Raw genomic sequence first — 106968 nt, 5'->3', positions numbered from 1 at the left:
ATTAGTTTTGCGCAGGTCCAGAGACAAAGGCCTGAACCCCGAATGACATCAGGAAATTCCTTTTTATAGTCCTTAGCTTTTAGCTAAGCCACCTGCTAGATTTTGGATTCACCCCCAAGATGCGCCCTTGAATTACAGTAAAATTATGTCTACAGGAAGTAATAATACATAGTCAGCTAACAGCCAACATAGCATACATTTGAGGAAGTAAATTGTGTCCTTCAGACAGTTTTTACAGTCAAGCCAGCAGATATATTAAAATAGAGACTTTTGCTACAGCAGCTTTTATGTGCAGACTTCCTAAAAGCAAACATTTGCAATTTCTATATATGAACAGCTAAAGCTTAATATCATGAGACCCTAGTTTGGTTCAGGCTTGAGGCCTACTCTGGTTCAGCCTGCTCTCTCAATTTGAAAAATTATTATGTCTATTTGTTATAAAGCATCAAAATCAGAAATGTTGCTATAATAAACCTATGGAATGTGACAGTTATTAAAATATAACATATACAGTATTACTTTTATTGTGAACAAAACTGAAAAAAGATTGAGAGTATGATGGCAAAACTGACTAAAGTTGAGAGTAGCTGTGATAATTTATACTGCAAAAGTATATTGTAGGGTGCAATGGCAAAATTCTTAAAGATAGACATTTAAGTCAATAGTAGGTACTGAATATCTTCATCTGATCATTTTAGTAAGAATACAGTGAAGGAAGGAAGAGCACATCTAAATAATTTATATTCATGATTATTTTTCTACTACTACAAATCCCACTTTAACTGTGTATTACATTCCCTTTAATCCACCATTATATCTCAGAGGTTTCTTTAAGAAGAACAGAACAATATACATCCAAAAGATTTTGTACTTTGCACTCAATATTGTGCTTATCTGTTTTGTGTTCAATATTCTGTACTTCCACCATTATCTAATAATATATGATTATAGACTGTATGTGGATTATTAAAGACTTGCAAGCAACCCTCCGAGTCCTTCCAAATCTGATGGAACTCTAGCTCTGAATAAGATAGAAATTATTGAACACACGGAGTCTGTTATTAATTCATTATTTAATTATTATCTGATCTTGTCCATTTTTAAACTGTGGTTTGCCACTATATCTGTCAAAAAAAAATCAAAGCACAGTTCTTGCCTCCCCACCCTGAAATGTTTGTACTCCACTGAAATAAGGGAAGAAATGTGTAAAGGAAGGAAAGAAAAAATAGAATCATCCTGTGCGATTGTAATTTTATTGAAAATAAATCATTTTGTACTGAAACGAAAAATTTGGACTTTTCATAAGTCATTTCATGCTGCTGAAAAGGCATATCGAATCAGCATTCAGAAAGCCATCTTGTGTGGCTCAAATGTGAAAAGTAGAGCTGAGACAGGATAATGAGCCAGTCTTTTACCTTTTAAAAATCATAATCTTCAATTTATGCTTGGAAATGTATTTTGCCAAATAAGTATCCAATACAGCATCAGACTTGATTATAGTTTGCATAGTATAACAATAAGTGTCTCACCATTATGGCATACATATCACAGAGGTGGGTGATGTACTGTAGCTCCTTCAGAACTCCAAGTAAAAACTGAGCCACTTTCTCTTATGTTAGCAGAGAGAGAAACTATTATGTGCCATCCAATCACAGTCATAAGTAGGTAAGACTTTATTAGCTGAAGAAATCCTGCTTTCTGATTTCCTGTTGTACAAACTACTTTAACATTTATTCATACAATAGAAAACAGTAGATATGATTCTCAGCACTTTTAGTATATTATCCTACCTAACTGCTTCCATAAGTATTTGATTATAATCCAATGATCAATTTATAAGGAATGAGAAATGAGGATGGAAAGAAAACTTCTTATAAGTTCTAGATAGCTGAAGAAAAAAAATCTTCTTTGAGGTATGGTAGAGTATTCATTATACTATTATATTTATATATATATTATATTCTGTAGAATGTCTTTGCCATTTCAGCACATTTCTTGATCCCTCCAATTTGATTCTGGGTGCAATTCAAGGTGCTAATTATTACTTTCTTGAACTTGAATGATGTCTTTTCTCCAGGACTGTCCATTCTGTTATATCATCTCAAGTTCATTTTTTGATTTATACTATTTAGATGATTTATCAGTCAGTTCCAAACTTCTGTGTGGTTTATGTGGTTGAAATCCCATAAGAGAAGAGGCTGAGTTCAACAGTCATCTATGCCTGCAACTGTTATTTCTTTTTAACTTTTTAGCTGTTTTATCTTTCACTTGCCAATAACCATTATGTTTAACAGCAAACATCTCTAGAATACCAAATTAAAAATCGGACTGCTCATAGTGCTTTTAAGAAGAGTATCTTTTCCTTCATGATTTCCATCTTTAGTTCTGGGTGGGTTGCACTACTCAAGAACCAGTATCTACTCTAGATGACCTCCTGAAATCATAGCTCCCATTCAAAGAGCCAATGGGAGATGTGACCAAGAGGGCTTTGTATACCTTTATATTGCACATCAATTTTGTCCTTTCTTGGATCAGAAAATGTTGTGCAGTGTCACTCATGCTTCGGTCACCTGGTAGATGTATTATGCAATGTGCTGTACATGGGCTTCCCAAAGAATATCTAAATGTCTCAATTGCTCCTAAGTGTGGCAACACAGCCATTGTGAGTATGGCTCATTAAGGCCATGTTACACTTTTATTCCATGAACTGCCTTGCTCTCAATCTGATGCAGTTCAGGGTGCTGATTATAAAATTCCACATAGCATGGAGAATATCTGAAAGATTGCATTACACCCAATGTTTTCACCTTCTCATTAAGCCAGGCAGTACAATCCTGCTGATTATATGGTCAGGGATGACCAGGAAGCATGCCTGTTCTGTAGTTACATCTGCCCTCAGGAAAATCCGATCTCCTGAACTTAGTTTGGCTCCAGCTCTGCTCACCTTTTAAAAAGCCTTAAAAGCAGACCTGGCTGCTTTTGTGGAATGGGGTTCAGGACAATAATTCAGGCCATATTGTTAGTGTATCTTTGATAGCCACTTTGTAATTTAGTTAATCACATGTTTATGTTTTTCAATTATGTATGATTTTGATGTGTAATATAATCAGTGTGGGAGAGGTCATACTTTTCCCTTGCCATTTTTTTCCTCGTGAATCAAGCCTAATTATTTCCTATCCTCCAAAGTCAGACATACACAAAAAGCTTAAATATTGAGCAGATAATTTATGCTAAAATGTTAATTTCATCTATGAAATAATATTTTCAATTTGTCTTTCCTCCTGTTATAACTGCATCATAAATTAGATTGAACCAAAATAACTTTAATGGAACACTGGAATTTATAATATTAAATATTTATATTAAAATCAATGAGGAGAAAAGTTAATGAGAAATAAGGGTTATCCTATTGTACATATCCAATAGTTCTAGCTGAATAACTGTTTATTGCTGTATAACCAGGTTTCAGTTAGCACAATTGGCTACAATCAATGTAAAAAGTGTTATTTGACCATACCATAATATTATAAAATTGTTCAAAATTAATTTTGTTTCTTTGTTAGATGCAATACTATTCCCATTTATACAAGGCTTTCCTATCTTGTGGTTCCTCTGAGTGGTTGGCTTGGAATACTTCTAGCTATAATTGCAGTACACCTGAAGGAACACCTAAAAGAATTAGTTTTCCTTAATTACTTATTTCAATTAAGATCTTTATTATATTTTAATAGGTAATATTTACAGGGTTTTGGTTGGGGTGTTTAAGGTTCCACTAGAATATTTATGGATTCTTTTGATGTGGCAAACTAACGTGGTTACCTTTATCACAATTACTGGTTTCTCTCTGTTCTGCTTGATTGGAAAGAAGGAAAAAAGGAAAGTTTTTGAAAGTCTCAAGCTCAACTGTGTGTATTCATTTTGCATCATAGTGCTGTCTATTGCTATACCCACATCCAACACTTAGCAAAGCCTTAAGACACCAGAAGTTCCCTATACTTAAAAACAATACTGTAGATATAATTATTGCTTTTAAATCTTCATATTTTGCATTAAAACTATAAGAAACATTATTTTAAAAAATGGAGTGCAAAAGGCAACCTAGCAACACAAAAAATTGCTGAAGTTCTGAAAAAGGATATATTTTGAAGGAGGAAGAAGGAAAGATGATGAAAGAAAAGCAATTTCTTAGCCAATAATTTTAGGGAGAATAAGGAAATGAAAGCTCACCTAAAACTTTAGATATTGTATATAAAAGAGAAAAGAAGTTGTACACTTGCTGAATGTTAACAGGTAATAAAGAAAAAATAAGCTTTTTCTAACAAAGAAGGTATCACCAGGCAATTCTGAGGGAGAGAACGAAGAGACAAAGATTTTTAGAGGAATATTCGTTTGGAATACATATAATTCTTCACTCTCACCCTTAGGTACTTGCAGAAAATCTGGTGAATTTGAATATCCATCAGAAATTCTGAGGAAATATATACCAGATATAGACTAAAGAAGGGCAAATGTTCTTTGGGGGGGGAGAGGGTCCAAAGATCTTGAGATCAGTAAGCCTGAAATCAACACCTGAGAAGATTCTAGAACAGATCATGGTTTCTAAGCACTGTGAAAATAAAGTATTTATTAACATGTCATGGATTTATCAAGAAGAAGACTTGCAAAACTATCCTGATCATATTTCCTTGATTTGGAAACTTCTTTAATAAAGTATAGCAATTATGTGGGTATCATTCAACAAAGTATGACAAAATATTCCATGATTTGCAAACCAGTTAACCATTAACAGGATGTATGACAGTGGTGGGTTTCAAAATTTTTTGGAACCTACTCTGTGGGTGTGGCCTCCTTTGTGGGAGTGGCTTGCCGGCCATGTGTTTTCTTTCTTTCTCTCACTCTCTCTCTCTTTCCTTCCTTTTGTCTCTCTGTCCCTTTTTTCTTTCTTTCATCTCTCTCTCTCACTTTTTTCTTTTTTCTTTTTTTCTTTCTTTCTTTCTTTCTTTTTCTTCCTTCCTTCCTTCCTTCCTTTCTCTTTCGCTCTCTGTGTGAGTCTGTCTGTCTGTCTGTCTGTCTGTGTCTGGCTCTTTGCCTGTCCCTCCCTCCCTCCCTGTGTGTCTCTATGTGATTCTCTCTCTGTGTGTATCTCTCTCCTCCCTCCTTCTGTGTCTGTGTCTCATTCCCTCTATCTCTCTGTGCCTCTGTCTGTCTGTCTGTCTCTATCACACACACACACAAACACAGAATCAGACAAACACACACATACTGTGGTCACCTTGTTGAGTGTTCCAATCACATTTGAAACACTCAACAACTGGCCTGTATTCATGGTTTTTTGCAGCATTCTGCAGACATGGGAGCAAAACATATGGTTAAAAGTACCTGGCAGCGGCATTCCTCCCTGGGGGGCTCCGCAGAACATCCCAAGACCAATGCCACCACATCTGTCCTCTTTGGGGACAAGTCCTCTTCAAAAGGACGAGGCCCCGCTGGTCCACCTCACGTTCCTCGGGTTCTAGCCATGGCCCCACGCCATGGAGCAACTCCAGAGCCCATCCGTGAAAACATATGCACGCACACACAGCCTGCACAATTACAGGCCCGGAGAGTGAAGCCTCTACCCAAGCCCGGGCGAATGAGAACAAGTTCTGAATGCTCTGGGATAAGGGACGGAATCTTCGCCGTGGGCCAGTAAAGCTTCGTCCACCAGAGGCAGCAGGACCAAAGCCCCTCTCCCAACTGGCCCTTCCTCTCTCTGAGGGTGAGGGACCCGGCTGCCCCGCTGCCTCTGGCTTCCTTCCGAGAGTTTCCACTCTCCCAGGCTGTAACTGTGCAGGCTGTGCGTGCGCACTTATGTTTTCCATGGGGGTGACGGATGGGCTCCGGAATCGCTCCATGCCTTGGAAAACATAGGTGCGTGCGGGCAGTGGGGCAGGGAGAAGGGAGTGCAACCCACGCGGATTGTTCAAACAGCAAAAGAAGGGACAGGAGAGGAGTTCGGCTGTTTGAAAAGCCCCGCTTGGAACTCCTCTCCTGTTCCTTCTTTTGCTGTCTGTACATGCAGTGCAGGTCGCACTCCCTTGTCTTTCATAGCCACCTCATTTCCAATTGGGAAGGAGATCCATGGAGAGGGACGGAAAAAATCAATTTCTTCCCCCCTCCCCCAATTGCAAACGAGCTGGCTATGAAAGAAAAGGGAGCGCAACCCGCACAGCTTGTTCAAACAGCAAAAGAAAGGGACAGGAGAGGAGTTCGGCTGTTTGAAAAGCCCCACTTGGAACTCCTCTCCTGTTCCTTCTTTTGCTGTTTCTACATGCCGAGCGGGTCGCGCTGCCTTGTCTTTCATAGCCACCTCATTTCCAATTGGGAAGGAGATCCATGGAAAGGGACAAAAAAAGATCAACCCCCCCCCCTATTGGAAATGGGGCAGCTTGAAAGACAAGGGAGCACAACCCAGCTATGAAAGACAAGGCAGCGCCACCAAAGGACCTTCCCGGAGTTGCTTTTCTGAGCCAGGTATACAGGGCCGGGGGCGGGCCAGGCGTTCCGGAACTTACTTCCGGGTCCGTTGACCAACCAGTTTGCGAGGACTGGCAGCAACCCACCTCTGATGTACGATCAATAAATGCATGGCTGACTTCAGAATCATGCACAAGAATTGGCAGCAGAGGTGGGTTCCTACCTATTTGGTCTGGTTCGGCCGAATAGGTAGTAAAAATCTGGTGTACCTTTCCAAACGGGTAGTAATGGCAGCCTGGCTACGCCCCCAAACCGGTCCCTCAGTAGCCGCTTGCTTGCCTCGTCCTGCCCAGTCTCTGCTCTGCGGCTTGCCTGCCTGAAGCGCTATGTCCCTGATGTCTGCCAGGTAAGCCTGAGAGTTGTGTCTCATCATTCCCCTTTTCCTCTCAGTCCTGCAAAACCAGAAATCTCCCCCCCAAGCAGCAACTGAGACTGTGCAGGTGGTCAGGTGCTGCTGCTGCTGGAGCTGCGTTGCCCTGCTGAGTGCAGGGACTTCTGCCCCTGCCCCTCTCTGCAGCTGGCGGAGCCCCACATGCACCTCTTCGAGCTGCTGGGCTTTTTGAAGCAGTACACCATCCATACCCTCCGCCACCCGCTCTGCATGGAGTCAATGCAGAGATTGTGGGAAGGGGGACCAGGTAGTAACCTTGTTCTCTGCTTGTGGGCCAGAAAGAGAAGCTGCCTGTGAGGAAGCCCATGGAACAAAATAGAGGTGCTCTGGGGATCCCCCCCAAAAGACAGCGAAGAGTCCCAGCCTGGTGTGTGTCCCCCCTCAAAACTTTTTGCCACCACTTTGGTGGGCATGGGTTGGTGGGGGGAAGTCATGTGACTGTGCACGAGTGATGTCAAGTTGGCCATGCCCACTCAGTCACATGCCCATCTAGCCACACCCACCAAACCGGTAGTAAACATTTTTTGAAACCCACCCATTGGCAGTGACTCAAATTACTCCCTGGAGTGGTATCTTTCCCTTTCCTGGGTGGGTTGTAGGTGAGACTAGGCAGCCATCTTTTCCAAGACAGCTTAATTTTGATTCCTGTACTCAAGAGTGAGTTGACTGGAGAACTTAAATAGGGCATTACAACTATATGATTCTAACCAAATATCTATATTAAAGAGAATAAGTAGAAATATGCTTCTTAAAATAGCATCTTTGCTTGAGAACTTGACTTAAATCAACAATGTACCCAAAACTATAACACTTTATTTCTAATACCTGCCATAATGGAAATATTTAAACATACTTTTTTTTCTCAAACACTTTCCTACCTTTTAATGGGAGAAAACAGCCAATTACTCACTTGCCTGTATCTGACATCAAACAAGGAAAATTGGTTAAGAATGCTTTGAAATTAATGTGAAAAAATGGCTCCTGTTCATTTTTATATGAGGAATTATCTCAGAACGAGGTGATAAGTAGGCTTGAACAGAATACATACTTTCAACCTCTGGATTTATAACTGGGATGCCAAAGAAGGAAATAGCTGTCGGAGAAAAAGCCACGAAATCACTACCATGCTACTGCCACCTGGGCCACTGCCAGACCAGGAGGGGCGGAACGGGGAGAAAGCGAATCCTGCTGCAATAGTAGAGAATACAACAAAAAGCGCCTAAATAGCTCCTTATCACGTGTCAGCCCCCCAACGAAGGCGAGGCCGTGCTTTTCTAACAACTCCCCCCAAGCGAGAGTGGCAGCTGGCATTCCCAACCACTGTCCACCAAGAGAAGCGAAAGGCAGAGCCTCGCGAAAAGGAGACGTGGGATTCAGGAGGTGTGCGTGATTGACAAGGGCGCAGCTCAATAGGCGTGCGGCAGTCCCCCTCAGCTCTTCCACCCCTCTCCAACCATGGGCGGGGGTGGAACAATGGGAGGAAAAGGAGATGGAAGCAGGAAAATGGCAGCGGCGTTGGCAGCGGCGGCTTTAGCGGCATCTCCGGGCAGCGGCGTCTCGCGGCAGGGCTCGCCGTCCCCAGCCTGCTTCCCCGCGCTGCTCCTGCTTGCGGCTCTTTCGTCCCTGCGTGAGTCCGAGGCTTGTCGTATTGGGCGCTGTGCAGCTGGGGGGGAAACGGAGGTGGGGGGGAGCGCAGGAGGAAGGAGAGGCTACTTCCTCTTCGGGAGACCCGCCGCCCTCTTAGCCAGACCTGGCGTGGGCCGGAGGTGGAGGAGGAAGACCAGCTCTCCGCCGGCGCTAGTTTGCGCCTGGGGTGCATGGGGAGGAAAAGAAGAGAGCCAGGCTGACCGCTGGGCAAAAGGCGAAGGAGCGGAGGGCAATGCTGCTTTTGTGGGATGGACGTGAGGGCTGGATAGGAGCTGTAAGAAACCCAACCGCTCCAGTAATATATTGACAGGGTGCCTCGTTTGCTTCTTTGTACATTGTCTATGGGGGGAGAGAGAGAGGTAAATGTACGTGTCAGAAAGGATGATAGTGCCTGGACATTTTAATCGCTTTGCAAAACAATCTAGAACTGACCCTACTACAGAGGCGCAGGTGTTCGTTCTGTCTGTCTGTCTGTCTGTCTGTCTCTCTCTCTCTCTCACACACACACAGAGAGAGAGAGAGAGAGAGAGAGAGAGAGAGAGAGAGAGAGAGAGAGAGAGAGAGAGAAAGAGAAAGAAAGAAAGAGAAAGAGAGAGAAAGAGAAACACACAGACACACACAGTTGCCCCGTTTGGAATGCCCTGCCTACACTCTATTCTTGTTGTGATCGTGTCAATTGTACAAATAACGGGGATGTTCTGATTGAGGAAAGAATCAGAATCACTCAGCTCATATACATTATGTTAGACCTGAACATCAGTTTTAGGAATTGGTTCCTATAACATTTGCAGCTGTTTTTCCGCTGAAAGCAAACATGATTCATATGTTACCAGAAAGAGGATGTTGCTTAGCTGAAAATAGGTTTATCCAAATGATATGATCTCCTTGAAGCCACTAGTATGCTAATCTGTGCTCAGGCAACAGTGTAATTGGAAATATTCTATCTTGATGCTCCCATTTCTCTCTCATAATCAATATAGGTAATATATGCAAAACTCATAACATGCAAAAGAACAACTAACAACATTAAAACGATTTTATAAATCCAACCTATCCCTTAATTGTGGCAAAGTGATATATTTCTAGAAATTAATTTATATATTACCTCTTCCTTTCCCAGTCTGGTGCCAAGATCGACAATATTTCTGTAGCCTGAAGCAATATTAGCAGTATGAAGGTGGCATTATTCCCTACTTCTGAGTTTTATTACCATGAAATTTTTACATGAAATCAGCATTTCATATTTGATGTATTCTATATGTTACACAGCAAATAGAACAGTAGTAAAATTGTGTAGCATTTATCATTCAATATGAGTGCTAGTTATTTTTCATGTGTAATGTGGATATAAGTCAAGCTAATACTAAGATTCAATCAGTGTGGTATTTAATATTGTGTTCGTTTGAAACTTATTAATATTTTATTCTGATGATACCATACTTACATTTTAAAAAAGTAATTGGAAAGATTATATCAGTTGAAAATATTGTTTCATTTTCAAGTTCCATACTTTATATTACAGTAGTTACAAAAGGTGTTGTAAGACTTATAAATTTGTGCTATATATTTATCAGAAGTGAGATTTTCCCACAATTAGATCATCAAAGAAAGAGAAAAAACTAATGGCAATTCTAATGAGATTAGCAGTAGTTAAAACAAATGCAAGTTTTGTTATGGTTTATTGCAACCTTGTGTCCCAGAGGGAAATGTGAAGAGGAATGAATTCCCCTCCTCCTTTTTTTTGTATATGGCAAGTTTTATGCCCAAGTAGACTTGTGTCTCTCAGAGAGTTTAGATTTAGAACAGTGGTCCCCAATCTTTTGGGCATCAGAGATTGGTTTGGTGGATAGAAGTTTTTCCACGGACTGGAGGAAGCATGGTTTAGTGTGCTGCCTGCATCCTGCAGATGGTACTTCGCTTGTTTGCATGGGCCGTTTTGGGCATGCCATGCCAGGAGTCCTGGGGTTGGGGACCCTTGTTTTAGAATATGAAGTACTATATTTATTTTCTTCTTCCCCTTTCTGCTTAGCATTTTGTTTATATATTTGTCTATTTCTTTTTTACTGGCACAGCAAATCCAGAGTATTTTAAAACTGAATTCATTATTTAAAACCTGAGTTGAATGTTGAACTGATGGGCTTAGAACTCGATTCAAAAATCTACTTAGAGACCTTATTCCTTAAATAGAAACTGACTTAGGTCTGGTTCCATTGTAACCCTAAGCTAAAATGTGCCTTTTTAATTTTTGTTTAGCACAGTTATCCAAAACTGTGATATATAGTTGGAACCATCTATACATCAGAGTAAGCCAAAGGGAAACAATATTTCACTTTAGCATTGGAGGTTATGCTTTGGATACAACTTTTCCAAAATGGAAAGGTTTTTTTCCCCTTTATTTCTGAATTTCATCAAAATATTTCTTCTCATATTGCACTTATTGAATAAACATCAATTTATTTTCTTCCATGAAACCAATATTTTTAAAAGATAACTGAAAATAAAAGCATTAGTTAGTAGTCAAATTTGTGCATCCACAAAGCATTCTTTTAAAAACTTCAATGTAATGGGGGAAAGACCTTAGGATTATTGTTTACACACAGTTCTGGAGGAATAAGAAATTGGCTGCATTTTAAAATTGGCTGCATTTTTAAATTTAGACTTGCTTTTTGTCTTACATTAAACTGGTTAGATAATAGCGATTTCTCAAAAATATAAACCTAGCTGTTGCTGTTACACATGTTGAGACAAGAAAAAATTATCCATGAAGCAACAATTAAGTGTGTTCATGTTTGTTCTGTCTACGTCTTCTATTAGAAGTAGGATAATTTGACTAGAACCAAAAATCAGTTCTGCAAGTTGAACTGGGCAGATATTAATAGGAAAATGAAATAATGCTCCAGATGGTTGCCTACAAGGCAACCTATTATCTTTCAAGTATTCAGATATAAACCACTGTCATTTTGGCCAGCAAGGAAGAACTAGAAGTTATTATCCATACCATTTGGAGAATCCCATAGTAGCAACTTATGACAGAGTTATTAATCCAAGTAGTGTCTGGCTAAATTGGTAGCATTACATTACAAAGTCAACAAATTCTACTCAAGTTTTTGAGTTGGTGAGGTACTGGATGCTTACAGAACTGATGCTTACTTCTGATTAAAATAGGACAGATGAAAGCAATTGTTGAATGAATAGAGAGATAATCACACTGATAAAACACAGTGTTAGTTATCCTTTACCCAGATAAGTGAGATATTCCACTATTTTTTTGGGGGGGGGGGCTGTTCTTGCTCACACTTAATATGCGCTATCTTTGGTGACTCTTTGTTTATACCCATACAGATCAAAAATATATTGTGCAAGTTATATGGCTATCTGCTTATGCCAAACTGTTTAAAATTATTATCTGACTTTAACAATGTTATCATTTTCAATGTTCAATTAGGCTGTTTTAAACTCTAAGCATACGTTACAGTTTTTCAATAGTAGATCAAAGGCGTATGGAGTATTCTTTAACAAACAAAATATAATAAGTTAACATATTTTCAATTTCTTTCAATTCTCATTGTAGTGTCAAGTAGCATGTGACCATCTAGATGCTTTGAACTCAAATTTAGATTAACCCTTGCAAGCCTGTCAATACCAATTATTATGCTGTTGGGTTCCTTCTTACTAGAAGCAAATGCAGAAAAGAAACACCCTTTATTGAAACTAGAAACTAAGCAACTTAATGCATCTTAAAGATGGCTAATGGCAAGGAAGTTTTAGTTCAAACTATTTATTTGGCTTGAGTCACGCTAGTATTAATCTCTGTATTAATTCAATATAGTATGATAATCAAAATAGATTGCCTCTAATATTTACTCTTTTGTTGACTAAACTCCAACGCTGAAGTAACAGAATTGTTGAATAATTATTGTCAAAACCCTGTTTTACAAAATCTTGGTATATAATTTAGAAAAAACTTTCATTATTCCAATTTGATTAGTGTGGTATGCACTTTGTGTATTTTATGCTGTGACTCTTTCAAAAGGCTTTGGCAATGTGAAATCCCAAAAATGATGAGATCAAGTGGTGCTCTTTACTATGTTCTGGCATTATTTAAATTGGTAAATATTGTCAGGTGGCCTAGAATAATCGGTGGTGATTCTGTGTACCAACCTCTTATAAGCAGATTTTGATGATTACTTTCATCAGGAATATTATTTTAAGTTGATTTGCCTGCATGTTTGATCAAAATCTGAAACAGCCTTGAATTAAAGCACAATGCTGTAATATCTATTAGCTGTGAACATTATGAATTATTCTATGAAAGTCAGGAAACATCAACAGTGTTAAAAGAGGGATATTCATGGTACTGCTTCAGAGTAATCATAAGCTATGATTTCATGATCTGAAAAGAATAATATCAGCCAGCTTTCCCAGTTTGGTGCTCAGTGGTGTTGTGCTGTAATTTTCTTATCTATTCTGGCCAACCGAGTTGTTCCAACTCATCCTGAATATAGTAGTTTTAAGAAGATGTTTCAAGCTAACGTTTTCTGGGAATTTAAACTTCAAATTCTTAAAAATCGGCACACAAATGTCAACATATAGAGATGTTCACACAAAGTTTAAAGCCTAATTTGTGTACTAATCTGCAATGTTAGCATGTTGTTTGTTTTGGTTTAATCATTGGTGTTCCCTGGTTAGGAAAATTTAATGACATTTTTTTGAAACTAAAATGCTCTCTGAGAACATGTGTAAATAAAGCACACGTTTTAGGATATCGAGATCCTGTAATTATGATTCTGAAATTCTTGTTTTCTTAAGCTTCGCAGTGCCTGGGTGGAGTTTTTCAGAGTAAACACTGGTATTGTTTCCCCCCCCTCTAATTTCAGAAACCTTAATGTTGCATTGAAACATTTTGTTACATTGTTTTTCAGAGGAAGTTGACTGGATACTGAAACAATTGCTTTCTCTAGTTGTCTTTGTGGTGTTTTGATTCTATAGAATTATCATTAGAAAACATTGTTGGATGTTGCAACATGTTTCTGGAGAAGGATTAACAGTTTCTAACTTTGTTGCTAGACTTTCTTCAATATTTTAGAAACAGTATTTCATGGAATACTGTTGTTTGTAAAACAGCAACAAACACCAAAGCATTTTAGGTGGCTCCTTATCAAAATCCAAATCTAAAATTTGAAACTATATTCAGGTCTTTTTTTTTAGAAAGTGTAAGCCTTTGATTCATATAGTCTCCTGGTTTGACAAAATGTGAGGATTCTTCCCAAAGAACGCCAGATGTCTAATTGAAATGTCCATATATATATTTTCCCTGTTTGATTTTTTAGTCTGGTATGCATTCATTGAATGGTTCCCCCCCCCCACCTTTATCTCCAAGTATGTCACTAGATGGCTATAGTTTTTGAAAGAAAAATAGCATTGTATTTGTTTCAGATTGCTGATTTAAAGAACGCCAGCATTCAATATTAATATTTCCATTCTGACAATATTTAAAGATTTAATATTGAGATTTAAACCTAGCTCTTAGTATATAGTGATGTAGGTCTCCAATGTTTTTTAAACAGTTTTTAACTGATGAAGAAGTGACATATTTGTTTTTTTCAGAGGTACCAAAAAACCCAAGATTCTTTGGATTATAGAAAGAAAACTGTAATATGATCAGGTCTATTTGAATCATAATTGACTAGAACCACACATCATGCTAATTATAATTCATTTTTACATGGCAAATTTTGGAAATTGCCATTGTATAATGGCATTAGACATGTTCAACACTTTCTACCAGCCAGCTGTGAAAGCAAATTAAAAAAAAAGGATGAAACTGTGTTTGATAGAAGGGTAGTCAAAAAATAGAATATATGTAGCTCAGGGCTTAACTGTGGAGTCCTTGGTGTTCTCTGAGCTTGATTGTTTGCATGAGACATTCTATTACTTGACTAGGTAATATCATCAGTGCTGCAAACCAAGCACTCTCTAGTGACAAGGCATCCAATTTGAATACCTAGAGCAGCAATGGCGAACCTTTTTTGGCTTGTGTGCCATAAATGGGGGGAGTGCAGGGGGGTCGTGTGCAGACGTGCTGCACCCATAATGCAATGTGTGAACCCCCCAGTGCACATGCATGCACTACAGCGCTCCCCCAATTTTTTGCATGCTTTTTTCGCCCTCCCCAGGCTTCAGGGGCTTTATAGGAGACTTGGGAGGGCGAAAACAGCCTCCCTCGCCCCCGGAAGTCCTCCGGAGGCTTCAGGGACCTCCAGGAGGCTTCCCTGAAGCCTCCGGAGCAGTCAAAATGACCCTCCGAGCAAACCAGAGGTCCGTTCCCAAACTTCCAGTTTGCCTGTAGGGCCATTTTGTTGCGCTCCGGAGGCTTCAGAGAAGCTCATGAAGCCTCCGGAGGGCCTCCGGGGGGTGGGGAGAGGCTCTTTTCGCCCTCCCCAGGCTCCTATAAAATCTCTGGAGCATGGGGAGGGCGAAAATGGCTTTAAAAAAGGGTGAACTCAGCTGGCTGGCGCGGACATGCATGCTGGCCAGCTGACAAGGCAGTGCCTCGTGTGCCCTGACAAATGGCCCATAGGTTCGCCATCACTGACCTAGAGATTTTGGAAAAAACTTGGTGGTGGTAACCTATTCTGAAAGACAGTTGATGGGTCAGCTAATTGGACAAGAACAAATGTTCCACTTATATTTAAAAAGTGCAAATTTGTTTTTGTAGATTTTGGAATGTTGTTCCAGATTTAATCAAAGCATAATACTCAAAGGGTTTTAGTATTATGTATCTAGGTAACTTTGTGCATCACAAGCTGAACTTGAGCTACCAGAGTGATGCATCTGCTGTGTATGCCTAGCATCTCATAGCAAATGTAGTCTTAGAAATAATAAAAATAAAGTAGCCAAGAGCAAGATAAATCATTCTTTTCTTTCTGTTCTGCATTGATCAAATTGAACATAGAACATTGTGTCCAATAATAGGCTCCAGGTTTTAGAAACGACATCAACAACATAGAGTTTGGCCAGAAGAAAGCAATTAACATGATAAGAGGTCTGGAAGGATCCGCTATAAGGAATGGGTAGAGGGTATTAGCTATGATTAGCTTACAGAAGTCTATGTGTGGCATGATGCCTGTCCTCAGATATCTGTCAAGCTGTCTGGAAGAAGACCGGAAGAGAAATAGTGGGGTTAAATAACAAGGAAATATGTTTTGGTTGAATATATAAAAAAATCCTAGCCATAATGGTTCTTCAGCAATGATATGGAATTACTTGGGACTAGGGAGATAGTGGCGGCTTTTCTGCTGCAGGTGTTTAAACAGAAGCTGGATGGCCATCTGTTGAGGATGGAATAATAATGGATAAACAGGTGGCTGGGCCAAATTACATTTTAAGTTTTTTTCCAGTACTTGTTATTATTTACAGGTAATTCTTGCTTAACAATGATAATTGAGATTGGCATTTTTGTTGCTAAGTGATATAGTCATAAATGCAATTCTGGCAGTCCCTTTCATTAAGCAGGGATGCTGCTATAGCCAGAACTTTGAGGCCTGGGGTTAAGTAACATTTGTTCAGCATCATTGCATCTTCAAACAATCATTGGACAAGTAGTTAAGGACTACCTGTAACTGAATATCCCATGATATTTGAATTATTACGCCAATTCTAGATTGAAAGACATGTTTACAGTTCATGCAAAAGATTAAGTGCCACCAGTCAAATTATATAAATCAACAGAACCAAAGTTAAATACAGCATCCTTTTCTGTCTTTGAGTGTATTTTTCTAATTATGTACAGTTGTTTACACTTTTAAAATTAACAACAGTGAAAAGTGGTAAAAAATGATACAAGTTCAATGTTTTAACAGCCAGATAAAAACCAGTTGTTAACTTATTACACAGTAAGAAAATAAACCACCAATATCTGTAAGCCCTTTATTAATTCTAAATTAAGAAGTAGGCAGGGAATAGAATAATGCACCTATATAGCATAGTACATTAACTTATTTAAATGCTTGCACACTTATGTAGAGAACACTTAGCTTTATAATATTAAGTAGAGAGAAAAACATTTTGTCATTCTGCCCTTTAGAATCGGAAGTGGTTGTTCTTATATCAAATGGGGAGCAGAAGAGGGGAGTAATATTGTCTTCTGTCTTTAAATTAGGCTTGCTGGGAAATGAAATTAGGTGTCCGCATAATAAAGATGAAAAATTCTGAAATAATGTATTGTATTGAATTTCTCTCCTGAGAGTCCACAGAAAGTCTGGTGTGCATATGACAGCAAATTGTAATATTGCAGCCATACTTTATACAAAATAAAAAACCAACCGACCACATGATGGCTTAATGAGATAAGTGAAACTGATTTTTTACTCAATCTCTTTGATTTAATAGATTCTTGAATCTTCTTTTGGAGAGTGTTAATATTTATGAAGGATCTGGTATTCCAATTCTTGTAATGTTGTTCTTGATAGTCCAGGTTTCAGCTGTGGAGGTATACACGCCAACAGACTTTCCTGTGGAGAATGGGACTGAGGCAAAGCTTCCATGCACTTTTACTTCCACAGAAGTGATCAGCAGTTCAGCTTCTGTCACCTGGAGTTTCCAAGGCGAGGGATCAACATCTCCTGTCTCGGTAAGATATTGTTTGCAAAAGAAAATCATAAGAAGTAAAAAGTCCTGCCTAATCTTGCATTGCTCTCTGTACTACTGAAAGCCAGATTGTTTTCCGGTAGACTTGAGGGCGGAGCGACTACTGGGATTTCTCACTGCCTGATTGGTCCAAAAGACTGAGGGAAATCTTTTTAACCTCCTCCTTTCCCTGTGGCTCCCAGTTCCTCTCAGTCTTTTGGTCCAAGCACTGTCTTTGTGGTTCCAGAGAGAGTGAGTAAATTTTAGTATTTGTTTGGATTTGATCTATTAGCTACTTTAAATTCTAAATTTCTGAGTTACTATCTTGCAGGAACAGGGTCCTCCATCCCGCAGCAAGCCGAGGGAGGGCTAATTGGATTCTTGCCTTCTTCTCGTGAATTTCTGGAGCTCTGTCTGCTCCCTGGAACTGCGGAGGTGTCAGGCTCTGTTTCTGCAGCTCCGCGGGAAGGGCTGCCAGATAGAAGTGCCGATCAGGCTGCGGATGGCTTAATTTAACACTGGGAAGCCGCGCGTGGGCAAAACAAGCCACGGCAAGCTTTTCAAGCCACGGCGGAAGAAAAAAAGGACGATTTGAAGTGCGTGGAAACCTCCGGTGGCCATTTCAGAAGCACGCATGCGGAGGTGGCCATTTCAGAAGCACGCACGTGGAGGCAGCGATTTTCTGGCCCGGAATCGTTGGCTTGCATTGCGGTCGAGTCGGGCCGGAAAGCTTCAGCCTCAACAGCCCACTAATTGTTCCCGCAAGGCCCTTGCACCAGCTGATGGCTCTAGGCGAGACATTGGCGGACACATGAGTGGCACCAATGGCGGAGAGCAGGCAGTCCACTTCCCGGCCCCCAGGGAGTGCCCTAATTGGAGCCGAGGAGGAAGCCATGGTTGGGCCGAGGACAAGGGCAGCTGCAGCCAAGCCTTCAGCAGCCCAACGACCTTCCAGAGCCAGCCAGAGGGATGAAAACCGGTGACAGAAGGCCCTGGAGAAGAGGATTGCTAGGGCAGAACAACAGGCCCAGGCCAACAAGCCTTCTTCTCCGGACAGATCCAGATCTCCTCTGAGGCCTGAATCTCACCAATCGGCCTGCCCCTCAGGAGGTTTAGCCCTTCTTCTCTCTCTACCATCCCCTCTGGGGCACGCAGGCAATCTGGGTTGGAAATTTCCCCATCCCCTCCTGCCTCTTCTCAAAGGCCCAGGGTGGAGGTCAGGGATCCATTGGAAGGTTCATCCCGGGATTTCCTCTCCCCTTACACCCTGGCTCCACAGTGTCTTGCCCCACGACACTCGGAGGATGAATTTGAGGATCTGGAGTTGCTCCCTGAGAGCATCAAGAGACTTATTTCCTTAGCCATTTCCAGGGGAATTGTTTCTGCAGTTTCCTTAAGGGAAAGTCATTCTTCTAGGGAGCCTAGGTGCCAGGTTTCTCATCAGACTAGGAGCTCCTCAGACTTTAGATATCAGACGTCTAGGCCTCCTTCACCATCAGTAGTCAGTGAAGGCTCAGTGTTAGGGGATGACACCCATCAGGACATGGGATTTTCAGAGGATGAAGAGATTGTCCTCCTGGATTCCCGGCCTTCCCAAATCTCTTTACTCATCCAATGTTTAAAACCTTGTTAAACAAAGCTAGGAAGACCATTAAGGTCGGTACAGGTGACCCTGCAATTCCTCCACCCAGAGACCCTAATTTGGTCATGTTCTCCAATACAGTGACCATCAAGGAGGAGGTCCCTGCTCCTCCCCTTTTTCTGGAGGTGGAAAAGAATCAGTGGACTCGCCCTTCCATCTTTCCGAACCCAGGGAGCAACGACCGCTGCTTCAACAACATGGAGCAGGCCTTCTCCCAGGCGCTTCAGTTGCCTAATGTAGACACCCCAGTAGCCACCCTAGCCAACGCCTCATCCAAAGTGTCAGGGGATGTGGCTGATAAATTGAAGCCAGAGGACAAGCAGGCGGAGCTTACATTATGTAAGAATTTCAATGCCTCGGCATGGGCCATAAAGTCCACTACAGCTACCTCTTATTTCAACCCGATCAGCAGCCATGTGGCTCTGCCAGTTGCAAGACCGCATTTCTGTTCAGGATGAGCGACTTCACCAGGATATCACAAAGATAATTGCTGTCACGCAGTTTTCGGTGGCTGCCACCCTTGATGCTGTGAAGTACTCGTCCTGAGGTCTAGCTACCTCGGTGACTTCCAGGCAGTTGTTATGGTTACATAATTGGCAAATAGATAACAAGTCCAAGTGGAGCCTGCCAGCTGCCCCTTACACTGGGACTAATCTCTTTGGCAACTGTCCATCCTCATTTTGTAGACAGTAATTCAGGGCCCCTGAACAAGAGTATCAGCACCAGAGATACGTCCCTCATAGATCCAATAGGCAGTTCCAGAGGCCCTGCTACCAGGACAGGGGTAGGTACCGGGGTCAGTCCAGGAGGCCCTTTCGTGGAGGGAGCGGCCCTTTCGTGGAGGGAGCGGCCGCCCCTTCTGCAAAGGGAAATGACTCCAATGTGGGGTTTCGCGGATCAGTGGGACCGAGTGACATCAGACGCCTGGGTAAAGACCATGGTCAGGAACGGCCTCAATCTAGAATTCCTCTCCATGACCCTGACCTTCTTCAGAACCTTTCCACCATCCTGGGACCCAGAACGCTGTCATCTGATGTCCCTAGCCATACAACATCTGTGGACATCCAGGCGGTAGAGCCGGTTCCGTGGATGGAATGAGGGTTGGATCACTACTCCAACCTATTTGTCTTTCCAAAGAGCTCGGGGGAGGGGGCTGGAGGGCGATACTGGACCTCAAGCACCTCAGCCATTATCTGGTATACAGGCACTTCAAAATGTCATCCCTCAGGTCCATTCTTCAGGGCATCAGTCAGGGGGATTACCTAATATTAGTGGACTTGACAGAAGCCTACCTCCACACCCCATCTTCCCTGCCCATCGCAGGTTCCTGCATTTTCCCCCAAACCGGCTCCATTTCCAATACAAGGCCCTCCCCTTCAGGTTAGCTTCAGCCCCACGCACATTCACGAAGGTCCTAGTGGCATTGGTGGCTTATCTCCGCTTTGTCCCGGTGAGACTACAATGCTATCTTGACGACGTGCTCGTGCAAGCCCACTCTCAGGCCTGGGCTGTCCACGACCTCAAACTCACCATTCGGACTGTATAGGCCCTGGGGTTTTCTGTCAACTTCCCAAAAGTCATCTCTCACCCTCTACGAAGATCTTATACCTGGGGCTGGGGGTGGTGATAGACTCCATGGAGGGCACGGTTTGACTATCTTCAGAGTGGCTCATCAGTCTTCAGGCCTTGGCAAGGCAGGTGTGCACAAAGCGGTCAGTTTCCATCCTGACCTTGGCCCGCCTATTGGGCAAGATGGTGTCATGCATAGGGATTGTCCCCTGGGCATGGCTTCATTCCCGGACCCTGCAGTGGGCCTTCATCCTGTTCCAGCGGAAACATATGAGCAACTGTCCACGACTCATCTATCTACCAGCAGATGTGTGCCTATCCCTGCGTTGGTGGCTGTCCCCAGCTCTTCAATGCGGATTGGAGTTCGGGGAGCTGGATCGAGTGACCATCACTACAGACACGAGCCTGTTTGGTTGGAGGGCCCTCATGGACTCCAAGATGGCGCAGGGCTGTTGGATCTGGTCGGACCTTCATCACAATATAAACTGGCTAGAATTGAAGGCTGCGCGGCTGGCCCTCCAACTGCTCAAGAGTTTGATAGAGGGCCACCATGTCCTTCTGTTGACAGACAATGTGGCCACAAAGGCCCACATAAACTGTCAAGGGGGGACTCATTCCAGAGCCCTTTGGCTGGAGGCATTGAAACTCGGCTCCTGGGGAGAGAGACATCTTGCGTCAGTGGTGGTGGAGCACATCTCGGGCACGGCCAACCACCAGGCTGATTGGTTGAGCTGCGTGACTGTGGACCACGGGGAGTTGCAGATTTTATCCAAACTCTTCCAGAAGTTTTGCCAGAGGTTCGGCAACCTGTTGGTGGACTTGTTTGTGACTCCAACAAATGCCCAGCTCCCAAGATTCTTCTCTCGATTCCTGACCCTGGCCGCAGAAGGAACAAACGCTCTCTGGAGCAGATGGCCTCCGGACCTATTGTATGCATTTTCCCCGCTCCCTCTGATACCGGGGACACTGAGGAAGATAGTGGTAGAGAGGGCGGACATCATTCTGATAGCACCTTATTGGCCCAGACGGCCTTGGTTTGTGGACCTCGTCCAGCTCTCCGTCTCTCCCCCATGGAGGATTCCTTGGGAGGAGCTCTCCCTGCGCCAGGGGGTCTTGATTCACCCGGCGCCCCAGTGACTCCACCTAACCGCCTGGTGCTTGAGCGGAACCTCCTGAGAAGTGCCAACTGGTGCTCCCACGTTATAGTGACCATTGAGGTGTCTAGACACCCCTCCACCACACGGATATATAATTCCACATGGGCGGCACTTGTTAAGTGGTACAGCCCACTCAGGATTTGTCCAACTGAGGCTTGGGTCGCTCAAATTCTGTACTTCCTCCAAAAAGCTCTGGATGGGGGTCTCTCACAACACTTTGTGGCATCCTGCCCTCAGTTCTGCCAGGGGACGATCATTCGTCTCTAGCCCACCATTCCCTGGTCAAGAGATTTCTGAGGAAAGCCACTAATTTATGTCCCCCTCCTGTCCATAGGTTCCCAACTTGGGATTTACCCCTTGTTCTTAGGGCCTTGATGAGGACTCCCTTTGAGCCCTTGTGCACTGTCCACCTTAGATTCCTATCCCTCAAGGTGGCATTCCTTGTAGCCATGACTTCTGCCAGGCGCCTTTCCGAGTTGGGGGTTTTGTCATCTAAGGATGACTTCTGTCAATTTCACTAGGATAGAGTGGTCCTACGATTGGACCCTACCTTTCTCCCTAAGGTCAATTTGCCCTTCTACCAGGCGCAAGAGTTCATCCTTCCCAATTTCTGTCCGGCTCCCTCCCATGAGAAGGAGCACCTTTGGCACCGGCTGGACATTCGTCGTGATTTGCGCATTTATCTCCGACGCACGTCTTCCTTCCGTAGGCCTGAGGCCCTCTTTATTTCATTTCAGCCTGGTTTCCTCTGCCACCATTTGCAAGTGGTTATGACAGGCCATCTCTATGGCCTGCGAGTCCTCAGGCCGTCCCCCCTTCGGGGATCATGGTCCACTCCACACAGAGTGCTGCTTCTACAGCAGCGTGGGCCACAAGGAGTCCTTTCGAAGACATTTGTCGGGTGGCTACTTGGTCGTCCCCGACTCTGCCACTACTGGCTGGGATGCCTTTGCATCGGCCGAGGCGTCCTTTGGGCGTAGGATACTACAACAGGTAGCAACCGCCCCTCCCCCAAATCTTAGTTTCCCCTTCAGGGACTGAGCTTGGGTATGTCCCAGAAGTTGCCCCTCCCTTGAATCTACTGGAAAAAGAACGTTGGTCCTTATCTGAACGTTTCTTGTCGGTAGATGAGATGGAGGGGTGACATCCCCCCTAGGTAGACGTAGGTGATAGTCGAGGTGAGGGGCAGGGGGGTGGTATTCTCTTGCTGTTGTCTGTTTTCTTGGTAGTTTGCTCTGGTCATGCGACTTCAAGGAACTGGGAGTCACAGGGAAAGAAGGAGGTTAAAAAGATTTCCCTCAGCCTTTTGGACCAATCAGACTGTGAGAATATCCCAGGAGTTTCCCCTCCCTCTACCAAAAAGAAACATTCAGGTAAGGACCAACGTTCTTTCCCTTGAAATGCTGGAGAAGATATTAATTGTATTTTGCACCAAAATTGGTTGTCACCAGAACCTTGCTTAGATGAGGAAATGTTTTAACCCACTTCACATGCTTGGTTGGATATCTTTTTATCTTGACATGATTGGAAAAATAATAAACTGACACCAGAATGAAATCATGTAATAGTAATAGTATTAATAATATTATCAGTACATTATTTTGAGAAAAGAAAAACAGAATTGAGGAAAGTCGGGTAGAGCAATATACCTGAGCTCCTGAAATTAGTTTAAAACTTTAAAAACTCTTGTGATATTATATGTTAAATGTTTCTCTTCAACTTGTTTTAAAACCAGCTTTACAGGCTCTCAAGTAGAATATTATCTTTGTCACACTTGCACTGGTTTGAAATTTATGTATTGTATTGGTTGTTAAGATTTGTTAAGACAATAGTTGGAAAACAAGTTTTTAATACAGCATAATGTTTGTATTTTTGATTATAGTTCTTCTATTATTCCAATGGACAAGCATATCCTGGAAAGAGTACACAATTTGATGACAGAAGCAACTGGGCTGGAGACCTTAACAAGAAAGATGCATCAATCACTATTGCAAACATGCAATTTCAAGACAATGGAACCTATATCTGTGATGTTAAAAACCCTCCAGATATAGTTGTTACACCAGGAAAAATCAAAGTCAGGGTTATGGAGAAAGGTATAGTAATAATTGGATGGAATGAAAAATTAATTAATGAGTGATGGAGAAGTTCTGCATAAATTGCATTCTTTCCATTAAATTGCTTTATGTAACAATGCGCTGAAGCAAGTACTTGTTTGCCTATTCTGGATTTTATTCCATTATTTTATTCTGAACAGTGGAGAAAAAATTTCGCCAGCATTTTATTGTATTAAAGGTCATGGAATAACTTAAAATGAGTTAATGGCAAAAGCCAAAATTCTGTATTCATCTGTGATTTTTGGAATAAATTACAAAAACTTTCAGCTCCCAACATAGCTTAATAATTTAAATTTTAAAAAGTACAAAATGGTCTTTTCAAAAGTTAGATTAAATTTGTTGCCAGCAAAGATTCAATTTCTCAAAGATTTTGTCCTGTAATAGTATTGTGATATTTGAAGAGTTTTTTTTTTCAGAATATTTATCTGGTGCATTTTAAAAAGTGCGTCTGAACATGTTAAAATTTCATCTAGAAAATCCTAAGATTAGAGTAGCAACAGCTAAGTTTTTAACCTTGTCTAACTGAAGACAAGGTCTTTAGTAACATATCAATAAGATTGAATTTATTTGATGTAATACTTATAAATCATTTTATTTGTTAAATTGTTTTATTTAATGCTAAATTTTAGATTATGTTTGTACTTTGCTATTTGGCTCTTTTGGGCATAAATAAAGCTATATATAACTTTACCAAGAAAAATCAACAAACTTCAGAGGTTCTAATCAGTGCTTCCCAAATCTAGGTAAATTATCCAAAATCGCTAAAAAAAATTCTTTGAGTAATGGCATATAAACCTATTGCCCAACACATTTACATTGAGTTAAATATTGCCTAAAATATGAATTTCCCTAAAGTATTCCTATTAAGACAATCAATGAAATTACCAATGGTACCGTATTTTTTGGAATATAAGACACACTTTCCCCCCTTCTAAAAGAGGGTGAAAATTTGGGTGCGTCTTATATATAGAATGTAGTCTAACCCTTCGGCCTCTGCGCATCCTCTCAAACCGAACTTCTGGAGGCTGCAAACTGAGCCTCTCAAACGGAGCTTTGGGAGGGTGAAAAAGCAAGTCGCAGAAGCCAAAATAGCAACCCGGAACAGCTACTGCTTTGTCGGATCGGTTCCATGCTTTTCCTATTGTACTGCAATGTACCCTGCAATGATCAGCTGCATTTTTGAAGCTATGTATCTGCCGCAACGAGGCTCGTGCGAACGTAGTGAGTGCTTACATGCACATGCTCACAATCAGCAAATTTACTAAAGTTCACCTCTGGGAACAACTGATTGGGAGTATTCTGGGAGGCCAATCCACCCGCCAATTAGCTGCTTGTCCTGAATCAGGCTAATGTTCTGATGCTGACCAGGCTGTTTGCTAAGGACGCTAGCCTGATAATATGGATGGATGCTGGTAGGCAGAGGCAGAATTTTTTTTCTTATTTTCCTCCCCAAAAACTGAGGTGCATCTTATACTCCAGAGCATCTTATACTCCGAAAAATACAGGTAATTTGTTAAAATGATGTAAATATCATTAAGTGATACTGTTTTCATAATATAAGTAGTCCCCGAGTTGTGAGTATTCATTCAGTGACCACTGATTGCAGGGATTTATGTTCAGTCCTCGAAGTGTGATAAGACTTTGTGATAAGCAGTTTGTGTAATGAAGGAAAAGCCATGGGAAGCACGGATCTAAATATTGCTTTATCTAAAAGAAGAGTCACTGGGTGGAGTGAGAGATTCTTTACGTGGAGAATCCTAAAGTATAGTTAATCTTATATAGCAAAAAACATATTCATAGAAAAGATTTACATTTTCAACTCTGAGGTTCTTATTGCTTCATGTTGTTCTCTGGTATACCTAAAATTGTTTCCTGGTATATCTAACTATCTGCCAAACTCAGGTTAGCTAGCAAGGGGCAAATTGTCACTTTGAAATTTTCATTCCTAAGGAGTAAGTCTAAACATTCTATTACATGAACTAATTGTTTTCCTGCAAACGTGAGACACTTATATTGTCCATTTAAAGAGCTAGTAAATAACAAAATATAAAATATACCATTTTCTGATAAAAGTCCACTAAGCCCTCCCTTCAAAAGTTATGCTTCCAGTCTTCCATTTAAATTGGGTTGCCGTTTCCACCATCAGCCAAGATTGTAAGCACTTTTGAAAAAAGAATTCCATTATGGAGCAATATTAAAATACATTTCTGTGTAAATAAGTTTCAGAAACAAAAAGTAACATGGCATTTTTAGCAGTTTTAAAAGACAACAATGTGATGCTGTGGTAGCATTTACATTTATTTCAGACAGTGAAAGAAGGCAAAAAAGGATCAGGCATCCTTAACATGATATAAATTGATAAGTAAGACACATGGTAATGCAATGATGAGCCTATTCAATATATCTTGGACTTTTAAAAGTGAATTTTAATAAACTCAGAAAATGAAAAAAGATAGGATTGAGCTTATGAATGATAAGAAATCTCTATAACTTCCCAAGATCAGATGAATTGCACTTGGAGTATTGAAGGAATATCTTCTGATGGCCAAACCTTATAAGTATTCTTCAGAAATTCTGGATAATGGGCAAGGTGCTAGCTGCTGGAAAAATAAAGTACCTTAAAATGGGAATTGGGGAAAGAAATAATCTAGAGAACATAGAAAAGTCATTCTGACATTTTAAAAATAGGAAAAGTCTAGAGCAGGTTCCTAATGTGCTGTCCTGCTCACATACTGTAACCCGACAAATGCACGCCTGACAATAGCGCAGCGTCAAAACCGCGGCGATAAAACCGTGACATTAACAGCGCGCCCACAAAGGAGCACTGACAAAAGAGCGCCGACAGAAGCGTGATTAGGGTTAAGGTAAGGGTTAGGGTGAGGGTGAGGGTAAGGTTTAGGGTTAGGGTTAGAGTTAGGTTTAGAGTGCGCTTCTGTCGGAGCGCTGTTGTCGGCGCGCTTCTGCGCTCATTCGTCGGCTCCATTTCGAACTCGCGGTTTTATTGCCGCGGTTTCATTGGCGCGCTTTTGTTTGCCGTGCATTTGTCGGTGAACCCTCACATACACATACACACCTCACAGTGTTAAGAGTCTTTATAAAGGTTTCCATGCCTGTATTAGTATTCCCCAGCAATTCTGGGTTCCAGCATCAGCTCACTCCCAATGAGTTCAGCAGACTGCTAAAAAAAAAGCCAGCACTAGTCCACTAGGCGAAGGCAAGTCCCCAAGGCAAAGTCAAGTACACAGGGCAAGGGAAGTCCAGAAGGCAAAGGCAAGTACACACAAGGCAAAGGTAAGTCCATATGGCAAAGGCAAGGCCACAAGGCAAAGGCAATTCCATAGTTGAAGAGGCACGATCCAAAGTTCAAGGCAATAACACACAACAAGGAAATGAACACATTCCCAGCATAGTTTCACTCCCCTTGCTGAACTAAACTGTTTCCTGGTGCAGCCCATAACGAGGGACGAGGCTGCCTCCTCACAAGTAGCCTGGCTGGTCTTCTTTGTGCCTACCTCCTCTCAGCCCTACATGGTCTCGGATCTAGAGGAGAAAGCAGGTCATCTTCACCTCCACCGACCAGCTGCAGCTGTGTGTCCTCTCCACTCAAAGCTTCTGGACTTCCCAGCTGCAGTTGTGCCACTCTTGCCTGCCTCTAGCTAAGCCAGCTGCTTGTCTGGTTCCTCCCCTGTGCTCGGCCCCTCCACTGCTGGCTTGCAGTCCTCGTCTTCCACCCCTCCTGACATGCCCGGGACGGGCTCATCCTCCTCTGAATTAGCATCCAAAGGGGTATCTGGGGAAGCATCTGGGGGAGCCATCACACCTAAAGAGATTGTTTTCTAGGTGATATAAGATTGGTCTGAAGGCCACATGAATGGTAACATGAATTTGTTAAGAAAGTTTACTAAATTGATCTTATTCTAGATTAAGGAATAATTAATCTGAAATAAGATTTGTCGGATTCATAACCTTTTCAGTAAATTACAAAAATGCTACAATAAAACACAATTTTATTTTAGTAAAACCTTTTACAAAGTACTTTATGGCATTCTGATGAGCAAGTTAGTGTACGGATGTCATTACAGTTAAGCATATATGTAGTTGAAAATCATACTTGGAGAACACTATCAATGGTTCTTCCTCACAGTGGAATTAATACCAGTTGGAGTAAATTACTACATAGTCTTGGACCCTGTACAATTCAAGCTTTTTATTTATGGCTTGGAGGAAGAGATGGAGAGAATGCTTATTAAATTTCAGGTAATAGAAAATAAAGTAGGATATTTTAAAATAATCCAAAAATAAAATTCAACATTACCACAATGTGTGAGATAAATATGCTAAGAGAATTAAATATTAAAAGAGACAAATATAAAGTTCTTTTTTAAAAAAAATCAAATGCGCAGTAATACAGTTAGGGACATATGGTAATAATGCTTGTGAAAAGTATTAGTTGATTACAAACTGAATCTGAGTTGGTTGTTAGTTGTGGGTTTTTTTTTAAACATAAAGGTAGGAGGCATCCTGTATAACATATCAATGGTTTTCACTTCATGTTTAATAAGTAAAAAGTATTTTAAAAAGCATACTGATAATATAGATGTATCCACAATTCAATTAAAAATTTGAATGGAATAATGTGTGATCAGTTTTAACAAGATATAATAATAACTGAAATGAAAGTATTTTTTTCTCTCCTCAGGTAACTTGTATGTATTTCCTCTTACCCTTGTGTTAGGGGCAACCGGTGTTGGCATTCTAGTTTTAGTTTTCGTCATCATACTTATTGTGTGTGTTATGATCAGAAAGAAGAATTCCAAAAAGCATTATTCTGGGTAAGGTACTATACTTGTTTCTTTAGATATGCAAGGGTGGAGGGGATGGAATATGAACAGTTTGAAACATGAATTTGTGCATTTATATTTTGGATTAAATTACTGGGACAGCTAGAAACCACATCCTTCTGGGCTCATAAATTATCAACTTCATGGTATACATATATTTGTATGTTGCTCCTCTTTGTGAGCATAGGTCCATTAAGTTTAGTATCCTTGGAAAGTAGCCTAAAACTGCCCCCCTTGCAACTGTCAGAATAAAGGAGGTTGTGTCACTAGCAGGTTACATTCTGGATGGCACAACTTTTTTCTCTTAAGATTGGGGGTATGGCTGCCAATTCCTTTTACAACAGTCCGCTTTCCATAGCTTTCCAATCTTGGCTTTGGGAAAACTGCCCTTTTCTTATTTTCACTGGCTTTACCATATGCATGACTTCTTTTTGTTCCTGTTGCACTCATGATGCCTCCTGTAATTTGGCTTTAAGGAACTTCTATTAGACAATATCTTCAATGTGGATTATTTGCCATGAACAATTGGTTGATGGGCTCCTTTGAACTGGTGGTGACATTTACTTTGCTTTATCACTTAATTCCAACAGAAATGCAGCCCCGGTGCACAAAATATTGCACATAACAATTCTTTCAGGATCAATCATTTCATGGCCTGACTTCTTGCTTTTGTAGATCCAGTAAATATTATTCATGCAGTGCTGAAAAATCAATTTGTACTGGGTGTACGTAATTGGCATCTTTTTTGTAACCTTCTTTTCAGCTGCAGAATTTAGAAAGTGCTGCAGTAGATGTCAGTGGTAAGGTTGAATGAGTGCAGTGAATTGGCTGTATAAGCTCTGGCTCAGTGTGGAAAGCTTAATTTCCCTTGTGCATGTACTGTTTGTGTAACACTTGAATACTGATCTGCAGCCAGGATGCCATATCTTAATATGAATAATAATTTTTCATCAAGTGTATTATTTCTGAAGGTTTGGGACTATCTTTGTATAAAATTATTGCTCTTTTGTGGTTGCCTCCATGCAACAAACATTAACATTGATTTCATTGACTATACTGTATTTCTGATGGTTACTAAGTGGTGGGATGTCTATTCTAGTAATGACAAATAAGAATTTATGTGCGTGCGCACATACACACATATAATATGATATTTAATTTCTAAATAAACTAACACTAGAGCTGTAACTGATTGAGACAGGTGGTAATTTCTTGCATGGCAGTATCACAATGTCTATTTTTCTTTGATCCCCCCCACCCTATTACTGCTTTGGTATGCTGGGATTGGATCCTGCTTTTTATCTTCCTTTCCTTACAGAGATCCTGATATAGATGCAAGACTGGGAATGTAACAGGGCTGGGTCATCTCTTCCAGTCCCACTATATATCATGGTAACTAATCATGCCAGTAGTTCTTTGGTACTTCATGTCCATATGTGTATACATTTCTGCCTCCCTTGCTTACTATCCTGCTAACATACTTCCAACACTTATGCTGAATTTCTGTTTTGTGGACTGTTGGTGAAGGGGCAGCATATCTCATCTGTTGTTTGCATTTTGTTGTCTCATTTCTTCAGTTTTGGCAACAAGGCTATGTACCTTCAGAAGCAGCTAATTCAGAGCATGCATGAATTGAATATTTGGACTACACTATGAGAAAAAAAAATAAGACTGCTGTCAGTAAAAAAAAATATGCACCTGAAAATATTTTATGCACAAACTGTGAATTCAGTATTATTAACTGGTTCAGTGCAGAGTTGCACATTTTCTTAGAATAGATTCAAGATGCTTATTTGTCCTTTGACTGTTATGTGCTGGGGTTGAGTCTCAATATGAATGTCCATTGGCTAGCTCTTACGTATGTTTTCTCAGTAATGTGTTTCTTATATTGCTTTATATCTCATATCTGCCTTTTGAATGTTCAGTATTTATGTTCGATAACAAAATTGATTAGTGGAGGGCTGCTTTCTGCTTAATAATAGCATTGTCATCTTTTCATTGTCACACTTGCATATGCTTTTAAGTGATGCTTAAAATTTTTGAATCTTTTAAAATTATCAATATTTGGTCTCAATATGACCTAAAACATGATTTTGTTTTCCACACGTCCTAAAACTAAATAAAGAGAACTCAATTAAACAAATGAGTCAAAAACATATTGGTTCATTTATTCATTGAGGAAAATGACTCAAAGCTTCATATTTATGTGTGGCAAAAGTTGCTGAATTTCTAGGATGTTCATTTGAAGGGAAAATTAGATATTTCAATAAATGGGATGATAATCAGATGTACATGTGTAGGGGCCTGTCCTTATTTAAAGAATAGAATTCTGGATAATCACAATCAAAATCTAAGCTTCCCAACACAGGCATGTAGAAGTGTCCCTTTGCTTGAACAAGGAGGTTTCTGTGGACCTCCAACAAAACAGTTGCTGATGCTCACCAAAGTGGAAAAGGTTACAAATCTGTTTTCAAAGAGCTTTGATTCCATCAGTTTACTGTCGGGTAGATTGTATGCAAACGGAAACAATTGAACACCATTGTTACCCTCCCTAGGAATAGTCAACAAATCAAGATTACACCAAGAACAAGGTGTGTTATGCTCTGAGGGGGCTCAAAGGAGTCCAGGGTAATATATAAGGAATGTAAGGCTTTCTTAAATTAGCAAATGTCAGTGTTTGTGAGACCACTATCAGCAGATTATTGAACAATGGCAAGATTGCAAGAAGAAATAAAGAGCCATGGATACAAGATGGGTGGTAAATAAAATGTAAATAGATAGATAGATAGATAGATAGATAGATAGATAGATAGATAGATAGATAGATAGATAAATAATAAGAAAGTCAGTACTTCCCCAAAAGAACATTGCTGCTCATGTACAGTTTGCAAAAGACCACATGAATAAGGTGGGCAGCTACTGCAAGAATATAGTGTGGATGGATGAGGATAGATTACCCCATCTAGGAAACATGGTAGCAGCAGTATCATGGTTTGAGCTTGTTTTGCTGCCTCTAAACTAGGACAGCTTGCCATCATTGATGGAACTATGAATTTTGAATTGTACCAGCAAATTCCCTAGGAAAAGGTCAGGGTATCTGTGAACTGTAGTTCCAGAGAAAGTGGATCACGCAGCAAGACAATAACCCAAATGCAAAGTGATACCACCAAAGAATGTTTAAACAGGACAAAGTTAATGTTTAGAATGACCAGGTCAAAGTTTTGACCTTAATTTTATAGAAATGCTGAGGAAGAACCTAAAGTGGGCAGCTGATGCAAGGAATGAGAAGTTACATAATTGGAAATGAAACAGTGGAAAAGTTGCTTATGTACGAATTTCTATATATGGAGGAATGGACTAAAATTCCTCCAAGCTGATGTGCAAGACTGCTTAAAAGTTTCAAGAAACTTTTAGTTGCAATTATTGCCTTCCAAGGGAGATACACTGGTTACTGAAAGATTCCTATACCTTTTCCATAAAATAAGTAGCTTGAAATTATTTTCCTCAATGAAAAAAGAAAAAATAAGACATTTTTATCTATTTGCTTAATTGGGTTCTCTTTAACTAGTTTTAGGATATGTGTGGAGAAAATAATGTTTTAGATCATATTGATGCAGAAATATTGAAAATTCAAAAGGGTTCACAATTTTTTAAGCATCACTATGTTTGTTATTTAGGAAAAAAACAATCTAGATTAGATTTCCGCAATATGATAACTATAGATACTTTGAGTATACTTCCCATCAGCAGCTATTGACCAAAACATTTGTAGATCTTATGCTGATATTTTGGAAAAGAGTTAATGGAATTTATATTGATATTTTTAGAGCCAAGCTAGGTATTTCCCAGCAGCAAATTTTATACAGAAAAGTCACTTCCAGATAATGTACTACTGTTAACCCTATGTTATCTGGTAGAGTTGGCAGGTCTAGATTCCATTTTTTAAGCTTGGTCAATTCAGGAGATGCTGGAAATTGTCTATCTTTGGGTAGCATCTTTTCTCCAGAGATGAAATCCTTTCTTTCCCTACCCTGATATTATTTAGATGAGCTCTTACAATCTAACTCTTTTCCCAAGGCCAGGGCTAGAGTGAGCGGTAGGACCCTTGTTAGTTGTTTTAATTTGTGAAAGGATGGTGGTTTTCTCCAGTAGGTCCCTTTGTATTTTTAATTGTGTGGATTGTTTAGTTTAAATGTGATATATTTTATACCACACAGAGTCATAATGGAGTTGAGTGGCTTTTAAATTTAATAAACTCTAAATTAAATCACATTACATGAAGATGGGGGGTGGGGAGTTAATTCTTTATGTGGTTATGAGTTTCTTTACCTAACCTGGAATGGAAGGACTTTCTTCTTTGTATGTGAAGGGAGAAAATGTAGTCATGACTGATCTGAGCAAGTATAAAGCAAGGATGTATGTGTTGTCTGTCATTCACTGAGGTCACTCTATTTGGCCTATTGCCACCTCATCTTGCCATCACTTGCTTTTGTTTTGTTTTGTTTTGGCTTTGCTTCTTGAATGTTATTCTGCAAAATCTGCTTGCCACCTCATCAGCTGCAGTACCTCTGAGAGCTTGATGTCTCCAGTTAAGCAGGCTCCACGGAAGTCCCCCTCCGACACAGAGGTTTTGGTAAACAGCGGGCCCATCCGATCTCATCAGGTAAATGGTATCATACTCTGACTCGGAGATTACCTAGTGACTGGAAAGGCGGTGTTTTTGTTAAGGGGAGGAAGGGATAATTCATCACTGAAACACATACATGGAAAATATGTGGAAAAATTCCTGCTGTAATGGAATCTACGGTGAGAAATGTAGCTATCTTTTAGCTATTATTTTTATTGGTTTAGTTTACTTTAGATTATTGTCATTGTACCTCGTTCAACTAAATTAAATGCCATCTTCAGTGTACATTATAACTATAAAAAATAAAACAAAAAGACATCCTTCACATTCTACACAATGGAACTTAAAACCTGATATTGCATTAATATTGCACTATACAGTAGAATTCGGTATAGTTACTACCCTAGGATAGAAGCTGTTTTCCAGCCTATTTATCCTTGTTTTTATTATCCTGTACCATCTGCCAGATGGTAATAATTAAAAAAAAATGGTGCCCAGGATGAGATGGATTTTTAAGAATGTTTTGAAATTTCTTAAGGCAGCAGGAGCTATAAAGCTCTTCCAAAGAGGGGAGAGAACAACCAATGATCCTCTGGGCAATGACCTTAACCCTCTGGAGTGCTGTCCTATCTGCCACTGTGCAATTGGCAAACCATACACAGGTGCAGTAAGTTAAAATATTCTCTATGGTGCAGCAACAGTTTTTCATTCAGTTCTTGTGATATACTTGCTGTCTTTGGCAATGCTAAACTACTGCAGGACTATTAATCTTATTAAATGATGAGTTTCTGTAATTACTAAATATAGTCTACCTTCATGGCCTAGAGATTTGATTTATAAAATCTAGAGGATTGTGTAAATAGCTGTTCCATAGTAGTGTCTTAATTTCTTTCAGCTGTGATTATATGCCTTTGAGAATATTAAGTATTTAATTTTTTTAGACATATAGTATTGTAGGCATTATTATTCTTAATCTTCGCCATTAGTGTTGGGTCAACACTACTGTTTAAGAGTGTAACTTGGAAAGAGATCTAGGGACTTTGGAATCAGGTATAGAGCAGAAGGTAGTAAGATTGACTTGAAGTGGGGAAATAAATAATCTCTTTTTTTCTACAGTGAATCATTTTTGTTGGATGGAAAGACATAATAGAAATTGTATTGATCAGAAACAGTTTACTTTTTCAAATCTGTTCAAAGTTACCTATCTTAGTAGAAAGTCATAGACTTTGTGATATTATTTGAGATCCTTAAGTAAGGAATAAAATCTCATCAAACATTTATGAAGTTTTTTGGAAAAATGAGAAATTTATATACATGGAGTTATTACTTATTGATAGTTTGATATTGTAATGTAAATTTATGTTCTAACTAACTTACACAGTTCCACATGATATTTTCAGTGGTTGCAGATTACTATTAGTAGTCTTGACTGTAAATCCAGAAATTAGCTGACAAGATTTTGTTTATTAATTGCTAGAATATAGTAGGGGAAGGAAACAAATGGTAGTATTTGTATGATGAGTTCCAAAGAAATAGTGTCAACCATTTACCAACGTGGAATTTCTTGTCAGTTATGAATACCAGATGAGTCAGTACTTAAATATAGACCTGGATTATGAGCTCCTTAAAAGGAATAATGGTATTGATGACATGTTGGTTTGTTTTGCTGCCTGGCAATATTAATGGATGAAGTTGACTTGGTTTTGGAGGCTATTCATCTTAATTTTATAATTTAGTTGTAATAGTAAAGGAGGCACAGTGGCCTAGCAGTTAAGACACTGGGCTTGTCTACCAGAAGATTGGCAGTTTGAAACCCAAGCACTCTGTGACAAGATGAACTCCCCTTATTTGCCCCAGCTTCTGTCAACTTAGCAGTTTGAAAGCACAGGCACCACTTCGGTGGGAAGGTAACAGCATTCTGTATGTCTTTGGCATATACTCATGCTGGCCACATGACCATGGAAATATCTTTGGACAATGCTGACTCTCAGCTAAGAAAAGAGATGACACCACCCCCTTGAGCAGTGGTTCTCAACCTGTGGGTCGCGACCCCTTTGGGGGATTGAACGATCCTTTCACAGGGGTCACCTAAGACCATCGGAAAATTTTCGATGGTCTTAGGAACCGAGACACCGTTCCTCTATAGTTGGGAATCACCACAACATGAAGAACTGTATTAAAGAGTCGTGGCATTGGAAAGGTTGAAAACCACTGCCCTAGAGTCAGACACAACTGGGTAAGGCAAAACCTACAGTGCCACAGTAGTGAATTGGTAGAAGTAAAGGTAGGTTGTATTTATGTAGTAGTGTACCACTATTACACTAAATAAGTAATTAGTAGTTATACCACTACTACAATGTACTCTATTGTACATATGTCAATTTAGAGAAAGATTATGATAAAGTGCTTACATTTGTGCTATGGAATTTAATTAAAAATACAGAGGTTTGACCTCTATTAGATATTGTTGAAACATACCTCACATAGTTCATAGTTCAAACTGTGTGTTGCTTTGTGTCTATTTCCCAGTTGTGGCTTGCATTTGAACACATCTCATGTCTGAGAACATTGTATGAATACAAAAATACATTCAGCCAGGCATCTTACAATAGAGTTGTCATATCTACTCAGACAGACTGTATGGCAACCTACAATTAATGATTTATTAAATTGTTGCCAACTTGATATTCACTGGATTTTTGCAGCCCATATGGAATCCCTATTCTACAGACTATTTTTATGTTCCTTTAATAGAGACATCAAATAAGCTGTAATGAATTAAATCAAAAGAAATAGAAATAATATTTTTTCTTAATATCAGCACAGACTCGAGTGCCCGGGATCAGGGCACCATTGATTTGTTTTGGAAATTTAGAATCAGAAGTGCTTTCTTTTGGAACCCTTAGAAGTATATTTGAATATGTAGCATTTATCCCTTGATTTCTATCTGTTTTTCTATACTTAAAATGCTACCAGAAGTTCTGGCAATGAATTAAAACACATCAAATTTAGAATGGAATACAGTTATTTTATAATACTTTATTTTCAGGCAGTCATCTTTGTGGGCACCAGAATGTAACTTTCTATAGGAACTTGTATGGCTGTTGTTAGAATAAGGAGGGGTTTAAAATAAATATTCAGTATATATACTGAAGAAGACGGGGGGAAACTTCACCAGCTTAATACTGGACCTTCAAAGTAACAGCTTGTGCATTACTTATCCACAGTCTCCTGGTATCCTATTTACTTCCTAAATATTTAGTCTTAAAGTTGATTAACATTGCTTGTTCTGAAAGCAGAAACTTGTTGCCCAGGTTTGATTTCAGACAGCATGTCTGAAAACAGCCTTCATTAGATTCATTCCATCTTCAGCTAGATTCATCAGGTTTGCCCTTTTGTCCTTATCAATAAAGTTGTCTGAACCATAATTTCTCACAATTGTGCATGTTCAACTGGTATATAGTACTCATTTTCCTTTTCCTTTGTTCATCTGTAGAATGCTTGATCATTTTAAATGTGATAACCATGTTCTCTGCTTTCTAGGTCTAATACTGATCTGGTTGGTTATCTGGGTTCCTAAATGTGAAATGGATAAATTAGAAGACAATATCTCAGTTATATAGCACTTTCCAGATAGTGCTTCTATATGCTAAAATATTTCCCCCATAATTTCTGTAGAGAAGCAAATATATCTGACCAGTATAGCTTTCTACTTGAAACTTTTTAGGCGACATGTATATGTTTCCTTTTTTTCCTGAAATGCAATTATCCTGGCATACTTCTCCATGTGTATGCTTTTCTCCTGAGATTTATCTTGCAATATTTATTAGTTATCTAGCCTAAGATATATGAGTATTTTAAAGTGATTGAAATGTGATTGTCCTTTCCAAGGATTGACATAAATTCAAATAGTTTATTCAAATGAAATTCAAATAATTGACATAAAATGATTGCAGATTACTACTTTTTGCAGCAAATTACTATTTATATAGCTGATTACAGTTGGAAATTTCTGCAGGAGACTATTTAGTTCCCCTGATCAACTCTCCTTGCTAGAAAATAGTTACATGAATCCCCTACAGTATTTGTAGTACCTAGAAAAAACATGTTAAATAATAAAACTTGCACATAAAAGAAACAACTTCTTTTTAAAATGACAGTTACATTATGGGGAAAATAAAATCTTCTTCTTTCCCCCACACTTCTTTGCAGTTAACATATACCATATTCATTCTTCCCAATTTTTCTTCTTCTTATAAAATGCTTCCTTATCTGCACTGTCAATCCATTAAACAAAACTCTTTGATTTGTATCCTAAAGAACTGGAATTGTTAAGTCCTATTCAATAACGCTAATACTTGTAATTAAGCTATCACTTAAAGGTTGAGGAGACTTATTCTGAAAGTTATTGTAATGAATATAATTTTGTACTCCGAATATTGTCAAGAAAGATTCACAGAGTTGTAAAATGTAAATGCCTAGGAATTATTTTTTAGCAACTTGCTCCTTTCTTGTTGGTTTTCCATATACTTCCTTTTCTTGAATTATAAATGCCACCTATAAAAATACATGTAATCTGTGATGGTAAGTGTGTTGAAAAGTGGAATCTTGTGAATAAGCTGATTTAGCAGGGCTGTGATTATTTGATATACTTTTGAAGAAATGATCATTCTCTGCACTGTGTTTGACTATGTTGCCACATAAACTACAAAAGATCTTATCTCCCCAAAGCATGAAAGACAGAGAACAATAAGCCATTTGCTGTGAATTTTATATTCGTTTATGCCAACAGATCAATGGTTACAGGAATAATCTACATAATTAGTATGATTTCTAAGACTGGATTTCAAAAAGAGGAAATAAAATTCCTTGTTTTCATCTGCATGTGAGCTTGAGTTTTCACTAGCCACTGATAGAATAATTAAACGTTTATACCATGTTTATTTTTTCTGATTTCAGGGACCAGTAATTTATGCACAATTAGATCACTCTGGAGGGCGTTACAGTGATAGAATCAACAAATCAGAATCTGTGGTCTATGCTGATATTCGGAAGAATTGAGGAAATTACAATCTATCCAAAGCTTAACAGAATTTCAAACTGGAATCACTTGAAGAAAATTGACCCAGAAAACTCATATGTGGCCTTTGATGCCTAGGCTAAGACCAATGCATGTGCATACAGAGAGAAAGAGATTATATATGAACTGTGTGTAAATAGTCTATTTAATCATACAGAAATGAGAACAATGTTGCATGTTAAAATATGATGATAATTCTGCTTATAAATGGCCAATAGTTCATTATATATTTAGGAAAAGAGGAAAAAACAAACATTCATGTTACACCTTTAGGCAGCTTGTCAATGTCATATGGGAAAACTGGAAATACTTGGATATTCTAACGGAGTTGGTACTTTTTATGTTACTTTTGAAATGGATACAAGAACTATTCTGCATGATTTCTCTTAGTTAATATTTTTGCATTTTTAACAGATCTAAGTTTTCATACAACTTATGTCTTCTTCCACTCTAATGTCCTCCTTTTCCAGGAGAAGTAATATTTACCTGCTTTAGTTTCAATCTAATGGAAGGCAAAATTTTGTCTTCGAGGAATTTACAGGCAGTCTCTCATAAACAAACTTTGAGACATATAAAAGTTTTAATCAAGTAATTTTTATAGTGCAACATTAACAAATATCTTGAGATGATTTCATGGCTCTTTTCTGGTTTCAGCAACAAAGATGAAACTCAGTTACCTCTTTGAGCAAAATAGGGTGCTAATTTTGATGTGCCTTTCTATAATCTATAAATCTCTTTACAATAGTCTACTTCTAAAAGTTACAAAAGGCTGGTCGGTGTTGCAGTTGCAAAAACAAATGGCTACAATTTAATCTTTTATGGCATTTCATGAAAGGTACCCATATGTTGGGACAGTTTTACTGCCATTAGTTCTTAAATCTCGTTCAAATTTACTTTGAAACTTAAATAGCTATGCTCCTCTACTGTGGAAGAAGTCTGTTCCGCTGCCTTTCATCTTTATGATGTAATTCCTATCATCTCTGAATCTGCTCGCCCTCCCTCCCTCCCTCCCTCCACCTCAGTGTTTCAGGTACACTGGTGCTATTATTGATTTCTTCTGAAGTACTTTACATGTCTACAATATCTGCTCATATGGTTGTTCAGCTTTCTACATGAAAAATAAGTTTAAGTGTTCTTTTAAAAAATGCAGCATTGAAACAAGAGCTGGCAAATATTAAATTGCTAGTCTGTGCAGCACACAAGAAGTGTTTTCTGTTACATATGTGTGAGTGTGAGGGAAAGACGCAGGAGCCATGGAATCAGAGAGTAAGATGTTTATTTGAAGATGACAAGCGATTCAAAACGTCCCTGCAACAGTCAGGGTATTTATACTCGAGCCCAAAGCAACTGTCAAATGACCAGCCAATCAGAGAGCTGGTAACAGGGAACATTTGCATATATAACACTCCTTCCCCCCAGTTATTTGCATACTCAACACTCCTCTAACATTTGCATATATAACACTCCTTCCCCCCCAGTTATTTGCTTTGTGTGCAAAGAAAGTCCAAGCCTGTCGGTAACTTTGGTTTTTGGAGGCAGGTTGGTGTCCTCGTGCTTCAGCTTCCCGTCCAGCGCCAGGCCTCGCTTCTCCCGGTTGTTGGTCAGCAGTGGAGTCAGCGTGTAAACCTTGCAGAAGGTGGAGCTGGGAGGCAGGCAGCTTTGTAAGGCAGGTGGCCTTGGGAGGTAGGCAGCTTTGTAATGCAGGTGGAGCAGCGGAGGCTCCAGGCAGCAGCAGCTGCAGACAGTTTGTATTATGCAGATAGAAAGCCGTGAGGAGACGGATGGCAGCAGCGGCTGCAGACAGGCAGGCAGTTCCAGCCGAGGTTGGCCTTTGCGGTCTTTGGCTCGTCCTTGGAGTTGGCGTGGCTCATCCTTCAAGTTGGCGTAGATGGAAGGCTTCACGGTGGCTACTGCTGCTGCTGAGTGCATACTGGCCATTAGTTCTCCGTTGTGACTTATGTGTCTGATTTTCGCGTTGTTTTCCAGGCTCTGCAGAATCGCGATCCCATCCTCGTCGCCAGTTTTAAATATGTTGTGAGGGAAAGAAGCAGGAGCCATGGAATCAGAGAGTAAGATGTTTATTGCGAGATGACAGCGATTCAAAACGTCCCTGCAACTGTCAGGGTATTTATACTCGAGCCAAAGCAACTGTCAAATGACCAGCCAATCAGAGAGCTGGTAACAGGGAACATTTGCATATATAACATTTTCTATCTACTAGCTAGTGCAATTAGCTCTCCATATTTGTGGAGGTTATGTGTGAACATTTCATGCAAAACTTTAAATTCTCTGAAAATGTGTACTCTTGTCCAAATATCTCTAGATTTAAACACTTGAGCAGCTATTTAGAATTAACCAAAAGATATTTAAATCTGTTTTAAATGTCTTAAGTGTGATTTAGAATAATGAGTAACATTTTGAGCCATATTTATAAAAACACTGTATCAAAATGATATTACATACTTTAATTAAGAACAAGGCATGCATCAGGGTATTCACCACGGAATTCATTATTCCTCAGTAATGGAGCCTCAATGAGTGGACAAGAAATGGTTGGCTGATGCTGAGATTTCTGTTTTATAGGGTTGGGGGGGAATAAGGAGGTTTAATGTAGAAGTTGTCTTTTCAGGAACATTGTAATGGGAAGCTTTGCTTCTTTTGTTTAAACTCATTGAACTTTGCTGTGAATGGTGTTAGAAAATTCCTTGATCTCAAGAACCGAGGTGGTGCAGGGGTTAGAGTGAAGTTAGATTGAAGTTAGAGTGAAGTACTGCAGGCTACTTCTGCTTATCACCAGCTGCCAACAGTTTGACAGTTTGAATCTTACCAGGCTCAAGGTTTACTCAGTCTTCCATCCTTCTGTGGTTGGTAAAATGAGGACCCAGATTGTTGGGGGCAATATGCTAACTCTGTAAACCACTTAGAGAGGGCTGTAAAGAACTGTGAAGTGGTATATAAGTCTAAGTGCTATTGCTATTACATAAACCATGTTATCATATTTTTAAGAAGTCCAAAGACATTTGGTGTCAGTGATTGTGCTAGGTTTTCAAGTTGAGCTTCTTCTTCTTTAACATAATTCTTTGTCAACTTTATCTTCATACTTGGAACAATGCAGCACCTCTGATTTATCATGATACTGTTATTCCTTGACTGTCAGTTAAATTTCTATGTTCATATCCCCTACAAAAATATTACATTTGAAGATGAAGTCTAATTTTTGAACAAAAAGTTGAATCACATACAATACTTCAGGTGAACAAATTGAATAATTAAATTCTAATTTATTCAGTAAAAATTATAAAAGGTAAAAGCAATTAACATAAAATTCAATGGCATCTTTGCTTCTGCCTTTCATTCATGCTTTTGTCAAAAAAATTATCTTTTTTATGGGTCTGCGATCTGCAGGTGTGCCTATGGATTCAAGCAATTCATAGATTTTTTTTTCTTGTTTGACAAAGAATTGAATTTAGATTCACACAGGTATATTGTTGCAAATGTGATGACATGGAGTGCTTTTCCACCAAGACTTGGGAACTTATCCAGCATTGCACATAAAAATTCTTCCAAAGTCTTGCTTTCAAATTACATTCCACAAGCTTGATTTGTCCACAAATCAATATGATTTTACTTCAGCTCTTCGTCATCTGACATTTTCTCCAAATTGTAGGACTGTGGATTCTTAATCCATTCTTCTGAAATCTTCAGATCTCCAGTAGTAAAATACCTATCAAATAATTCTGACAATATTTCTAAATGAGCCACAATCACATCACACACAGTAGGAATTATGAATCCAGCCTCATCAACCATCTTGTCAAGAGAAGGAAAATTTGAGAGATTGTCTCCTTCGATCCTTGAAATATATAACTTTTCTTTGGAGGCATTCAATTTTTCCCAAGCCTTCAACATCTTTATCCTTTTTCTTTGAAGAGAAACACTCAGATCATTCATACAAGTGAAAATGTCAGTTAAGCAAATCAATGTTTGGGAAAATCCCTTTAATTCTAATGCCCCAACAGATCAGTGATGCGACACAACTTATTAGGCAAGTTGTGATACTCATGAGATGAACTCCTACTGCACATATATCAATGTGTGATAGACGTGATACATCAAGTCAACCTATATCACAACAATATTAATAATTATTACTTACACAAGTGGGCTTGTGTAAATGTGCTGCTTGAGTGATGAAATTCATAAACCCTCACAGTGCACTCAACCAATGCCACAATTTATATATGAGTAACTTCTGGAAGTGAATGAGACTGTATAGTTGGTCTATTTCACTACCAATAAACGTACACCTCATTAGTATGAGTGAATGAAGAGATTGGGCTACCAGAATATGGTGAAATGAACACACACAAAAGAGTTACATCTCTTGATTCAGGCGAGAGAGAGACTGGAATGTGCTTTAGATAAAAGTTACCTCCTGTCTTTTCTTCAATCCTTCGGTCCTCAGTTCCTTCAATTATATATTGGGGGGGGGGGAGTCTGGCTTCTAGGGAGGCATTTGATTGGCTGGATAAAGCAGGGCTAAGCATGGGATTGGCCAAGTGAATTTAAGAGAGGTGTGACAGATGATGGGCAAGCTGAGAGGGCCCAACAGGTGAAATACATAAGGAAGTCATGAATTCATTAATTTATGAGGGAAATAATATACGATTATGTGCATTATGATTTTAAAAGCAGTACTCTGGAAATCAGATACGCATATGCCATTGATTAAATAAGACGACTACCTACGCAACACTGACCTATCATTGCTGGTGGCTGGCTGAGTGATGACTTGTGGGGCTTTTGGCTGCATTCCCTGAAATTCCATTTTGCACCTCCCAGGGGTGTGGCCAAGAAGTCCAGGTTGGAAATTTATATTATAAAACATGTACCACTCTTCTAGCCAACTCCTTTATTTCTTTAATGGTTTCTTGTTTTGATTGCCAGGAATGGTTCCTGATTTGTCTGGATTATGTAATGTAAATTTTGGGCCAAAGTTTCTTTTATCAGGCGTTTAGATTTGTCCTGGTGTTCTTTTTTTGTTGTTGTTAGTTGCGAAATCATGTCTGACCCATCGCGACCCCATGAACAACATTCCTCCAGGACATGCCTTTTGGTACTGTCCATGGAGTTTTCATGGCAAAGATACTGGAGTGGGTTGCCATTTCCTTCTCCAGTGAATCATGTTTTGTCAATGCGCTCTGCTATGACCTGTCCGTCTTGGGTGGCCATACATGGCATAGTTCATAGCTTCATTGAGCTACGCAAGTCCCTTTGCCACAACAAGGCAGTAATCCATGAAGGGGCTAGTTCTTCTCTAGTGCATTATTTTTTGAAGTAATTATGATCTGTCTTGTAACTAGCTCAATTTACACTATAGTTTTTTTCCCTTTTTCTTAGTATGTTTTGGTAGAAGCAGAAGTAATTCAGTCATCAACATATGAGCCTAAAGCCCAAGTCTTAATAGATTACAAAATCATGTAACTGTCAGAAACACTTCATAATTGTTTCTATTTGTGAATGCTGTGAGTTGCACTTTTCATGTATTGAATTCAGATTCCAAACTAAGGTAAAACAATCTTTCAACTTGTATATGAGCAGTGTTTTTGTGGTGCTGTACTTTTCTATAAAAGACAAATGATTTCTAGTTGTGAAAGTTAACTTCCCAAACCTTAGATGTTCTAAGATTTCCTGTCACTAGGTAAATCCATGCCATGCAACACTGAGCCCTTTTTTACCTTATTTCTGCACTTTTAAAAAAACTGGAATTTTTTATTGTACAAATCGTCTTTCTTCTCCATATTCTCATAAGCAGCTTTACATTGTACTCTTGTGAATATTTTAATAAACTTTTTTCATTAGTGGTCTGTTGTATGTCTCAATTTTTCAATCTATGATAGACAATGGAATAATTTTGTATAATTATAAAATTATATTATATATAAATGGAATTCAAGTGGCTGGATTCGTATCATATAAAGCCAGACTATGTTTTATTATATTTGTTTTGGTTTAATTCAGTGCATTTACATAACATATAGCACTGAGCAAACTGGAGCAACACAAGTAGTGCACCCAAATGGAATGTAGAGTGGGGAGGTAGAAATGAGTATCCTCCAACTATTTTCATGTTTTCCCAGAAGAGAAAAGCATGTTGTAGATACTGTTACAACATACATTCCCTATAAGAAACATATTTTATTTTTTTAAGGATAATTTTTAAAACAAGGCATTGCTCAGTTTGCATAAGTTGTCAAAAAAGCAGTTTGGAAAAAAAATGTATTTTATATGTAGCTTGTAGTTTTCCAAATTTTGCCATGTAAAATAACCACAGCCAGCATATTTAATACTGAATGGTACTGTGAATTATAGATCTACAACATCTAAAGAGGCATAATTCCTTTCGTTACACTGTCGAACTCATACTGCTGGGCTCTAGTATTATTAATTTCCTCCTTGAATAAAAGGGAACTCAGATAACCCATTCTTAAAAAATGGGAAAGCAGCAACTTATTTATAGAAACCTCCCTGTATCTATGAAGTCTCTAGAACATTAAATACCCATACATCCATACAATCAGGCAAGAGTAGTAGTGTTATTATATACAATTGCTTTATTTTGAAGTGCTGCTGTCTATCCAAGGAAGGGGAGGAAAAGGAAAAAACACTCCACTAATATCAGGTAAGCTTGGAAATCATAATGAGTTATCCCAGAAATAAATGTTTAACCATGATGAGAACCAGCAGCAAGACGACTGGAACAAAGATATGCAATTTTACAAACAGAAAGGAATAGCACAGGCCTAGAATGAGCAAAAACATGGGCTAGGGAGTTAATGGGCAAAAAAAGTAAGAAAAGAAATGTAAGTGAAGATGGAGGGTCCTGAGAGAGGACCGTGGGCTAATGATGTGGAGTGAGATCTTGGGGTCTCAGATCTCATATTTTTTATTTAAAGAAGTTAATTGGCTGCCTATCTTGCATAGTAATCCTATGCGGCTGATAGCAAAACCAATAAAAATAAAATCCCATCAAGGCACTATAGTAACCCATGCTACTAATCCTGTGACATTACTCCCTCCTACCATAATTCTTAAGGGAAGAATCAGGAGTTCAAGGCCTACAGAATGGTTAAAATGATACACTCCATCATCTCAGGTGAGAGATTCAAAGGGCAGGGGCAGCTACGTGGAAAGCATGCTCCCAGGTCCTGACTAAGTGGCAATATTTGAGGGAAGGCACCTAAAGTGCCCCCCACCCTATCTCACCTAATGGGATGTACCGATATTCTAAGGGAGAGGTAGTTGGGCACACCATCTGGCCGTGTGCCATGTGGGGCTTTGAAAGTGATAACTAATACCTTCAATTGTACTTGGAAAACAATTGGAAATCAATGCAGCTCATGCAACAGTAACAGAACACAAGCACACATGTGGGACACTCAGAAATGCATCATCACATTTTAGCTCTGTTGTAACTTCTGGATGGTCTTCAAGGACAGACTAATGTAGGGTACATTTGCAGTAATTGAATATATGCCTTGCATATATGTATAAAGGTAAGCCACTTAAAAATAACTCAGCAAATATGAAATGCTTCATTTTCTGTACATATTCACATAGCTGTTGTGTCTACCAATATTATTTCCTAATCTGTCTTTGGGTCTATGAAGTTTAGGAGCATGCTGAAAAAGTAACATTTCTCTAGCTATGTAAAAACAAAATATAATTTAAATCCCAATAGGCATTTTGCACATATATCCCCTAAAAATATTTTTTTACATGATCCTATGATTCTAACAAATTTTCATATTTTGAAAAAGTGAGATTTCTAAAATATAGCAAAATACATGAACTTGTTCCTACCCTTTGCCCAGATTTACAGTAGTTTGTGCTGTTCGGGCCATTAGATCTATAGCTATTAAGACTGTAGCAATGTTGCTTTGAAGAAGAATAAATATTTGGCATCTATGCATCTCCTGAAACCTAATATGTCCTTTTCTGATTGTGAAGTGGCAGTTCCTTGAGCCTGGAAAAGATTACATTTAAGTTGCTGGTGAAAAATATGGTGTGAGAGCCCAAGTCCCCTAAATTATCTTTTCCCCTTCAAATTCAGGTTTCTGAGCAGTTGGAAAAGTCATCTTGCTTCTGTTCTTAAAAATACTTGCACCAGTTGTATTTGGCCTTAAGAAGAGACCAGGAGCTTATTAAAGAGTTTATTTAAATGCAAAGAGGCTGCTTTCTAATTTTATATAAAAACATGCTCTACCACTTTTAGTAAAAATTCACACTGGGCAACTGAACCGGATTAGAACTATTGTAGGTCCCTTAAGAAGTAGTTTACACAGAGATTAGAAGAAATTAACTAAATTTCTACTGTTGCTTTTCCAGTTCCTTGGCTTTTAACTCTTGGTTATACCTGTCAGAAAAAGAGAATACAAATTATTCACTATTGCCAATATATTTTGAAGAAGAAAAAACATTGCATTACATTATAAATTATATTTTTATTTGCTATATTGTTTTTCCTGTCAGTTCTTTAAAAACATGTTTGATATACAATAAGAGGTATAACTAAACTGCATTGATTTTAATTTGCTTGCAATTTAATTCAAAAGACGGGTTCTATTATATATGCTGTTTAACGAAGGCTATCAAATATGAACTGCAAAAATCTGGACAACCATAAGATGGCAGGAAAACATTTGTATCTTTGCTGAATCTGGGTTTTGCAGCTCAGATCTGGTAGATCGACCCTATTTTAAATCAAAGTAGCTGGCAATGTTTATTTGTGCACATATATGTTTCTTTCTAGTAGCATGACTTGTTAGAAAAGTTCTGCTTCATGTTATACCAATTATAACAAAATCTAAAATTATATCACTTAAGCTTGCTATTAATATGTATTTTCAATCTGTAGAAACTGATTTACAATAGTGCAGCACTTTTAGCAAGATGAAACCTCAAAATGAGTGATTTTCCATTTTTCACTTCGTTCTACTGAGATATATATTTTGACATCCCAATATCATCTATAGCCTTGGAATCTCCTGGTAGTTACTTATCCAGATTTAAAAAAAGGTTTGGTCCTATTTAGCTTTTTCAAGATCTGTCAAAATTTCCTAGCTGTTGCCACCTGCTCTGATAATACTGTTATTAAACATAAGATGTATAACACATACTGTATGGATTGCATAAAAAGAGAGTAACTAGTAGAAGAACCAGAATAACATTTCCCCAAGAACTTTTATGTTTAAGATAGGCAATGTTCAAAGCGAAGATGAGCAAGATAGCTGCTACCAGGTCATCAATTTGCATTATACAAGAAAACAATGAGTTTGAATAAATCTAGATAACTAAAATATTATCTAATGGCAGCCTAAGAAAAATTGCTTCTATTAAATGAAAACTGTTATAGCAGGCTTTCAAAGACTGGCCTGCTAAAAAACCAACTAATCCTATCCTATAGATATAACTTCTACTGTAGGGAACACAACAGAACAGATGAACTGAACTAAGGAGAACCAAAGACTACACTATCAGCTAATAAGGCATCTAATGTTTCTGTCTTACATTGGACAATTTTTGTTTTTAAAAAAACCAGGAATTATTTTTACATATTTATAATACTGACCAACTCCAATTCCCTATAACAATAGTTGGAAATATGATCAGACACCAACATGAGAAAAAATGGGTGGGAGGGCTACTATTTGTTTTTTCTTTTCTGGTCCTATCATAGCGTATTCCTTTTAAATACGTTGGAAGTACAACTTTCAGAATTCAACAATAGAATGCAACACTGGCAAACAGTCTTCCTAATTACTTACCTCCATATGCGGTACAGCTGAGAGCCACCAGCACCGCCAACAAAGAAATTAACAGTAAACAGACCCCAGTTTTTAGGAATAATTACTAGAGAATATCTTGACCAGATAAGGCCTGTTGAATTAGAAAACAAAATACAGATCTATTACCAATTTAAAATAATGATTGCATTCTCAAAATTTATCAAAATCTATTAGGGAAACCTTATAGCTTCTTCCTTTCAGTCTACTCTCTCACCAAGTTTATTTAGTAATTATAGGATTGCTATTATTTCCCTTACAGCTGAATGAAAGCGTACAGCATCTAGAATAGGGATGTCAAACTCACAGCCCCCAAGCTAGATGCATCACGCGCTGGCCATGCCCAAAAAGTGAAGGGGGGGAAAAGTTGTGATACATCATGTGACGACGACGTGATGCTGTAAGTTTGAGACCTGTGATCTAAAACTACCATATTAATCTAAAATCCAGAAGATCTGTAGATTTGCAAGTCTAGTACAAGAAAAGTATATGCTTGAATGGCAGATTAAAAATGTTATTGAAAAGTTCTGTTATCCAGCAATGAACTTGCAATAAAGTACTGCATACAGTTTTGGCTCACGTTTTTACTATCATGAAATGAAATGGGAACTAATGTTTAAAACTTGCAATCTGTAACACTTATTTGACAAAATAACTCTGTTCTTTGAGGAAGATAATCTGAAACTTTAAAACTAAGCAAAAGATGAAAAATCATGTATGTAAACCAATAAGATATACTTTTACAGCAATGTAGAGACTGCAGTCAGTTTAATTTTCAGAATGAATTTAGCACTATTTCTTACATCTCTGCTGAAAGTCAATAATTTATATATAGGTAAGATCTCATTTACAGACTGTTCAAAATTACAAGGGTCATAAAAAATATTTTTGGGACCAAAGTGCGCATTTACGACCTTTAGTTTTTTCCTCAGTCATGTGATTACCATTAAAGCTAGTATCTGTTGTCTTGTGCCTGACCCGTTTCCCCATTTCCCTCATAGGGCAGAAAAATTGGAAAAGATTAAAAGAAATAAGACACACACATACACACACACAAGTGGCTGTTTGCCAGGCACACTCATAGCTTCCAGGTTTGAGTGTGCTCAGAGGTGCAGGCACTAGGGCATTCTTTTCAATGTGTATTCCCCATGTGTGGTGGTTTATTTTCTTTTATGCATTCCTTCCCAAAGAATATAAATATAAACATTAGTTCCCTTCTTGCTAATTATTCTAGCACTGGGTAAGCATTCCAAATGGCAGGGTAGTTGGGAAAAAGGAAAGATAAAATAAAATCATAGGCACAGTTGCCATTATGTGATTTCTTCCTTAAGGGCTTCATCATATTAACAACCAAGTTGCCAGCCCCAATTGTGGTTGCTAAGCAAGGACTATGTATATAACCTAAACAAAATTTCTAGATTAATGTGCTTTTGATTCAAATATACCAGTTTTTTAGGTGTTCCGGTTAGACAGTCAGGCAAAGTCAATAATTGTATAAACATTTCTAGAATTTTATATCTATATTTCAAGTATATGGCTTGAAAACCTTTCACAAAATAAAATGTTCAGTTTTGTCTTGCTATTAAACTGATGATTTAACACCCCCCCCTCTAGACAAGATAATTAAAAGAGAATACATAATACCTGTAGCCATTAGGACGGCAGACTGTGAAGTGCTGAGTTTTTCAGCAGGCCTAGTCATATCAGCCATTCCAGCACATACCAAACCCTGTAATAAGAAAGCAATGGCTTAATTTAATGTGTCAGTAAAAGTACTTTCATTTTTTTATTAATAGCAAAGTGCAACAGTCTATTCCAGCAGTTCTCAAAGTATGATCAAGTGACCCTTTTCTTTGTCCTTGAAGTAAAATAAATATTTTTAAATTTCCCAGTTTTAATTTCTAATACAATAATTATTGATAGATATAACTCACATAAACCAAAGCTCTTTGAGTGTCTTCTATCATTTTTAAGAATGTAAAGGGGTCCTGAGACCAAAGTGTTTGAGAACTACTGGTCTATAACATTTAGTTTGAAATCATATATTTCATGCATGCCATTTAGATAGCTGGAGTTAATGTTCCAGTCCATTTTGAGTTTTAAATTATATCAAGAAAATTAGGATTTGAATGGTACATGATTCCATATCAATCCAATGGATTGGCATTAACATGCTTGTATCAAATAAAACCAGATTGATTTGGAACTCAATTTAATCTATATCCCGACATATATCAGTCGTACAAACCAGAGATGCTCTGTCACTTTTGTCATTTCACTTTTCAGCCTACTTCCATGGTCTCATGGGGCGGGGGGGGGGAGAAGAGAAGGGGCATGAAAAATGGACAAACCTGACTATTGATGATATATCTTTCCCAAACTGTCCATGATGATGCTGACCACAATCATGACATAGTAGATTTTCTCATTCCAATGAGACAGAAACTAGGAAGGGAAGTGACAACTTCCCAACCTCCTTTACAATGGCCAAGAAAACTATAAACAACCAGCCCAGATATTTGAGATTGTTTTCAGCTGGCACATGAAGATTTTATTTACTTATTTATTTATTATGAAATGTATATGCTACACATATACATGGGTATCTACCCAAGAGGCGACTCTAGGCAGCTTACAAGTTGAGGAAATTGTATACAAGATGAGATCACTGAGCCAGCCATAGATCGGTAAAATGAGGACCCAGATTGTTGGGGGCAATATGCTGACTCTGTAAACTGCTTAGAGACGGGCTGTAAATCACTGTGAAACAGTATATAAGTCTAAGTGCTATTCTATTATGTTAGAATCTAACTGATCTATAATGCATTCCTTGTTTAAGTCTGACAACACAACTAAAAATATTTTTAATATAGACTTTTGAGAAATTACATTGCATCTAACGTCTGATAGAGATATTCTTTTTCCCATCAGGTTCTCAGATGACATTTCACACAATAATTTTTTCTCAAAGATTTGATTATGCAAAAGAAAGGGCTCGTCTACCAGGAGGTTCTCCAGGTTTTTTTAAAAAAACTATAGTTAAAATATATAACTGGCCTTTAACACAGGAAATACTAGAATTATGTTATGTTTTGTATGAATAATCAAATCAACTTACCCATTTCATAACAGGTGCCCAAAAAAACACTGTTTTAGGACCTGCAAGAGAAGACCTTACTTAGTCTCAAAAAACTATTAAATTTGTTTCAATAAAACATTTTTTGATCTGCAAACCAAGAAAGAAACAAGCTATGATTAAATTTCTATGAGTAAAACCTATGTGGTAGTTTATCATGTTTTTAAATTCGTGAAGTATCTCCACATTGTAGAAAAAAGAAATTGTGATGACAAAAATACATTTTTCCAAAATGAATGAAGAGAATGCAGCTTTTCCTCATTTGTAGAAATATTTCATGTTTATTTATTTGCAAAATTTATATTGCCGCCTACTCACTCATGGCAATCCAAGACAGCTCATAGGAAACAAAAACACAATATAAAAGTAATAAAAATAATAAAATAATAATGCAACCCCCTACCCTCCAGTGACAACACACACTCATACTAGCCATTTAATGTGCTCCATCCTGCTCTGGGTTCCCCAGGCCTGTTGGTAGAATCACGTCTTCAGGGCCTTCTGAAAGTGTGTCAGTGTGGGGGTCAGTCTAATTTTCGCAGTGATGACGTTCCAGAGGGTGGGAGCAACCACGAAGGCCTTTCTTCTGGGTCCACCAGATGTATCTTCTTAAGGGATGGGACCCGCAATATTCTTTGCCTGTCTGATCTAATGGGTTGGGTGGATGTGACTGGCAAGAGATGGTCTCTCAGATAATCTGGTCCCAAGCCATGAAGGGCTTTAAAGGTAACAACCAGCACTTTGAATTACACGCAGAAGCAAACTGGTAACCAATGCAGCTTCCACCGGACTGGTAACACGAATTCACATGTCTGCACAAAACCACGTGGGCCACTGCATTTTGTTCCAACTGGAAATTCCGGATGCTTTTCAAGGATAGCTCCATATAGAGCACATTGGAATAGAAAAGATGGGAGGTGACTAGGCATGAGTTACCGTGCATAGGTATTGTTGGTCCAGGAAAGGGCATAACTGGTACACAATCTGTAGTACTGGTTCACAATCTCCAGGCCACAACTGCCATCTGCTCTTCAAGTAGGAATCACAAGTCCAGGACAACCCCCAGACAATGCATTAGGTCTGTTTGAGGCAGTGCCACTCCATCCAAGACTAAAGGTGGCAATTCTCCGTGGACCAAAGAACACAAACCCACAGCTACTCGGGTCCTGCCAGGATTGTTTCAACCCATTGCTCTCCATCCAGCCTGTAATAGCCTCCAGGAATTGCGAGAGGGAGATCATGACAATGCTTAATTCACCAGGGGCTGAGATATACAGCTGAGTATCATCAGCATTGATGGTGATGGATAATCTCACTCAACAGCTTCAGGCAGATGTTGAATAGGCACAGAGGGAGTATTGAACCCTACAAGATGCTGCAAAGCAATGGGCCAGGCCTGGATCTCTCGCTTATTAAAACCGACTGAGAACACCCACAGAGAAAGGAAGTGAACCAGGTTAGCACAAAGTCTCCTACCACTAACTCCTGAAGTCACCCCAGAAGGATACCAGGGTTGAAGGTATTGATGTAAGCATGGGACAAAACTATAAAAAGTGTTTTGAGTCATCATAATAACTGGGACAGAAATAAACAGTAAAAATAAAAAATTATATAAGTAAACTTCAGAGAGTTTAGCAGTTAAAGCATCAGGCTAGAAAATAGGAAACCATGATTTCTAGCAATTCTCTCAGATTTGGGGATGGAAGAGTAGACCTACTTATACAATGGAAATTTCCCTTATTTTCCTAACCTTTGCCCAAATGCTATTGGATTCACTGAAATACTGCAACCTCCCAATATTTGATACAATAAAATATTTAAAATGGATTCATAAAGCTGCTTTTTCCCTAGGTCATAGAACTTTATACAGTATTTTATTCTGTGTTCTAACAATTAACCTCGTCAAGCTACTCTTACATTTTCATTTTTTATTGTTATCCCACAGAGATTGTAACTGTAAAATCACTCAGGTTAGGGATCATATAAGTTTATAATATACTTCAAGAGATATAAATTGCTCTTTGTGAAGTGAAATATTCCACAGTATAATATTGCTCACTAGAAATAATTTCTCTGAAAACTATCTAAGAACTTTCTAAAATGAATTCAAGGGATGGATGAAATTTTTGTAATAATTGGGTTCCTTTTTTTAAATGTCAGGTAGGACATTGCATGCAAAGCCTCAGAAGAAAAAGCACATATTATCAATAAGTAAATAATTATGGATGTATAAAATGTATTGGACCATTATAGAAAACTATTCTACAGTATTCCCTTTGGATCCTACTGGCAGAAGGTTCAGCATTTTACAGAAGTAATCCCTCCAAAGCAGAAGCAGGTCATGATATTCCAGATGCAAGCATTCTGCATGAAACATTAGACTCATTAGAATACTTTATTTGGCCAAGTGTGATTAGACACAAGGAATTTTCCAATGCAGAAGCTCTGAGTGTCTATGCAAAGCAACAGAGTAATAATCATAATTATAGTACCAAAAAGTACTATTATAGTACCAAGTAAAGACTGTAAGACAGATAACAATAATGCTACAGCCATACAACATGGGGAAATGTACATAGACATTAAATAGTATGGTAAGGATTAGGTGTTCAGCAGAGTGATGGCACAAGGAAAGAAAGTGTCCCCAGGTCTAGTTGTTTTGCATGCAATGCCTTATAACAGTGTCCTCAGGGGAAGAGAACAGATCTATTTCAGGAGTGGCTCACACTAAGAATAACTCAAAATCATTCCCAGTTTGGAAGATGTAGTTCCAGGCACAAAAACAAAGCTTTATCTCTGTTTTAGCTAGATAAATGCAGTTAATCACACTTCTGGTGAGCCCTAATGACAAACCAACATTTCTCTAAAAGAGAGAAACCCATTGTGATTGAAATGGCAATTGATTGAGAACTGGGCAGCTGAAATCGCTCTGAAATTAAAGATATTATTAGATTATCCACATAGCTGTTATTTCACAAGTAATTTTGTGACCAGAAAAAATGTTAAGTCCAACTCCTATTTAGAAATAAGTTTTACATAGGTTTTTGGAAATGGTGTTGGTAAATGTCCAAGGACCAAAGGACAATATGAGCAAAACCTCCTGCTTTAGAGTAAGGGTGTCAAACTCGATTTGAGGGCCACATCAGGGTTGTGTTTGACCTCGGGGGCCAGAGTGGGCATGGCTAGCTCAACATCATTCATGTCAGGGGCGCCTGTGGCGACCCAAGTGCTCTGCCAGCAAAAATGGGCTCCCAAACTCCATTTTCAGCTGCGACGGCCTCCTGCAACCCTCTGCCACCGAAAATGGAGCTCATGAGGGTCTCACGTGACACTCACAAGCTCCGTTTTCACTGGGAGAGGCACCGCAGGCTAGTCCTTTCCTGTTTCCAGGGCCAGCCCCATGGGTCAGATCTAAACACACACACCGCTGGGCCGGGTCTGGCTCCCAGGCCTTGAGTTTGACACTCCTGCTTTAGACTTTAATCTTTTACGTACTCCCTGGGGTTGATGAACACTGAAATCCAAACTACCTAGCAGGCATCAGCTGGCCTATCTTTTGATATGGGTAAATTTTTATATCCTGGTATTTAAATTATAGCATTTCAACTCAGCATGGTCAATAGCTATGCTACACCAGGATTTCTGGAGCTTGTTACTCAATTTATTTGGAAAGCACTAAGTTCAGTAATGTTGTAGGGTATGCATTGCATCTCTAAGTAGTGCATTTTTTTAAAAAACCCTCTACTTTTCTGTTATTTTAAAGATGTTCTAGACATGTAAAATTTCACACCATTCTAGGGAAGTATTTGATAACTACCTTACAAATTAAAGTTAATACTTTGAGGTACTCAGTCCTAATTAAATCTTTCAGAAAACTATTGAAATCTGGTAGTATGTATGTATGTATCTTTTATATTAACTAGTAGGTACAGAGACAAAGAGGATAATGAAACTCTATTTAATTCAAGAAATATTTTTAATGAACAACTCATGACAAACTTAGATATGCCTTGCATAAAAAATAATGTTGTAATTATAGACTCTTAAATGATATGAGATATAAAGGTTGTGACAATTATTGTAGAATGAAATTAAAAAGTTTTAAATGTTTCCCCTATCCAATCAAGGAGAGGTGCTCATATCTGATTTCCAGCCAAGGCCTGTGTTGTCTGAGTGATAATTCGATCATCGTGGCCATCGTTTTATCGTTTCACAACATGAAAATACAAAACACAGTAATGTTCCTGCCAAAGTGGTACTTATTTATCTACTTGCATTTGCATACTTTCAAGCAGCAAGGTTGGCAGAACGGAAGCTCATTCCATCACATGGCACTTGGGTTTCAAACCTGAGCTATTGGCTATTCAGCTGACAAGCCCAGCATCTTAAATGCCGAGCCATCATGCTGCCCCTAGAATGAAGTTATTTAGGCTAAATACATATTGTTGGATCAGGCAGTTGCATACATCAAGACTTGATCAGATTTTAAACTTGACTTTTCACTAAAATGCTAAGCAACTAATAAGATGAGAAGAAAATGTAAAATAATGGTTTAGTCAGGTGAATAGGGAACAAGGAGAAATGTATCTCTGAGTACATGTCCAGCATAGGAATTAGTTTTGAGTACAAATTGCTTTTCACAACTTCTGTTACTCGGTGCTCTTATTTTTTTCATCATTTAATTTCAGGTTTTGCTTTGGTAAATCTTTCATTTACTTAAGTTTAGTTCAGAATATCTTGGTATATCTATACCTATCTTATGCCAGTCCTGTTCCAGGTGTTTATGAATGCTACTTTGAACTGTAACTAGCAGTTGTTTTATAAGATTTCTTCTTTATAAATACTAAATTTTTACAAGCCACAAATTATTTCCCAGCAGGGTTAGTTATTTTTGCTGCCTTAGAGATTTTCTAAAGTTTTCTATTAATAGAAGTATTACAATGAATAAAAAACATCAGCTAATTTCTTTTACTGCCAACACTTCACTTTTCACTGCATGATAACTAGCCATCTTAAATAATAGGATTGTCTGTAGAGTGCAAGGAATTACTAGAATAAGAAATGAAAGTGTTAACTGCAAATAATATTTCACAAGCCAGAAATAAAAATATTTCTCTCCAATACTGCAGGCTATGTCCCAATCTAGGGCAAATGTCATAGTATATCAAATCAGGCCATCAAACTCTTCCAGGTTCACATGGCATGGACTTTGAAAATATGTTAAAATTGAACAGAAACTGACACTAAAGCTAAGAAGACAATGCCTAAACACTATCCTGATGTTGTAGCTCAGCAAAAACAATGATTCATTGTGTAACTGTTGAGAAAAGCAATAATTAAATACAACAATCAGTAATATACTAATTTATATAAATGTATAGTGCAACTAACTACAGTTGGAACATTGAATATATCTGTGTTCATCACAAGTCAAATACAGTAGGATAGAGAACAGCTACTTAGGGAACAACCAATGTAATAGGTTGGAGAAGAAAAGCTACGAAGTTTGGAAATAAGGTAAATTTGTTTTTTATTCAGTATGTTATTTACCACCACAACCACTGGCATCAGCTTCCCTTTCAAAATCTGTTGCTCAAGAAGAAAAACAGTAAGGTGTTGGTGTCTTCTTGTTCTTTCTGTGAGTTTTCCATAGATACTGGTTGAGCCACTATAGGACAGATTGCTAGATTAAATAAGCAGATCTCTCCTTATATTCAAATACAATTTACACTCAAGTGATTGGGAAATAATTTTGTTAATAATTTTTCTCTTCTTACACAGCCCAGCTATTGCTAACCTGGATAAGTATACCAAAGAGATACTGAAGCTAATTTCTTATAAAAGAAATAACAGTTTGTTGTTCAAATAATTGTTACATATACCACATTTCCTTTCTTCCACTGAATAAATCCAAAGGGGTACAAATACAGTTTAATATATCAACGAGATGAGGAATTTGTGCTTTGTAGTTTATAGTATGCCAATGCAATGCAATAAAATGTCTACAGTCTAACTACAGACATAAAAAATAACTAATCCCTAACTACATATAAAGCAATCAGTAACTGATGGCATCAACTCATGTCCAAAAGCTTTGAAAAAACTATTTGTTGCAATTTACTGAAAATCAATACTATAAGGTCTGACTGAATTTCTGAAGGAAATAGTTCCAAAGGGCAGATAAATATACACACAAATACACACACACCCAATCACTACCTGCAGACCACCATTCTTACCTCATGGAATTGGGGAACCACAAACAGGTTCCTCCAGGACATGCAAGTTGGGTTGGATAAAACTGGTTGCAAAAGGCAGTCCTACAAGTACCCAAGCCATATAGCTTTAGTTTGACTTGCTCTCAGAAGCCAATAGGAAGCCAGCACAAGGCCAGAGCACAGGTGTTTGTAGTACTAGCATGTACCTGTTAACACCATGCAATTGCATTTGAGATCAATTGAAATTTCTTGATGCGTAATCTTCAAAGACAGCCTCATCTAAAGACAGCCTCAAATAAAACAACTTGAAATGAAACAAATAAATGGTGATGGGGCATGAATAACTGTTACAAGGTCCTCATAGTCCAGATACCACCACAACTCATACAAACAAAATGGGGATAAGACATTTTTTAAAATTAAAAACACTTTTGCTCTAGTTAGTGCAGTATGACAGGATTTTAGAACCCCAAGAAAGAAAAGTTCTAAGTGTGTCTGCAGCAAGCTGTAATATAACAATAGCTGAACAATAGATGTACTTAGTTGCTAATTTAAATATAGGCTTCAAGATATTTTTCCCATTGCAACTTTTATTTGAAAATATTAGGGAGCAGCAGCCATTGTCAATTTTTCTTAACAAGGATTTGACACAAGCCATTGGGCAAGCACACCAGTCTGCACTTCTGGGCAGGCAAGAACTCGGCAATGATCTTTTCCAGACTAGCAAGTTTCTGTTGCAACTTAACCAATAGCACTCCTTCCCTAGAAACTATCTATTTTGAAATAGGTACTAACAGTTACACATTTATTTGTTATTAATTAAATCTGTTTCCCTTCCATCTCACGATGAGGCAACTCTGCAGGTTAATCTTAGAACCTTAATTTTAAGCTGAGTGTCAGCAATTAAAGTCACTATCTATTTTGTAGTGCTGCAGCTTATCAATTGTATTTTTCCTGTATGACAGTTTGACTTTCCATTTAGTTGCCTTAATTCAGTCTTTCACTCTTTATTGCTAGCAATAAAGATAATAGATCCTATTTCTGAAACTTCTGTGTCAAGGAGAGCAAACAGATGTTACATTTTTTGTAAGCTTTGTAATTCCTTGATGATTATATTAGTCTAAAACCGAAGGAGAAGTAGTAGGTGGCAAACTTTAAATTATACATGATACTATAAGATTTAAAATGTATTGGAACTTCAACATCTTTTTGGCTAAGGGGGGAGGGCTTCATAAAGGATGGGGAAGGAGGTTATAGGATATTCCCATCTGACACTGTGAAATATCCTATTGGATTGTTACCTTCATTCAGTCCAGATATTTTATAGTTTTCTCCAACCTAGCGCCTAGCAAATGAATTTGAAGTACAACTCCTAAGGGTGTTTTTTCCAAAAGGCAACTGGACTTTCTTGGTTTTTTCTTGAAAACATTTTGCTTCTCATACATTGTAACACTGGAAAAAGCACCTTTGGGACAACTATGACCTGGATGACTGAAAATCTCTATATAGTTACAACTACTAGAACTTATTTATTCAGTTTATAGGATGGTTGCTCACATAGCTAGGATGTTCAATGATTTATGGAATTCTAATTCTAAAACATTCAAAGGACAAAAACTTGGGAAGGCCAGTCTAGCTATTTGTAAACTCTGTCCTCCAGAGAAGAGAGATGAATACTTTGCAGAATTTCTTGGGGAAAAAATTGTAATGCCACATCCCTTTAACCATTGGCCATGCACTAGGTCTTCTTTATATTCTGCCTTTCATTTGGGAGTTCAAGAAAGCATTAAAATAAAGTTAAAGCACAGTACCTGGTCCAAGGTCACTTAATGAACTTCACGGTAAATTGGGTTTCAACTTCAATTCCTCAGAAACTAGCCAGATATTTGACATGCTAACATATCACATGTGGTCACTTTATGATAAATACTGCAATTGGAGGGGGCAAAACATACCAAATATAACGGAAATATTGGTTTCTCACAACTACGATGCCATGACATGTAAAACTGCATTTCCTGGAAAACTCTTTCTAGACGGCTGTTTAAAAGACAGGCCTTCTTCAAGTGGACGTCTGCAGGTCCATTAACTTTTTCTTTTCACATTCACCTTCTCACACTCTTACACCTCCAGCGACTCAGTTGCCGGTCTTTTCCCCTTTCTCTCCCCTCCCTCTTTTCTTCCCATACCTGCAGGGTGGTTATACAAAGGGCGCAGCCGGGCCGGCAACATAAGCTCGATCTTGTCTAAGAAACGGTGGTAAGAAGCACGAAACCCAGCCACGGCAGCCGCCATCGTGTGTGCGCGGTGATAGCGGGAGCCCCGAATTCAGTGACGGCGCCGCTCGACCTGCCGTCCTTCCCTTCCTCCTCCTCCTCCTCCTCCTCACACGGCCTGAGTAGAAGCAAAACCCGCCCCACGGACATAAGCCGGTGGTAGGACGAGCCCCGTTTGTTTCGTTCTGATTTGCTGCTGGAAGGGGAAAGGGGCGTGGCTTAAGCAGCTGTCCTTCGTGCTATTGGCCAGCCAGGCCTATTGCCACCACCGGCTTTCTCTCTGGTGCCGATGACAGGAGATGTCAATTCTTGTCTGCTTTTTATGACGCTAGTAAAGCGAGCGCGAAGCAGTGACGAGTGAAGCAACTATTATTTTCTGTTATGGAACATAGGCTCGGAAATCATGTTCCAACGATGAGCTTGTTTACACACGGTAGCCAGGGCCGAACCTGCCTTTGCCACCGCCCTCTAACTCGTCCTGATTTGTTTACCCCTTTGAGCGTTCAGTTGTCGACGACGTGAGGGAAGGAGGAGACCTTTAAAGCGGCTTGCGGGTGGCTTGGTCTCCGTCCAGAAACACAACACGCAGGGCACGACACCTGCGAATAGTTATTCCTCTACCGCTTTAACTCTCGCGATGTTTCCAGTGAGCCGTTCCCTGTCTGTGGGCGGGGGGGGGGAGGAGCTACTGTTGCTGTGGCAGCTCTCCGAAGAGGCGATGGTGGGGAGGGAGGGAGGTGAATGGCAGCGGTGGTGGCAGTGGTTACGCGCGCGCCAGGCGCGCGCACGGTCTCCATGGTGAAGCGGGGGAGGGGTGGCCCTCAGTAAGTGGCAGCGACTGATGTCGCTGGCGCCCGCGGTGGCAGCTCCGATCCGCCTGGCCGAGCACGCGGGGCCATGTCCCGGGGGTGCTGCACCCACCTCCTGTGGGATGTGAAGAAGCGGACTTTGGGCCTTGAGGAGCCGGGCCTGCTGCGGAGACGGTATCTAGGTGAGGGAAGAGCGGGGGCAGGAGGGCGGGGTCGGGGTCGGGGGCGCCGGGACGCGGCGGCCCTGTGTCGATTCCCCCGCGCGCCGAAGCTCGGGGTTCGAGCCTTTTGACGGCCAGCCGTCGGGACCGCTGTTTTGGAGCGCCTTTTCTGACCGTCAGCCCTTCTTCTTTAAAGCGGCACCGTGTAGGCTTGAATGTCGAAACGGGGAACTGGCGGTCGGACGCCCAGGGTGGTCGGGAAAAACGGCTAGAAAACCTCGACCGATGTAGCTCTCCCGCGCCCTCCGTGCCCCTTTGCCCTTTTAGCCAGTTTCCTCGGCGAGTCTTGGGAAAGAAAACCCCCTCTTCCCAACACGAAACGTCGAACTTGCGGTTTTTCTTTGGTTGCCTTTTAATATCCCATTCTTCGGCACATGTTGCACTTGGCCATGGAGCAAGTCTCAATTAATTGAGCGGAGTTCAGTTTCATCAAGTAGCAACTGGACTGTGGGGTCTGCTCTTATTCCCCGTCCGCTGCCCTAGTCGGTCTGTTCAAAGATATACTGTGGCACCGAAGAAATCAGGACGGGGCTTAGTGTCCTTTGCTGCCTTCCATTAGCATGAGCTAAACAAGCACATATAAGCCTTCGAAACATTTAAATCAAACGTGAGGAGGCTTTCATGGACTTTGGGATTCCCCCCCCCCCAAGATGTAGTACGAATCGTTCCAGAATAATCAGTCATAAAATATGACAGCAACCTCATTTCTGTGCAGAATGGATAGTTTTTTTTTTTAATTTTAAATTTTTACCAAAATTCAGCTAATCTACAGTGGGCCTTAAATGTGTTGGGCAGTGAAATGAAATCAAATTGTTATCTTTTAGTGTTTATTAATACAGAAAAATAATGTAGCACTAAATTTTCACTGTGTTCTATGTATGGTTATGGACTTTCTAAAACTTTGTAAGAAAAACATTACTTTTAATCAATAGCTGGATGGTAGCCATAGTATTTTTTTTCAATTTTTTAATAACTTTGTTTTTAAAACTGCCCAATTACATGATTCCTGTGTGGTTTTGCTGTGGATATATTAAAGTCTAGTACTTTAGATATTAGAATATAATTTATTAAAAGGCTGATATTTGGTAGAAAAAATGTGATAGCAGAGTTGCACCTGTGATTTGCGTGTTTACATCCAGTATACATTTGCTTGCTCCCAAATTTGTTTTTAGTATATACTACTCTAATAAAAATGAATATCCTCTTTCAAAAACCAAGGGTGTGGGGGTAATTGTTCTGAGTACTACATTTTATTAAAAGGTAAAAGTTTTAAGAGCTGCAGAAAAGATGCTGCCAAACTTATTTTAATTACCATAGGCTATTCTCCCAATACTCTCTTCCAAAAGTATTATCTGTTAAACTTGGTCTAGAAATCTGCTACACCAAATTGTGGCTTTTTCTCCTGGAAGCTGATTTTAAAAAATTAACCAGATAAGTGATTGCTTCTCTTCCATGTAAATTAGATCACTTAATATTATGCAGAATTACAAGTTCATTGTCATCAGTACATGGCTAAATAGGTGAACATTTATGTATATAATAGGGTTTAATTATTATGGCACTTTAATATCAATATAAAGGCAGTTTGATAAGTTTCCTCAAGTTCATTTCAACAGTAGTCTTCCAATTGCATCCCAATTGCAGGGAGATTAAGGTGATATTTTGGAGGATCATGGTATGCTTATTGTTTAAATATTTTATCTGAATTTGGTTAAGATTAAGATGGGAATAATTATACATTTAGACATGTTGGGCATAGAATCCCCATTTAACTATAGCCATCTATTTTCTCTTTTTTATTGCTTATCTTTGCTTAGTATAGCTTGCTATTTCTTACCCCTTTACTCCACTTTGTAAAATGGTGCTTAACTTGAAAGAAATTGAGTAATTTGTATGCATATAATTTAATAAAGTACTAGGCCACTGACTGCCCCTCATTCATTTCTGTTTAGTCCAGATGAATATTTCAGTCAATGCAGTATCTAAGACTTGGCAATGGTTTTTCAACTCTTGGAATTCTCCCTCATTGTTATGAAGAGATGAACTAAAACATGTCAGGTTGACTTGTTTACATTCAGAATGAATTGGCTTTTCTCCTAAAGACCTTTAAATTCTAGAGATACCGATACACTGCTAGTTTCAAGATCAGTTCTAGTTGTTGCTTTCAGTTAAAATACTGAGACCCTATAACCACTCAGAGTTGTTCAGAACCATTCAGCTAGCATATAAATGTTAATAATAATACTAAAGGAATATGATTGGAACAGGTTGTTGCTATTAGTTGCTGCTTAACATTTTAGCTGTTTTACATTTGTTTTTTCTGTTGTATCAGTGATCCTGATAATATTTCTATGAACTTCTGACATAACAGTAAGTGGATAAAAGGTGTTTAGTAAACAGGTATGACCAAAGGTAGATTGAAAAGGTATCAAGAAAACAAATTCTAAACATGCTAACAACATAAGGACTATACTTACTTTTGTTAGGACTGCTGCATCCATTCAAACAAAACATTTTTGATTTGAGTTATTATTTTGATTTATATGCCACATTTGTGCCACATAAAACCACTTGAAGTTGTTCATAGTAAGAACAACATTCACGGATGCAAACAATATGAGGTAAAATATATACAGTAAAATATAAAAAGTGGCATTTTCTTCCTACTGCCACATGAAACACCTGTTCAGCGTCTAAAGCATGCAACATTTGTACATGCTTTCAAACATCACATTAAAAAACTAATCTTAGAATACACACTCATAGGAAAGCAAATAATGTTTTCTTTGTATTGCATTAATTTTTGATAAGCAGTTAAACATTTTAGTTTATAACAGATGAAGATGCATCACGTTTCTTGAGATTAAACAGGATATAAATAGCAGGGTACTTTTACAGTATTGTTTATTGTGTTGCTAAAAAATGCAAGTTTTAAACTGACTTAAAGCTGAAAAGTTTGAGGCATAAATTTTTGAAATTTTGAACAGAAGTAAAGTATTAAATATAATCAATGTTTCTCTTAAAATGTAAACTCTTACAGTTCAGTAGTGGTATATAAACAGTTAAAAAGAAGCAGATATCAAAGCAGATTAAAAATTGAATATAATATTGGGAATAATAAATTATTCCAGTTAATATATATCTTCATCTTTGTTGAACAAAATAGGTACTAACTACTTCAAAGGTTATACTATCCCTCCCTCCCAACTATCGTCTGTCCATCCATCCATCCATCCATCCATCTATCCATCCATCCATCCATCCATCCATCTATCTAGACTGATTATATGTAGCACATTTTAATGTACTTGAGTGACCAGATACAATAGGTTACATGAAACCATCTATATACTATGCAAGTCGAAGTTTGATGTAGACAGTATTTTTTTAAAATTCAGTCAGTGATTCTGGATCACCATGAATGAACTAACTAAAGAGAATATGTAAATATGTTGTTGCTGGGAAGTGATTTTATAAAAAACATAAGGAACTATTTAAAATACATTTTAAAAATAACCAAAGCCTACCAGCCATTATAGTCAGAATATTAATTTCATGGCAGTATTTCAGTTTTTGATACAGATTTATAGTCACAGAATTCCTTTATAATGTTACAGCATTAGTATGAAAGTAGCTCTCCAATGCAGCTTGAAAAAGTTTATAGGTCTTCTGAGAAGTCTTTGCTGAACATTGCATTTCTTACTGGATGACACAACTATTTGTTCAGCACACTTGGGATTTGACTAGATTCTAATATAGTTTTGCTTTCTCACATCTGCAAGCACTTCATATGCAGTTAATAGACAACAAAATATATCAGAATATTATTTAGGGTTTCAGTAATTGTTTTTCTTTAATACAATTGACTAAATTATTTATCATTCAGTATAAGTCTCTGGCACCGATATATAAAAACTTCATCCAGTAATAGTCATCTGAAGGTAATATCATGCCAAATTCTTCAGATTCTTTTAAATCTTTTTTCTCTGTTGCAGACTGTGGAAAACAGAGAACAGGCAGGGAATGCCATGAGCCAGTATACTCCTTTATCTGCCTAAGAGGAGAGAGTTCAAAACATAATTCAACAACAGCTTTACAATTTGTAGCTATTTAGGGCCTTGTGAAAGAAGTGGGGAAACACATCTTTTTACATGTTTTCTTGGCAAAAGATCCCTGGGAAGATATAACAGATTGGATAGAGTTTGCTTATTGGTATAGCTTTTAGTTATAACCTCTAAGATCAGTTATCCATCGACTGACTGAGCTTTAAATGCCAACACAAATTTTATGAGCAGAAATAAAATATATTTAAAGTACTTATGCCTTTCTGTAGAAGTACAGGATACACTTTGCCTCTGTTTTTCTGCACATTGGGGCAGTTGCAAGGATCTGAAGAAAGTCAAAAAAACCCAGTTCCATTTTAAAGTATCCAACACAGATTGCATTTTTTCAGGTTATGTACAGAGCAATCAAAACTTTGAGCTGTTACTTTGAAGATGGACTCCACAAAACAGAATTGATTTTGGAATGGTGCAAAGGCTGTGTATTAAATCGCTTTGAGTTTGTGAGCGATAGTCATTGAATGGATGTCTAATTTTAACTGTATATAATCAGGAACAATTTGAAAAGGGTAGAAAGGTGAAATAAAGTTCTATTTGAGAAAGATAATCTGGTTGATGACTGTGCATGTCAAGAAAATTATTCAGGCTGTTTCTCATTCTTAGTAAATCCCTGAATGGCTGTACCACTATTGGGTCCTATAACTGAATGCTAGTGAAAATAAACATATACAAATCCTCTTCCCACTTACAAAAAAACCTTTATATTTGATTGTAATTGTCTAAATAGAAGGAGATCCACCACCCCCACCCCCCACCCCCACACAGAGAAATTCAACCAAGTGAGTGTTGTATGTCAGACTCACTCTTGGGCCTGTAATTTGCTTCCTATAAAAATAATCTCTTGAGTTTATGCAGTTGTTTTGTAAATAATATGAAACATGGGAAATAAGTATATTTAAAAAAAATTAAGTTATGCAAGCATGCTGCATTATTGTTATAGTGGAAATAACATTATTTACTTACAAGTTAACATTTTAAATCTAGTCTGTTGCTCTAACACTGTTTACTTCAGTTGAACATTCAAGTATGTGTAACATTATCATTGACTAAGCAGGAAGGGTTATATTTAGCTATGTACTCATTTGACTGTGTCGTATGTTTAAAAGTCTAATAAAGATCACAATATTACTATAGACAAATTGCTTTTCTTTGCATAATAATGTAATCACATGACAGCAAAATTCATTTCAACAATTAAAATTAAAATAGATTGTAAGAATTACTTTAAAATTGATTAATTATATTAAGCTTTTAAAAATAGTGATATAATAGTTGAATAGTTGAAGTTGAATAATTTTGTCAATCAAGGGAACAAGGTCAGAATTGTCAGTTACCAATATAGCTTACTCTTAAAATATGAATTTTCTGTAGAGTATTTTTGTTGAACACAGATGCGTTTTAATGACAAAAACAATATATAATGATTCCTTATATTGAAGAAATTAAGAAATACAGCAACTGGAATCACATTATTTTGTAGGATAAAGTGAAGTTACAAATGCCCACAAATTGTGATGTACTTTGATTTGAAACTTCTTGCTTTAGCTCCATAATTATTCTTCAATAAAACAAAATGAATTATGGAATTAATTGCAGAAGGCAAATATGTTATTTGATTACAACTGTAGAAGAAAAATACACATAGTTTAAATTAATTGGAGAGCTACTTTCATACTAATGCTGTAAAATCACATTTTCTTCTTCATCATCATCATAATTATTATTATTCTGTTTTTTAAAAAATTCCACACTAGGTATTTGGTTATCATTGCAATTGATGTTACCCTTAAAATAAAAGCAATTCATTTTCCCAGAAGTGTTCATTTTTGCCCTCACAGATGAAACAAAAGAAGAGAATAGGGATGTATTTACTCCTCAAGGAAAAGTCATCATAGTAAACTTTCATATGCTGAGGGCAAGTGGGAAAATTTACTCAAATTTGGGGGAAGTTGAGTTTTGCCTTGGACATATTGAATGTGTAATGGTATATATTTCTGATTAAATGCTTGTTGAATAATTCTTTGGCTGCTTGGCTGATTGGGCTGAACAAATGCTTATCTATTGTCCAGGAAATCAAATTCCCAGTCTCTAAATATTGTTTAATAATTTTGGCTCTACATACAATGCAATACCTGCCACAGAAAACTGAGAGCCATGGAGTTTTTCATTTGTTTTTTTGTAAATATTAAGATATGTCAGTTAAATCTTCTGGTATGTTTTTTTTTCCCAGGAAGAAGAGAATTTATCCAAAGATTAAAACTTGAAGCAACATTGAATGTGCATGATGGCTGTGTAAGTGATTTCTTGTTTCTTTAAAAATTGTAAACACTTTTAAAATTCTCATTTAAAATTGGAAATGATTATATGCTTGCAAACTTCCCTCCAGATAAAAATATGAGGGGCAGATTTGCAGAGTAGGCAAGGATCTCCAGAGTAAAGAGTACTCTTTTATTTCAAAGTGTCTATTGCATAAATGGACAAGCACAGTAGCATGCAACCTTGGTTAATTTAATAAGATAGTTGCAAACAATTTCATATAGTGAAAGAAAGCCCTTGTTTGGAAACGAACATTGTATTTTCTTTCCCATTTCTGCCCTTTTGGCCTCCTGGCACTATATTGCTTCTGCTCCCCTTATCACCACCCTGCACTTTGCTCATCCTGCTGGCCCTATCTGCCTTTTGGCCTGCTGCCTTGCACTTGTTGCCCTGCTGCTTTGTGTTCATTGACTCTTCTACCCTGGACTCTGTTTGCCCTGCTGGCCTGCCATCTTTGCCACCTGCAGCCCACTCATCATGTTGGCCTTGATGTTCTGTGACCACTAGCCCTGCTGTTCTTCATTACAAGATTGGCACATGCTATTTGGAGAACATGCAAGCGGGTTTGGAAAGAAGACCTAGTGCAGCCAACTGTTACCTCACACATGGCCAGGCCAGGCATGTCTTGCCAGCAGTGGGAAAGTTGGCTGGGCATGGCAGGGTCTGTGAAGTAAAGGCTGGCAGAGATGGCTGCGGCTTTGCACTTCATGCTGGGGTGGCTAGCTGCAGTGCAAGGCTTGAGACAACATCCTACAGTGATGGCAGCATTAGCACTAGGCCTAAGTAGAGACTTGGGACAATGATGGCTGGTTGAGGCTGCTGAAGGCTCTGGACCGCTACTTCAGCCCCTGCTGAGAAGTGGCACTGGGGAGGGCAGCCACAAGGGCACAAATGGTCAGTGAGATAAGTGAGTGTGAGCAGTTGAAGTACCCCACATGCATAGGTGATCTGTAAGAAATGAATAGTTGTTTATACTGACTTAAACAATATTGCTTATTTTACATATTAAGATTTTAAGTCAATACAGCTAGTCCTTGACATTCATTTAGCAATTGTTTGAAGTTACAACTGCACTGATCAAAATTCAGGTTCTTGGCAATTTCCCTGCATCTGCAGCATTTGCAGTGTCCTAGGATCATGTGGTCACAATTTGCAAAGTTCCCAAACTTCTAACAAAATCAATGGGGAAAACTGGATTTGCTTAATGGCTGCAGTGACCTGACAACCATGGCAAAAAAGTTGTAAAATCAAGCACGACTTAACAATCACCTTGCTTAGAAGCAGAAATTCTAGTACCAGTTGTGGTCATAAGTCAAGAACTACCTGTATTGACTTAAACAATATAGACCAGGTCCCAAAAGTGCTTTTTCAAAGTTGAAGAAGTTTCTTGAATGAGAAGCTAAATGTCTTCAAAGAAAAACCAGAAATTCCAGTTGCCTCTTGAAAAACCACCTTTCATGAGCTGGATGTCTGAGAATCTCCATAAATCCACGATGGCGAACCTATGGCATGCGTGCCAGAAGTGGCACACGGAGCCTACTCTGCTGGCATGCACACCATAACCCCAGGTCAGATCTCTGTGGTGTTTCTTTTGTGAGTTTCTGTTTTCCTGCAAACAATGAAACAAAAGCTCACAAAAGAAAAAGATCTTACCTCTTGCCGTGCTGCTGGTGTTGGGATGCCTCGCCTCCTACCAGCCAGTTGGTCTTCGGATCTCTGCTGCGCATGTCCATTCATGCGCATGTGTATGCGTATGTTTGCATTTTTCCATTTGGGCATGCATGCGCAGTTTGGGCACTCAGTGTCTAAAAGGTTCGCCATCACTGCCATAGACAGTATAGACCAGGTTAAATCAGGACATGCAGGACATTAGGGAGTTCCTGAAAACTTTGCATTCAGACAAATCAGCCATCAGCAGACACCTGGAGATAAACCACATTTATATACCATCCAAAAGAGACATGAAAAAGCTAAGAAGAAAAGAAAAAGATTAGAACACATTCTCTTTAGTAATCAACCCCCAGAAAAGTATAGATTAATATAAGTCAATGAAGCAAAAAAAATATCTTATTCAAAGAGAAAACTACACTTAATGTTGAGTTGATTCATCTTTGAAGGGGTGGCTTATATTTTGGTGGCTTTGATTTTCAGAAAAATAGGCATGTTAATAATGTGAGGCCAAATCCCTCCTCTTAAAGCCCCCCCCTTCCCACCACTTTTTAGATTAGAAAGGAAAGAGTGGCCAGCAGCCTCTCTCAAAACGAGAAAAAACAGCCTTTGCGATTTCCGAATAATTCTGCTGTTTTGGCGATGCGTCGGACGCAGAATAATCTTGCACGAAAAGTATGGCAAGACATTCGTGTGCAGAGATGTTCCTTTCGGGGGTCACCCAAGAACAGTTTTGCACAGGTGAAAATTTAGTTGATTCTGTGGCCGCTACCCCCTGATACTTTGCAATTTCACAAAGTAAATGCCCTCCGGGCGGGGGTGGGGGAACCTGCAAGAATGGTTTTTGAGGGTGGCAGCTGCTTAAGAAAACAAAAGATGTGTTATTAAAAATGGATCACACTGAGAAAAAAATAATAATGTGAGGCCAAATGAAGGATCTTGCAATACTTTATTTATTAATCATTAATATTTTGCTGTGGCCAAATTAAATACAGTACTTTTAATATTTTTATATGTAATTTTTAAAACTCTTCAAAATTAATGTAGCTAGTAAATATTTATTCACAGGTGAATACAATATGCTGGAATGATACAGGAGAATATATTCTATCTGGATCTGATGATACTAATCTTGTAATTACTAATCCGTATAGTAGAAAGGTAAGGTAGCCAATTGTTTTTCTTCATTCGTTCAAATGCTATTATAAATACATGTTTTTGAGAATATGTGTATCAAGTATCCTATATACTTTCAAAATATTTTATCTGTCCTCAATAAAATGATTGATGCAAAACCCATTGTCCACCAATTTCACAAAAACATAGGCAAGATCCTATGAATTTCTCCTATTTCCTTTTCTACTACTCCCTGTCATGCTATCGTGTAAATATTGTATTAATGCAATGGTCAGATTCTTAATTGGCTGGTTTGGAGACTCTCAACATGTCAGAAAGAATCAATTATAAATATAAAGTGGAATTAAGTGATTTTGGTGGATAGATGGTGTGATAAAAGAATTATCATCCTTTATTAGTAGCCTAATAAAAATGTTAATCTTGTTTCCTAGGTATTAACAACCATTCGCTCAGGACACAGGGCAAATATTTTTAGCGCAAAATTTTTACCATGCACCAATGATAAGCAAATAATATCCTGTTCTGGAGATGGTGTCATTTTTTATACTAATGTTGAACAAGATGCTGAAACCAACAGACAGTGCCAATTTACTTGCCACTATGGAACTACATATGAGGTACTACAATATAATACCTTGTTACTATATTGACATGAGCATTAATTATGCAAATTGTGATCATAAGTGGAACTTCAGTGACTTGCAAATAGAACAGACCAATGTATATAAATACTTGGAACTCTATTTTCAATCCACTATTGAATGGATATATCAAATTCAGTCTCTGCCAAAAAGACTTCAAATGCTATTCAATATTTTCCTTCTAATTGTATTCGGATTATATAATTCAAGACCAAATTTAGTTTCTTATGTTAACTATTATATACATATTACTTAATTTTCATTGTATAAGAAGATTATATAGGTACAGTTTATGCAATTTTTGGATCTTAACCTTAGTTTTTTAAGGCAACTATTCCTGTCATTTTTAATTTTACTTATGTTTACTTTGTAGATCATGACCGTCCCAAATGACCCCTACACATTTTTGTCTTGTGGAGAAGATGGTACTGTAAGATGGTTTGATACAAGAATCAGGACAAGTTGTACAAAAGAAGACTGTAAAGATGTAAGAGAAATTTGTTAAATACATGAAGTATCACATTAGGTTCAGAACTTGATTTACTTGGTGCTGGCAGTAGAAATTCTGGAAAGGAATCCAAGATACATAACAAGTTATATAAATGTAAATGATAATTTGGTATTTATGGCTGATCTAACAGCACTCTTATTGAATAAGGAAAAACTGTTATTGGTGAAACAAATATTTGGATTTAGTCTCACATTTAATAAATTATTTGATTTTGCAATTTTTCCAGGAATGCCCTTTACTAATATAAACAGAACATAAAATTTACCTAGAATGGAAATAGATAACTAACACTTAGTTTGATGGAGTATATAATACTTATTTTTAAAATAAATATGCTGATCAAAGGAGTCAGGTATGATTTCAGTTTTCTTTACTTCTGCACATTATTATCAGTTTTTCACCTTTAAATTTAGCTATTTATTCACTTGTACCCTAATTGTCTTCATATTTACATCCAATTATTGCTATGTAAAACCAATCTATCCAGTTTTTCTAAACTAAGTTATGCAATACCTGCCTACTTTCATATATTTTCTGGTCTTTTTCTTTCAAGAAAATTTAAACGTAGAAAGATAATGATGATTGGAAATTGCTATATTTTGATATTTTGAAAGACTCTCAAAAAGCCTAGGAAATGGAAACTTTCTTAGATATCTCGATTGTTGAGGTGGACATTTTTATTGTCCCTTAGCCAATGGTTTGAATAATTTTTAATTATATTTATTAATATGAATTTTTATATTTTATAACTGTTGTTTTAACATGTCTTGTTTTATCTGGTTTTTTTTTCCTGCCACCCAAAATCATTTGTGGTGAGATGAGTGGCTGTATAAATTTGTTTAATAAATTACACGCACCGCACGAACAGACAATGTTTTTGTGGTCTGGTGTCGGTCTGGGAACTCTGTTCTTGTCTGCTTTTCGATGATTAAAATCTATTTTATTGAGAGGCAGACTTAGCTTCTCTTAAATTAGTCATCCCATGTTAATTTTATATTGTAGCCATAGATCAGATGATACAATATTTATATATGAGCTTTTCACATAAATGAAGTATTTCCTCTTTTTTCCCTAGGATATTTTGATCAATTGTAGGAGAGCTGCCACATCTGTAGCCATCTGCCCACCAATACCATATTACCTTGCAGTTGGCTGTTCTGATAGTTCAGTAAGAATATATGATCGACGCATGCTTGGCACAAGAGCAACAGGTATGATGATGCAAGCATGACATGATGTTTCTATATTAATTTTGAATATATGACTGAGGTATATTAGATGTGAATTTCCAATGAATTTATGTAATACAAAATATTTTGTCTACAGTGTTTGTTTATATTCATAACAGCTCATAATATTCAGAATGCTACTCTTTTAAAAGACTCCCAAAGTCTGTTAAAGGTGTTCTCAGTATTTTCTTGCAATTTGTACTGAAATGTATTGGCATTCTGACTGTTTAAATAGTATTTGTGCACCCTATCTAACAAAATAAAATTGAATAGTGAAGAAAGTAAGGTTCTACATTTAGGCAAGAAAACCCAAAGGCATAAGTATAGTATAGGTGGTACCTGGCTCAATAGGAGTAACTATGAGAGATCTTGCAGTCCTAGTGAACAATCACTTAAATATGAGCCAGCAGTGAGCTGCAGCTGCCAAAAAAGCCAATGCAATCCTATGCTGCATTAACAGAGGGATAGAATCAAGATGACATGAAGTGTGAATACTATTTTATAACGGCTTGGTAAAACCACACTTGTAATACTGAATCCAGTTTTAGTCACTATATTACGAAAAAGATGTTGAGACTCTGGAAAGAATACAGAGAAGAGCAACAAAGTTGATTAGGGGACTAGAAGCTAAAACATATAAAGAATGGTTGTTGGAATTGGTTATGTCCAGTTTAATGAAAAAAAGGACTAGGGGTGACATGATAGCAGTGTTCCAATATCTAAGGGGCTGCCACAAAGAAGACGGAATTGATCTATTTTCCAATGCACTTGAAGGCAGGACAAGAAGCAATGGATGGAAACTAATCAAGGAGAGAAGCAACCTAGAACTAAATTTCCTGACAGTTAGAACAATTAATCAGTGGAACCACTTGCCTCCAGAAGTTGTGAATGTTCCAACATTGGCCATTTGTCTAAAATGGTTTCCTGCCTGAGCAGGGGGTTGGACTAGATATCATTTAATGGTTTAAATACTGAAACATCATGGTTTTGTTAATTTTTTTATTAGGGCAGCTTTAGAACAAATACGGGTTTTTCTTGTTTTGGGTTTTTTGTTTTGTTTTCTATAATTGCTAATTTTTTAGTAATGTTTCCTTCTACTTTGAGACGGAGAACACATAAACTATAGTTTAAACTCAGAAATAGTCTTTATGAATTAAATTCATTATATATTTTATAAATAACCTCCTATTTTATTTATTAATTTATTACAAATACTTTATACCACCCAATAGAATGTGACTTCTTGTGGTGTCATGTCCAAATTAATAACCTGAAGCTGTGGAGGGAAATATTTTAGAGGCCATTGCAATCATGAAGAAGTCAAAGATTGCAGTATGCAAAATAATTTAATATGAGGAAGAAAATAAGATAGGATTTGGGGTTTTTTGGGAAGAGGATTGAAAGGGCCACCTGGGGGATTATTATTAAGCTTGAGTGGACATTTAGATGTTTATTGATTGATCTGACTGATCAACCAATTGAACCGTAACCAATTTTATTTTTTTTACTGATCTTGATTTCATTTTGCTCTACACTACCACTGATAAGAAGAAAATTTTGAACATGTCATTTTTGCTTGCTCATCCATAACCCAAGTCATGAGCAAATGCAGTTTTATTACAAACAGACCTGGCTTTTATCAGTGGAGCCTGAGGCTGAGGTCATGGGCAATCTTCCGAAACTATGAACAGACTAAAAGATGAGACTTGAACTAAATTCCCTGAAATAGCTCACTGAGTGATTCCTGACATACCTTCCCTGGCCCATCAAACCTAAGTTTGCCCAACTTGTCAACATATTACAAAACTCCATAATAGTTGGCTCTTCAGATTTCTCCATACTCAACTGTTGACTTTGTTGTGTTTCTGGTGAGAAACTGTTTCTTTGAGATAAGTAAAAAGGGATTTATTTTTCTTACAAGCTGCATATTTTTTCAGTAAAAGTCTCTTCCTTTCAGATGAATGCTAGCCAGATTTGGATATGCTGTTGCATTTGAGCAATGGAGAATGTTTTCAGCTGTTACTGTTTTTTTTCATGTAGGTAATTATGCAGGCAGGGGTACTACAGGATTGGTGGCACGTTTTGTTCCTCCTCATCTTAATAATAAATCCTGTAGGGTAACATCTCTCTGCTACAGTGAAGATGGACAAGAAATTCTTGTGAGCTATTCTTCAGATTACATATACCTATTTGATCCTAAGGATGATACAGCTAGAGAATTGAAAGTTCCTTCTGCAGAAGAGCGAAGAGAAGAGGTAAGCTTTCCATAGTGCTGATTTGATGTCAAGATAATCAGCTATATTTTAAAAAATACTCCTCTTAAACCACAGTTGTTATATCATCTATATAATTTAGGCAACATTTAATAAAATGAAATATTTAATAGGTGATCAATGCCAGATACGTAGTTTTGTTAGAGATTCTGACACAATCATATTAAAGGAAATCTGTGAACAAAAATATTGGCTAAAATTTCAGTATTAGAAGAAAACAAGTTTGTTCAAGCATTTAAATGGCTGCCCAATTATGTAACTTTGGGCAGCATATAAGAAAACATGCAATTATATGTGCTGTTTCTTGTTTTTAAAATTCTGATATTTATTTTCTGAACTAAATATTTTAAATTTGCTGTGAACAGTTGCCACACTGAACGATTTGACCGCCCAACTCAACTCTGTGTGGGTCACAATTTCTGACAGAAAATGTCATAAATCATGTTTATGATCACAAGATGCTGCAAACAGCCATAGATGTAGACCAGTTGCTCAATTTTTATTGGATAGCGATTCTTTTCTTCACCAAGCTGCTGGTATTCTAATTCTTTTCCTTTTATTTTGATCATCTATAAAGACCTTTTTGTTATTCTTTGCATCTTTTGCTAAACTTCCTTTCTGGGAAATCTCTGGTATTCCTACTTTCTGGATTTCCGTGCCCTGTTTTTTGTTTTTAGAGCTTCACTGTTTTATGAAGCCACATTGGCTTTTTTTTATTATTCTCCTTTTTTCTCTCCTTCTTGGTGTTATATACATTTGTACTTTCAGAAACTTCTGCCTACACTGAAGTCCTTTGCCTGTTAGTTTCCCATATCATAGAGTCCTTTTTATCATTTCTTTGAATTTACTAAAATCAAAAATTTCAGCACAGTTGGTCATTTCCTGCTATTTCTGCTGTCTCAAACAAGTTTTCCCTATCAATTAGTGAGATACTTATCCCAAGTCAAGTATAGCTGATACTCATTATCTAAAAGTAAGTTAAAATTATATTAGGGTTTAATGTTAAATCAATAATCCTTAAGAAGTTAACCTGACTGTTATGAAGTGCAATATCTGAGCAGTTCGCAAGCCACGATGGCTATTATGTAAACAAGCTACAACTGTTAATCAATCTGGAAAAGTGAAAGGAAGAAATCACAAGTTTTTTAAAAAATTACTTCTTTTTTCTAGAAGTGGGCAATCTGTTGTTTGTACAGCTTCATTCTTATGTTCATTTTAATCTAGTTAAACCTTGTTTGTGAATCTTTTGCCAATCTTCAAGCCAAGGATTCAAACTAAACAGTAATGTTTATGGGGATTTTTTTTATTTATTGCCAAATCCAGATTAGGAAGCATGATATTGAGCCTAGTTCAAATATTCTTTCTTTTGAGATTAGAAGAAAAAAGGCAATATCCTCTGGGTAGGAAAGAGCTATAGCACTGTAGCCAGACCTCTATTTCTACTAAATGTTAATCTAAATAATTCCACACTTCATTCACCTCTTTCAAACACATAGCCCACTATATATATCTGTACTTTATGGTACATTTTTTTAACCTGAAGAAAGATTGAAAAGGCATCCATATTGTGGCATAGATTTAAGCAACCTGGTCTTCTTTTGATGGCATTATATTTTATATGTTTTAAAATATAATGCTATAAATGCCAACTAAGAGAATTAAAGGTTGGGGATTCTGAAAGTTAAAGAAAAAGTGCATCAGTTTGTTATTCCTGGACTCTGATACAAAAAATATATATTAAAAATCCCACTCATCATTCTCAAACTCTTCCAGATATCTAAAGTAGTCCATTTATATATAATGACAGTATTAGTTTTCTTCCTAAACCAAATTATGGTTGCAGGTTTGTCCATGCTGATAAAAATAAGACATAAAAAGTGCAAGAATTTTAACTTTATCTCATATTTTTAATTAAATAGAACATTTGCATCTATAATTTCCTTGCTTCTTTTTTTCTTTAGTTACGGCAGCCTCCTGTCAAACGTTTGCGATTAAGAGGAGATTGGTCAGATACTGGGCCAAGAGCAAGGCCGGAAAGTGAAAGAGAAAGAGATGGTACTAAATTTTGCTATTTATATTTATACTAATTTTTATTCAAACTTTGCTTAGTTATATGTATAATGATGCTATAATTTTAGACATGTTCTATTTCTAATTGTAGATAATGACCATATTTAGACAATTGTCAATGACTTCATAAATTGTGTTTTTTCAGGCTGCAGACAAATTGTTTATTCTTCTTCTCTTCTATCAAGCATCAGGTCTGATGCACAAATACTACTTTATGTTAAGCCAGAATTCCCCTTATGGGGAATTGGGAAATTGGGAAATTCTAGTGGGAAGAATTTCTGAATTTTTACAAATTTGTTCTGATAGATTGGGAACCCATTGAAGCAGGATTTTGTAGTCATTGCTAGAAGAGTACGAGAAGATGGGTGATGTAGCAAAACAGCTTATACACAATACGTGCAATTGATTCAGATTCAACTCAGAGTGACAGGATTGTCAAATGCTTAAGTCCCCAAGCGTAAAATCCTTTCAAAGTCATTCTTGCAATAACTTTAATTTCTTCTTTCCACTTTATCCATTGTCTTCTGCTTCTTCTATTTCCCTCAACTTGTTGTTCATCACTGCTTTCTTTCACACTTGAGTTTTAACTTGACTTTAATTCCCTAAAAGGAGTAGTTAGTTTTTATTTGGCATAGAACATTGATTGGAGACTCTCATGATTCATGCTACTCTTAGCAATTGTTTTCAGATCCATAATTCAAAATTATTGTTCTCTCCCTTTCTCAATGTTCAGCTTTCACAGCCAAGTGTTACCACTGAAAATTGAAATGAAAAATCCCATTACTTTTACTATCCTTATCTTTCTCCCTGAGATTAATATTTTCTTTACATTTCCAGAAGATTTTTCTTATTTTTAGCTATCAATTCCATTTTTTCACCTTCAAATAAAGTTCATAAAGCATGTCAGTTGCTATTATCTTTATCTTATTAAGAATAGATTTCTCATTTCTGTTTTTATTTTCACAATCACCCTATTTACTTTACTTTCAATTAACAAGGCTGTGTTACCTATCTACACATTCCATTTACTGTTGCGAGTTCCTATTCAGATTAAAGTCATCTGTTTTTGTTCTGGTTTTTGTTGTTGTTCGTTGAAAAAATTTCTCAGAAAAATAATATTCTGGCACACCCTTTAGCTTTAGTATATTTCAACTTCTGCATGATCATTAAAGCATTTTTTTTTAAAAAAACTTCTGTCCTTTTGCTCTATTATTCTGCCTGTCCTATGCCATTTTAGAAATCTGGTTGTTAATTTGACATTTTTCTCTCAATATATAGTTCTAATCTTTTTTGTAAGGAAGTAAGTGAAACTTTTGTGTGGAATTAATGCTGTGATTTGGCAATGTTTACATCTCACAATTTTACTATAGATATATCCACCAACTTATCTTCTCTATACTCTTAAACCAGATAATGTTTTATATTTGTTGATATAGAACTGTTTAATTGCCTGTTCTAAGTGATTTTAAAAGTATTTCATCTGTACTTGGTGCTTTCCTATTTGACAATACTCTACCTACTTTCTATCAGTTTCTGAATGTATTTGCATTCTGCAAATGTTTCTTACATTCTAATTCTTGTTTATTAGCATTTCAGAATAGTGTTTACATTTTCCTTTAATACAATTTATTTACATTTCTTCTGTTATTCTTAAATATTTCCACTTCTGGAGATTTTCCTTTATTTCTCTGATCCTTTTAAAAATATCTCCTCTTTTCCTTTTAATGTTATCTCCTTCTATTAGTCAACACTCGTGATTGATATCTTTCCTTATTTACCCTACTTGTTGAAAATCATGATTCAGTAATATGTCTGTAAATTGCTCAAGGTTTTCATCTTTATGTTTTACTGGCTGTTGTAATAGCTTGTTCTGAAAACCACTTGGATCGTTTTGTCTTTGGAATCTGGGAACATATTTTCACTTTGCTTTTCATAATGTCTCTTAAATCTTAGCTCCTCAGATTTTCTTTCACTTAAATTAAGTATACTAACTTTTTCTTTGCATTGCGCTTATACTCTTATATGTCCTCCAGATTGATTTTGTAGGTTTAATGCATAAATTTGATGCCAAGAATTCATGGTCTGTTCCACACTCTGCATCTGGTAGTATCCTGGTTGACTAAATTGCCCTTCTTATCATCTGTTTCCCATCGTCAAATCAATTTGATTCCAGAGTTGTCCATTTTATGATGTGATTGTGCTGAGTCTGCATTTCTATTCCTTAAAGTAGGTATTATGTTAATTGAGTTCAAATTTTCCTGTGATTCTTGTTCTCCGTTTCTCTCATTTCTGTATTAAAGTCACCCCCTATTAAACAATATTATATCTTTTTAAATACTGTTTTTAGCATCCCTTTCAATTGGTCATACAATTCCTCATTTTCTTAACAGCATATGTAGCAAGTACATTCACTGATATTCATTATATATACTCATTCTAATAGGTCCTCTAATTTATTGGATTCTTGTCAAGTATATATTTAACAAATTTCTTTTTGAGTATCATTGCTATTTTTCTTCTATATGGTCCAATGTTACAAATTATATTACATTATTTTAAGTTGACTTCTCTCGTGCTTGCAGATCTCACTCAATCTTACCATCATTGTGGATTAACCTTAATGTTGCCACTGTTCCATTAGCCTTTGGTTTTCCCCATCCTTTCAGATTCTTCTACAGAGTCATTCAGGAGAAAAAGTAAAAAGAATTTCTTTTGTGCAATACGATGTTAGTTTAAATAAGATTGAATTTACTCGAAGTGATCACAGTAACATTTACACTTTTAGAGTGCTTTGTTTCTTGAGAGAATGAATATATTTGTTAGCTTTACCTCTCTTCCTTTAACTATTCTTATAGTTTTCTTGCTTCATTTTCATCCTTCTCTCATCCATTTTTCTTTTTTCCAGTTTTTAACTTGAATAGGAAAATGGATAGGATAGATACTGGAAGGTGCTTCAGTTGTATTCTGATTTTATTATAAAAATAATATTTTGCATAATCCTTTACATTCTACAAACTATTTTCATTGCCAGTATGTTTCTGGGTTATAATGTCCTGTAAGGCCCTATACGGCATAGGATCAGGTTAATTCAAAGTCCGCCTCTCCTATTTGCATCTATCTGTCCCAGTAGAATTGGCAAGAGAGATTACGTGTTCCATCCATGAAAGAAAGTAGTCTAGTGGAACCCAGGAAGAAAGTCTTTTCTGCCATAGTCCACAACCTGTGAAACATTATGCCCTGGAATTTAGATTGACCCCAATTCTACTGGCCTTTAGAAGGTCTTGAAGACATGGCTGTACCACCACACCTGGAGGTCTGGCAGTGGTGGAAGCTTTTACAGGGGCTGTGTTGAACTGATATAAGGTTGTCTTCTGCTCATCATGATTATTTTTGTTTTTAAAAGATTATTGATAGTTTTAGAAGTTTCCATGTTTGTTCTTTAACTTGCTTTTGTTAGATTATTTTTACGTGTTGTGAGCTACCCAGATTTACCTAATTGAGATGGGCAGCCATACAAATAACAACAACAATAACAATGGTAATAAAATACAAAAACTCTACAAAATATAAAAATTAAATATCATTTATTCTTTTATTTTTCAAAGATGTAAATACATGATTGCAGTTTGTAAAAGCAAAAGCACAGTTAAAAACATTAATATCACTTTATACACAGGTGAACAGAGCCCTAACGTTTCATTAATGCAAAGAATGTCTGACATGTTATCAAGATGGTTTGAAGAAGCAAGTGAAGTTGCACAGAGCAACAGAGGAAGAGGACGTTCTCGCTCTAGAGGTAAATGCCTTTAACAGCCCTCACAATTAAGTGATGGTAACAAGTCTAATCCTAAATATGCTGATATTATAAGATTATCTCAACTCAGGAGTAAACTTGTCAAGAACAAATCTTTTCTGCTTAATCGTACCTACTTTTTTTATTGGGTAACTGATTGTGGAAGTGGTATAAACCCGAATTTTTTTGATTTTAGCATAGTATGCTGATTGATAAGTTAGTAAAATGTTGGCTGAGTAATCTGACAGTTCAGTGAAAATTGTTGACTCAAAATTGGCTCAAAAGTAACACTTCGATTGTTCACTAATGGTTCTTCATTAAATTAAAGACAATCCTGTTTGTGAAATACTACATAATTCAATAAAAAGGAAGTGACAAATGTTTACCATATTTGCAGATGATACAGATAAACTGTATTATAGAAGACAGAAAGAAAATTCAGAATTATCTTGGTAGAAATTAACCGAAATTTACAACACCAAATTTAACAGACAAAAGTACAAAATTCTTTACCTAAGAAACAAATATCAAATGCCCAGGCATAGGATGAAATTTATAAATCCTAGCATGGTATTTATAAAAAAACGTTCTTGGAATAACTGAGGCCAAACTCTATATGAATTGAAATGCCTCAGAGAAGTGTAGCAAAAGTGATTGGGGCAAGGGGGCTAGAAACTAAGTCTTGAGAAATAATCTTGAAGATGATGAGCATATATAGCATTGAAAAGATACAACACAAAAAGGAAATGATACCACTCTTCAAATACCTGAAAAGTTATCATGTGGAAGAATACCTCATTTTTTTCCTCATTGCAGACTGCAGAACATGCAGTATTGGATTTCAGTTGTCGAAAGGTGTAGACCAGCGATGGCTAATCTTTTTCGGCTCATGTGCCATAAGTGAGGGGAGTGCATGGGGGCCGTGTGCGGGCATGCTGCACCCATAATGCGATGTGTGACCCGCCCAGTGCGCATGCATGCACTACAGGTGCTCCCCCCCATTTTTTGCATGCTTTTTTCGCCCCTCCCAGGCTCCTATAAAGCCTCTGGAGGGCGAAAACAGCCTTCCCCACCCCCCCGGAAGCCCTCCAGATGCTTCAGGGACCTTCAGGAGGCTTCCCTGAAGCCTCCAGAGCAATCAAAACGACCCTCCAAGCAAAGCAGAAGTCACTTCCGGTTTGCTCAGAGGGTCGTTTTAAGCGCTCCGAAGGCTTCAGGGACCTTCAAGAGGCTCTCCTGAAGCCTTCGGAGCAGTCAAAACGACCATCCAAGCAAACCGGAAGTCTGTTCCTGAACTTCCGGTTTGCCCATAGGGCCATTTTTGTGCGCTTCAGAGGCTTCAGGGAAGCTCATGAAGCTTCCGGAGGGCCTCCGGGGGGGCGGGGAGGCTCTTTTCGCCTTCCCCAGGCTCCTATAAAGCCTCTGGAGCTTGGGGAGGGCGAAAAATGGCTTTTAAAAAGGGTGAACTCAGCTGGCCAGCGCACGCAACAAGATCAATTTGATAGTGGAAATTATGACCAAAAATAATTGTTGGCTCCTCTTCATTAGATGTGTTCAAGCAGAGAGTTGACAGTATGTGAATGATTTAATTGGCATCCTGGATTGGGAATGGATTGGACTTGATGGCCTAAATAGCCACCTGCCACCTGCCAAATTTATGTTTCTAAGTATCACATTTAACACATTTAATGTGCTCTGTTGAAGGTATTAATTTGTTACTGTGTTGAATAAATATAAACCAATAATGTTTTTTTTTTAAAAGTTAAGTTGATTCTTTTCTTCAAAGGTGGAATAAGTAGATCAGATGTTTCTACCTCAGGAAATGTCTTGGCAGGTGCTGAAACAGAAAATTCCATGGAAGTGGATGGTCCTGAACAATTGCAGTCATCCTCATCTACAGTGTCAGCTCAAGCGCCCTCAACATCATCAACAGAAAGTCCTCCTTCTACTTCTTTACTCTCCTCTCCTGACAATGAACAAAGACCTTTCTTGGAGACACCTGCACCTCCTCCACTCCATCAACCTGGTATGTAAAGTTTTCTTGTTAAAAAATCATATGTATTTAATCTGTATAAAGAGTTTAAAATGCATATTTATTATGCCAATATTTAGCATGGTCATGTACTTGGATGAATGACCTCAATTTATAAAATCTTCTACATTAATCTTCACTCAAAATTTTACTAGTCTGAAGTTTGGCTATAATTTGTTACAACACAGTATATTGCTATTTTTCTCCGAAAAGATATGCCATTAAATGTTTAGCACAATTTCTGACCCCAGAATAGTTTTTCAGCTTTATGATGTATTTTTTTGAGTATAAGATGCATCTTTTTCCTTCCTAAAAGAGCATGGAAATTTTGGTGCGTCTTATACATCAAATACAGCCATTTTTGGCCACCCAAAGCCCCACCCCCGCATCCCATTTTTGTGAAAAACAGGAAAAAACGGCAGTTTTCACAAAAACAGAGGAGTTTTTGCCTTCCCTCAGCCCTCAGCAGCATTCTGCAGGGTTCATCAGAGTTGGGGGAAGGCAAAAATGCCCCAATTTTTGTGAAAACTGGTCCATTTTTCACAAAAATGTTGGCATTTTTGCCTTACCCCCAGCCCTGCTGAAGCCTACAGAGTGCTGCTGGGGGCTGAGGGAAGGCAAAAACTTTTTTCCCGTATTTACCTCTTCGAAATCTTGGTGCGGCTTTTCCCCAGTGTGTCTTATAGTCCGAAAAATGTGGTATGTTGTAGGTGAATTGAGTTTGTTCATTCCCAGATTTTCATTGATACAGCTTAAAATTAGTTCAACTATAGTTAGATTACACATATTTTTGAATCTATAATGCTAATATATAAATATGAAGTAACTTTGTTTTATAACCTAAATTAACAATAATTCATGTGAAGATAGTTCTTAGCAGTAAAAGAGATCTGTACAACTATATACCTGACCACCTTTCACAAGAATTACTGTATATATTGAATGTAAGACACTATTGCAGTTTTAAAAAAAACCTTTTCCCCCAAAAGTTGCTTACTACATGAATGGAAGCTTATGTTTAAGAAATATAAGTATAAAAATGCTCTTGGTTTGTAGAACTAGTTATGTGAATCTTTAGGTACGGATCATGTGCTATTTCTATTAAGGAGCCAATCAATTGTTCTGTTTTTTATTGTATTAATCATTTATAAGGTAGAATTAAACTTACATTACAGTGGATATTTTCTTTGAACCATACATCTTGTGCCACATCTGTATTGTGTTCATGCAACTTAATGAGCTGACTGTTGCAATATAGTAGAAAGTAGTTTTCCCTTCATTGGTTATACTGCATTTGCCTAGCTTTTCTACATGGAGTTATATTGTCAGCTGATCTATATGAAGATTTATAAAAATTGCAGTGGTAGAACGTAATTGAAAATTGGTATCAAAAACGGTGGCCACAACAGCTTTAGCATCCTTTAGAAGTGGAGTATGTGATATGTTGGCGTTCTTGCTACAATCCTATAGAGGCAATTTTTGTGAGTTTACTGGAAATTGAGTCTAGATTCCATTCTCTGTTTTTATTAGAATCCATGCAGTGGTTTTTTTTAGCATTTCTGTAATTTACATTGAATGTAAACAAACACTTAAACACCAGAAATAAATGTTCATCTTTATTGCTATTAGAAACAGAGGATGGGAAAGAATTGAGGTGTTAGTAAATGGAAAGCAAGCCTCAAAACAATTAGTTTTAGAAAACTTCACATATTATGTATTGTTTTATATTGTCATTTTATTCTTAGATTTTAATTGTAGCTTAGGAGGATTTTACCTCAAATTCTTGTGAGCCATTTTATTTTATTTTATATATTTATTTATTTAATTTATATAGCCTCTTATCTCACAAGAAATGATTCTGGATAGGATACAATAAGAAATCAATAAAAACTAATATAGATGTAAAACAGATATTTAGAAATATGACATTAAAAGCTGATTAATTAAAACCAGCATATATGCAAATTCCAAGCAGAAAGGATGTGAGTACATCCACCTCAATAGTAGAGGCATCTACTTAGAGTTCTCTGGAAATCAAATCTTGAGGGACTTTAGAACACCAAAAGGAGTTGATGTAATGTCCAATGGGAGAATCTTCTATAAGGCCAACACTAGGTCATACAAGTCTCATTTTTTGGTCCCTGGCAGATGACACCCACATGTTCTCTCTGCCAGATTCTAACAGGCCAGGAAAGATGATTCAAAATTGCTTTACATCCACCCAGAGAACCTCTGCATAGCACAGAGTGCAAATATGTTTTGAAGTTATTATGTACTGGGTTGGAATAATATCTGTTAGCTTTGGCTTCATGTATTAAGTCCTGCAATTCCTTGCTTCCAGGAATGAAAATAAAAATATTTAAAAGATATAAAATCCATTTTACGCTTTACATGTAGCATCAATAAATGGTATTATATTCATAGCAAATATGATTTCTGCATTAAATATGAAGCAGTTTTCGGTAAAGATTATTGAGCTGGATTACATTAAAAGACTGTGTAAAGATTAATTCATCCCATAAAAACTGCTTTAATATTTCCGCTGTTTCAAATGAGCCTCATCCTCTTATGGCTTATGCTTAGGAATCAATCCACGTGCTCGCCATTATACCAAAAGTAAAGAAATTTCATTTTTAGCAATTAACAGAAGTAGAACTTAGACTTAGATACCGCTTCACAATGTTTCACAGCTAAGCGCTTACTCTCTAAGCGGGCTTAGATTTAAGCATCAAATTTAGGGTTAAATTTGCTGGGGACTGAAACCATAACAGGCCTAATCAACTATAATAATAAACCTAGTGCCAACTAGGTTTATTGAAGAATCTGTTTTCTTATCATTTTGGAAAATGCTCCTCTAAAGTGCTATTAGGATAACTTGAAAAACACTTAAAGACATACTTATGGGCTTATATCAACTCAATGGAATTTTGGATTACTTTTGTTTGAACTGGTAATTCCCAAATAATGCCCCACATATACTTTTAAAGCAGCTGTTCCTTCAGTTTCAAAACTGGTATAGTATGCTGTATTAATTCTTAGAAAGCAAAATATGGCTTTTATTTAATATTGAATATCACTATAAAACTGTTGCTATATTCTTTCAAATGGATTTAGAGGTAAACATATTTATCAATTGTAGATTTTTCTCAAACATTGCTCTATAGGTTTACAAATGGAACTTAATATGTGCTTTCTCATCAATAGAATTCCTCTGGATGAATATTAGTTTTCTAAATGTGTTATTTGCATAGAGTGAAATAAGTGAGAAAACAGCTACTGCTATTCTATAGACCTTTATTTGTCTAAGTTAACCTGATTGTTTCTGTACTGGAAGTTTAGCTTCTTAACTAATTCTGTTGGCACTGTGAGGTGAACTACATATACCTGGCTTTGTCATCAGGCCTAGGGGGTCTCAGGGCATCAGTGATATCTTGAGGTGACTATTGCCGATCAAATCTCTTGTGTGTGCATTTGTAAAATATGACCATGTTTGACATGTTTTTATACTTTTTGCTGTAAGCCATCCAGAATCACTTCTTGTGAGATGAGTAGCCATATAATTTAACAAATAAACAATAAAAATGTAACAATTAGAATGCAATTTATTTTGAAATTATTTCATGTATTTATATTGTTATATTGTTCAATCCTGTCACAATAAAATTCTAGCATGTGTTCCTTTCCAAGCCAAGGCATTAGAAGACATCTCACAAAAAAGAATATCTTCCAAATAAAAAAATGAAGTTTCCTTTGAGGACATCTCAATTCAACTTTAGTAGATATTCAATTTGTTTTCCTGGCAACAAAGTGACTTCCCATCCCCACCTCCCCAAGTCTAGTATAGGACTGAAATTTCTCAGTTATCTCCCATTCAAATATTGACTCCACCATCCAATCTTTATTATCTTTTTGAGATGGTTTGATAGTGCCATATAACTGGAATCTTCTATATACATTTTAGCAATTAGCTCACTGTGTTGTGGCTGTTATAGCCAAACTATTTTTAAGTGATATATAGTCAGAAAACAAATCAGTTAATGTATTTGAATAAATCTGATGTAAGGTAATTAATACTCCTTCAAATGGTAATGCTTTAAATATTATTTAAATTGGATGGTTACTAAGAAAAGGTATTGCCTAGAGGAGAATAATTTGTTGCAGTAATTGTCATTGTTTTATTAGTTCAAGTGATGTGAAATGTTTAATTCTTTTTTTTCTGCTCTTATTTTTAATCCATATTTCCAAAAAGTGTCATGAAATCAATACAGCAAAATAATAGTGGTCTGAAAATAAAGCAATGCATTATTATGCTCTGAATTACATAATGTTAATTCTTTACATAAGATCTATTGTTTTAGTGGTTTTTAGTTTCTCACTTATTCATGTACTAGAACATGAGAACATTATAATATATCAAACAGCAATGGTTTCCTTTCTGCAAATTGAACACTAAAACCTTCTAATTGCCCTATTCCTCCAGGGTGATTACTGCCGAGTATTGGGAAACCTTTTAATATGTTGTGGTTGACTGGAATAGAGAAGTAATTTATTACATTCAGCATAACAGTTGCCTAATCTAATTACTTTCATCATAAAAACAAAAATTATGACAAACAATTATATGTTAGAGTATGCATACTTCATATTTCAGTTTTGTTCTTTATTGACAGAAGGACCAAACCCCAAACTTAAAAACTGACTTGTAAGCAAAACAAAAAAGCAAAAAAAAAACCAAAAAAAAAAAAAAAAAACCCCAGAAACAAAAACATCCTCTCCCTCATTTTAGCATTACACAACTTTTACAGTAGTGTGCTTTATCACAGTCACATTAAATAGGGCTGCATAGCTACATTTTATATTGTAATTTACAACCTAAAATTTTGATGGCAACTTGGATATTTAGGCTTCAATTTTGCCCACATACTAATTGATCTCTTAATTCCCAATGAACATCGTTAGAGTAGAAACAGTCATATGCGTGGAAGTTGTACAGGAAATTATCATGCATATTTTTTTTTGCGTCTTCATGGTTATATGTTTTTTTATTTTATAGAACTTAACTGACTTAGCAGTTGAGGAAGTCGAGCTAGGAAACATGGATAATGAGCATAATTTTCATACTTAAGAAAAAAATAATAAACCAAGTAAAGCACATTTTGCCTCTGTGCTGATTTTAATAGTCTGCTTTTAAAAATGAAATTTGATGCTTGTATTCTCTACATAATATCTATTACCTTGCTCTTTAGTCATATTCTTTTTATCTTACGTTCTATGCCTGTTTCTTTTTTACACCCTTTTTCCTGTCAGAATTAATGGCACCTGAGTTAGCTATACTCCGTAGGGGCCTGCAGCGGCTGAGGCTTAAGAAGGCTGAACAGCAGAGACAGCGAGAGCTAGCGGAGGGTTCAGCACAGCAGTCCGCCAGCTCTGATCAGTCTTCCCCTAAGGGATCCTCACAGGACCCTCAGCCTACAGGTTGTCATTTGTCAAGGTTTATTAAGCAGCTAATGTAGTTACGTAGTTTGTGCTGCTGTTGTTTGCTCAAGACGCTTTCCCTCAGGAACAAAATAGTGTATGCAGTTGCTGCTTGCCTGTTGCATTTGTTAGTATTTATCATCACACAGTTAACTGACTAATACTTGGCTGTATTGTTCTTTACCTCTATAACACTTTTTAGTTAAGGATATGTCATGTTTGGATAAAATATAATTTAAACAAAAACACACTGTTTGAGCATAATCAGTTGTATTGTTAAGGCCCTTCTATTCCAACCTGAGGAATTGAAAGAATTCATTAACCCCAGTGCCAGCGTTTAACTAGGCTTAGTTAAACTTTGTTAAGTATTTCCTGGAATGGGAGCTCAAGAAAAACTATCTCACTTCATTTCTGCTAAAACTGCAACGGTAGCTTTTGAAATCAACCAGGAATTATGTATGATTTTCTAAGATTGTTGTTTGGGTATCTGATCTGAGGCTATTTATGGTAAGGCTTCATATTAGGGAAATTCCCCTAGGTTTTTTTCCCATTGTGATTTATAACAATGAAGGGTTTATACATTTTTGGCTTTGTTTTCTTTTATTGGGACGCACAACTCAATTTCACATAAATAACAACTGAATTATAAGAATTTTCCATTTGAAGAAGTAAAAACAACTGTTCAAAACTATAAACTCGTCCTTCTGTTAGGTGGCATTTTCATTTAACTCACAAATTACTAAAAATTGTCTGATGTATTAAAAACCAGTGCATGGTAAAGATAGGTTTGATAGTTTTGCTCTTCGTGTTTTGGATTTTTTAAATAGAAACCTTATAAATAAATATAAATATATATAAGTTTATGAACCATAATCCTTGTTTGAATTGAACTTGAGAAATTCCATGTTGCTTATATAACCATTGATATTAGAACAAACAGAAAATCTTTTTCATGGCTTAACACAATATAAGGTAATAAGCTTTTTAGTATCTTACACCAGATTTTTTTTTTTAAGAACAAGGTTCCAATGGAGCTCTTCCCTCAAAATATTTCAAAGTAGTTCCCTTTTCACTGAGTGACACAACAACATAGAGTGACTGATCTGCACATAAAAATGAGGCCTTTTAGGGCTCGAGTATATGGATGGACCCCTTGACAAACTTCACTTCTTTGAAAGGATTTCTTGAGTCAGGCCTACTGGTGCAGGCTTTTAGATAGGCAGTCTGAAGGTACTACACACTATTAGCAGAATATGTGAATTCAGTTCTACGGTTCACTGAACATCCATAGGCTTTGATACAGTAAATGGACATAGGTATAAAGTATGACTCTTAAGTCATACTTAAGTACTATATGTCAAGTTAGAATACTACATTTTATAGCACTTTTTTGTAAGTGGGCTTGTGCAAAATGTGTCAATCTGTAAGAATTTTATACATTCCTACTTTAAAGTATATTTAAGATTTCAGCTTTATCTTTTTAACAAATATTATGATTTAACTGTCATAATTCTTTCTACAGTATTGCCTTCATTTTCTTAGGTATCTTGTTTAGTAGCAGGGCAATTTTATTCCTCTAGTCATGACATAAGTAAATTTATAAAGAAAAAAAAAGATATTGCAGCCTGTTTTTAGTGCCTTAGCCAGTCTTTTAGAAGAATGCATCTAAGTATTCCTAAGCACTATTCAGGCCCAATAATTTCCTTTAAAATGATGGCATATCATGGAATACTATTATTGCTGCCACACTTTAAGATTTATATATGAGTTGATGAAAATATATTTAAAAATGTATAATATTAAAAGTTCTTGTTTCTTCCTGTTAAGTCAAAATAACATGTAGACATGCAATTATTTTAAGGTAACAAAATCTAGCTTCAGAATTATCAAAGGTAAATATTAAATCATCTGTCTAATTAGATATATCATTGGATGGCGTTACAAATAACTTTTGAGAGACTGTTTTAAATTCAGGTATTTAATTCCTGATATATAGTTCTGATACATTGTATATGTTTGTATGATATAATGGTTAAGAGCTGGCCTACAGACCAGAAGACTGAAAGTTCCAAGCCTCTTTTAGGCATGAAAACCAGTTAGGTGGCTTTTGACCAGTTACTGTGTCACAGAAAAGCCACCTCAAAGGATTTTTGTGGAGAAAGAAGGCAGGAATATGAGTTATGCCCACTGCCTTGAATTTTATATATACGGTATATAAAGGTTTCTTCCATGACTTTTGTTATACAAGTTGAATTTTGTAAAATAAAAACAGTGAACTGTTACAAGTTTCTGGGCTCAATTATGATGATGTGCCCACAAATTGGTATTGTCTCTTAGTAATCACATAGACCAGGATAATGTGACCCAACTTGGCTCCTTGTTCATACAAATTTAGTGGCATTCAGATTGATGCACTGTTATGGGTGGTTGCATATATACATATAATTCAACATTAAGCTTATTTTTAAATATCTAAATTCATAAGTTATAATTGTATTTTACTTAGTTCTTTGTAATAAGAAATTGCGTTTTTATTATTATTCCTCAAAACAAATTGGGCAAGTCATATATAAACAGAAGAGAACTAATGTTTTTAGTCTCTTATCCTGCTGACTCCTAAAGTTTTGTATTAAGTTACAATAAAAATGAAAGTTATTAGTCCTGAGAATATATTCAGCTGCCAAATTAAAATGATAAAGTATATTTAATCTGGAAATGTTAATACAACGTATATAATAAACATTGTTTTTTAAAATATAAAATTGCTCCAGCATTTATTAGTGTAAAAATTATTTATTTGTTTCTAAATTTTAATTTTGTGCCTCCTTGGCTTATTGCCTTTGCAAGCAGGACAGAATTACAAATTTATTATTACATATTACACATTGCACATTAATATTACATATCTTTAAAAGACTAAGGCTAGCACAAGCTAAATAGCACAATTATGTGGGAATTTATTGGTTTTTATACTGGGGTTTTATCTTTGAAAGCCAACTGGTATCACTGTGAGGGAGTTGGGCAGCCATATCATTTTTATCAATCAATCCATCCATCCATCCATCCATCAATCTGTTTGCATTTGTAACATTTCCTTTTTAGATGATGAAAAAGCAAGTCCACGGCCAGGAGCAAGTGAACCTGTTTTAAGTTTACATTATAGCACAGAAGGAACAACTACAAGTACAATTAAATTAGATTTCACTGATGAATGGTAAGTACTTAATGCAAATGTGGGTTATATTTTGAACTGAAACTTTAATTTTTACAACATACCTATGTTATACATATACTAATTATTCAAGTTCTCCCTTAGCCATGAAAGTCAGCTTGGTGACTTTGGGCCAGTCACTCTCTCTCAGCCCAACCCACCTCAAAGAGTTGTGGGGAAAAGAAGAGGAAGTGTGTTCAATATGTCCACCATCTGAGTTATTTGTAAAATTATAAGGGCAGCATACAAATAAATAAAATGAATAATTGGACATCTGATTTCCTTATGTCCCTTGAGTAAACATAGCATTACTTACTGAGACTATATTCCATCCATTCTCTCAATGGTAAAGTCCATTCAGAATACATACATATTAAACAATCTTCTGGAACACTAGTAGGAATGAGGTGAACTATTCCAGGGTACAAGCTATTTCAGAGGAGGAGGTTTATCATCAAGAAGGGCTAAAAGTGACACTCTAGAACAACCCTGTTCATAATCCTACTAGACAGATTGATTCTATTCAGAATAGGCTATCCTGTATATCACCATGTCCTAAACTATAAAGTTATCGATATGAGAAATCCAGTTAGGAAATAGTAGATTACCTGCCTGTAACAACGATTCCTTAAGTGGTTATTTCTGCATACCTAGGTTGTGTTTATGATAAACCCCTGACAGGTATTTTCTATACAAAATGATTTGGGGCAAAATATGTATGTTTCTGGCAATAATCATGATCTCAGACAATTCCATAGGGTTAGGGTCTATAGTATCCATAGGGTTAGCTCTATAGTATCCAAATGATACATTGGACTTATTACAAAGCATCTTTATTTTTCTATAGCAGAAATAGGGCACCCCTCCACCTGCCCCCGAGGAAAGGCTGAAAATACCTGCTACTGCCCCTCCATTTTCTCAGAAGCTGTTTGAGGCTTTTTTTCCAGGCAGGTATCAGTGTCCTCTTGTTGACTAGAACATTGCAACATAACCTGGACAAGGAGCAAGACTTCAGAGAATGCAATTAAGTGTCAGTTATCAACAGATGCTGTGAGGGCTTAAGTTAAGAAATTTCTAAAAGGGCACTCCTATAAGAGAATGCAAAGAGCTTAAAATCTGATTAGTTATCAATTCTAAACCATCGTTCTTATCTGCTCAGAAACAGCCAACTATCTTACATATTTACCACTTCCTGGAATACAGCGAAGATATGATTTATATTATGGGTTTTCACAGAGAAATAAGGTGAAGATAATGACATGATGTCATGATGCAACTTATGTACTTGTGATGCAAGTACCAAACCATGTTGTTTTTGACAACAATGTCATGATGCATGTGTTATCATTTTGACATTGTTGCAGCTTGTTACAAATGCCACTGGTTTAATCTTTATTTCTGTGGTGTCCTTCATGCTGCATAAAACATTGCTCTCTTAGAAGAAGAGGCTTGGATTTCTTTTTATTTTTAATATCAATTGATGTGGATGCTTGTTTACATTTTTGTCATTCCTGCTCTCCTATTCAGGTAAGTCCAAAATAGGATGGAATCGCTCAGCACAGCCATATGACTCTGGTACTATAGTTCACACTCTTAAAGATGTAAGTGCAAACAACTGAGGGGATTTCTTAATAGAAATACTTTCTGTCAAATTGTTTCTCTTCCATCTGAAAATGCACACATTGTTATTCTAATGTAATTTTGTTACTCTTCTGATTTCCATAGACATTTTAATTGTGAGTTTTGATTCCTAATGTTTGAATTTTATATTGCTTTATTTCTGATGATTTTAAAGTGTAGCTCTATTAATCTATAGAGTTGATCTTTTTCTCTATATTTTACAAACTTTTGAAGAATGGGAAAAATGTCTAAAATAATGCAATATGTTGTTGTATGCATTTGTTGCTAGGAGTAGTACAGCTTCAAGTTCTAGAGGAAGTGGAAGTCAGAGCAAAATAGAAGGTCAGGAAGAACCTCTAAGAACTCCAGGTTCAGAAGTACCAACACCAGAGAGTGAAGAATCAAGTAAGATATATCGTAATTTATGCTATAAAAAGCACCATGTTGTATCATTATAACATTGCTGATCTGTTCTCATAGAACTCCAAAATATTTGTTTAGACAGGCCAAATAATATTTTTGTTTCATTTTGGATGCAGAGGACAAGCAAAAATGTACAGTTTAAATCCCAAGCAGCTTACTTTTACATAGAAAGCAGACATTAATTAACATTGTGTATAGTATTCTTTTCTCATTATATCTACTTACATAAATAACTGTTAAAAGCTGAGAGAGTATAATTTTAACAGTATTGTGGAATTACGAATATCAGTAGTTCTTGGTTAAGGCCATTTGAATGATTATTCAAAGTTAAAAAAAGATGGACATTTGACTGGTCCCTAAAATTTCCTCCCTAGATCCCATACAGCACCTACACTGTCTCCCATATTCCCTTACTGGGACTTCTGGCTCTCTCACTTAACTACTCGTGTGTCCTGGGATTATGATGACAACTGGTACTGTTGGGATTGCACTTTATAACCATATCACTTAGCAACAGCAATCCCAATTCCAATTTTCATCATAACGTGAGGACTACTTTACTATATGAGCTGAGCAAAAACTGTTCAGAGAGCTGGAGTTATATGCATTAAATAATCAAGAATTTTCAGAAATTATAATTGTACGTAAGTGCTGTAAAATTCTATCCCTGGAATCACATATAACAAACTTGCTACAACTTTAAATAGATTTTAATAATTGTTTAAATAATAATTTGAGCAGAACATAAATACAGTAAGGTTTATAAAACTAAATCATTACAGATATTTGGAATCTGCAGCAAAAATAAGAATAGGAATCAGATTTTCTTTAATTTTGGATGATAAAGAAATTTGTGCCTGTTTGTAACTCCACATTTTTATAAAGCATATTTTAGCTGTAACTTTTACTTGTCATATGAAATACTAACAGGATCAGTATCAAACACTTAACAGGATTAGAAAATGTTTTTTAAAACATCTGGAAAGCACCATCTTGCCTCTTGTGATGTAAAATATAGTAGACTTTGAAATCATTCTAAATATCATTTATAGTAAAGAGTAGCAAATATTAGAAATGGTTTCTATCTATCTGCAGAATTCATCCATTTTTTAAAATTGTCTTGTTTAGAAATTCCTGAAGAATCACCTGAAGAAAGTACAAATACTGAAGAGCTAATGTCAACAAATGAAAATGCTGATACACCACATTCAGGTATGTAAAATAATTACAGATATATACTGTATGTTAAAGGTAACAGGAATTTTATTTTATTTGGTATTATCAGGTATCAGTAGTTAATAATATTAGGTTTGTTTTATGCTCTTGTCCTATAAATATTTACAATATTTGGAATTAGTTGTGTTGAACTGCCAATTACCTACGATAATATATTATTGTAACTCTCTGCTAATAGTGCATTATCTAACTACTCTCAAAGAACTGCTTTGAGTAAAATAGTTGCGGGAAATGTTGTACCCAAATAGAGCAACAGCTAAAACAAAATTAAATGCTTTTTCACCATTTACAACTATTATACCTCTTAATAGATTGTATCAACTTCATATAGTTCATGTAATTCCTGTTGTTCTTTCCTCTTAAGTATATTCAAAAGTGTTTGATTAACCAAATATTATTTATTCTACCAGAGAATGAAATATCTGACCAGCCTGAAAGTACTATGGAACAAGGAAATGTTCCTGATCTTGATTTACTCTCCCAGACCCCAGGGGAAGATTTATCAGGCAAAACCATGGAACAGCCAGAAAGCTTGAGTCAACAAAGTACAGATTCTTCTACCATCCCAAATAATACCAATAATGAACCTCATTCTCAACCAGATTCCTCAGGACTTGCCACTCATGAAGAATCATCAACAAGAAGTTCTGTTTTCCATGAAACTGATGATAGCGACGATGACCCTGTTCTCATACCTGGTGCACGGTATCGTGGAGGTGTTGGTCATAGGTTAGTATTGTATTTGTTTTCTGTCTTCAAAAACTTTGCAGAATATTTATTCAGATCTCAACATTCTCCTGCTGGCAATTTGCATTGACAGATCATTTCTTCATTTCACCATTTACTCTTGCTATAGCTACAGTTCTGGCTTTCTGTATGTATTTGCACTTGACTTCAGTGACGTTACTGAATATAGTATGTTCTAGATTAAATTTATTCAGTAACTTACTGTATAGTATGGTGCATAGATGCACCAAGGGTGGAGTTCTCTCAGTGTTTCCTAACGGCATCATTTAATGTCTGGGGAGATCCGGTATGTAGATAATTGTCTTGAGAAAGGGCACATCTGTATTAGAAGTACATAGAGTCCAGTGAGGTTTTTGCAGTAGCATTTACACACATTTTATTTGTCTGATTTATATCCTGCCTTTCACATAGCAGCTTAAGGCCCTGTAGGTGGTGTCCCTTCCTCCCTCTTTTCCTCTCATCAAGCCTCTGAGGTGGGTTCAGCTGATACAGAGTGACTGGAACAAAGTCATCCAGCTGACTTTCATGGTTTGGCTGAGAGAGAATGGTCCAGAATTATTCAGGGAACTTACATAGCTGACTACAGATTTGAATCTGTGTTTCTGTGGTGTTTTTAATGTCCTTAACATCTGCACCACACTGGCTGTTACACCTCAAATGGTGTGACTTGAAGCTTGACCAAAAAAGAATATCTGTTAAACTTTCTTCTTTTGTTCAAACCTTCTTTGACTAGTAGAGAGTAGACTGGCGAACATGCATACATATATTCTTACCCATTGTAGATGTACACATACATTGTGAGAGAGCTTTAGTTCCATTTTTTTTTCTAAATATAAAATACGTTGCCATTTTCTTACAAACAATCAAGTTGACTTTTAAAATTTCTAACAGCAAATGCTCCTAGTTCTTCTTCATGTCTTTCGGGAATTTCATTTTCTTTCTGATTTATTTTTTAAAAAAATCTAAAACAAGGGGATTTGGAACAGATAGGTTCTATTATTCATTACGATTAGAAGAAAAGATACTTTATCTATAACTCGGTCATTTTATTATGGTCACAGACCAACATTTAGAGTGTCTATAATTTACTAAATAAGAAAATTATTTTTAAATATTGTTTAAATTCATTCAGAATGGAATAACAGTTTTAATTCAGAGGTTGTACTAAACATTTTTGGGATGTTTAAAAGACCACTAGATGGGGTTATGTGATGTTGGTGAAGCCAGATTTGTTTTGTGTACATTTGATGAGAAGAAGAATGCATTCTTTTTTAACCACGTTAATTTAAGCCTGCTCAGTGCGTACTCTAATATATTGCAATTTTCCCTAACTTGGTGTATTGGAAAACCATGCTATCACTTTTCAGCATTTTGGTTTATATGTTATATGGGCCCTATAAAAATACAGAAAAGTTTGCATTCTGATAGCTGTGAGGGCATACTCGATTTCAATTAAAGCATATTTACAATTGCAGCCTCAAATAATAATGAATGCCAAATTTTAGAGTAATTAAAACATAGATTTTTATTCCTATCAGGATATAATTTCATGATGCAAGCGCCTTCCTTTCATAGTTGCACAGTACATGAAAGTGGTAGTTTGCAAAATGCTGTGAATCATTTATTTTCATATCCCCACCCCCTTGGACACCTGCATACTAACACTAAATACAATCACGCTTATATCGCGATATACAATAGAAATAAAATGTTTCTTTGCAACGTAGCATTTTATTATTACAGATATAAAAATTGATACTACATCATTTAATGTTATTTTTAAATTTTGTTTTGAAAAGTCCCACTGCATTAATAAATTCTGTTTTAGAATCTTAATATATTGTCCACTAAAAATTGCTATAAATTTAAGTTGTATGTTATTCATATACATGTGCATGTTTCAGAAGAATTGAGAAACCCAGTATTGATTTTTAAAAGCAATATTTGGTTTTGTCATAGCTTTTTGGTTCAGTCATTCAGATCTATTCATTCAATCTAGATCTCAATTGGCCGGCCCCATGTTCCTTTTTAGAGCATCAAAAGGTGGCCACAATACAACTTTCTGCATCAAGATAAGTAAAACTGTAATGGAGATAGCCGGGGAAAGGTACATAGTAGAAAAGGCAATTTTTATTTTTTATCATCAGGGAACTCAACTACTGAATCTTCCCAATTTCCTCATCCCAAATCTGCACTTTTTTTGTCTGTAGACTGATATCCATTATAGGGATAAAATTACTCATTACTGAATTTTTCGGAGTATAAGATGCACCTTTTTTCCTCAAAAAAGAGCCTGTAAATCTGGGTGCATCTTATACATTGAATACAGCAATTTATTTGCCTCCCGAAGCACCGCCCCTTCACCAAAATGGCCGTGCATAGCCTTATAGAGGCTGTCAGAGAGCTCCTGGGGGCTGGGGAGGGTAGAAATGAGCAAAAAATGGGCCTTTTTTGCCCCAACCCCCAGCAGAACTCTATAAGGTTTCATAAGGCTATGCATGCAATTTTTTTGACAAAAAATATGCCTGTTTTTGCAAAAAATGGGCGGTTGTTTTGCTCTCCCCCCACCCCGCAGAAGCACTCTGCAAGCCCCCCAAGGCTATTCATGCCTTTCATTTGAAAAAAATCGGGCCCGTTTTCGCGAAAAACAGGGCATTTTTGGGGGGGGGGTTGCAGAATGCAAAAACTTTTTTTCTCTCTTTTGGAAAGCTTTTTAATTAGAGTGATTATTGAGAATTACATTTATCAAGTGCTGTGCCTGCAGAAACAAATCTTAGGTTGTCAGCAATTTCCTTCTCCAGCACATGGATAAATACACCTGGAAACATCTACCTACCTACCTACCTACTCTCTCCCCCTACCTACCTACTGTATTTCTCTCTCTCTCTCTCCCTCAATCTACATACTTACCTACCTACTCTCTCTCTCCCTACCTACCTACTGCATTTCTCTCTCCCTCCCTCCATCTACCTATCTACCTACTATCTCTCTCCCTACTTACCTACTGTATTTTTCTCTCTCCCTCTACCTACCTACCCTCTCTCCCTATGTACCTACTGTATTTCTCTCTCTTTATCCCTCTACCTACCTACTCTTTCTCTTCCTACCTACCTACCATATTTCTCTCTCTCTCTCTCCCTACCTACCTACTGTATTTCTCTCTCTCCCTCTACCTACCTACCTACTTACTTTTTAAAAAAATTGCCTCTTCAAAACCTTGGTGCGTCATACTCTGAAATATACGGTAGTTATTAATGATTTGCTGCAGTTTGATACCACAATATTTAGCTCTTTAATTTATGATTACAATTCCAGTTCTTTTTTCTGTTGGATTTGTAAGACACATCCATAATCTGATCAGATCTCCATATCCAGCCTAATGACTGAATTCTTCAAGAGCAATAGGATTTAAGCACACTGCTAAAAGATTTAGAATGAAGTCATCTCAGGACCTAGATTGCTGTAATAGTAACACGGTTTTTCTACAGTGATTCTCTGTTAATTGTCACTACTAAATGCAAAACAAAAATGTTTTCTTTCACTTTTTATTTTGAACACAAACCATGTATTTGAAAACAACATAGGTACTGAAGAATTAATGGTGATTTTACAGGAAAATGTGTTGCTTCTGGGCCCAGTAAAAATAAATCAGTTATTAATACTTAGAATATTATGAACATTGAAATCAAATGGTTAACTTGGCCTGAGAATGCAGTTTTTTTTCTTTAAAAATAATTCATATAACATTTTTTCTTGAATGACTTTAGCTGTTATTCCTTTTGCTAGATATAACAGAGGAACAGCAGTAGGTGATAGAATAATGAGGTAATTCAAAATTCCCATTCTATAAGCAATTCAATTTTTAAAAAAATGATTGGTGCAGTATCTAACTATGTTAGTGGTTATATTACCTGTTTTAAATCTACTAAACTACATATAAAGGATGTTACGAAGCAATGATTTAGCTGCATGTTGTGCCCCGGAATATTAAGAAGAAAATGTGTACAGTTTTAATAACTTTATTAATATCATTTATTGGAAATGATTGTATAAAAACATAGGGAAAATCAAATCCAGCCTTTCTTTTTCCCTTTTTAAGCACGTAGCATATTTTGCATGAACCACTGCTAATATGAGTTTGAATTAATTTTTTTTGATTGATCATCAACTGTTTAATGTTGTTTTCCAACTGTAATAGTAGACAAATTTAAGAATAACTGTAAAATGTGAGTTGGGAACCAAATGAGTATACATTGAGATTTAGCATTTAACATTATTAAGTTTATTCTTAGAAAATATCTCTACCTTCAAACTTCTGAAAATTCAAAAATTAGCTTAGTAGTTATGTATTATGTAAAATTTTCAATTTAAGACTGTTCATAATTTAATGCCCAAACTGCTTTTTAAACTTCTGGGGGATTTAAAGTTATATAGAAAATGTAAGCATATATGTCTTTGGTTCCTAGCCACATGCTAAAAGCTGGAAAATCTGTATAATTTGCTTCTGATCATAGGGTATCTGATTATGCTAAAGAAGGTTTGGAAGTATATAGTTGCCTATTGTCTTGACCTTCTTGACTTTATGCATACTAAATACATAGCATAGTCCACAAAAGGTTTAAGCCTGTATCCATAGCTAGTTAATTCCTGCCATCTGACAAAAGTACAGAGAGGATAAGAACTGTAACATCATCCGGGCAAACAGGTCAGAGATTCCTGATAGCAGGTATGGTACAGCTTGATGCATTCAGGTTAACGAGATTGTGCTCCAGATTCCCTCAACTTCTGTTCAGGAATAGCTGAGTCTACGGTGTGTAGCTCTGATTAAAAAAGTTGGCTTTGGAAAAGTCACCATTGCTTCACTCTTTATCCATATTTGGGAGAGTTCATCTATTTTGTCTCTGTCTAGTCCTTTATTCATAGGCGTCATTATTTTGGGGAACTAGGTGGCTCTGGCTTGATGCAACATCCACATCCTCAGGTCAGAATCTGAATCATCTTGACTGGGTTTTATCTTCTTAAAGTTGCTTGGACATTTTTCCTCAGGAATGGGTGAAGAGGAAATGAAGGAACTCTTCCACTTCTTTTTCATCCTTATCCTAAACTATATATTAACATGTTTTGCAGGGCCCTTGACATATACATACATACATTCAGGCTCGATAGCTTAAAACCACATTAATAGGTGATGAAGGTATCTTTTAAAATAAGTTTAAAAACAAACAAAAACGAAATCTTCAGAGTACCAGAGAATGAGATCTTGAAAACAAATATTTTGCTTCCACATGTTGAATCTTTAATTTAAAATATGTTTTACTGACAAACATTTAGAATATCTGATAATTTTATGTGATTAGAATGAAATACATGTGTATGTTTGAAATTGGATTAAATGAGGAAGAAGTTAAAGAAAACATGTCAAGTTTGAACAGAATACAAATAACATGAGACAAATGTACTGGGCAAATATTTTTAATAGCCAAATCTGCATTTAATTATTACTGGCTGGGGCTGAGGGGAGATTCAGGAAGAAATAACATTGTGATTGTTTTGCAATTTGTTGCTCAGTTTCACTGGTGTAATATTTGGGGTTCTCCAGAAACTGCAAAAAGGTACATTCCATTAGCCCATACTGCCCTGTCTGTCTGCCTATCATGCCACTCATCTTGTGTAGAGGTGACTTTAGGCAGTTTATAACCAATAAAAGCAACAAGACAAAACATTAAAACAATATTAAGACTAAAATTGACTTAAGAATTAACAAAGATGGCAAAGAAAGAGCAAGATGTTCACAGGCAGGAGGCAGGGTCTTATCTTAGTCTATTAACTTCCTTCCGTATGGTGAGCCCCTTTCTAGTTCATCCCCCCCAAAAAAAATCCTTTAATCATTCAACTCAGCTACTTCCAAACAATATCAAATAATGTCATTACACTACCACCCCCAAAGTTTGTGTACTCTGGTTTTACAAAAGCTACTCAGCAACCCCAAACTGAATCTTCAAATCACATCAAGCAATTAAAAATTGTTCCACTATCTTCACAATGTGCCCAAATTATGCCACCTAATTTGGTAATTATCCCCAGTTTAAGAACAACTATCCTAAGTATTCATTTTCCATATTACAAGACAACATTGTTTTTCAGGCATATATATTCAATGCCCCCCCTTTCTATTGCCTTACTTTCCTATATGGGGACTACTGGTGAAGCATTCTCACATACAGCCATTCTTCCCTTACCTCAATACTGGGCCATGCTTTAGTTATTTCTTTCCTTAAGGATTTACAGAGTTTTCTAGGGTTCATCTATCAGATGCTCATATTTAACATGGCTATTCTGTTTCAAAATTTACTTACAACTGACCATAGGATTTGCTTGCTTAATGATTTACTGTCTTCTTGTCTATTTCTAGATGCTGCAGAATGTTCTTTTTCTATGTCAGTGGGAAGGCAGGGTACCAGTTACTCTGTAACTGAAAATACCAGTCTTTCTGTCCATAAAATGAGGCTGTTATGTAACTTTCTGATAATACCAGTCTTTCTGTTCATAATCTACAGACGATCTGCTGTTGCTCGCATCCAGGAACTTTTCAGACGAAGAAAAGAAAGAAAGGAAATGGAAGAATTAGAAACACTAAATATTAGACGCCCTTTAATAAAAATGGTTTATAAAGGTCATCGGAACTCACGGACAATGGTACCTCATTTCTGTTAAATATTGCTATACTATCTATCTTATAAATTATTTGTTTTTGCTTTTTAATATTATATTTATTTTCAAAGCATAATCCAAGCTACTTGAACAAAAATAACTTTGTCTCTATAAATTTTTCCAACTTTGGTCATAATAAATTGTAATTATCTAAACATTAAATGTGAGAGCTTTCTCTTCTGCTAATAAGAATTAACAAGCCTCTGTTCAGGCCCAGCTTGTCTCTGATTTAGAAAACAGATTGAATGATTTCATGTTCAGGTTTCTCAATGATGCTTCTTAAACATAAAATAAAGTGCCTCAATTGTATTAATTTACCTGTAGATAAAAGAAGCCAATTTCTGGGGTTCTAACTTTGTAATGAGTGGTTCAGATTGTGGACACATCTTCATCTGGGATCGACATACTGCTGAGCACCTGATGCTGCTGGAAGCAGATAATCATGTAGTGAACTGTCTGCAGCCACATCCATTTGATCCAAGTAAGACTGCCTCCATCCGTAATAGACAATTCCACTGTATCTTGTATGTCCCTTATAAAGTTGGCTGGTGCAAAAATGATGAAATGTGCATTGCAAGGTAATCCAAACCCCCAGTTCATCTTCTTGCATCCTGACATTTGAAGCATGAACATTACAAGTAGACTTCGACTTACAACAGTTTGTTTAGTGACTGTTTGAAGTTTCAAAGACACTGAAAAAAGTGACGTGTGACACGATTCAGACACTTGTCAGTTGACTCATATTTATGATGGTTCCAGTGTCCTAGGGTCATGAGATCACCTTTTGTGACCTTCTGACAAGCAAAGTCAATGGGGAAGCAAGATTCACTTAACAACCATGTTACTAAAATAACTGCTGTGATTCACTTAACAACTGTGACAAGAAAGGTCATAAAATGGAGCAAACCTCACTTAACAAATGTCTCATTTAGCAACAGAAATGTTGGGCTCAGTTGTGGTTGTAAGTCGAGTACTACCTGTAGTTGTATTTTGTGCTGTCAAATAGCAGCCTGTGAATATCATCTGTTTTTGTCTTTACTTCTCTTAACTGGTATAGGGAAAATTCACCTTGCCTCTATTCCATGAATTGCAAATCCTTTCTTGTGCTACAGTCCATCAGGACCCTATTTCAAAAGAAAACAGAACTGATATTCAGTTGGAGTGGAAAACCAATGATTTAAATATTTTTCATATTTTAATTTTCCATCATGAATATAAACGTGTTCCGTGGTTTAAAAGTGGAAATCACACAGTCTTCATTGGAGTAACTGAAAAGTCAACCAGAGACTTTACAAAATAGTAAAGCAATGTTATAAATATAAAGGATACCCCTTGAAGAATTCTAAAGTTGGATAAAAAACTTCTCCCTGGAATAGTAAAGCAGTATACTTGGCTTCAACAAAGCATACAAAAATAAACCAAACACTTAAAAATAATAAAATTAAATATATGAGCAAAATTACCAATCCTTCTCCTAGATGTGACATCCATTGTGACTATAGTTACAAGTTAGGACTGTGTCACAGCTACCTGGAAGGCATGTGCCTCTGAGAAGATATAGGTCTTATTCTATATTGAATAACACAGAATCCTTCTGATGAAGGCTAATTTAGGGCTAAAGTTTAATTCTATTATTCAAAATATCCTAAATGGTTAAACCGATTAGTTATTACCCTTCCTATATTACAATGCTCAATCATAGCTAACATGCTATCCCCACAGTTTTATTTGAAAGGAGAATGTAGAAATATTTTTAAAAGAATAGCAACTAGTGTAACCATTTAGGATATTTTGACTTAAACTTTTCCTTAAGTTAACCTTCATCATTCAGCCATGAGTTGTTTCCAATGTTTTTCTTCAACATTTTCTTACTTTATATATAATAATATAATATAATATAATATAATATAATTATAATATAATATAATATAATATAATATAATTATAATATAATATAATATAATATAATATAATATAATATAATATAATATAATATAATATAATATAATATAATATAATATAATATAATATAATAATATAATATGTCTAAAATATAATTGCAATTCTGTTAGTATCAGAATACAGGGGACTATTGGGCTGTATAGAAATTAATAATTCTATTGAAACAATTTAATTGTTAAAAAAGCAAATAAATCAAATATTTTTTTTAAATTAATGTTTAATTAAATTAAATAAACTTGTTATTAAGTCGGAGAGCCAGTTCCGGAAGACATGCACATTTGCCTGGTAAATTTTCTCTGCTGTTGACTGCATTTACTTAGTTATTCCTGAGATTTTAAAAAAATGCTTTTGTATCAAGGTATTTGCATATTTGTTAATGTGAGATATGTTCCTGTTCTTTGTTTTTTGATAATATTCCTTTCCATATCTTGAAGGATATTGCAGGATAGGGATCGCTTATCTAGCTTAATGAATATTTTTTTTAAAAAAAATTCTAAAATGCAGGTAGACTTATGAGCACAACTGAGCCCAAAATTTCCATTTCTAAACAAGACAGTTAAGTAAATTTTGCCCATTTTACGACCTTTCTTGTCACAGTTGTTAAATGAATCACAGCAGTTAAGTTAGAAACATGATTGTTAAATGAATCTGGCTTTCCCATTGATTTTGCTTGGCAGAAGTCGCAAAAAGTGATCATATCATTCTGGGATACTGCAGCCATCGTAAATACATGCCAGTTGCCAAGCATCTGAATTTTGATCACATGACCACAGGGAAAAACACTCATAAGTCACTTTTTCAGTGCGATTGTAACTTCAAACAGTCACTAAAGGAATGGTTGTAAGTCAAGGACTATTGATAGCTAATGATGTAGCAGAGTACTATCAAATGCTATTTATATTTACAGAGCTTTACAGTGTTTTCTAATATATTTCTAACAATTGTTTAGTTTTAGCTTCATCGGGTATTGATTATGATATAAAAATCTGGTCACCACTAGAAGAATCCAAGATTTTTAATCGGAAACTTGCTGATGAGGTAAGATGTTCTTTTGCTCTAATATCAAACCTATGATAAAAGTGATAACTCTTTTTCAAATTAAGTTATTTATATTTGAGCAAATTAACCTGTTGTATCTCTAATATCTATAATTTAGAAAGTAGTACTGTTTTCATAGCTGCATTACCCTAAAAATATCATAAGTTAACCTTAGGATAATATGGAAGTGGATTATAAAGTTTATGCAACATGATTTGAGACATCATTAAAGTATACATAAAACTTTAGCAATTAACAATTCATTTCAGTGGTTGTACATCATACAAAATTCAAATTGGCTAGATTTGTTTGCTAAATATGAGCCATTACTGAGATAAAGTCATTGTTGTGTATTAAAATTGGCCAAGAAAACAACCCTCTATTAAATTCTTATTTAATTGCCATTCAACTCTTTGGTAGGTTATAACTCGAAATGAATTAATGCTGGAAGAAACTAGAAACACAATTACTGTTCCAGCTTCTTTTATGTTAAGGATGTTGGCATCTTTGAATCACATACGAGCAGGTAAGATCGCTCCAGACATGCTTTCTTATGAGACATACTTTCTTAATTTCTTTTATTACATCCTCCTCTTCTTGGATATTTATAAATGTAAGCATAAAGGCCACTTTACATGCAAGCTGCCTTTTGCCAATAGGACTCAACCATTGAACAGAATTTTATATTTGGGTAGTAGATTTTATTAAGGCACTACTTTAAATTAAGAAAGCTTTGCATATTTTTATTCTTGCATTTTCTTTCTGATATTTATTGAAATATTTATAGAACCAATGTATGTTATATTCCATTTAAAAATGACTGTAAGAATACATTTGTCTTTAAAATATGGCTTTTATATCTCATAGACCGGCTGGAAGGTGACAGGTCTGAAGGGTCTGGCCAAGAAAATGAAAATGAAGATGAAGAGTAATTGGCTATTTTCTGGAAACAACAAAATGTCATGAAATTTGTATAACTCGTGAATTATATTTTTCCTTACAAAGCTTTAGTGCAATTTTAAGGTTTTGCTTTGGGTAATCTAACATTCTGATTTTTGAATGTGTGTGCATGACTTGTGAGAGTGTGCAAGTTAAAAAAGCAAAATGTTTTTAAAATATTTTGCCATGTATGAGGAGTGCTAGACAATGCAAAGTGCAATATTTTCCCTTAACTTGCAAATATGGGAGCTTGGATCAATGTTAAAATAACTTACCTAATAGTAAAAACATTGGTTCAAATAAATTTCTATACCTGCTATTTGCATGTTTATTGCTTTCTATTAAAAGATGTGGTTGTTTTACATTTGTGTTTGTCTTTTCACTATGACTGTACATAGCAAACCAACCAACCTATTAGAATACATTACATTCTTACTATTAGAGTGATTCCATTCCTCCTTCCCAAGTGATCTTCTATGGTTAATCTTTAAAAGGTTAATCTTTTTAAAAGAAAACATGAGAATTTCATTTCTTTTATTCACTGCAAGTGTTGGAATGAAATAATTTTATATTAAGGTATTTATAAAATCATGCTAATATTCCTTATAAAAGCAGTTTGTTACATATGTATTTGTGCATTTGTGTACACACACAGATAATATACGTTGCCATATCACTCTTGCACTTTATATCAGTTATAAAATACAATATGTCCTGAGTAAAAGTTAAAATAAACTTAGCATTGAAAGTAATATGGAACAATTCATAAATTTTCATGCCATCTGTGTGCATTGGCATGCTAATCTTCTCTCTGTAATACATGTCTTGTCAAAGTATAGCATAGAGTGCTGCTGGAAGAGTAATTACAAGGTCATTCTTTGTGTAGATACAATCATATAGGCTTACAATGAAAGTCTGTGCTAGCAAACCTAAGCTCCACTAATATTATTGTAAACAAAATAATAAAAGGATGCCAGGTGGTCTTTAGATGAGTGCTTCCTAACCATAGTGATCCACAATGCGTTGCAAATAATCCCTTTGGTAATGACAAAAGGAAAATATTTTTTTTAAATAGCTAAACATTATGAGAGTATT

General features: G+C 36.8%; 3 protein-coding genes and 1 long non-coding RNA gene across 9 annotated transcripts; 2 read left to right on the top strand and 2 right to left on the bottom strand.

Annotated features, from left to right (window-relative positions):
• The first annotated feature begins 8357 nt into the window (after nt 1-8357).
• MPZL1 (myelin protein zero like 1) lies at nt 8358-44079 on the top strand. Of its 2 annotated transcripts, none has more exons than XM_014063840.2 (6): nt 8358-8534; nt 17026-17186; nt 23433-23646; nt 28367-28499; nt 33066-33171; nt 38095-44079. In XM_014063840.2, the coding sequence occupies exons 1-6, from the start codon at nt 8363-8365 to the stop codon at nt 38194-38196; spliced, it is 888 nt and encodes a 295-aa protein (XP_013919315.2). In that variant the 5' UTR covers nt 8358-8362; the 3' UTR covers nt 38197-44079. The 2 variants fall into 2 exon arrangements, with proteins under 2 accessions (XP_013919315.2, XP_087577600.1); XM_087721474.1 differs by lacking the exon at nt 33066-33171 and adding an exon at nt 29827-29900.
• Nucleotides 44080-46414: 2335 nt separating this feature from the next.
• On the bottom strand, nt 46415-60282 carry MPC2 (mitochondrial pyruvate carrier 2). Its single transcript, XM_014063841.2, has 5 exons — nt 59604-60282; nt 51179-51219; nt 49705-49789; nt 48043-48154; nt 46415-46631 (listed from the first exon to the last, which is right to left on the bottom strand). The coding sequence occupies exons 1-5, from the start codon at nt 59707-59709 to the stop codon at nt 46586-46588; spliced, it is 390 nt and encodes a 129-aa protein (XP_013919316.1). The 5' UTR covers nt 59710-60282; the 3' UTR covers nt 46415-46585.
• Nucleotides 60283-60484: 202 nt separating this feature from the next.
• On the top strand, nt 60485-106235 carry DCAF6 (DDB1 and CUL4 associated factor 6). 5 transcript variants are annotated; one of them, XM_087721473.1, is made up of 21 exons: nt 60485-60681; nt 67072-67133; nt 69894-69986; nt 70394-70579; nt 70977-71090; nt 72190-72325; nt 74384-74598; nt 76578-76671; nt 80363-80482; nt 82266-82505; nt 87819-87986; nt 91089-91200; nt 93107-93222; nt 94369-94452; nt 95079-95205; nt 99010-99048; nt 101781-101919; nt 102259-102415; nt 104846-104934; nt 105355-105460; nt 105802-106235. In XM_087721473.1, the coding sequence occupies exons 1-21, from the start codon at nt 60588-60590 to the stop codon at nt 105864-105866; spliced, it is 2556 nt and encodes an 851-aa protein (XP_087577599.1). In that variant the 5' UTR covers nt 60485-60587; the 3' UTR covers nt 105867-106235. The 5 variants fall into 5 exon arrangements, with proteins under 5 accessions (XP_087577599.1, XP_013919311.2, XP_013919309.2 ...); XM_014063836.2 differs by having other exon boundaries at nt 60488-60681; nt 82314-82505; nt 94887-95205; XM_014063834.2 differs by having other exon boundaries at nt 60488-60681; nt 94887-95205.
• Nucleotides 64181-66222, bottom strand: LOC148044371 (uncharacterized). The gene is made up of 3 exons (XR_015697577.1): nt 65805-66222; nt 65038-65109; nt 64181-64774 (listed from the first exon to the last, which is right to left on the bottom strand). It is a non-coding gene; the product is annotated as an uncharacterized LOC148044371 (long non-coding RNA).
• Nucleotides 106236-106968: the final 733 nt, after the last annotated feature.

The sequence above is a fragment of the Thamnophis sirtalis genome, unplaced genomic scaffold (genome assembly GCF_051295495.1).
Source record: "Thamnophis sirtalis isolate CommonGarterSnake01/CBP01778 unplaced genomic scaffold, rThaSir2_p1.2 scaffold_8, whole genome shotgun sequence".
In the NCBI taxonomy this organism is placed as follows: Eukaryota; Metazoa; Chordata; class Lepidosauria; order Squamata; family Natricidae; genus Thamnophis; species Thamnophis sirtalis.
Note: the sequence above shows the minus strand (reverse complement) of the source record. Positions and strands in the feature narration are given on the sequence as shown.

Excerpts from the sequence above, each read along its gene's own strand:
- MPZL1 (XM_014063840.2), top strand. The coding sequence starts at position 8,363 with ATGGGCGGGGGTGGAACAATGGGAGGAAAAGGAGATGGAAGCAGGAAA. Across the intron at positions 23,647-28,366 it reads AGTCAGGGTTATGGAGAAAG|GTAACTTGTATGTATTTCCT; the intron begins GTATAGTAATAA and ends TTCTCTCCTCAG. Across the intron at positions 33,172-38,094 it reads GGCCCATCCGATCTCATCAG|GGACCAGTAATTTATGCACA; the intron begins GTAAATGGTATC and ends TTCTGATTTCAG.
- DCAF6 (XM_014063834.2), top strand. The coding sequence starts at position 60,588 with ATGTCCCGGGGGTGCTGCACCCACCTCCTGTGGGATGTGAAGAAGCGG. Across the intron at positions 74,599-76,577 it reads CAGAAGAGCGAAGAGAAGAG|TTACGGCAGCCTCCTGTCAA; the intron begins GTAAGCTTTCCA and ends TTTTTTCTTTAG. Across the intron at positions 104,935-105,354 it reads ATCGGAAACTTGCTGATGAG|GTTATAACTCGAAATGAATT; the intron begins GTAAGATGTTCT and ends ACTCTTTGGTAG.
- MPC2 (XM_014063841.2), bottom strand. The coding sequence starts at position 59,709 with ATGGCGGCTGCCGTGGCTGGGTTTCGTGCTTCTTACCACCGTTTCTTA. Across the intron at positions 49,790-51,178 it reads GGGCACCTGTTATGAAATGG|GGTTTGGTATGTGCTGGAAT; the intron begins GTAAGTTGATTT and ends TTCTTATTACAG. Across the intron at positions 46,632-48,042 it reads CAGCTGTACCGCATATGGAG|GTATAACCAAGAGTTAAAAG; the intron begins GTAAGTAATTAG and ends TTTTTCTGACAG.